General features: G+C 32.7%; 1 protein-coding gene across 2 annotated transcripts; it reads right to left on the bottom strand.

Moving 5' to 3' along the window:
* Positions 1–84,414: 84,414 nt before the first annotated feature.
* Positions 84,415–143,560, bottom strand: LOC129231885 (isopentenyl-diphosphate Delta-isomerase 1-like). Of its 2 annotated transcripts, none has more exons than XM_054866275.1 (7): positions 143,389–143,560; positions 133,127–133,344; positions 108,384–108,476; positions 104,813–104,943; positions 97,489–97,672; positions 95,288–95,429; positions 84,415–84,643 (listed from the first exon to the last, which is right to left on the bottom strand). In XM_054866275.1, the coding sequence occupies exons 1-6, from the start codon at positions 143,415–143,417 to the stop codon at positions 95,296–95,298; spliced, it is 789 nt and encodes a 262-aa protein (XP_054722250.1). In that variant the 5' UTR covers positions 143,418–143,560; the 3' UTR covers positions 84,415–84,643; positions 95,288–95,295. The 2 variants fall into 2 exon arrangements, with proteins under 2 accessions (XP_054722250.1, XP_054722251.1); XM_054866276.1 differs by having other exon boundaries at positions 84,415–84,627.
* Between the last annotated feature and the right edge of the window lie 619 nt (positions 143,561–144,179).

Below are 144,179 nucleotides of genomic sequence, written 5' to 3'. Positions count from 1 at the left end.
GCTCAAACAATATTAAAAAACATAAAACTCCACCCCAGGCCAATTGGAACAAAATGTCGGTAGCTGCAATACCTACAGAAATTGATGAGTTATCGGAAATTGTGAAACGTTTTATTTGCAGAGTAGTGCCATTTCTCTTAAAATAATAAAATTTCAAAATCGTTTGAGTCAAGACTGGTGCAAAGGGCAGGCAATCCTTTTTGCTCAGGATGTGGTCGAGCTGGCGGAACAACTTCCGCTTGAACCTAATCAAACTGGATTAGTGCTCGTAGTAGAAAGTCGTGAAAATTTAGAACATTCTAGGGAGTTTCAAATTAATATAGGTAAACTTCAAGTGGCATTGCAGTGGCTCCTAAAGAATAATGCACTGTATAAAGATGTTCGTGTGCATTTTCCTACTGTGATCGATATTTCTACGATAACACAAATTGCTGACGAACCCGTACATGTTCATGACAGTGAAGAACCAATTGTTGAACGGTCAACTATTAATAAAAATAACTATACTGTCTTGCAAAACAATGTATCTATACTACATGGGTCCTTTCATCAGGGCAATGAACGAGTTAGTCCACAGTCACGTGGTCGACAATGCACAGGGATTGCAACTGTTGCTATTGTGGCATTTTCTTTGATCAATCCTAATGATTGGTGCAAAAGTGACATAGATTATATGTTGCTAGTAGGAGATAAGTATTATAGAGACTGTATTGCGGCTCGGGTTAACCCCAATCCTGAAGAAGCACACATAGATTATTTGGCTGCAGCTGAGCTTTTACCAAGTATCATATACAATAATCGAAAAGTTCATATCAATATTCTTCATGAATCATCATTTAATGGTCACGCAGACAACGACAATAGTGGAGAAGGATTTCCGAATTTGTTAAACGCTCTAATAAATGTATTTAGGGATCATAGTTATGCCATACTTACTATGAATAATACAACTGTAGCCGTCCATTGCAGACCAGATCCTGGAGGTTTTTCTTACTGGTTGTTTGACTCCCACGCGCGAGGTCTAAAAGGTTTCAAAGCTCCAACGAGATGTACTTCATGTTGTATACGATTTACTAGTATCCATGAACTGCATAATATCGTGCGTAGAAATTTGATCATTAAAAACACATCTGTAAGTGTGTTAACTGGGAATGTTTTTTCACTGACACCAATTACGATAACACCCGAAAATACACAAGAACAGTTAAATCAAGGTAAAGAAACATCTTCAGTTCTTCAAAAACAACGCCAATCATTTAATTGTCATCAGCCGCAAATAATGCATACATCTAAAATCGTGCAACATAGTATGTCACCATCACTAAACTTCGCCCTATTTTTTCATACAAATCCTGAATATAAAAAATGTTAGACGACTGGCACTGAAAACTAACCCTAATCACAAGTACCAGAGATTGAGAGGTCTACACTGCCGTGTGCAGGTAAAGGGCTATAACTGCAATTTTATCTTTTTTTTTTTTTTTTTTGCATTTTGTCATCATTGTTTGTACGTTAGCTTTGTTGTACAAACTAACATATTTTTTTTTAGCGGAAACCAAATAAAATTCCAACATTTCCCAGTTGATAGTACTGAATCCAGCGCACAATTCTTCAAATATCTCGAAAACTCATTTCTGCAGATACTGTCGTTTACCTGCTCAAGACAGTACACACGAGAGACATACAAGTCTGCATCTCATTCATCGTGAGGTTTTTTTTTGTTATACCCAATTCAGCATCAAAAAATCTTAGAGTGAACTACTAATCGCTCCCCTTTCCCCACCCTTAGGGTAGGATTTTTTCCCTCAAATTTATATAGGAACAACTTCAGGCTATACCCTTTCCAATAAAAAAAAGAATATTCTAAATCGGACTATTCTGTAAAAAGTTATGTGTGGTCATATATAAAAAAATCAGTGAATGAACAACAAATCTCCCCCTTTTCCCACCCTTAGGGTAGGAATTTTTTCTCCAAATTTATATGAGACCAACTTCAGGGTATAACCTTTCCAATAAAAAAAGAATTATCAAAATCGGACTATTTTGTAAAAAGTTATGTGTGGTCATACATTAAAAATCTGTGAGTGAACAACAAATCAACCCCCTTTTCCCACCCTTAGGGTAGGAATTTTTTTTCAAAATTTTTATGGGACCACCTTCGGGGTATACGCTTTCCAATAAAAAAAGAATTATCAAAATCAGACTGTTCTGTAAAAAGTTATGCGTGGTCATACATTAAAAAAAAAATATATATACGTGTCGAATTGAGAACCTCCTCCGTTTTTTCGTCGGTTAAAAAATCAAAACCCGAAAAGTGCCGGAAATTTTATTTCACAAAAGTCTTCGTACACTTTATAAAATGTCTATATATTAATGAATAATCTAACTTTTGATTAAGTTATTAATAAGTAGAATATCATACAGCATTAATAACACCTTTTAAACGTCTGGGAATAGATTTCATTCCTTTTCTTTCTTTTTTTAGCGTAATTTCTGAGTAAGTGTTCTACCATACTTCGAGTATTACTATTTCTAGCCCTATTTTCGTTTTAAAGCCCTATTTTCGTAATCTGGCCTCCAGATATCTCTAAATACGTTACATTAAAATACAATCTGGAGATTGAGGGGGTATTTTCTAAACTTTAGGACAATTTTCGAATCACTAGACGCAAACGTTGAAAACCGTGTGCTTCTTATCGTTATCTTGATTAAAAAAAAAAAAAAAAAAAAGTTGTTTCCAATAACCAAATTTTTGGCTAAGAGTTCAAAATTGGTTTTTAAAATATTTAAAGGAACAGCATGATTCATTATTTCATCAAAAAAATACAAACTACCAAGTCCTGATGCTGATATGCACCCTCACACTAAAACACCTTCACCGACCTGATTAACTGATCCAACTAAGTTCTTAAGATTAAGTTCCTAATTTTTTCTTCTACTTACAGTTATACAACAATTTAACCAAAAATGTTGAATTAATTTTTTTCTGTAAGTAAGTCATGATTCTAAACTGTTTTTAGCTTATTTATTATTGATTTTGGGCCGAAAAGCGTAAGCTTACGGTTTTTCGCACGACCAAGAAAATTTCTGCAGGAAGAGGTCCCATTTAATCCAGCTAATCAAAGAACTTGGCGAACAATTTCAGGTGAAAATTAAATGTAAAATGTTTCATTTAACTCTGCAGAAACTTTTACAGTGCTCAAATGTGTATTTTTCATTAATTTTTTAACTTTAAATCTACGATCACATTTTGTCAACTTTGCCGGTTGACCTTTTCTTTTTTTGTTTTCGGTCCGATTTCTTTCTTTAAAGCATTTTATCAAGCAATTTACTATACAAACAAATAAATTAACTAATTTAGAGACATTTCAAACCAATTTACCACTACTATGGGAAAAAATTCAAATTTGGAATGGCGTTTGCGGTTTTTTACGAATACCAGCCATTTTACAGTAATAAGCAATATATTAAGGAATAAATAAACAAAAAATTAAAGCCAAATGACTTATAAGGGTCAACATAATGCAAAAATATTAATAAAACGGCATATGATAATTTTAATCATGAATTTATTCGAAAATATTTGAGTGTACGATGACTTTTGTGGCGTGTTATTTCTCTGTCTCTTCGTTTTCTGACCCATTTCAAAAAAAAGATCCGTCAATATTTTGAAAAAAACCAATGGGTTATATTTAGAATGACATAGGAGTGATGTGAAAAAATATTGGACTTCATATTCGAATTCAGTTTTGAGTTATTTTGGTTTTACTAAAAAATTTCAAAGTGTACGAACACTTTTGGGAGCCATTGTATGTGTTGCACATATATGCACAAAATATGCGAGTGATTTAGAAGCAGAAAATAATGACTTACTGCCCTAAATATTACGATTGATCTTTCTCCTTTCTATTGAAGCAAATTGGGAATTTTTAATACTGTTTTTGGGTTGATCAAACGTGGTTTAATACGTTTTTATGTTCACAATGAAAGAAGTTTTCAATATATTTTTATTATTATTAATATTATTTGATAGTACTTTTTGGCGTTTTTCCAGAGTGGGCCTTATTGGGGACCCACGTTTCTAATAAAGCCAAATCATCTTTCTTTGTTAAAACTTCCAAAAAGCGTAATTGAAACTTAAATTTTCATACGGAGTTATTCTTATCTTTTTAATGAGTGATGTGATGAAAAGGCAAATTTTGCAGTCAATTAAATCATAAATGAGCGAAATACTTGGCCATGAGCCTAAAGGGGGCCTCATTTGGCGCACTTTCCTTATTAGTAAAATTATCAGCGAAAAATAGAGCCAACATTTAACAAGATATGAAAAAGCTGAACATCGATGAAAGAAAAAAGATTTGAATATCATCAAAATCATCGCAACATGCAGCATAAGAGAAAAATGTAAATCGAAGCAGCGAAAGGAAAAAATGCTTTGAGCAGAAACTTTAATTTTACTTCATAATCTGAAGTATTTTTATTCTTATTCGAGAAAAAAATGGCGAAATAACTGGGCACGCAGAAATCTCATCTCAGTTGAACGCAAAACCTACAACTCCACTCTCACGAAATATAGTTATTACAGATGCTTCGATGAAGAAAAAGATCGATTGTGTTTTGATTCGATACCGTTAGCAGGCGATACTTTCTGAAAAATGAAAAGGAGCAATTTCACTCAGACAGTCCTCATTCTACTACAGGCGATATATTCGAATAGGAATTCGGCTTGAAACTCCGGAACCGAGAGATTTTGAGAGCCATTTTGAAGCTTTTTCAGTAAAGAAAAAGTGCATTATTCCGATATTAATGCTGCATAAATAATGAAAGTATTTTTAAATATGATTTAGTACATTGCTTTGGAATTATTATTTTAGAATTTTTATTTATGCTGATATGTCCTTTTTTTATGACTTTTTTTGAGAAAAACGTGAACAAGAAAATATTCATTGAATTCGAATAACATCATTAAGATGTATCATATATATATATATATATATATATATATATATATATATATATATATACTGTGATGCAACAGTCAGTAGACTTTTCAAAACCTCATAATTATTAAGCTTTTTACAATAAAAAGGTGTGTAGAAACACGAGGGATATTTGTTAATGATGAAAAAAAAGGTTTATACTAGTTCCAGTTTTGACTAAAAAGTAATGCTAGTGTTTTATACAGAATAGATTTATCATGCGTGAAGGACGCAATCGAGATAATTGTATATTATCTACTACTCCGGGGTTGTTTACTGCTACTTTAAGAAATGTTTTCGCACAACCGATTTTCAAAGACTCAGGAAATTCAATTTAAAACGAATTTCGATAAAACTTATCTTAAACTTCTGTACTTAAATCTGCATTTATTCTGTATTTTATTTTGCCTTTGAGCGATAAAGCTTTGCTCTTAAAACGTTTACAAAAATGAAGAATCTGCTAGAATGACTAGCAAGGTATCTAGATCTCACACCTTGTGACTTATGGTTGTAGGGCTATCACAAGTATATAGAGATCTTTTTATTTCTTTGACCCAGCTAAAAGAAGCCACCATGTGTCAGTTATACCCACTGAGATGCTTTTTAACTCTGTATCGTGTGTTTTCCATCCTCTGACGGCTTTAATTCTCAATGATGGAAAACACATTAAATAGCTACATTATTGAAACACTTATTCAATTGAACAAAATGAGCTGCATTATAATAATATTCTTTCAACTCCACTCCAGTGCAACCTTTTGACCAAAAATGTAACTGATATAGCATCTGTTTTTTGTTCGCATAAAAAAAAATCTCCGCAGTTTCTAAGCATTCCTGTGCAAACCTCATCACTTAATCGTTAATAGTTCAATAATTGCAGAAAATCGCCAGCGTTCATGTTGTATGATTATGGGGCATGTAAAAGATGCCTCGAGTACTCGTAAGGCTTGGAGCATCTGTTGGCAAAATTAAATTCCTAGTGCAGTTTCGCATCGAATAGAGCCCAGCTGCCTCCATCTAGTGGGAAAAACTCTCGTGGTAATGGCGTTCCACCGTCAGTGGTACGTGAAAGAGTGGATGCTTTGCCGGGGGATTGCACTAGGTCCTGCAAAAGTCAATGCCTCTACAGCAGCCCCATTAGCAATTATAGAGTTTAATAATTTCAAAGTTTTAAAAACTGTAATGACTTTTGGCACCTTATATGTACTATATATACATGAGACCATGTGTGTTTATGTATGTGCGAGTGCGTGTGTGCATACGTGCACGTGTGTTTGCTTACTATGATATCAGACTGTAGTTGGGAAATCCTAACCTGGCTGCATTATGAAGGTTCACCGAGATCTGATCACATTATTACAATGCCGTAAGGGCCGTTTCAGGTTAGGATGGATTCATTTACAATAGATTTTTATTTCCTTTTACAAAAAAGGAAGCATTGTATTCGCGGAAAAAAAAATAACTCAAAAGTCGACCTTAATTTCCATTTTGCTCACCCCCGAATGAATGTTGAGTTTTTTTTTTCTACTCTACCACACGTGGATAAGTGCCTATGAACGTATAGACACGCGAAATAACCATTTTGACGATTTCCGAAAAAAAAACGAGTTTTCTCGTGACGTCTGTATGTACGATGTATGTGCGTATGTGCGTACGTGCGTATGTATGTCGCATAACTCACGAACGGAATGTCCTAGAAAGTTGAAATTTGGTACGTAGACTCCTAGTGGGGTCTAGTTGTGCACCTCCGTTTTTGGTTGCATTCGGATGCTCCAAAGAGGGTATTTTGCCCCTTTTTGGGAGGAAGTCATTCTTAATTTGATGTAAACTCAAGTGGTGTTATAATTTGGCGGACACTTGGCGATATATCGCCAGTCTTTTGGTCGCAAAGTTTTGTCGGCAATTTTGTGACAAATTTGGCGATTCTTTTATTTACTTATTTATTTATTTTTTATTATTTCTTTATTTATTTTTTATTATTTTTTGATTTATTTTATTTACTTTTTTTTAAATTTGGTTTCAATTTGGCCACTGTTGGTGATATTTAGAGAGTAAACTATTGAATCACATTAAAACTGCCAATAATGAGAAAATGACATTAAATTGGAGGAAAGGGAAGTGATGTGATGCACACATCAGCTCGTTTACACTACAAATAAGCATGAATTGCAGAAAAGCTTGTTTTATTTGCAAGAGAAACTTTTTTTTCGGCGTTTTCTTTCGGTGTAATGTTTTCCTACGCTTCGTAAAAGAGATCACATGTTTATTTTTTACACTCATCAGTTTTATTTGTGTGATATTTCAAGAAAGAGTAAGTAATTTGAATAATTGTTAGCCTCTTATTATTTTAGGTTTATATTTAAGCATTCCATAATCAGCACAACTTGCACAGCTATAGGTGTTAAGGGGCTCCTGAGCATTGCATATAGAGTAAAGAAATATACATAGAGAGGCTCCGTCTATGGTAAAAAGGAGATGAAATTGAAGCCGGAATTATGGGATACAGCGGTGCAATGATGAGCGGGGTTATGATAACATGATCGCTTCACGAGAATAGTTTTTACCAATCTCGCAAAGGGATCGTATAAAGTAGCTGGCGGATTGGTTTGCATTTTAATTCATGTTTTAATGCAATTTCGAAAACGTGCTTCATAAACTTGCAAAGATATCCAAGATTAAATTAACAACAAAACGAGATTCAGTAATGGAGTGTTTTGAATCAAGATGTATCTCAAGAAGCTAAGGATCTTAGGATACAGCGGTGCAACCAAAACTTCCAGCTTCAATTTCTTAGCGTATCGGGGCCTCTCTATGTAATTTTTTTACTCTATTGGGGCCTCTCTATGTAATTTTTTTACTCTATTGGTGCCTCTCTATGTAATTTCTTTACTCTATGGCATTGCAAAACGGTTTTTAACGGTTGAAAAGTCGCTGGGAAATTCGTGGTTTCTAGTAATATATTTTGCTCTTTAGCTTCGAGCTTGAATCGAGTTTAGCCTAGGACTTTTCGCTAAAATAGAAACACTTATATCTGCTGCTCTAATTAATTAAGGAAAATGGAACAAGCTTCATCGAATGTTAAGAGGCTGAGAAATCATTCGTCCCTTTAATAGGCAGTTTATGGGAAATTTTAGCTAAAAGAATTAATTACAAAAAAAACTCATTCGAATTTAAAAAATAAAAAAAATAATAATAAATTTAAAAAAAACCAGGTGCAAACCTGCTGAAAGTAATTTTGTTTTCGAGTTTTGGTTTAAAGTGTATTTTGTCTTACGTACACAGCAAGGATTCTTTTCATTTGATTCGTATTCTGTTAAAATAGTAATGTATTAATAATATTCCTAGGTGGAGAAGAGAAGAAGAAAGTTACTTTCTTGGCACGTTTTCATTTTCTGATAAACAAGCGACACTTCAGTAAACTTTCAAAGAGATGAGACGATCTTGGAAATGTTAGCCGCTTTTGCTGAAAATATTGACTTTAAAACAAAAAAAAATCTCCGTCATGAAACTTTCTTCAAAGTACTTATTTGAAGATAAGTTTGTTTCGAACTTTAAAGATCTAGTGGAAAAGTACTTATAAATTTGTCGATTCTCAAGGAACTAGGGTAGCCACTTTTCAGGAAATTTTTGCTCATTGAATGCATTCAACTCCATTAAAATTGAGAAATATTTTAGCTAGATAACATGCTCAAAAATATCAACGATAACTTTAATTTGCAAGGAAAACCGATCGTTGGACAAATTTACAGCTCAAAAGTAACTTTACAAAAAGATTCAACAAATTTTACCAAACGCTTATGACATCTGTAACTGCTTCTGCAAGTTTCAAAATTAATAAAGAAAAAGTTTGGATTTTATACGGTATTAATGATGCGAATTAAGGAATATACAATGACAGTACAAAAACTATTCATGTCTTTGAAAAACTTTAAAAAACAAGTTTGCAAATATGACAGTACGTGGGGAATTGCACAAGGTTGTGGAGTCGGAGTCGAAGAGTCGGAGTTGTACTGACTTTCGAGTAAAGGATTTGGAGTCGTTAGAAAACATGCCGACACCGAATCCGGGCTTCTTTTTTTCTTTAATTTTCACTGGACTCTTCTTGCATTTTGTTTTAAACTGACTATCAATTGGTTCGATTACCTGTATAAAAACCTATAGCAAGAAAATAACAGTTATTGGCAAGCAGCTGGCTTGATTGTTTATCGCATTTTCTGTAATAGCTCCTAACGCGGTCCCCTAATTTGCTTTTTTTTTTTTTAACTTTCTTTAACTAATAGCAACTGTCAGCAAATGGTTTCGTTGCCTAACATTTTCTTTAGTAATTACTTTCAAATAAAAATACTAATGTATTTTTTACTTCAATATCAGTTACAAAATAGTAAAAGAGATGTATCCTTTGAGAAGTCGGGGCCGTTGCTCAGGAAGAAACTTCTGAGGGTGTTCGGTAAATTCAAATAAGCGAAGGCATGAAAGCTCGAATCCAAAAGATCCGTTAAAATATATGTTTTTTAAATCTAAAGACTATATCTTTAAGCTTAATTCGCACTAAAAAGTAGGAAATAAAGTAAGCTAATGATATCTTCGTTACAACACTCAATAATTTCAGTTAATCTCTAATCTTCCTATTAAGGCAAATCTAAGCAACCAATAAAATTAAAATAAAAAATTTAATGAAAAAGTAGGTAGAGTAAAAGCTATTCGTGAAAAGCAATATGCCACCACATTTTGTATAAAATTTACTGCAGAGTACATGTACTGTAGCATGTTTACTACATGTACCTGTACTCTCCCGTAATATAGGACCCTATTTTGGTTGAAATTTCATAGATGAAATATAATTTAAGATTTATTGGAGAAATTTTTCAGAAATGAAGTATTTATATTTTTCACAAACTCTGAAATTAACTTGGGGTGTCAGCCACCAGATTGGTGTCACCTGGGGCAATGCACCCGCTCTCAAGAAAGGTTTTTTTACCTAACAAAAAGTTTTTTTTCTCTTTTCTCCCCAATTTGATGAGCATATATTTGTTAAACATTGAAGGGAAACAAATTAATCCCTTTCAATTTTTTAAAAATGGAATGTTTTTAAGTAATCTCACTTCTAAAATCACACCGATTGAAAAATTTGATTTTAAAATTGAATTTCTCACGCTGAATGCATCTTAGGTTTTTTAATTAAATATAACACAAAAATTTCTTTAAAAGGAATAAATATTTCAATCTGTGTTTCGAGGTTTACCCCCTTTCCATGAGAATAGGGAAATTGAAAAAATAAAATAAAATAAAATACTTTAAAAAGCCGGAGTCGGATTTGGACGTTTCAAAATCCAGTAGTCGGAGTCGGGCCATTTTTCTTCTGACTCCGCAGCCTTGGAATTGCAAGGAGAAATGAACCTTTTTCTTTTTTCTTTACTTCCCACTTAAGTAGAGACTTTAGTATTTATAGTGTATGAATATAGTCCATGATTACGCAGTAAGTTACCGCCTAAAGTCAGGATATAGCAAAACTACATGCATGATACCAACAGTCCGGTTGTCCAATGTGACATGCTCCAGCTCGGTTATTCCCTATTCCAGACTGATGAGTCCATAACACAGACGATCCGCAGTTACTGGATGGGATTACCGGACTGCTCATACATTGCCTACCGTCTATAATATTTCATATCAATTTTAAATATGGAAGCTCATATCTTCAAAAGAATTTATTTTGTACTTTTTATTTTTACTATAAGATTCTTTGCAATTGTCAACTACTGGTTATATGGACATTAGGGTGTCCCAAAAAAACGGAAGTCAATGTTTCAAGTCGAGCACCCCCTAATATTTTTCCTTTTAGGTCAAAACAATGGTAAAAAAAGTTTCATATAATTCAAACAACGGCAACCTGTGTCGACTTGCGCCCGAAAGTGCAAACCAGCCCTGTGTACTAGGTGAATATTTTTATATTTTTTTTATTTTTTTTTTATTTTTTTTTATTTTTTTGAAGTTCGAAATTTTATTTTAATAAAACGTTGCCCCTATAGCCTCACAAGTACCACAAAAATTTTTATCAAAAAAAAATATATATAATTAGGTATCAATTAGTAGGCTTACAAATTATGATTTTCTTCGAAAAATAGATTTTTTCGATTGATCTTTGAAAAAATTACATATACATTTCAACAAAAAATCAAGTTCAAAAATCATTAGGGAACACATTTTCAAATCAACGTTTTCAAATTAATCACAAAAAAATAATCTATTCAAATTAAAAAAATTAAACCTAAACCTGAAAAAATTCACATTTTGAACTATGTGTGAGACATAAATATTGCAAGAGAGAAAAAAAAAATTCTATTTATCGCTAATCACTGAGTTTACTGCTTATACTTTTCTTCTCAAAATGTATCTCTCATTTTTAAATCAAAAACGTACAGAAGAAAATCAATTTCTTTTTTGAAGGAAATTAGAAATTTTAGGAGTCCTGCTGGACACCTAAATATTTTTCCATTTGGATAAATATTTTTGTGGTACACGTGGGGCTATAGGGACAACGTTTTATCAACATGAAATCTCGATCTTCCGGACAAAAAAATTTGGATTCGGCGTATTACACACACTTTCATGCGCAAGTCGGCACGGGTTGCAGTTGTTCAAATTATACGAAACTGTTTTTACAATTGTTCTGATCCAAAAGGAAAAGTATAAGAGGGTGTGCGACTTCAAGCATCGACTTTCATTTTTTGGGAGGGGGGACACCCTAATGGACATGGATCCCACATGTACTGCAAGTCTCCCTAGCCAGTGCATATCTTGAATTCCTTCCCTATTTATCCGAATAAAAAAAAAGTATCTTACTAATGTGTCCCAGCAAGTAATAGAATTCAGATACTTTATAATCGTCACAGGTCACGTGCATATGTTTACCGGAAGCAATGGCAAGTTCAGTGACTTTCAAAGTTTTTCTACTAAGCATTTCTCTATTTCTTCAAAATGTAATTTCAATAGGTAAAGTACATGTGTTATTCAAAAAGGTTGGAATGAAAACTTTGATATTTTTGACTCTAAATTAATTAAAAACACACTCTAGGTTATCAATAATACTCTAGATTATCAACAATAACTGAGATCCTATGTAATTTCCCATATTGTCTCCTAAATTTATCACGCCAAATATTAAAAGCTAATGTGTTTCGGAGAAGCCGATATTGACAAAGTAAAACGGTTAGTGTCCAAAATTATGCGATCTCGCGAAAATTGCAATTGTCGAAATATACTCCAACTGCTTCATTACCAACTAATATCCTTTGGATTATTTCATCGCAAGTTTTACTAGCATTTGGCTCTATCCTTGGAATAGTGGGGCAAACATTGTGGAATGGCTACGTCGCAATAAAATTAATCTGCAGATCTAAATAATAGCCTTACAGAAGTCAGCAGTCTGAGTTTGAAAGTTAACGTATCGTTTCTAGCCGATAAAAGAGAAAGTAACCTCTTCTTTTTTAAAAAATATTTTCATGCGAATTGATATGGCTTGCATCGATATTTAATTCATAATTCAGGGCTAACGCCTTAGACTTTTAAGCGATCTGATTAAAATTACGTAATCAGTTCAGGGGGTTGACAATAGCAGAGAGCAGAAGGCGGTAGCCCCTTAGTACATAGGTAAGTTTAGAATAAGTCTGAAGTCAAGCGCTTAAAATAGACGCCAAGATGGTCATTAATTGAATTTTTCAAGTCATTAAAAGGAACATCATCGACCAGGACACTTTAGCATCTGACTCAGCCGTCTCATTGTCTGCAATACGGATGTAGCTAAGGATTGAGCAAAAGAGAAACTTGGAAATTATCTTGCTTAAAACTATTTTATAATATGTTGGAATGTATTACTAAAGGATGGCTATTATTGCTGCAGTGAGTGATGACTGCAACTGAACTCTTTGAGTCGGTATAGATTACCCACTTCTTGCGATTTGATGAGGAAACCGTTTGTACAGCTTTGAAAATGGCTTTGACTTCAGAAATAAAAATTGTACAAGAGGTATTTAATTCATGGGATATTTTTTGGTCTATAATTGTTGTCATGCAACCGACGTGATTGCTTGACTTGTATCTGTCAGTAAGAATTTCTTTATATTGTTGACATTTGTTTTCAACTTCATAACAGATTTGTCATTAGTTGATAACAACTAGCATTATTTGATACTCATGCAACACCACTTTCTTAAACAGAAATTCTCTAGTACATTGAGACGAAGAACCTAATTTGAAATATAATACAGCATTTGGGGATGTACATGGTAAAATATATCTTACGCATGATCTTTATCAAACTTTAACACACGAAATTATTTCAGCACTATCTTTAGATTTTTCATTTCATTTTAACTGAATTTCCAACTGTAATCTTAGATTTATGAATTCCTGATACATTAGCTGTGGCTACATATGATAAGAGAATGCTTTCAGCTTATGCGTCATTAGAAATGGAAGGTAAATGTTGGAAAGCATCCTTTATGTGGCCCTGCGAAACAGCCATTACAGATGTTATCAGGCTGAAATATTGAAGAGTAACTTTGCTGCAAAATCGATTAAGTAGTTTAGGCTGTGCGCTTGATGGGGACTGCAGTATTTCGCATCTAATGAAAGTGTTGTAGCTGATGAGTTTAATAAACAACTTCAAATTCAAAATTCCAAAAACTGGTTACTGATAACTTTGTGTTGAACGTTGAAATCAATGTAAATTTGAAAGCATTTTTATTTTAAAGGAAGCTTGCAGTAGTGTATTTTTTTTTAAATAATATTCTGCTCTACTACTATTGTGAAGGATTCCGTAAAACGATTTCATTTGACACTGAGCTAAAAGAAGGGCAAAGCTGTATGGCAGCCTATTTGAGATATATGTGTGGTTTAATTTTTAACACCTCGCAAAAGTTAGATTAAATACCTTCACTTATTTTGTAATAACGAAAGCAACCATTTTTTAAAAAGAAATATTTATCGTTTTTCATATTGCGGGAGAGTTATTGTACCTCTTTTTTTTTTTTTATAAAACAACCGCCAGAAACATGCGCCAAAAGAATGTGTAATAACTGAAGCATTATTTTTACGCCAAACAAAAGCATCTACCTTTCTTAGAACGTTTAGATTTAAAATAATTGATCGCAATATCAGTGCAACAGATCCCCACAACAAATGCTTATCTATACTAATATTATAAAGAAAGAGAGCGGATTTTTGTATGTTTATATGCTCGAGGTAATCTCCGGAACCACTGCAACTATTTGAAAAATTCTTTCATTATATGAAAGGTGCATTTTTACTGAGTGACATAGGCTATAAATTATGCATATATGTATTCATACTATTTCTTAAACCAATAGTTTGTCTGAGCTACCAGTTTCTATTTCGTACTGTTGTGTTCTTATATACGTAAATACAAACTCTGATCCATATTGCTTTATGGCAAACATTTAAAAAAGATCTCTGTGACGACATATTGCAAGGAGAGCGTCGGCAAAACTACTATGATTATCGTTCAATGTCGAGCAATATAAGAATTAAAGGCAAAATTTGTGAATAAAGCGGACACTCAGTAGGGGACTGTTGTTTTCCACCGCCGCAGAGAATCAACGAAAAAAATTCTATTAAAACATAATTGGTACATGAAAATCAGGAACGTAAATCAATGTTGATTGGCATACCCGGCGGAACTGAAAAAATTAATAGATTCAACACTATCCAAAAATCAAACAGCAGGTTTTTGCAATGTTTTTTTACGGTAATGCCGGGACTTTATTTAGAGGTATAAAAACTGACCATTCCACATTCAAATCACTTTGAATATCTCACCCAGAAAGCCTCCGTATGTTTAACAAGAAAAAACCCGCAATTGGGAGAATTTCTTCAATAGGGTAGGCCTCGGGACTTCTCTTCTTGCTTTTAAAATTAAAGGCGATATCCCAATAATTTTATGGCGCAACTTTAATTTGTCTGATCTAATTAATCTTCATTGGAATTAAACCCCACATAAATTTACTACGTAATGATATGATTTCGAGTATGGTTCTTACAGCACCAGCAGCAGATCAGTTGGCTCAAAATCCTTGCATCCCAGTGTTGCCTTAAGTGATAACGATATCCCATGAAAATTTCTTATGCCATCGCCATCATCAAAAGTACAACTATACGATACGTTGTGCAACGTTACATAAGGGAGATTGTTTTGTTCAGTGGGAATAATATGTTGGTCTCTTGATATGGAAATGAGGTTAATCAATTTGTTTCAAATCTCATAAAAATTGAACAAAAAAAATGCTGCTTAATGTTAATTTTCAAATTGAAAAATACCTTCATATTATTTATTTAAGATACATAGGTTTTCAACCCGAACTAGGTCGGGACGGGCCTCTAGTGAAGGATATAGATGCAGTGACTTTTTGTCGAAGTAGCTTGCCTTAGTGTTCGGTCATCAGGCACTGAATATTTTTATAATACAACAGTGACAAAAATTCAATATCTTGTGTGTTGTTTGATCTTATGGATTTAACTTAAACCCGTGTCACCTATGTTTCCCTAAAATGTTACATCTTCGAAATTTGAGCTCCTACGCAAAAACTAATGTCATATTCAAATTCAGGGTGAGTTTCATGAGAAATCAGTTCCAAACACCCTGGAAACAAAATGAGTGTAAAATTTACCATTTTTTAGGCTTTAATTATAACTTTGTTCATTTTTTCAGTGTTTATTTCATTTCATTTAATTTTTTATTTTATTTTAGGATTTGGTACATAAGAGAGGTCATTACTTTTTGACACCATTGCACGAAAAAGTATTCCACAATAAAAAGAAAGCTTTTTTTTAATGTGGAATATTAAACTCACTAACAGCAAATGTTCGTTACTTTCACAAAATAATTCTAAAAACTGGTAAATTAGGTCTATTAAAGGTAAATTTCATAATGTACCACTACCGTGAAATTTGTTTGACATGTCATAAGCATAGAGCATTGTTAAATGTTGAAAAAATCATAGATATTACATTAAATGTGGTTTACGTTCCAATTTCTTTTTATCATACAATGATAAAATAATATGAAGGAAAACTAACCACGTTGGCGGCAAGCTGAAATACTTTCCGAGTGGCCTATGGAATAGAACACTGAACGCGCGGGGTCATGACGTCAAATGAGTTGAGCACATCAGATTTCGAAAAAGGAATAAAACGAATAATTATTTAAGCATGTTATTTTCATTTGCGTACATAGTAAATACATATGTCTCTACCACATGAAATTAAAATCAATAAATGTTGAAACAAAAACGACGAAACTGCTTGAGGCAAAGTATATTATCGGAGAAATGTTAAAAGAAAATAAACGAAGAAAATTTTCAATCTCAGCTAAAATCTAGGTCTCCCATGTAAAGATGGCTTCTGAACAGAGAAGACGCCGATGAATTTCATCGTCTTCTGCCCAGGACGCCGTAAATATGACTGTCTCTTAAAGAACGTGATTTAAAGTGGCCATGCATTCCAGACTATTTAACCATGGGGAAGCTCCCTATATTATTTTGTGCTTCCATTTTTGCAGATTTATTCGATATCTTGAGACAACTAGAGTTTTGAAGCAAATTTGATTTACTTACTGATATAGAAGATCGTGATGCAAATAAAATCACGACAAAACAATAACGTTTTTTATGCATCGTACTAAATTAAAATATTTAAAGAAAAAAAAACGTTCTAAGCAAAAGAAGAAAAGTAGAAAAATACAAGCAATTTTCGTAGAAACTAAGGAAGACTTGAATACCTACAGTCGCCTTTTTCCAATTCATAAAAATGGAGCCACTGACTTGCAAAAAAGTTAAAATTGTTTTGCCCACGCTGTTATATGTACTAAACATCATTCCATTGAGATTACTATTGTTGCAGGAAATAATAAATTCTGGCCAAGTTAGAAGATATAATCCAAAGTACAGTTTTTTTTTATTGACAAATGGTATAAGATATTACTGCACCTAAGTCCATTGCCTAAAAGTTAGGTTTCAAATTACAATGAACAATGAACAACTACACATGGGTTTAATAAAAGTAGAAACATTAGCTAATAGCATTGGTTAATCATATGAATTAACTATTAAAAATGAAATAAATTATAAGTATGTTTAAAATATTTTAACAAATTACGCATTGCTATCCTTTAAAAAACTGATTCTAAAATTCAGCTGTGAACATTGTCGTTCTGCTAACTTGACGAACACATTTTCATTAAAATAATATAAAGATAAGAACCTAGGTACAAGACAAGTATTTTTTACTAACTACAAAACTATATGATTTCATACAAAATGACTGCAAATGAATAAATAGCATGAATGGTGGACTTAATTAACACCTAACTTAGACCTAATATACTAAATAAAACTGTAAATTACTACAGAAAAGTTTGAATTATCTCTACACATAAATGAAATTAATCAGCCGCGTAAGTTTACTTCCGAGTACAAAATAACATTTCTCATTTACAACTTGCCACAATAATCTCCTCTAGGATTTAAAAAAAAAACGGGTGGTGTGTTAACTCACCCTGTGTTAACTTTGTTTAAAATGTACTAAGTTCTAAATATATAACAATATTTAGAACTTAGTACATTTCAAACAAAGGGAGATGACCATGGTTTGTACATGATGGCTCTAGGTTAACACCCCTCCTCTATATATTTATCGTATTTTGCCCTGAGCTTTTACTTTTAAAAAGCAAAATTTCATCCTTATACTATAAGTTACATACAAATAAAAAAACTGCTCACTGTACTTTTAATTATGCTTCAGAAAAAATAATAAGTGAGAATCAAAATCCTCTTTACTTATTAACTTTTTCCAATCATTTAATCTCGTTTCCGTTGATGGGGATTTTTATTTTATTTTATTTTATTTTATTTTATTTTATTTTATTTTTATTTTATTTTCTTTCTTTTTTTTATTTTTTTGACATTTGCATTTGCATATTTCGACTCAAATAGTGTTGGCGTTGATTTATTTTCAATTTTGTGATCATAAAGGCAAGACTACATAAATCAATTTAACGAGACGACAATCGCAATAACAGTTCATTGAAATAAGTTCTTTTTCCTCTCAGTTTCTATAACTGATGTGACAGCACAATAATTCGACTTCTAATTAATGAAATTTTTTGAAAAAATTTTAGCCTTTCTATAGCCTCTTTTTCAGAAAAATTCAACTAACTAATTATTTCATACTTGAAAAAATGATTTTTTTTTAAATGTAGTTGAAGCTTCTTGCACTAATTGAAATCACAAATGTAATTTCAAAAGAATTGCCCATTCGTAGCGATGAATTTAATTGCTTTTGCTACAGTCACAGGGACCGTTGTTAAAAAGATCTGTTTAAAAAAAGTTTTAAAGTTTTGTCAAATATTATTTTTAAATCATTTATAAGTCAGATAATTTATTTAAAAATACACATGATGTTATAAAAAGTAGTTTTTAAAACATTCAATACCAACTTAGTATAAATAACGATTATACTGTGTGCGGTTAAAAAAAAAAAAAAAACTCGGACAAAGTTTACATCATTGATTGGAAGTAAACTAATTTATTTTTAATCAGTGTCTTTATTTAATTTTGTCTCTCACTTTAATTAGAAAATAATTTATAATCTATCTCCTAGTTTATGCATTGTTTTTCGGTTTTCTGACAATTTCAAGCAAAAGACTTGCTATTTTAAAATTGTTTTACCAAGGAGAACAACAGTTCGCTTGCATGTTGAGCCTCGGCAAACAATATTTCATGCAATGTGCCATTTCAAGTTGCTTGAAAATGATAGTCGACGTCTAGGAAATGTACAAAAGCGAACAGTGAACATTTCGTTAATCGTCAGGCTATCCAAAAGTGAGTTCAGTGAAATCCTTGGGTTTCCATGGGAGAAGTAGTAAGTGAGACATGAATATGTGGCTGATCAGTGCGGCTAAGGACAAAAACAGAGTTCGGGCAGAAGCTTTACTAGTTTCAAAAAGTTCAGCCTATTGCTGTTAAGAGAATAAATTCGTATCACTCCAAAAATGCCAGAATCGTTTGAGACGGGTCGTAAGTTTGCACTGGAAGAGGTACCTTTCACTGATGAGCAGCTTTTTACCGTTCAACCAACTCATGGACGATAGAATTTGGTAGACATTTTGGTAGATAGAAGACACTCCAAGCACCTTAGCAAATGTTGAACATCGCCATAATCCGAAGTCATGCTTTATCTGTGGTGGAATTAGCACAAACGGCAGAAAAAAAATCTTGCTTTTGTGGATGAAGGGGGTAAAATAAATCAAAAAGCGCACCAGAATGACATTTTAGAAGCTGTTGTAATTCTGTGGGTCTAAGAGTACTTCGGCAATGTAGACAGGATCTTTCAATTAGACTCCGCACCAGTTCATAAGGCAAAGAAGACAAGGGAGATGCAATGCGCATTTTCCTGACATATTTTCTGTAAAGTGGACGCTCTACTCGCTAGGCCTGTCCTATGGATGGCCTATTTTGGAGGCAAAGGTTTAACTCTAACCTAAACTTCGCGAAAGCTTGGACCCTAGAATAGGATTGATTAAAGGTAAAAGACCTGCGGCCCTTGACTGAAAATTTTAATATGTAGTTGCACTATATCACTGCAAAGGGCGACCAATTTGAAACTAATAAAGTTTATTCATTGCTAATGGTCTACCATTATTATTATTATTTGTGCTTTGCTAATTTATTTATTTTTTAATAAAGTTACAGGGAGAATCGCTTGTCTGAGTTTTTTTTTTTTTTTTTTTTTGCCGCACTCTGTATCGCAAAACCTCCTTCGAACTTTCATTGGTTACTGTCCATACTGCCAATCTCTAATATAGCTGATGCAAACACCAGATACAAATCTACATTTCTATGTGAGTTCATGGAAACTCAACTCCAATATCACGGATTTTCTTTTTATTTAATTATTTTTTTAAGGGTCAGAAATCAAGACTGACAACTGACTACAATGAAATCAAGATTTTACGCCCCCGAATCTACGTTTTTCCCGCATCTCGCATTTTCTTTCATCAGATACTAATTTTTCAGTGTACTAATCATGTTATTTTTTCCCGGACTGTAAATTTGTTCTTTGTGAATTTCCTGTATTTTACGTTTTTGCTGGGAAGTAAAAAAAAAAAGTTCTAAAAGAAAGCAATATGTTTCCTTTTGTGTTTTTTTAAAGATAATCCACGCTGTTGAAAGTTAAATCTATGAAAACATAAACGTTACTGATACATCCGTAGCCGTATTTATGGACTTTGTCCACCAGTGTAGATGAACAAGAAGAAGCAGAAGCGCATCCCTCTTTCAATATTCGTTTGAAGAGCTTGCAAACAGTGAAAAAAATTTCGTTCTCAGAAATACCAGGACAAAAACTTGCAAAGTATTTCAATCCTAAAAGATGCAGCATTTACTTTGAACTCAATGACTAAAAAAACTATCCACTATTACGGACTATTTTCAACCAAAACGCTCGGATTCGCAAATAAATGTGCTACAATGATCTAAAATGGTATGTACATAATAATGTTCTTGTTATAAAATATAGATATACTTTTGAAAGAGTCATCTTTATTACTTTTAGTTTTTTCCTATTTGATTTTTGCTTTCCATTTATTTATTGTATTTTATGTTTTCCCGCATTTTACGTTTTTTCAACCCAGTCCCTTGAGAAACGTAAGATCGGGTTTTCACTATCTTTAAGTAAGAGTTATTTATCTGTTTGGAATATTATAGAGCCTTCTCAATTTTTCTGAGCGAAATAAAGCCTCGGCTTGCGGGCAAGTTAGTCAAAACTGCTATTTGAAAACATTGTGAAAACAAACAAATTGAAACAAAAATCGAAAACAAATTTGAACAAGAACATTTAAGTTATAAATTTAAACGAAAAGGTCTGATGAATAAATTTAATCGAAAACATGTTAAATAGAACTGCTACTTAATAGTCAACATTTGAATTTAAATCTAAAATCTTTTCCATTACTAAATATATGTACTGTTATGACAAATCTGAATACTTTTTTAACAATGATTTACTTTCATTACCAACCTAATACAAATAGTTTTAGATTAGTGAAAGTAAGGGTTCAGCTCAAGTATCATTAAATACGACGTATTCTGCAATGTATAACTCGATTTTCAGACACAAAAATAACTCTTTATAGCGCTATAAAGCAACTAATTTTAACATGCCTTGATGATGCTGGGTAGTTCTTAAAAAGAGCACTTCTAAACGAAATCAAAATTTAAACAACACGTAAACTTAATTAGCTCTACTTATGAATACTTGGCGGTAAAAGTGCTTATGAAATATGCACATAATGGGCTCTTAGAACGCTTGATTTTTAATTTAATTAAAAGCAATTCAGGCAAATAATGCTAGCTGTTTTCCTTTTACTGCACTAGTTTTCATTCTGAAGAACTATAAATCAAGACGTTTTGTCAAAAATGTTTATTTTTTAGCCTTCAACTAATGGAATTTAAATTAAATAGTGTTTCGTTATAAATTACTTGAGCATCATGTTAACAGAAAAAATCTGCAAGGCTGAAATATTTTGATTAAAGTAGCTCTCATTAACAAAACATGCAGCTGACATTTTAACTACCACAAATTACCATTAATATTTTATTCAAAATAAATGTCTGTAACTAAAAGAAACATGTTAAAATATCTTTCTAAGCTTGATGAAATTGAAAAATAAGAAGAAGTATATGGACAATCGTTGAGCTTCTAGTAGGTTGAGCTTTTTTAACATTTAGAACTACTCGTAGCTTGAGTTAAAGGAACCGTAAAAATTAAGCTAATTATCAAAAGAATTTTTTCATAAAAGATTTTTGACGTGTAATGAAATTCTACATCTTTGTAGTAAATAATATGTAGCATTTTATGTTAAATAAAAACATACACGGAGAGGCTTTGAAAAACGGACATTAAAGGGAAGTTAAATAAATAAATAAATAAATAAATAAATAAAAATAAAATAATATATATATATATATATATATATATATATATATATATATATATATATATATATATATATATATATATATATATATAAGGGTGGTCCTTATTTTTGAAGTTGTAGATATTTTACACGACGCCCCCTCAATTTGTTCCATTATACAAATAAATGATCCATGCAAAATTTTAAGTCAATCCATGAATATTAACATGTGCACCTAGGGCCCCCTTTTTTGAGTTTCGAAGAAAAAATTGCGGATTTTCTCATTTTTATGTAAAAATATTCCTAGGTTTCATACTTAAAGTAATTTTGAACCTCAATAGATGTTGCTACTTCCAGACCAACCATTCTCTCACTTTCATTCTGTAAAATTTAAAGTATTACATAGGGTACATGTACACCAATGGCCTTGGGACAGGCATACCGCAATTCGCGTTCGTTTCAAATCAAGCGGCAGGGGAACATTTCTTTCCACCAAGATGGACACAAGGGATTCTAAAGGCCATTAATGAATGGCATAGGCCATTAATGAATGATTTTTGACATAAATAAATTGCCTCCTCCTGGCTTTGGGGGTGTTGATTAAGAAAATTTTCTGTGTGTGTAATAGGTGTGGCAAATAGGGTCACTAGGTTTCCATGCTATAAATATAAGTAATGACAATTATATTTTAATTCGCTGTTCTTTAGTTATATACTTAAATGTTCATGCATTCTTATAATTTAAATTTTGAAAAATCCTGGATTACACTACCATAAAAATAAACTCTATTTTCCATAACTAAAATATAAATTTAAAAAAATTCCAGATCGGAATAATGTAAAAATCTATACTTTAAACTGTCTTCTATTTCAGTACATAGTCCTTTATTATCATCAAATTCCTCTTGCAATTCACAAGATTTAGAAACCGAAATGGATATCTATCATAACCTGTTGAACCTTTTTTCTATATCTGGTCTACCACAACGCCAAAAAGCTAGACAACTATTGAGATCTGCTCGTATTTCATCACTGTTAGACAAATACTATATTAGGGACAAAGATGCTGCTCATTTATTAACAGCCTATGTAGATGCAGTAAATTTAAATCCAAACAACCTTATGATCAATCGTATATCTCTTAAGAGAGCAAGAGAAAATCTTCGAGAGGTAAAATCAAATTTCATGAATTTAAATTTAGATTCTTTAGTTATTCCCTGTGATACAAAGCTACATCCAGATGTAACTGGTAAAAAACACCGATAGGCTTACCATGATAGCTTCAGGTTCCAATGTTGAACAGTTACTCAGAATTTCTGAGATATTTCTTCAGTTGTATATGATATCTTAGATGATTGGTCTTTATTGCTAACTGTTCAAGCTGTAGTGTTTTATACAGCGGCTTACAATACCGGCCGTATAAATTGTGCATGTAATTTTTTAGAGCAAAAGCTCAACGGTGATATATTGCATTTGTATTGCTATTATCATCATGTTACCATGGTCCATAAGAAATATATACGGAGTTTCAAACGACATACCTAATATATGAAGTGCCCTACCTAAACAAGGTAACGTAACTTATAACCCCCATGTGTTTTTAGTTTCACTTTTTGACGCATTTACTAAGTGTAAGTTAGAATAACATAGATTCTTCGCTGGTTGTCAAAACATCAAATGAGTATATTGGCCATATTGATTTTGAAAGTCATTTTACAAGGAAAATACAAGATGATCCTCAATAAAGAAATTGTAACGGTTTTACGAAAAAAATGACTAGAGTTCATTGACTTTTTCATAAAAAAATCCTGCCGCTACATAAATAACAATGTTGACAGGGACAGTTTATTTTTCATGTACATTTCTCAAATACATATCGCAAAAAAAAAAAAATATTAACAAAGAACTGAATCGGTATCGTTATAGCGTCATGCTTATGAAAGAGTCATTTGTCCGCAAGGAAAAAAAATCGGAACTATTCCTATATAACCTTTTCTTCCTGGAGTCATATTTCCGTTATGAAAGCTGCCTTCTATGGCAAGACCTCCCGCGGGATGCCCATGTTAGAGTGATCTTAAGTGGGTAGACGCTCCCTGTACGCCCCCTCCTTCAGTCTCTTTTGTGATGAAAGTCTCTGAAGGTTATCTTTGGGTAATATTTCTCTTCTCGATCATCTTTACTACGTAGAATCCTTCAAAAGTTCCCCTGAAAGCATTTAAAGATCGAAGTATTGAAAAAAGGATGAATTGTAATAAAATATTTCTCCAACTTAGTGCTGCAACTGGCATATTTTCAACAAACAGTACATTTGTTTTTAAAAGTAGCAACTTATGTTCTTCAGCGTTTCGGTTTTCTACTTATTCATTTATTTAAGCACTGAGCATTTTCAGTTCAATCGCTGTTCAGCACTATCAGCTATTTTTGATTTCCGATTTTGCAGCTGTGTTCCTTTACTTTTCCATTTGATTCGCTCCCCCTCCCCTCTTTTTTGCAGCGTTTTGATTTTAGCTCATTTGGAGAGGGTTTCTTTTTTCAAGCTTTATTAAACATCAAATAATTGTACATTGTAGTGTCAGGAATAAACAGCCTTAGCCTCAAACACGCTCGGTTAAACTGCATAGGCGGATGGTACGGGAGAGCAAGCGGGCAACCGCACTTTTCAGAGATCAAACTTAATGATCGATTGAAAAATAAATTTGACATGGTAGATGTATTTAGTTCATGAAAGTAAAAACTAAAAATTTCAAACAAATAGAATTTCCTCATCTTATTTCATAAGAATGGAACTTTACAATGGAAATGGAAAGTCTACGATGGCCATCCATCCTGATTTTTATGCCATATTTCACATTTTAAGAAGTTATTTTATCAATAATTTAAAAAACAACTAGAATAGCCTAATTTTGCACAACAAAAAAAATCAGCATCAAGAGCCACGCTCCCAACCCTTACACTTCTTTTGACTCCTCCTCCCCCCCCTCCCCAACTCCCCTCCCACCTTTTGTGCACCAGCTGCCTAAAATTAAGCTAAATTTAGAGAAACAGAATCTGTACGCAGTTGCATATTTTTCATGACCGAAATCTGACCGCAGTTTTCCGTCATAAGTACGCAATAAATACTCGAAATAGCTAAATCTTAACAGCAGTGTATGCTAAAATAATGTACATTTCTTCCGTAGCATTGGTTACTCAACGAGAAAAAGAAGCAAAGCAAACAGCATTGTCTTTAACAATATAGTTCAAACCGTGACAGAAAATTGCGGAACGTTGAGCAGTCATGATGCAATTTTTATTTTCTTCAGTCATCATATCGGACTGATGCAATGGTAGCACACGTACTGTCTTTCGCTTGGAGATACTTAGATTGCTTCTGCACAGAAAAAAGTAGCATTTATTTTTTATTACCCTGGTAACCGAATGAGGCATATACATCTCTATGTAGCTTAAAACAAGTAGCAATTAAACTATACATTCTTAATTGAGGCAGTGAGAAGCAAAGGGATGTAATTAGACATTTTCAAGTTTTGAGCAAAACGTGCTTAAAGATAGGATCCTCGGTAGGCTTTCATTAAAATGTTTTCTAAATCATGTCGTATATCAGCACCTACCAGAGCTACTATTACAATATCTTGCCCCAAGACAGAGGAGAAAATTACCTGCCATTTGTACTGGTTATCTACAAATTTTTATATTGCCACTTGCATCCCTTTGCTTCTCCACTGCATCAATCTCTCTCTCTCTCTCTCTCTTCCCCCTCCCCCCCCCCCAGCATTGCTGCATTACTTTTTCTTTGATTAAGGAGCACATGAACCCCCTCCACATAATTTTACTATAGTTTTTCAACAGTATTAGCATCATTAATCTAACTCTGAAAAAAATTAAAATCGGCATCAATACTTCACCAACCACTCAATTTATTAAAATTTAATATTGTTTTGGAAAAAGATTATCTTCATTGAGATAAATGAGGCCATCACTTTCATTTAAATTTAAGCAATCTTCACATATCTTGGAACTCTTTTACTATGGTCCCTCATCATGGCGTCCAATGCACAAGGACCCAGTCAAAGCACAGAGCTCAGAAGCGGGCGATAACTTCGAGTGTCTGTTTATCATTCCGAAGGAGACCCCGGAGAATGTTCGTCTTAAACTTAATTAGGCCCCGACATCGGGAGCTCGGGCAAAAAGGGCGGGGGAGAATATTAACTCTGCAATTACTCGACCTTTATTTGACAACCCTCGTGGAGTTATGAGTCGGGGAGTTCGAATTGCCTACACAAGAGATTGAGATTTAGAATGAAAATATGAACAGCAATTGTGATGGAGAGGATACGTGTTGGATTTTGAAGAAGAACGCAGTTTCTGAGTCTGTTTTGCATTTGTTTGTTAATGTAAGGTTGTTCGTGTTCAAGAAAATTAAAAGAAAAACTTTGTGTAAGAAATTGACAACAGACAAACACCAAGTAAGGTTTATGCCGGAAAACAAAGAACAGTGAGCTATAGTCAAGAATAAAATTAATACTTAATATGAAGTCTTCAGAAGAAGAAACATACTAGAAAATATTCAAAAATGAAAAAAATTATCAAAAATGTTAAGAATAATAAAATTATCTTTTAAAAACACTGTATTAAGAAATAAACTATTAACCTTTCAGAACTCGCGTCAAAATTTGGAATTACAGTAGTACCTCTATTATCCGAGCTTCGATTAACCGAGGTTTCTGTTAACCAAGCCAATAATGAAGGGTTTTTTTTTTTTGGTCTAAATACGTAAGCACTTAAAAGGACGAGGTGTTTTATTTCTCTGCCTAAGCTCCCTGCTCTTCTGGCTCGAAAATTAATTTCTAAGAAACATTAGAAAGACCCACAGAGCAGATGGCCGATACTAACTACACCTATAGAAATTTTGTTGCTTAAAAAATTGTGTGACCGGGGAACTTTCGCCAGAAATTCGGGACTTTTGCAAAGAATGGTAACACATTTAACAACAATAATGTAAATTTAATAAAATGATGAATTTTCAATTTAAAAATAAAATTATTTTCTGTATATTTTGTGTGTGTGTTTTTTTAGAGGCAATTGTTAATATCTAAATTCGCATTGTAAAAAAATCGATTGACGTTTTAAAACTTATTAGAAGTTATTTTCCTGTTTTAGTTTCTTAACTGTAAAACATTATTTTTCATGTTCATTTTTATCCTTTAAAAATATTCCATTGTATTTTAACTAACACAGTTTAAAAATTTGCGATCCAGATATGTTTTCAAACAAAATTTCTACTAACCGAGATTCCCGACATCCGAGACACCAGCGGTTCCAATTAGCTCGGATAATCAAGGTTCTACTACTGTAATTAACAAGGAACTATCTACTGTAATTGAATTTTAACGGCCGACCACCTTTTCTAGATGTCAGAGAAGTCTGACTGCGATGGGGACGTCAAAGGGTTCGGGACGTCCCCATCGCAGCTTTTAATTTTCATGAACACGAACAACCTTACATTAACAAACAAATGCAAAACAGACTCAGCAACTGCGTTCTTCTTCAAAATTCAACACTTATCCTCTCCATTACAATTGCTGTTCATATTTTCATTCTAAATCAAATCTCTTGTGTAGGCAATTCGAACTCCCCGACTCATAACTCCACGAAGGTTGTCAAATAAAGGTCGAATGTACTTTCTCTCTCCTGTCCTTCTCCTTTCTGTGTGTGAATGTGTTGTTATTCTGTGAATGGTTATCTACTCTATGAACGGGTTCTTTGACGCATCTGTGTACTGTGGAAGTCGGACTTCACACCAAATTATGGCAGAGTTGGAAAAGTGAAGCACCGCACCCCAAATTGCGGGCCTAGCTGGCACACAACAACAACAACAATTGAATTTTATGTAATATTCCCGAGAACCCGGGCGTTGTGCTCGGCCAAAATTTTCAAGTTGAAGTGAAAACAGTAGCAATTACAGCTACAAATAATTGTTCAGTACATCTTATATCTATCACGCAAAATTAACGTATCTCTGCATTTTTTAATTTAATTTATTTATTTTTATTTAATTTTTTTTAATTTGAATATTTTTCACTAATGATTTGAAAAATTACATTCAACTAATGTTATTTACAGCATTTTTTTTTCTAATTTAATCAGAAGTATAGTGTAAAAATATTTTTAAATAACGGTAAAATGCACAAATCTGTTCATTTTAATGCACATGGAAACATTTTAAACTTATTTATAAAAGGAGACAGGTCTCATTTAAATTTTCGAAAAAAAAATCAAAGAAGCAAATAAATTCCAGAACATTGAATGCTAGACCCAGTTTTATTTTTCAGTGTTGCAAGGACAAATTTCAGAGTGAAGTCAATTTCCTGAAATTGAAAACTAAACAAGTTTTCATTGGAAGACTAGAAATTGATCGAATTCCTCTAGTAAAAAAATTCAAAATGTTTTCAACAAATCATTCTGCAGAAAATTAAATTTCTCATAAAAACTCATAAGATTCAAATTACTTTCAGAGCCATGGATTCCAAACAGCTTAAAACCAAAATGTTGCAGCAAGTAATATGCAATGAAAAACGCTCATTTCCTTTTCTGTATAAAACATCTCGATTATTTTTTCAAAGCAGAAATGAAAAGTTGGTACACATTGGAAATAGTTAAAGTGTAAAGTTTTGAGAATGTACAAAGAAGAGTTTTAATATTAAACTACGGAAAATATATCAGTCACTTTTACTTAGTTGGAAATTTCATTTAATTTTGTAATAAGCTCAGATTTAACGATACTTATTAGCAAATACTTTTACTTTTATTCAAATTTATTTTAAAAAGATCGTTTCTTTTTTTTTCTTTTTGATAACAATTCCGTATAAATAACAAAGACTATAACTCACATTTATGGGAAAACTGGCTACACAAAAATGGAAATTCATAATTTTGCGCTTAATTGCATTATAAACTATTTTACTGATAGCTGTCAATATATTATTAGATATGAAAAAAGCAGAAGATAAACTTTGTACTTAGCAATGAGTAGAAAAAGACAACGTGTATAGCAGTACAAATAAAAGCATTAAGGATAGAGAAAATCTGAGCAAACAGCTGTTTCGAGGCGATCAAAAGCAAAAGCATCTTCATCAGTGCATGAAAAGAAAGAATGGCTCACGAAGTCCGAACTAACGTCAAGTGAATCACTTGATCGTTAGTGGCAGAATATTTGGATAAGAAACTGGTACATTTTAACTTTCAACTGACCAATACCACCGCAAGGAACTACCTGCTCTCTACCTGGTAAGGAATATGTAAAGATCCGCAATGGTCCTCTTTTTTTTTTTTTTAATTCTCTAACAGGAGAAACTGTCTGGTTGGGGCTTAAAAATATCTCCATGGAGCCGACTGTTAGTGTTAATTTCAGATGCTGCATTGTTGCTAGCAGTTTGTCACGTGATTCCAAGCTTTTCCGGTGAAGATCCCGCTCGAGGTCTATGGAACTTAAGTCCGAAGATCTTAAAAGGGGTCTACTACACGATAGTGTAATTATGAAAATGTTTTTAAAATGTAGCATTTGAAAGAGCATAAATCGAATTTTTTTTGGATCCAAAAGCTACTTGCCATCACGTCCCCGTTATCGAGATGCAAGGTCTTAAGAACGTCCAAAATGTTAAGAAAAGGGCCAAATGTAAGGACTTGGCGGGAAATGGAAGTTCCTTGCCACCTCACCGTTTACGTGTTGCTGGACTTCCACCTGCAAAGCGTGTGAAAGTTTTCTGCCTGAAACTCTCTAAATTTGGCAAATTTTCTCAATATTTTGAGACTTTAGGACCTTTTATTTTGGTAACGGGGGCACGAGGGCAAATAATTTATTCATCCAAAAACATGTTTCATTTATATTATTTCGATTGCTACGTATTTCGATTTTTTTCATTATTACACCATCGAATTGTTTTCTCTTTACAAGCAAATCGCTGCATTTAATACCTTAATCCAAAGAGGAACTCTGTGACAGCTACAGCACAATGACTGTCAAAGAGGTAGTCTAATAGGAGGAAGTCTGGGTCCATATCACTTCTCTAAATAGTCGCCTGTGAGGTAGAAGAGCATCTACACAACAGTGACTCCTTGGAAGATGTGAAAGTCAGTAAGGCTACCAAGCATTATAACTGCCCAAAACTAGACTTTCTGCACCTCTAAAACTTTCCCCCTTTGTGGTTAAAGGTTTGAAAAAGGAGAATAGTTCATAAAAGCATGACATAAGGTAAACGAACCGGTAGTGGCCAGTGCTTCACTAGTGGCCATCTTAAGGTTTCTATTTGAAAAAATAGGATTCTTGGTTTCCCAATGGATTCAAAAGTGCATCAAACATGCTGGAGATATTACGTTTGGATTCATTGGGAAACCTGGAATCCTATTTTTTCAAATATAAACCTTGAAGTGGCAACTACTGAAGCACTGGCCACTACCAGTGTGTCTACCTGATTTCATAAAAAATAATTTACTAATTTAAAAAAAATGCAGTAAAAAAAGGAATTCGGTTCTTATTTTTTCGAGTAATTTTTCATTAGATATATGGGCAGTTTTTTCCAATCAGTGAGATGCGTCTCCCTAAGGATCTAGGGAGACATACTGCTGTGGGCAGATAAAAGGCAATAACTGCATTTTTTTTAGCAATCACATTGCTTATTGTTCTCACTTGACTGTCCTTGGCGTTACGCTGATTTTATTTTTCTCCCGCCTCCCTCTGCAGCACCACCGTCGACCGGCCCCTCCCGATGCTGCTCCTCTAGCGAAAACCGTCTCCAGATTGAGTCCATATCCTACACACACATGCATGCAAACATACATTTACACACACACACACACAAATCTACACATACACACACCCACACTCATGCCTGTACACAGACACAAACGCCTACAAACACATACACACACACACATACCTACACAAACACACACGCCTACATACACACACTCGTGATTGCAAAAAACAGTTTGAATTCAAAATGTCAATTTTTTTTTTTTTTTTTTTTTTTTTTTTTTTTTTTTTTGGCGTTTTTGTCATTGATTGTGCCTAAGCTTTATTGCAACTTGCTTATTTGGTTTCCGCTGAAAAAAAAAAGCGCGAATATATTGTCTACTTTTAACAGTATTGAATCCAAAACGAGTTTCTTCAAATATCTCGAAAATATCTGTACCGTTGTTTACCTGCCCACGGATGTATATAATAACTGTAGGGGGGGGGCGAAGCTGTTGCCAACGTATCATTTTCAATGCACGAAAAAAAAAGAGAAGAAAAGAAAATCGGTATAAGAAATAAGAATTGGCAAAACGTTATCGCTACGGCATTCGTTTTGAGCACATACACTAACAATGATACATTTGCAATGGGAGTTTGGGAAAATTTTGCACACAAACCAAACTCACCTATTGTGTTAATATTTCAATAACTTAAACTACGTTCATTTCAACTTTATTATGTTTTCTTTTGTGTGCAAATTATTCATAAATTTAAATGGATAAACGCAGAAATCTTTTGAGGCGTCTTTCATTAGTAATTAACCTTAAAAAATACTTCTGCACTTGATGATACGTGACCATTGCTTATACAAGCATTATGTTTAAAACACCTACTATTCTATTTACTTCAAAAGTTATTAATTGTGGTAAAAGTATCAATGCTCATATGACAGTATAATAGGAAATAAATAGATATGCTTTGCTGAATAAAGCCCATTCTGCGTAAAATACGTTATTATTTTTAGAACCAATTAATAAATTATTACTTCGAGGTACTATTGATGTAGCTGACATATTATTATGAAAATTAAAGACGAGGCAGAACAATTTTTTTATGGAAAACGAGGGACCCTGGTATAAAAAGTCTGGAAACGAGTGTATTAAGGAAACAGTGGGCCCATCCTTTTTTTCAGGACCTTCTCACTTACTTAGATTAATTAATACATATAAGCCACAAAAAAATGAATAAAATTAAAGGAAAACATTTCAAATCAACTTTATATTTAGAATTTTTCGGGTGGGGATTTAAATTTTTAAGTTTGCATTTTGTGAAAAAATCTTCCGTAATGGTAAAAAATGAAGGCCGTTCTCGATTCAATGGCAAAAAAAAAAATTCATAAGAATCGTCTACCAAGTTAAAGAATAGGACACAATTCAAAATTTACAGGTTAGTGTACTTACTATAATATTTTTTTACGCGTCGAGTAAAGAATACTTCAGTACTAAATGTAAAGTAAATTCTTTAAAAGCAATAAAAAATTCAAAAACTCTCTCAAGAAATTGCTTTTAAGACAATTTAAATTCAAATCAATTACTTTAAACTTTCTAAAATAGATATAAAAGAGAAAAAAAATAGTCACTTGATTCCGTTTGAGCTTTATTGCAAACTTGTTTTCTTTGTTAACGAGATCTCATTGACGATCGCCATTTCAGCCAGGCGCACTTACTGTAAAATCGTGTTCACTATCGAAATACTAAGGCTGCGGTGAAACACGTCTTTACCTTGAAAGCCGTCCACCTTATCATTCGTGAAAACTAATAAGAATGTTTTTCTGAAAAATACTTACGGAGATAAGTATGCTGTAATATTTGACAGATTTATTTTAACAGAACTTGAGTCTCTTAACCACTTAAAAAGAGGAAAAGAAACGGAAGTGGCATTAGTTCTTAAAAGCTTAAACGATTATTATATTTACATAGCGTATTTTTGAAAAATGCATAGCTAACGTTATTCACTGTGATAGCTCTTAGCATCTGAATGCTCAAAACTTTTTCGCATTTGAAGAGGGGTCCTAGTAACCGTGAAACACATTTCCGCAATAATTTTTTGAATCATCTGTTGCAAAAAGTTATTTTTGCTCATTACCCTTTTAGTTCTAATTATTTTCGATAACCACCTTTCGTTTGAATACTTACATGAGATTTTTGAAATAACAATTTCCTTTTCTGATTCATAACACACGTAATTATTTTAAAGTTATTTTATCTTCAGACTAAGAAGTAGGTAAACAAAGATTTTTTATTTATTTTTTTGGTGGATGACGAAACTATAGATGTAAATAAACAAACATTTGCCCAGCAATATATGCCAAGTTTCGGTATAAGTTGACTGAGGAGACTGAGGAGAGAAGGTGGGTGGACTGAAACGGAAAAGGACCACTTCATTTTATAATGGGAAAAATCAGCGATATCCTGTTAGCAGTAAAATCTTTACTGCTTGCGTGTCTCGCTGATCCTACCCGATATAAAATCCGTATTTTCTCCGTGGTAATGAAAAACTTTTATTTTATGTCAAGCAATGTATGACAATTCTTGAAGAAAGTCAGATGAAATAAGCAGCTCCAGGGTGTGAACTTTTATTTCTAATTTAAAAGTCCTGCTCAACATGCTCAAAACACTATCTGTTCAAAGCAAGAAGTGTGTAAGCTTTTTTTATTACCTTTCATTTCGTTCTTTTCTTTCTTTTCTAACTCTGTAATATTCTAGTTAATTCTTCTTAACATATCCTCTAGGTGAAACTGTTTCCTTTTCCTACAGCGAACGCCAATCATGATTCGTATATAATCCAAAATTAATTCAGAAAGAAATTTTTCATCATGTTGGGTGCATTTTACTTTGAACAAACTTTTCTCAAGGTGCTTGGTCAATGGATGTCAGGAAGTGGATGGAGTAGTACAATTACTCTTGCTGATATTGCAACTTCCAACAGTTGCGGAAAGTTATTTGAAAGTTGAGCATGTTAATGGTGCCACTTCGTAGGAATGTTGTTTTTGACTATAAAATGAAATTAAACTCAGGGGCACTTTCAAAAACCGTTTAAATCCAAGACGGCAGCGTTTTTCAAAATGGCTACCCATATTAGCGTTTTTTAAATATATGTCATACAAAAGAGGTTTTCATATCGAATTATAGGTTTTTCAGGTCACAGACTTCGTTTTGCATGTTGAAAATAAGCTAAATGTTCTTTTTGGTGTGGTTTTTTTTTTAATATAATATTATTACTAACAAAAGAGATTACATGCTTTTCTAAGTATCAATACGTATAAAATAGAAAAATTATTCAATGCAAATATGTACAAAAATATTAGTAATATGTTGTTAGTCAAAGGCTTCTTCGCATTCATTTTTGCATTTGCATAATAGTGTGCAGGTGTTTTCTTCAAAAAAACCTGATATTGCAATTTGTTCCGATGCTACATCAAAACTTATGTTGTCGACCACTGCCATAGACAACAAGAAAGAAGAGATTACATGGCTGAAACACGTTGTCAGTATGATGCCAATATTGTACTCTAATTTTCATGGGCTGCCTACCATTCATTTAGTAAAACAAATCCAACTAATTTCATGCCTGGAATTTCCACACTTTTACCATTTTGTTTTACAAAGACTCATTATCAACAGCTATGATTCAGCATGCAATGAACATACTTAAACAAGTTACGCAATTTCTTAATGGAAATCAAATTCCTGTCATGGCATTAGATCAACCATTGTTTGCCTAAGCAAAATTAATTCAGTGGAATAGCCCAGATGTATGTGATGAACAGAAATTTTTCATAATGTTTGGTGTATTTCACATTGAACAAGCTTTTCTCTAGTTGCTGGGTCAATGGATGTCAGGAAGGGGGTGGAGTGGTGCAATTACTCTTGCTGATATTGCAACTTCAACAGCTGCGGAAAGTTATTTGAAAGTTAAGCACGTAAGAAAGCAAGAGAAATTCATCAAGTAACTGCTGCTGCCCTGTATCATTTGCTTTTAGATGCTTATGAAGAAGCAGATTCCAATTTTGAGTTTCAGCCATGATGTGAAGAACGAACTGAAGAGAGTGTAACGTTTAAATATTGGTTAACTTGTCTTAATATAAAAATCCTGCTGCTTCTGTTTGTTCGCTCAATCAGAGATGGAAACTACATTTTGTTCCGTCAGTCAGTGCTTAAAAGAAATGATTCCTTTTTTTTTTTTTTGATTGATCATCATTATTGCGCACGTTGGTTGTCAACCCGTCGAAAAGACCTTTATGATGCAGAGATTGAACCATTAGAGCTAAATTGATCATTTATTTTTGGACAGTTTGTGATAAGAAAATCTAATAGATTATTCTCAGCAACCAGTATAGACCAAGCCTATGAACAAAATAATGCAATAGTTAAAGGGGGTGGCGCTGCAATTTGATTGACACATGATTCATCGGCACTTAGGTGTTGGATGGCTTCTGTACCAGAAATGAGTCGATTAATAGAAGAGTTTGAGCGTGGTTTTTATCTAAAACATGAAGAAAATGGTAGGCTTCATTCTGAGCCGTACCACTCATTTCAAGTTAAATTTTCTACTAAGGTTCGAGCTCTTTTTAGCACTTTGAAAGAGCTTGGAAATCTGTTTTTGGAAAATGACCAGGACCTTTATTGTAATCGGTAACAGGGTTACTGCGCACAGTGACGTCAATGCCACAGTTTAGTCAGCCGAGTCCACTGGCATTCAACTATTCCATAATTTCATTGAAGAAAGACTTTTGCAGAAATCGGTTACAATGTTTCAACCTTTGAAAAAGAACAACATTCCTTTATTCGGTAGTCCTGAGAAGGAATTGAATAAGACAAATAATGAATAAAAATTTTAAAAAGCAGTGGTCCAATTGCTTTCCAGACTTTTTATTGTTTTACAACATCGTCAGTTGGATATGTCAAATTTTTCAAACATGAAAATCAACCATTTCCATATGCATTTTCCAGAAATGGTAAATTTGTATCTGTTAGAATTTTTTTAATTTGATTGTTTTTCGTACGTACATTTGAAAGCACATTTGCATATTTTATTATATATTTTTAAAGTGAAAAGTATCACTGCAAACCGTGAACTGAATTATGCAAATGTTCTGTCCTTATAAGTTAAGGAAACAAGATGTTTTTGCTTTTAGAACGTTATGCCGTTAAGTTGGTTAGCAACAAAGATCGTAGATATGAAATTCATGTATGTTATAATATCTTCAATAAAAGATTTGCTTTTAAATAAGTGTCTTCTGATCTCAACAGACGGAAATTGTTATTTTCATGGTGGATGTAAGTTATAAACGCTATTAGCGGTAATATATTCTACATTGGTTATGGGGCCTTAAAAACCCTGATAAATAACTATAGACTTTTCGTCATGTTGTTGGACTTGATATATCAGAAAAGAATGGAGAACAGCCTAGAAGAAAATTACAGTAGTATCAACTTTCCAAAGCTGAATGCGTTCAACTATAGTTCATGGAAGTGTGATGTAAAAGTTGTTCTAATTGACAGAGGATGTTGGGAATTCATCGTCGGGGAACCAAAACAACCAGCAGAAACATCCCCGGAAGCACTGATAAGAAATTTCGAGCAGAGGAAAGCCAGAGCTTACACAACAATTTACACAAGTGTTGAACGGCAATATTTAAAATTGATTCAGTGTACCGAAGATGGAAGAGAAGCTTGGACTATTTTAAAGGAAAACTTCGAACCTTGTTCCCGCGCTCGTATAGCAACTTTAATCGATGAATTTTATGAACTGAGATATTATCCAGATGAAGAAACAGTTGGAATCTTCTGCCAAAGAGTAAAGGAAAAGCAACTTCAAATCAAAGATGCTGGATTTGAAATACCTGAACTGTTAGTAACATTTCAGTTAATTAGAAGACTACCTAAAGAGTTTGAAAACCTTGTTCAAATATTATATCGCCTGGATGATAATGAATTCACTTACAACAATGTGGAAAAGCAGTTAATAAGCGAATCGGGGAGAATTCAGTTAAAGATGAAAGACGAGGGATATCTACCCGTAGATAACGCACACATTTCCAAATTGGAAGACTGTTCGAACTTGAATACAACCCCTAAATGGAAGAAAAGTCGGTTCTCAAGCGTTAACAGTGGAAGCAAGCTGAGGCAAACATCGCATGAAAGACGAAATCTTCTGGGGCCGTGCACATTTTGTGGAAAGAACAATCGTTTATCTAAAAACTGTTATTTCAAGAACAGAAGAAAACCGGATGTCAAAAGTAAATCGTCTCAACCAGACAGCCGCATTTTTTACACGGAACATATGGAAGTGCAGAATTCGTCAGTCTCAAGTAATGAAGATACGATAGAACTCGGGGAATTTTTGATAGACAGTGCAGCAACAGGAAATTTTTGCAACAACAAAGAATGGTTTGAATTCATTTATCCTGTATCTAAACGTGAAGTTTTAATTGGGGATAAAAATTGCACTAGTGAAATAAAGGGCATAGGTGATATAGTGTTTTATGTAAAAGATAATGGAAATTTTGTGAAATTAATTCTTAAAAATGTTTATTATACACCTAATATGCGTAGGAATTTAATTGGAGGTGCAAATATTGATTTAAGAGGGTACAAAATAATTTGGTGTAATAATAAAATGAGAATTTTTACTAAAGATGATGAATATTTTTTAACAGCTCATAGAGTAGGGAAATTGTATGTTATTTACGGTATACCTAACTATAGGAAATCTGAAATATTTAATGTGAATGCATATAATGTTTCCATTAACATAAATGATCTGCATAAAAGATTTGGTCATGTTAATGCTAATTTACTAAAAAATATGAGTGTTAACAATAGTGTCAAAGGTATTGAAAACGTAACGGGAAATTTCGATTCTTGTGTGACTTGTAAAATTGCTAAATCTACTAGAGTTTCTTTAAACAGAAATTATGGAACATTAACTAATAATTTGTTGGATAAATGTTATATGGATTTGTGGGGTCCCGCTCCAGTTCGTTCGCTGGGAGGTAGTTTGTATTTTTTATCGATAATAGACGACTATTCTAGAAAAGTAGATGTATTTACGATAAAAAACAAAAGTGAAGTATTTGATTGTTTTAAATCCTATCTAGCTAGATCTGAACGTACATTAAATTGTAAATTAAAATCAGTTAGAACTGATAATGGCTTAGAGTTTTGCCATAAGCAATTCGAAAAATTTCTAAATGAACGTGGGATAAAAATTGAACGATCTTCTGTTTATACACCTCAACAAGTAGGCGTAGCAGAAAGATTTAACCGTACAGCTTTAGATGGAGTTAGAGCATTATTGCATGAAAGTGGATTGCAAGAAAGGTTTTGGGCTGAAGCCCTGCATACTTTCGTTCACATTTACAATCGTTGTGAGCATAAACTTACAAAAGGTAAAACACCAATTGAAATTTGGAGTGGTCATAAACCTTCAGTACAACATTTCAGATTATTTGGATCGCTAGCATATGTACATATTCCTAAAGTTAAAAGGCATAAATTAAACGACAGAGCTAAAATTGGCATACTTGTCGGATATGCAACAAATAGAAAAGGGTATAGAATTTGGTTACCGAAAGAAAAAACTATAGAAGAAACTATTCATGTTAGTATAGACGAGCGTAAAAACGGAGTAGAAAGTCTTTTCGGTGAAAGTCGTAAAAATGAGTACGCAAACTTTAAAATTGGTACGCTAAATTGGCCGATTGAAGAGGAACATGAAATTATTGAGGAACAAAAATCTGACGCTGATAGAAAACTAAAACCTTTAAACATTTCTGAGTGGGAAAGAAAAGAACGACCGCGAAAAAAGAGCAATAGAGTTGACGTCTATTACTATCCATCTGAGGGAAAACCTAGGTTAAGATCTTTAAAAAAAGTAAAAGAATATTGTGAGGAGCAACAAATCGAATTTAAACCTGATGCATTTTTGTTTAAGCCGAAAAATGATAAAACACCGGAGTCAAAAAATGAAAATAGTGACGAGTCTAATTCGGAGAACGAAAATAATTTTACTTGTGACGAAATAGATTTCGCTTTATTTCAGGACGAAGTAAATAACGTAGAATTACCTAGAACCTTCCAGGAAAGTCAAAATGTTCCAGAAAAACTTGAATGGGATCGAGCGATGAATGAAGAATTAAAAATATTCAAAGAAAGAAAAGTATTTACTTTAGTTGAACCCCCCAAAAATTCTAGAATCATAGGAAACCGTTGGGTATATAGCATAAAAAGGGATGATAAGAATAAAATTAAAAAATTCCGTGCAAGATTAGTAGCTCTTGGTTGGAAACAGCGGGCAAACATTGATTACAATTTGGTGTTCTCGCCAGTCATTTGTTTTTCAATTGTTAGATTGTTTTTCATTTTATTTGTATCCGTGCTATGTTGGTCTCATGTACATTTAGACATAAAATCTGCCTATTTGTATGGAAGTCTAAATGAGAAGGTATACATGACCCAACCTGTTGGACATGAAGTTAAAGGTGAAGAACATAAGGTTTGGTTGCTTAATAAAGCACTGTATGGGCTTCATCAAAGCGGAAGACAATGGAATTTGGAGTTAGACTCTAATTTACTCAAACTTGGGTTTGAAAAAATGAAATGGTGTAATTGTACTTATAAACTTAAAGATGAAATAGTTTCGTTGGTTTACGTAGATGATTTAATATTATTTGGAAAAAGTAAAAGTAAAATTGATGAAATTATAGCATTACTAAAAAGTAAGTTTGACGTCGTAAATTTGGGGGAAATTAAATTTTTACTGGGTGTAAATTTTGAAAAGATTGGCAATAAAGTTTATTTGCATCAAGAAACTTATATAAATAAACTAATGGAAAAATTTAAAGATTTGCCAAGAAATCATGTTAATTTACCTTTCAAAAACAGTGTTGAATTACCTCAAAGAGTTAACGAGAAAGAAATTGTGGAAAATGATGTAATGAAAAAATACCCGTATAGAACTTTGATTGGGTGTTTATCATTTCTAGCTGCGAGAAGCAGACCAGATATTTCTTTTGCAGTAAATGTCATGTCTCAATTTTGCAATGGTTATTTGTTTAAACATTGGACTGTTACTGTAGATATCATGAATTATGTGTTTAATACTAAAAGTTTAAAAATTAATTTGTCGAATGTTAACAATTCTAGTTTAATTGCGTATTCTGATGCAAACTGGGGTTATAAGTTAACGAATAGGTATTCTAAAAGTGGGCATATTATTTATTTTGCCGGTATTCTATTTAACTGGAAATCGAATAAACAGAAATCAATCGCTCTTAGTTCAATGGAATCTGAATTTGTATCTCTAACAGAAAGTGTTAAAGAACTTGTATGGTTTTCGAGAGTATTAAAAGAAATTAATGTCGTTAAAAATTTAAATATTCCTATACAATTTTGTGATAATCAATCTGCTATATATTTTTCTAAAAATTCACCAGAAAATGTTAAAACTAAGCATATAGATATAAAATATCAATTCATACGAGATCTGATCAAAGAAAATTTATTTAGTTTAAGATATATCAGTAGTAAAAATAATTTAGCAGATTTCTTAACAAAACCTTTATCAAAGGAAAAACTTCAGTATATTGTAAATATTATTTTTGAACTAAGAAAGAATGAATGTACGCCCGATGGGGCCGATTGTTAGAATTTTTTTAATTTGATTGTTTTTCGTACGTACATTTGAAAGCACATTTGCATATTTTATTATATATTTTTAAAGTGAAAAGTATCACTGCAAACCGTGAACTGAATTATGCAAATGTTCTGTCCTTATAAGTTAAGGAAACAAGATGTTTTTGCTTTTAGAACGTTATGCCGTTAAGTTGGTTAGCAACAAAGATCGTAGATATGAAATTCATGTATGTTATAATATCTTCAATAAAAGATTTGCTTTTAAATAAGTGTCTTCTGATCTCAACAGACGGAAATTGTTATTTTCATGGTGGATGTAAGTTATAAACGCTATTAGCGGTAATATATTCTACAGTATCAAGTAACAAAGCTGGCCTGGCACACATTTCAGATGATATCATCAAGACAAATGACCCTGCCTTCGCAGGCACTTGTGACGATGTGAGTTACAATGGTGCAGTTTTCATATTTTAAAGCCACAAACCTCTCAAACATTTGTTGATTACTATGAAAATATATTTAAATCTTACATTCGTAAAGATATTAAAACTTTCCAATGCCAGAAAATTGATTTCATTTGCGACAGATATGCTACGCCTACCATTTAATGTGAAATTAGAGAGGAGAGGGGAACATGAATAAGAAGACAAGTGCTTTCACACAGTACTTTGATAAAAATTGGCAAGGTTTTTTGCGAAATTCCAATGATAAAGAAGAGCGCTTTGCTCTGTTAAGTACGTTAGCTGTAAGTATCATAACAAATGTGCAGGTTCTAACGACTTAAGGTAAAGACTAAGTAGTACAGAAATAGTACTGCAAAAACATCCCTCAATGATGTTACTAGTCCTGGCCAAGAGGAAGCACACTCAAGAATGAACTGCATCTTCAAGACATAGTAGAAAACGGGTTCAGGAAGAATGTCATTCGCACTGTTAAAACATATGTCTTAGTTTCAGCAATATCTTATTTCTTTTTCCTTGAAAATGTTAATTCTGGATTAACTTTGGATTGCTTTTGGAACAGGAAAGAGCTACAGATTTATTCCGGTTCATGCCATATATAAAGCTATTAGGAAAGAAAAGACTTTAACTTTACCAGGATTTCATGCCTTCACATGTTGTGACAGTATTCCTAGCTTCACTGGGAAGTCTAAAAAAATCAACTTTTAAGGCATGGATGATATTCAAAGAAGCAACTACAGCGTTTTTATTTATTACGCAACTTTAAATTCTATACCGAGCGAGATTTTCGACATTTTCGAAAGGTACGTAGTACTACTGTACTGTTCCAGCAGTAATAGCGTAACTATAAATGATGCAAGGAAAGAGTTGCTTATGAGAAAAAATCGGTCATTTGAAAGTTTGCCACCAACAAAGGATGCCCTTACAGCAACAAGTATTGCGTAATGCTTTCCAGGCTAGACATATTTGGGAACAAGCTCACAAACATATCATACGAGCACCATCTCCAAATGAATGAGGATCGCGGTTGGATGACAAATCTTTGGCAGCTGAAATTGTCGGAGGTTACCGGAAATTTCTGTTTCATGCACTGAGCTCATTCAGTGCACGTGCAAAATCTGCGAAAACAAGTGTAGCTGCAGAAGTGTTGCGCACACCATAATGGAAGTGCAAAAATGAATGCGAACAATGAAATATTAGTAATATGTGTTGGCTAACGACGTATTACTAATATTTTCTTACATATTTACACATAATATTTTTCCTATTTTTGTATTGGTACTTTGAAAAGCATGTAATCTCTTTTGTAAGTAATAAAATTATATTTAATGAAAAAAGCACCAAAATGATCATTTAGCTTATTTTCAACTCACAAAACGAAATCTGTGACCTGAAAAACCTATAATTCAATATAAAAATCTATTTTGTACGACATATATCAAATAATCTCTCATGTGGGTAGCCATTTTGAAAAACGCCGCCACCTTGGATTTAAACGGTTTTTGAAATGCTTCCGGGTCTGAATTTCATTTTATAGTCATAAACAACATTCCTACCAAGTGGCATCTTCTTATCATAATTTATAGTTTTCCATTGATTTTTGTCGTTTAGCTCCTCGGCTAAAGATAAAGATACAAGTCTAAAGTATTGCCACACAGTGTCATCAAAATTGTCTTAGAGGGAAAAATTTTATGAAGTACTGCAACTAACTTGTTGTTTATGACTATACAATGAAATTATCATTGTATAGTCATAAACAACATTCCTACCAAGTGGCATCTTCTTATCATAATTTGCAGTTTTTCATCGGTTAGCTCCCCAGTTATAAAGGGACTTCTTGTTAGTACATAGAACCTATAAGCAGATTTACACATTCACAAGTAAAAGTACATAAAATCATAGATTAAATATCTTGTTTAAAATCTACTCTATATTCTAACTTTAAAACAGTTTGTTATCCAGTTTGTTTGTTTTTCATGTTAGAGCGTTAAAATTTTAAGCTGTGAATGGAAATGCATATAAATCACAAAACAGATTCCTTAAGAATGCTGAAGTAATCTCTGCTATTCCCACGGTAGTCACGCTTAAGCCTACTTTACAAAAATTTCAGCAAAATCATGAAGTAAATCATTTGAAGAAAGGGTAAAGATTTAAAACTTAAAAAGAAGGTTAAGTCCTTTTTCCTGAAATCATGTTATTAAAGTCTAAGCACATGTCTCAAAGACTTTATAAGAATACTCTGTAGAAAGGATAAGAAATACATAATGTTTTATCTCTTTATCGTTAAATTAATGTCAAAAAATCAGAAAAAAATCTTTAAAACGTTTTCTATTTTGAATACAAAATACGGAACATCACTGTGTGACAATTCTACAATCCTATTTGAAAAAGTATCAGCTATATATTTATTGGGTTTACAGAAAAATAATCATTTTACACTTTACGATTTAGTGCTAACGTTTCGAAGAACTTCTCTTCGTAACAAACTTAAGAATCACCTTAAATGAATAGAAAATAGTCGAAAGTTTAATCGACATTTTAAAATAACAGGCAAGATTATTTTGAGTAATATTATTATAAACCTAAATTAAACTTTAATTCAGCTTAAAAAAATTGATTTAATGAGCGAGTTTTTTGATTGATGACATACATTTCTTTCAAAAATCATTAAAATTATTTTCCTAATGGAAAAAGTTAGTTACTTGTAACGGCACAAAGACTTGCTTTTTTTATCATTTGAAAAATCTTGCTTCTTTCAAAAAGTTAATTGTTACAAAGTGAAGAAAAAATATTTTTGGTAGAATTCATGTCAATTCAACAAGGGAAGCTCTCATCTCGAATCGGAAGCTCTCCTTTTCAGGAAACGTAGTGCTCAGTAGTACTAATAAACTGTAAAAAAATGAAAATTTTTGAAATTGACATATTTGAGAAAAATCAAAAACATTATTTTAAACTGTTTTTTTTTAAAAAGACTGTGGGAAAAAAACTAAAGCACACATTTCAAAATGTTGCATATGTTTTCAAACAATAAAAAATATCCTTTTAAATAAAACAAACCGCAACAAAATAGTTTGCTCTATCGTTCCTGAGGTAATGTACTTTAAAGATTTTAACGAAAATCGCAAGTGAGAAATCCTGACAGGACCGCTATTTTAATGGGCTGCTTCTCGGCCCAGGAATGTTTCAAGGAAAAACAAAAAACAAAGAAAAACGTATTTCTTATTTTTTTTATGAATTTTGACATATATTAAATTCAAAAAAAAATCCGAGACCATCATGTTACAGCCCTTGTTGAATTGACATTTATTCTACCTTTTACATTATTCAAAGTTTAGTGTCAAGGTGGAAATAATTGTCTGCGAAGCACTACTTCTTTTGAAAATTCATTTCCAAGCAAAATCCAGTAAAGAATTAAAACACCACGTAGTTTAAATGCAATGTGAAGCAAGAATTATGTGTTTAATTACACTAGGGAACCATTTCAAAATAGTTTCTGGTGACTTGGATTTTTGAGTTGTTTTAGAGAAAAATACGCAGGCTGATTCTGTAGTTGGTTTTCTTCTCCCACGTAAGGTTTTCTCTCCTGACTTTATGTGAATGCGAGAATATGACCACTTCCCGTGGGAGAGCGCGTATCAAAGAAAGCTCTACTCTGCCGTGGACAGGTAAAAGGCATTATTTACAGAAATGAATTTTCAAAATGTTTGCAGAAACGTGTTTTGAGTTCAACACAAGCAAAAGGGAAATGTTGGAATTAGACATTTATTTCGTGCTTTTGTTTCAGGGGAAACCAAATAAGCAAGCTTGTACAATGAAGCTAACGTATGATAGAAGACAAAAATGCAAAAAAAAAAAGACATTACTACGGCAGTACTGCTCTCCTATTGGCAGAAATAAACATTTTCAAACTTAAATAAATGTTTTTATTTTTCTCAAAATATTATTACTATTAATATTTGTAAAAAAATGATTTGCTGTATTGTCACGGAAAATTTAAAGGATCAAGAACGATTGTGTAATAATTCCATAGCGTTTCCATTTACTTGAAGTAGATCCATGACAAATGAGGTAATGCTAGACTATGAATAAATGCCATGTAACGAGCACTTACCTGAAAAATATCCTGGAGTACGGTAAAAACATTCTGAAACTTTCCATATCTTGTTGCTTTTCATTCTCTGAAATTTCCCACTAAACATTTTCAGACCAAATGTTCAGTAAAGGGCACCTTTTACTTCTTGTAATTTTCACCTGTTGAAGAAATCAGCGCCAATACATGAAATACAGCTCCAGCTCAGTCAATTCCAGCCGAGGACTGCAGTTTCGTGCTTATTAGCACTCATCAGCCTGGCCGAACAAACTGGTAGCTAATACAGAATTAGCACTGACCAGACGAGTGACCGAAGCAAAGGTTCGGTTCAACTCAAAGATTGAAGGCAAGGCAGGTATATTCAGTAAGTTACCGCCAGTTTCTTTGGCACTCTTGGCTTCCTTAAGAGGTTTTCCAGCTCCAGCTCAGTCACTTTCCTATGCCGGGCTGATGAGTGCTAATAAGCACGAAACTGCAGTCCTCGACTGGAATTGACTGAACTGGTGGTGTATTTCATGTATTTCTGCCTTAGCCCTGGCTAGGGGGCGGTAACTTACTGAATACAGCACTAATAATTGCGTTATTGCTAGTTTTTAAGAAGCATAGCTTTTGTTTTTCCTATTTTTAGTAATAACAATTTTGTTGCTTTTGGCAGTAAGCAACAATTTTACTGGACTGGTTTTTGCAGACAATTTTGTAAGTAGTTAGGCGTCACAGGTTGAATAGTTAAAATTTACATTTTCCAAAAAATAAATCAAAACTTGTTAACATGTAAACGAGCGTGTAGAAGTTTCAACGTCGTACCTTTCAATTTTACTGTATTTTCTTTTATATGTAAATTATTCGCTTTATTTTCAGGTAAACGTAGTAATCCTTTGAGACGTCTTTCTTTCCGAAATCTCTTTATTAATCCTAAAAGATGACCCTGCACTTAGTGATACTTACGCAGCTATTGCTTAGAGAAGGGCTTAGTACACGTGTCGTAGTTTTTAGGATGAACCAATATTAAATACAACCTTAGCAGCACCCATGTTAATCTAAAAGCACAAGTTAAATTTCCAATGATAACAAAACACACGATATGACACTGCGAAGAGGAACAAGTGCATAAGAACTACTTCGGGCACGTCCAATAAAAGATTAAATCTATTGCCCAAGTAAATATGAAAGTTTCGCCGCAAGCTACAATTCAATAAAACACCAGAACGATAGAAGTGGATGTTTCTTCGATCGGATGTTCATTGCTTTCTAAGGTAGCAGCTGCGATGAACTTTTTTCCTTTGTAAAATTCGATTTTACTTCATCAGTCTTATGATGAGTAGTTTCTTTATTTTAGGCAACTTCAAATAAAGTACACAAAAATAACCATGTCAGTAATTAGCATACATTAAAGATTAATAAACAAAAATTTTTGTAACATGTAACATATAGGGTTGATTTGATGACGTTAAAAATGTTTGTCAAATTATTCAAGTAAGATATATGCAGGATATGTTATGATTTCAGTTTCATCCGCTGTTAAGCACAAATCGAGCATCACATAACCCTATATCTACCTCATTTTGTTTTGAGCTAGAATTCACCTGGTCGTAAGTAACCCAAATATTACGAATTTGCTTCTGAAAGGATTTTGGAAAACGTGTGTTTATGTGCGAGTCCAAAAATGTTCTAAGGCGAAGCAAATGAGTTTTTTCCTACTTTATTAAAGTAAAAAGATAAAAAGCGTCTCCTTTTTATAAAAGCTGAAATCCGAAAATATGTATCTAAAATCAAGAATTACCCCCCCCCCCCCCCCCAGTCCAACATATTTGTTTCACGAAACAGGTGCAGGGTACAACAAAATTTAATACATTAATAATTTGTAAAAATTCATTGCTTGTTTTTTAACTACTTTTTTTACGAAATAAATCAATTTGTGAATATTTCATTTTTGTAGAGTGAAATTCGACTTCGTAGTTATTGTGTTCAAATATTGTTTAAATAAAACATTGATTCGAAAAAACTTGAAATAAAACAAAATTAATAGAATAGACTGTACGGCTCTCCGTAATTTTTTTTTTAAAAATGATAGGTTTTGCATGAGAAAAAGATTTTGAAAGCGTAGAAGTCGTAAATAGCGGCAAAATTAAAATGTATCCAAAGTTGAAGGGTAACGTTTATTACAATAAGTCAGTTGTTCACCACAAATACCATAAATTCTGATGCCGAAGTTCACTACATATTTCACATTCTTCATCGGTAAATTTTAAAACAAATGTATCGAATTTAATCTTCATCCGAAATAACTATAATAAATTTACAAATCATGAGATATCTCTGACAAAAGCTATCATAACTCAAGTCACATGCTTCAATCTTTGCCCGTAAATTCTATTTCCGCTTTCCCTTCTGCCACTTAATTCCTCATAAAAATGGCTCGATTCTATATCTCTCTTAAATTCCATAACGGAAACCATTAGATATTGCACTCCCTCTCATCGTAACAGGTTGCCAAGACGACTCGTTGCCAAGGCTATCGAAAAGTGCCGGGGTGGTCCTTGGCGTCATAGTTCATAATATCGCCTATGAAAAATGAGCTAATCAGCAAGGGCATTATGCTGGGAGGTGAAAATGAATAAATGCTTTATGTGCCTTGGTAATCAACCACAAATGGGATGTCGATGTAGCTAAAAAGCACAACAGCACCCTTAGAAAAACTCCCGCAACCTGCCACTTTGCTACGCAAAGAAGATAGCTTTCAGCAAAATTTTAGTATTGGCTGTTCCTTTGGCAGACACATTAGGGTGGAGAGAAAAAAATCAAAATTTGGTAAAAGCAAAGTAATATTGCGGGCAAGATTGCTTTTTGCACAAATATTTTGTCATGCAAAAGCATTTTTGCAGCAAACAATAGATTGAGGGTCCACTAAAACCTTGAAATTGACCGATATTGCATCAAAACTGAAAAAAGTTATAACGATTTCATCAAAATTCAAATTTTTATAAATTTGATGTAAAAGAGCTAAAACGTTGTCTTTTGTGTGGGTTATATGTTATAAACAAGCATTTTGAAAGTAAGTTAAATATTAATGTTACACTCTTGCCATAAATTTGCCATTATGATGTCATTCAATTTGTTACAATTGAATGACATCATAATGCTCCATAGCCTGAGAAAAAATATTAGATGTTATTACAGCAGAAATAATAATTTAGATATAAATTAAGTCTCTTACATAAAAATGAACGAAAATTTACTTGAAGAAGTGTTTCTTACAAAACAAAATATAGCTTATGAACTTTGCAGCAAAAGAAGAAATTTACCTATGATAAACAACAAAGGCAAAGTAAAAAAGTCTGAACTTATGAATCCAGCTTGCAACAGTCCACAGCAGTTGCACCTAGAAACTTAAAAATGTTGCTAGTAAATTCTAATGCTTTTTAGCATTCAAACTGTAAACATAGCAAACAACAAAACATACTTTAACGGGTGATTTGGTTTGACCCATTTGCTTGACTACTGTCTACGCATCACCCTTGTGGTTCTAAGTAGCTACCACTACGTTGGGTCTAGAAGGCAGTCCTGATTTTTGATCCAGACCATGAGCTGAGCAACATTTGATCAAACAGCCCGAGAGGTATTGCATTGGAATGAAAACTTAGATGACTTTGTGACTTCGAAATATTTGACGTGTCCCAGTCATTACCGAACACTTGGGATCTTCGATCGACTGGCATCAAACCCGGGACACTCAAACGCCTTATCGATCAGGCCTTAAATATTGACTATTTGTCCGAGATACTAAATTGTGGTATGATTTTTTCTGGATTCAAATTTGTCTCTATGGAATCATTGATCCTGTTTACATTGAAAACCATTAGCTGGTTGATTGTCTCAGTGTCCAATTTACCGCATCTACACATCGTTTCACTGTTTCAGAATGCCTTAAGCGAAGTAATGTTCCAGGTTGTCGTTCGAACTAATTTTTACACTACTGGACGCTAGACGGGGTTTTGTAAATAGCAAATAATTACTGTTGGTTAGTGTTTAAGTAACTTATATTTATTTTTGGGAGACTAACAACTTGAATTGGCTGAAATGGTGAAGTTCGGAACCGTTCACATTCAACTAATGTTCTTTTTTTACTCATAAAATAGAATTCACGTGATATTTCAGATTTGTCCTATATAGTCCAGTCAATAGGTAGAAAAAAACGGGCTTGCCTTACAAAAAATGGGGTCAAAGATTTTATTTTTTAAATTTGTGTATACTAGTGCCAATATGAAAAAACCAAGTTATCCAACACGAAAGACCTCGGGAGAAGTTTTGGGGGCCGAAAAACCCCAAAAATTTGTGACTTTTTGTAGTATTTTCAAAATATCTCAAAAATGGTTAAAATTACCAAAAAACTTCCAATGCAAATGTTAAAGAGGATTAAATTTCCTTCAACTTTTGTCATTACAACATTTTTGTAGCATGAAAAGCAAGCGAGTTACAGCTTCTTGAAAGTCACACTTTTTCTGAACCCCCTCAGCGAAGTGCGTGAAAGCGCATCGGATAACGGATGAAAAAAGGAGAAACGCCGGCAGTTTGACCTGGGAAATCATTTGTCTTTCACAGCAGAGGGTAAATGTCTCCTTTAACTTAAACAAAACACCCCCATTCCATCCCCCCTTTTTTTTCTCCAAATGAGATGAATCGACTCAATAGCTACTCATGTTGGTCATTTCAGGATTTGAGCTAGAGTATGTTTTATCAATTTGTGTGTTCTGTATTACAATTTTTTTCCCTAGAAATGATTACGCCTGACCAAGGTGTTTTTTTATTATTATTATTATTATTTGCGAAATCAGTTTGCATGAATGCGAAATACCGATTGTGAAGGAGAAGGGAATAGAAAATCTTCAAAGATGCAACGCAAAACGGCAAAATGAAGAACATCAGCATTTTTTGAAGTTCATAAAAGAAGTGACAATTCACACTGCCTGTCACAAATGCTATATCAATGAGCAATCAATCTCTTCCCTTGAAGTAATGGTTGAACCTAACATGTTAACTAAATTCCTCAAGAAAGATTTCTGGCAAATTATAACAACAAGAATTGTCTTATTCAACTTCTTGAGACATATTTCGAAGAGTGTGGCATTGAAGTCAGGCAGACTCAAGTAGATGCCGACTTACTTACTGCTCTTTCAAAGGCAAAAGAAATTGAAAAGGTTGTTATAGTGGGCGAGAGGACATAGATCTGTTGGTGCTGATGACAACTTTAGGACAGCCTTTCAGCAACTTGTTCTTTTTAAAACCTGAAAGAGAGAATGCTTGTGATTTGTTTTTTTCCTCACTAAATCTTTTAAGTTTGACCCCAGCAATATTCTTTTCATCCATGCGTTTAGTAGGTGTGATACGACTTCGACAATCTTTGGTCAAGGCAAAATTAAGTTCTACAAAATAGTCAAAAAAAAAAAAAAAAACTCCTGAAATTGAGGAAGCTATTGAAGTATTTATGGACCCAATCTGTCATCATGATGCCTTAGCTGCAGCTGGAGAAAACATTTTGAAAATATTATACACAGGTGACGTAAAGTATTTGAACCTATCTTTGGATACTTTGCAATTTAATCTTTTTATAAAACTAGTATACAGGGCTAAGATAAATCTTGCAGGGCTACCTCCAACGTGCGGGGAGGGGGGATGCTGGACGTTATCCCTCATATCGGTTCTACCACCAAATTCAAAGTTAGTTGGGCAACATAATTGATCCAGAGAAATGGGGTTGGGAACGCAGAACACAAGGTCTGATGCATGTTGACACGAAAAGAGATTTAGTCACTCAGAATCTTTTGAAGATTGTACCTTGTAACTGCAAGAAAAATTGTACTGGAGCCTGTTCTTGTCACAAGGCAGGTTTAAAATGCTCCAGCACGTGCAAACACTGCTGTGGCACAAATTGTGAAAATATTGCAGAAATTTCATCTTTGGAAGAGACTGCTGAAAAAGATGATTTGTTCCAGGAGCTTTTGGAATTACTGCAACAAGGAGATGAACAATTAAAGGACCAAAGCTTCTTTCTACCCCCTACAGATTCTGAACCGGCAGAACCTGGACCTTCAAAACTGCTTATAAACAACGTATTTTGTTGTCCTTTCTCTATTTGCTTTAAGGTTGAATGAATCTCTCTGTAATTTAAATGTATGTATTAAGCTTCTACAGTTGGATTTTCATTTTGAAAGGTAATTCTTTTGGGTTTTTCATGTCTCAGAAAGTCAGTTTCTGCAGAATTTTTTCAAAGTGTTCATTACGTATTACTATTGTACCTTTATTTATGCATTATTATGTCTATTGTTTGCTTATTATCACCCTAATGTTTATTCATTCACATTTATATTCGAATATTGCATTTTCGCTTGTAATAGAATTGATGGTACGAATTATGTGTTTTAAATGAATGAGAAGATTATGTAATTCAATTACAAACTGTAATATAAATCATATGTTATTGGAGACTGACTGAAGATTATCTCGGTCAGACTAGAAATATTAGTTCGTGAGCGGTGGGGGAGGGTTTATCATTATTATTGTATCAGAGCATAGGATGCAAGTTTGTGTTGATTGTTTGCTTATTAGCTGCCTAATATTCATTCCTTCACATTAATATTTAAAAATCGCATCTTTATTTGCAATAATTAGACTAGAATGTACGAATTATATCCCTCAAATGAATGTATATATTGCGTAATCCAGTTACAAATAGCAATATATCATCTATTATTGGAGTCTGATGAAGACTACCTCTGTCAGATCAGAAAAGTTAGTTCGTGAGCAGTGGGGAAGGTTTTTTTTTTATTATTGCATCGTCGTATGTGCTTTAAATGAATGTGTATATATGTATTTCAGTTTCATAATACATCGTTTGTTTTTGGAGTCTAGTGGGAACTAATCTGTCAGCCAGAATTGCTACTCTGTGTCCAGCGGGGGGGGGGGGGGGGAGGTGAGCAAGAAACTCAAACTACTCTAACTGTCGATAAACTCTCTGAAACTAAAGTTTCTATTCAAGTTCTAATAATTATGACGCCTTGCTTTCCGTGTGAAAGCTTTTTTTTTTTCGGAGTGGAGGAAAACTGCCTATTTTCAAAGAGCTGTAGCAAGCTTGTTATTTGTTCTACAAAAAAGTTGTAAATACAAAAGTTGTAGGAAATTTTATGTTCTTTAAACTTTATATTTAAAACTTTTTTCTAAGTTGAACCATTTCGGAGATATTTTGGAAAAAACAAAAAAAGTCATAAATTTTTGTGGTTTCCCTCAAAAGTTCTCCCGGGGTCTTTCGTGTTGGATAACTTGGTTTTTAAATGTCGGCACCAATGTGTACAAATTAAAAAAATAAAACCTTTGACCCCATTTTTTGCAAGGTAAAATGTATCTATTGACTGGACTATATAGGTGCTTCAGTAGATGCCTTGATGAAATTTCGTTAAAATGAAGTTGACGTTCTAACTGCAGCAACGACTTCTTAAACTGATCTTTGAGAGCTCATATAACATTTTCATTTCTTCCAACAATTATGCTTGCCCCTTGGCATCGTCGTAGTCATAAACATCGACGTAGTTGACATCAACTGAAATTTTCTGCTGCATTAAAAACTGAATATGCGGAAGAAATAAATTCAAAGTTAAAAATAAAATATCATAGAATAAAAGCAAGGTTTGAACAATTCAATTGTTAATCAAGATCAAACCAATCCACAAGATTAATATAATTTCAGTATACTTTTGCATGCATTTTAGCGGTTAATCGCGTAACCCTTACAGATTTTTGCGTACCCCGTAAGGGGTATGCAAATCATTAGTTAAAACTCTTTCTTTGGTTAGAAAAAAATGCGAATTCTGCGTTTACACTTTACTTCTTTTCTGTGCAATCCATTTACCCAAGAGATATTTTGTTCCTGAAGTAAGCAAACTTTTCATCAACTCAGAAGAAAATTAATGCTTATGTTGGAGCGAGCTCTTACTTATATTCAGGTTCCCGTTGCTTAAAAATTCCTTTGAAAACACTGTGTTTTTCTTTCTTTTAAGACATAATTATTGCACTCCACTTATTTACACAACTTTTTGTTCAAATGGTTAGACTTACTTTTTTTTCAGTTAGTTATATTTTTATTATTTTTATAAATGAGTGACTAAACAATATCGAAAATTTTACGGTAGGTTTTCCTATTTACAGTATTTTTAGAGTGCGTCTGACCAAATATAAAATTTATTTGACAAGTTCCATACTACTTAGAGCTTTTGTTTTTTAAATAGTGTGATTCAGAAAACGTAATAATAAGCAACATAAGAAACAAACACCTTTGTGCTGAAATTCAAGATGTAACTAAGCAACGCTAAAATGAGAAAAATGCTTTTTAAAAAACGCAGGCAGGTGTTTTGGGGTTACAAAGAACCCATTTTCCAATGCAAAAGATATACTCATGTCTTTTGTATTAAAAAAAGAGGTTCTTTTTACGTCCGAAACACGTGCCTGTGCAAAAGTATTTTTAAATTTGGACATTTTAACTTGTTTAATCATGATTTAAATTGCAAAACATGCATGCAATAATGAAACTACTTCATTTACAGATACCCTAACTTTCAAACATGTTCAATTTCCAATAAAATAACTTACAGTAAAATAACCGAATCCAACCAGTTGTGACGTCTGAATAAGATACATCTAAAAGAGCCTTTGCGTTAAGAAACGTTCAAAATCATTTGAATCTCAAACCATGGATATTCATAAAGTAAAATATCAAAATGTATCATAAATTATGCATAGTTAATCTAAAACCACAATCGAGCATTTTTAAAATGTTAAATTTCAAAATTTATTCAACCATCATTAGAATATAAACCTAGCGACCAAATATTACCAATAGCTAGAGCTGAGCTCGAAGCACAAAGCGCTTTCTCCATAAAGATTCTTCTCCGAACAATCACCACTGATCATTTTCTATTTCACACAGCCATCTGAATAGAACTTTTCAAAATTAGATCAAAAAAATCAAAAGCAAGAAATGCAACTTGAAAAAAAAAGGTGCCCGCTACTGGCTGTAGATATTTCTATCGTGGAGTCGAGTTGTTCGCAAAGAATCTAGAGATTTATTTTGTCGAGACGAAGAGAAATGCCGGCTGCAGCACCGACTGAAACTTGTGATTTCGCCATTTTTGTCTTTCATTTCAATTTGCATTTCATATTTAACTTAACTCTTTTTTTTTCCTTTGGAGGCTTGCAATTTCACGCTACGAGAAGAAGAGCAGGAATAGGAAAATAGAAAAGGAGTTGGAAAAGAGAACACTGCACATAAAAGAAGAGCCGATCACTTTGAAATATAAATAATCGTACGGATCTATGCTTGTGTATATGAATGTATTATGTATTCTGATCAGAGAATATATTCGAGAGTTTGATGATGAACAAATGTATTGCCGAACGCAGATGTACACTCAATGTCAAACTAAAAGTTTATTTCTTTTTAAGACGAAGGAAACAATATTGATGTAGTACAAATTTACAATCGCAATGAAAAATCTGTTTCAAGTTTTTAACCCCTTGGCGCAAAAAGGAAGGACTGTCTGTGTGTGTATTTGTGTTTGTCTGTGGTACCGTAGCTCTCAAACGGATGAACCGATTCAGATAAGTCTTTATTTGAGTAAAACGACGACAACGTGTATAAAGTTCAAAAAAAGTATTAAAATAGAGTTAAAAAACAGCTCAGCAAACAGCTGTTTCGGGGCTGTCAAATGCAAGCCCCTTCATCAGTGCATAAAAGAAGAACGAAAAGCCCACACAATCTAGACCGAACGACAAATGAACGAAAATTGGAAGGAAGCAAAGTAAATAGACATGGAAATCGGAAACACTGCGTCACAGAACAACAACGACACCTATAATGCAGAAAAACGTAACAAACACAAAAAAGTTTTTAAGCTAAGATTTCCAAACACCTTTGTCAAAACACTTTGTCACAGTTGTCTGAAAATGAAATTGGTTGAACATAATTTTTCTTGTTTTGAGATTGATGAATTGTATAAGCTAAAGGTCTTGCTTAAAACAAAATACTTTTATTTTCGACAACATTTTTTTCCGACAACAATGACCGAGTGTCTCGCGATGGGTAACCCGTTGAGTCCAATCTTAAGCGACTTTTATATGAACTAGTTTGAGCTTAAATTATATAAAATTTTGCTGTTTCAATTTTACGTCAGGTACGTTGATGATATTTTTGTTCTTTTCGACTCGTTTTTCCGTGACTATAATAGTCTTTTGTCTGTTTTAAACTGTATTGATTCGCATTGAAATGGAATCTAACAATCATCTCTCTTTCTTGGATGTTTCCATCACTCATTCAGACATTAATTTTGTCACTACTGTTTTAAGTAAACCCTTTGGAGTCATTCTTCTCCGCATAAATTATCTGTTCATCCCCCTCAACAAAAATTAGCGGAATTCAGAACTTTTGTTTTCCGGGCTTTAACGGTTTCTTCTAATTCCAATTTACCTGCTGCAGAATTGAATTATTTAAAAAGTGTTGCATTGGATCGGGGATTTACAATTGAAATCATTAACACCATACACAGGAAACTTATCAATTCAACTAATAAAAAATCAAGCACTGGCTAAGTTGAATTAACGAATTTGGTTGTCTTACCCTTTTTTCCAAGAATCAAACTTCAAATCGCAAGAATTTTTAAAAAGTTTAATTTTTCACTTACATTTTTCCCGATCAACAAACTTAAATTTTCGCAACTAAAACACCCCGTTCAGAAACTTGACAGATGGGGCATTTATAGTATTTCTTGTCAGTGTCAAATGACATACATAGGGTTCGAAAAAGTGCACTTAAAAAACGGACTCAGTTCAACTGGTTTTGGTTTTAAATTTTAAGTGTTCGATTAAAAGAAAAACATGTGCTGGCATTCAAGCTGTAACGTTTAAAGCAGCCTGCTATGGGAAGTTGTATCAATTTTCAAAAATAAAAACACTTATTTTCAGTCTAATTTATTATTTCTCTAGAATGTTTGTTTCAATCACTACGCGAGATCTTCCTCATTCCTTTATCAAATTCCATGTATTAGGAGTAATTTTAAAGCGTATCGTGCTGGTAAATGACAAAACATAGACGCATGATCTTTTTAGGGGGGGGGGGGCAAAAAGCTCTTTTGTTGTTTTTTATTACACATTGCTTCAATGAATAGCATTTGAAAGCGAATGTGCGATTGCTTGGTTCGTTGGAATGTCGAGCTGATAATCAGAACGATGCCAGTTTGAATCCGTACCAATAAATATATCATTAATGTTTTTTTTTTTCGTCAGAAGCTTACATAGGCGGGATTGAAGCGCCACAACCCGTTTTTTCACGTGCACAATTACTGCTTTTCCACGAACCACTCAGTCACTATTTTAATGATATTTATGTTTGCATTGAAAATAAGTACAACCAAAAAGTGAGAAATGGTCACATTATCACAACATTGTATGTTGCTGATGTCTTGGTTTTGATGTCATTGGTTTTTTTTGCTGATGTCTTCAAATTATATGCTTTTTTTTGTGTGTGTGTGGGTTTACCTTTTTCCGTTCACTTTAATCCGTTTACTTTTATCGATTCTTTTTCATAACGTTCTTTCTTTAAAATTTTTAAAGAGCGATTTGGCACATAAAACGATTTAAAGCACAGTGCGGAGTTCCGCTTGGGTCGATTAGTATTTTTAATTAGTAACAAAGAAGAGGGGAAAAAATATTTCCCCCTAACTTCAATAACTTTCGTTTTCTAAAGTTTTTTTTTTTTTTTTTTTTGGTGGAAAAATAATAAGTGGTTTAAGATTTGCCGTAATAAATAGTTGCTTTTATGTATTACAAAGAGAAGCTTTCTTTTTTGTAACTTAAGAAAAACTTTTTAAATTAAAATTAGCTTTCATCATCAAGAAAACCCCTTTTCACGCTTTTTATGTCAGCAACTTTAATGGAATTACATTCAGAAACAATAAATGCTCTGAAGCAAAAAACATTAGACAAACTTTACGAGCTTCTGGTTACTGCCAAGTGAGTTATTCCCATTCAAAAGATTCATTAAAGAATACACATGTCTTTTCCCTTTCGCATAATAAAACAATGTGTTGTCAAACATTTTAAACATAATCTGTAAGATATTATTTCCTTTCTGATTTTCATAAGGTTTAATGAAATAAATAACATTATATTTGGTTATTAAAGAGAGTAAGTATAAGAGAAAATTGCATAAACTAGCGGTATAAGAGGAAATTGCATAAAATAACCATTATGTACTTTTCTTAACAAATTAATGAATTTAAGATTTCAAAAGTTAATTCCTTAAAAACCATTATTTTTCAAATTTTTCTTCTGACAGCAGCTAATTTTAAAAGGGCGCAGGGGGTCCGAGCCCCTCCCAAAAGGATACATTAATTTAACCATTTCATTTATTAATTGTAGCTGGCTTCTCAAAAAGAAAAAGAATTGTTTTTAGTTATTTAAAAAGAACACAAAACACATAAAGCATATTTGAATAAAAGCACTTTTGGTTGCTGAAGAATTAATGCTGGAATCAAAGGCCAGAGCGGCAGGATACATTTAACTCGCTGGTTTCGAATTCAAGGGAATGTAATATCACGATTCGTCCATTAATTCTTTGCTGAAATCAATAATCAGATTTTTTTTAAATATATGTAGGCATACCCAGATGAGCCATTTTGAACCAGGAAGCTATATGAGAAATAATAGAGTTCTTTTTCAGCTTTTAAAAGATGACAAATGAAAGAAATCAGAAGGTAGTTTTTTCAAAACCATGATATTAATGGAAATGACATGTAGTATCAAAATGTTATCTCAACTGTATCATGGTTTTAAGAACGAATCAGCAATTGCTTTGAAATTCGCTTATAGAAATGGTTTTTGAACTCTTCAATAAAACTTATATGTTATGAAGCTATGATTTTCTTAATTATATAACATTTTGATGAATGAGTTGTTGTGAAATGAGGAATGAGTTTTTTAATAACCTTGCCCTAATGTTACAATCATTAAGACAATGCTCCAATTTAGAACCACTCATTTCATAGCATGTAGGTGAAATTATATAGGAATCAGTACTTAATTAGCTAGAAATATTAATGACAATTTCCGTACACAACCAAAAGCATATTAGTGCATAATATTTATGTTCTTTGAAAATAGATTGATTAACCAAAAGGGATCCTAAAAAATATTTTTAAATAAAATCACGCAAACTTTGCTATGAAGCATTGTATAAAGGAAAGGGGTGCGTTTTTAAATTTCTGGGCCCTGTCCAAATATTATTTCTGTATTCGCCCCTGGCTTCTGAGCAATTATTTTAGAGCTGGAAAAAGTTGCTAGACGACCCCGCATGCATATAGAACATTTGTAGAACATTAGATTTAAGTAACTACTTCACTATGGGTCGGGGACAATTACTAGTATACAAGCAAATACTAGACAACGGGCCTACGGCATCAAGATACTGCAGTTTCCGGCTTGTTAGCGATCGTCAGTCTGGGATAATCATAACTAGTGATCGCAATACCGGTATACCGTGTTAAGGCCTATAGTGTAATTTGAAGTCAAAAAGACTGTGTTGCGATCGCCACCAAATGCTAATCATAAAGCGAAGTGCTTATGCAACATTAATATATGTAGGAGTGTGCCTTGTGTATTGATTGAGTGTGAGAGTCGACAAGAGATGTCCGATCTCCAAGAGAATCAAGAGTTTTCCTCAAGTGTTACAGTTCACTTTGTGATCATTTGCGTTTTGTATGTTTAATGTGAAAATCGACGAAACATACCTTTCCTTTTCAATGCAACAAATGTCAACGGTATTGGAGAGCTATTCTCTCTCGTTATTTAGCTGAATACTTGGCAAAATAACACTTAGCAATTATATAGTACCTTAAAAATTTACATAAGAGGAAAGGCATAATCAACTGGAACTATTTGCATAATTGTAAAGAATTTTGCAAATTAAACGAAAACGATAGCGATAAAGAGAAACTAACAAAACAGATCAAGTTAAGTTTAGTTCATCAAAAATTCAAACTAAAGGGTTTATAAAACACAAGGCGTTCCTGATCAAGAGAAAATTGTTTAAGCTGATGTTAATCGTCGAAAATATAATTGTCTCTCGAAGAAAAATTACAACTGGGTGTATTAACCAAAAAAAAATGCTGCACACAATAGAAAATGAACAAGCGCATTATTAATAGTACCACCGACCAGTAGGAATTCAGAAAGAGTATTTTCAACTGCAGAAAATCGGTACCCTAAAACGAGTTCGAGGCTTGGTGACAGAATCTGCATTATGTTTCTTATTTTCATTGATTTCTCATTATAACATTTGTTCCTTCATTTTATATTTGTTCACAATAAATTTTCTTAAATAATGAACTTTTTGCCTAAAATTATGAAATATGGCAAGGAAACAATTTTTTTTTTTTTTTTTTTTTTTTGATCATTTATTGACAAATTCCAATACCGGTATCACGTTTTAAAAATACCGAATACCGGTATTACATATTTGGTCCGATATTGCAATCCCTAGTCATAACCAAACTGGAGGCAGGTGTCCTCTCAATAAAGCTAATGTTGCTTTCACACTGGTGGCTGAAGTGAATTTGCGATTGTTTGTACTATTTCCGAATTCAGTTTGAAAGTCATATTCTCTAAAAAAAAATCCACTTCTACATATTAGGCTTATGAAAGCTATTTCAGAAGTTTTATAACAACAATGAAATATTTTTAGTTAATATTAATTCAACAATTAACATTAGTAGGGTCATTCAATGGAAAGCTGCCAATTTGTTCCGCACGCGACGCCTCATATATTTCTTAAAAAGTAATACTTTTAAAATATTAATGAACAATTTTTTTCTGAATAACAAATTACAAACTTATGTGTGATTTCTTAAACAAAAAATTTCGTTTTACCCTTTAAAGTAATTACTTTTTAATGAAATGTCTGAACCATCACGTGCGGGACATAGGGTTGCCTTTTTCATGGATGACCGAGTAGGGAACTTTTACGACAACAGACCTATCGATTACATAGATCACCCTACAAAATATTCCAAATATATTAAATCCTTGTTTCGTTGCATGAATTTTATGAAGACCATGGCCTCCTCTATTTCGATTAATGCAATTTCATTCTGAAGATTTCTAGAAACAATCCTCATATATTCAGTAAATTACCGCCCATTAGCCAGGGCTAAAGCAAAAATACATGAAATACACCGCCAGCTTAGTCATTTCCAGCCGAGAATTGCAGTTTCGTGCTTATTAGCACTCATCAGCCCGGCATAGGAAAGTGACTGAGCTGGAGATGGAAAACCTCGTCTGGTCTGTGCTAAGTCTATCTTAGCTACCAGTTTGTTTGGCACTCTTGGCTTCCTTAAGAGGTTTTCCATCTCCAGCTCAGTCACTCTCCTATGCCGGGCTGATGAGTGCTAATAAGCACGAAACTGCAGTCCTCGGCTGGAAATGACTGAGCTGGCGGTGTATTTCATGGAATCCTCATATATATAATAGCGAATGATCGAGTAACGCCCCTGACGTCATCAACAGTAAAACGTGGTGAAATTCGCGCCACGGCATGATAATTTGATAATATTTTCTGGTAATCTTTGACATGCAGGGAAAAGCTTTATGTACACAAGCTTTATTTTGACAAGTTACCGGATCCAGTTCAGCCTTTAACTGCTTTACTGGTAAGGCTGTGTCATTTTAGGAGAGTTAAGAAAGAAAAAGTGGTCATCTATTAACGCTATCTGTTGGAGTTTAAGGTTAATCCACTGTAGTTAGAGTTCAAATTTCAACTATCAAAATATCACCAAACAGGCAATTGCTTCGCTGAAATGTAGAAGAGTAAAAGCAATTTTCACCCGTCATACCTTGACGGGCGACTTTCTTTTATTTAAATAATTATTTTTTCACAGTAACGGAAGTATCTCATGAGATATGTTCGTTCCTGAGCACATGGCGCTCTACATACGAGGCGATAAGTTGAATCAACTTTTAGAAAAAGTTGCCTGTCAATTAGTTGACTCATGTTTTTCATTGTGTTCACAGGAGGGAACTTTGTTGAATCAACTTTTCTACTAATAAGCCGAACTTATTCGAGCAACTGCTCCACAACGCTGCTAAAACTGAACCAAGATGACTGTAGCTTACTCGGGTGCAGCGCGAACGCTTGGCAATGTCCTGATGAATTAACTAAAAAGGTGGTTCAACTCTTCGGGATGAAATGGTAGTGCTACGTGTGACTCGTGTGCCTGGTGAGTTGACTGCAGTGGGAAAGATGCCGGGTGGATTCTTCACATTTCTACCTGGTTACACATCCTGAAAATCGCTCGTTCGAGAATTGATTCAACTAAGTTGCCTCGTGATTTTTTTTTTTTTTGAGCAATCACGATAGCTAATTGTTTGCATTTGACCGTCCTTGATGTCCGGTTCCTTTTTCAACCCCACCGTCCTCTGCAGGCGCGACTCTTCCCGATAGCCGCTGCTCCTGGTCGGTGGTGTCCATGTCCTACACACACGCGCCTTTACACACATAGACACACGCACCTTTACACACATAGACACACGCACCTTTACACACATAGACACACGCACCTTTACACACATACACACACGCCAGCGTGCATACACACAGGTCTACGCACACACACAAGCCTACACATACACAACTATACACACGTAACCGCCCAAGAGCAGGGGCAGGAACCGTTTCCAGAAACAAGCGAATGGGGTAGTAACCAATGAGTAGGGTCCTGTCGCAACTCGTGATTGCGAAAAACATAGTTTGAATCCAAAATTTCAGAATTCAAATTAATTTTGAAAATCCGAAAGTTTTTTTTTTTTCCGAGCAATTACGATTGTTTTAATTTGACCGTTCTTGATGTCCGGTTCCTTTTCCAGAATGGACCAGGGGCTTCTGCAGCACCGCCGTCCACCGGAGGACGGAGCTGCTCCCTCGGTCCTGAGCCTCCACCAGCAGAACTGTCCACCGCAATCCCTTTCTCCAGTGCGGTGGCATCCATGTCCTACATTCACACACATACTCCTTTACACACATACACGTCCTTACACACATACACACACGTAACCGCCGAGGAGGAGGGGCAGGCTTGGGAGGACAGGAGCCATTTCTAGAAACAATAGCCCTCAATGAGTTAAGTCCTGTCGCAACTCGTAATTACGAAAAACATGATTTGAATTCAAAATTTCAGAATTCAAATTATATAAATTTACCTTTTATTTCTTTCTTTTTATATTTTATTTCATTTATTTATTTATTTTTATTTATTTATTTATTTTTCTCAAAGTTTTCACAATAGCTTTTTTTTTTTTTTTTTTTCAAATTTTGGAAGAATAACATCTTTTTACCGGACTGCTAGTGCACGACGCAAAGGAGGGTAATGTGTTTATGAGTCTATGTATGCATGTATGTTTGTTCCTATGTAGCGTTGTAGAGGCTAAACGCCTTGGCCAATTTTGATGGTTCTTGCGTCAATCGATTGGTCTTAACCTTGAGTCACTAAACATATTTGAAATTTTACGGGGTTCCTTGATTAGTCAGATTTATGCACATATATACAGATAGACAGATAGGTAGATAGATGGATAGATAGATGATAATGTGCATAGCCAATAAGGAGCAGAAATATATGGAGAACTAACTTAATTTCATTTTTAATTTTCACAAAGGAGGCACGTTTACCAGTCATTCTCTAAGTTAACGAGAAAACAGAGAGTTACGTGTTCCTCATTTTGCTTTCACTTCTTTAATTTGGATTGGAGACAAAAGAAAAAAAATCAGATCTTCAAAAAACACATTACAATTTTTTTTTTTTTTCAATAAAAATAATGCACTTTTTGAATGTGTTTGCTTTGAAAAAATGTCAACGCAAGTCTTTTTTTTTACTTCTGTTGTTCTATTCAATTCCATTTGAAGAAAAGAACAACTTTTACTCAACTTGAGGATACAGATCTATCACAGCTGTCGAAGCACGTACCCGTTAAATTCTCGGAAAAAAATTTGAAAAACATGGCTGCTTCACTCTTTCAGGTGCATCCACGTCCAAACTGTTGTTGTCAAAATAGAAGAGGATTTTCCTACGTAGATGACTGAAACAATTTCCGTTTCTTAGAAAATAAAAATCTTTCGGAAAGCTTCTCTTTTTCTCATTAAATGTTCTCAAGCATACAGTGGCTCCCAAAAGTGTTCGTACACCTACGACTTTCAATGAAATTGACCATTATCCATTGGTTAGAATTAATATTTCGGAATAGGTATTTTATTATAAGATCTGTGATCTATTTTTCACAAAACTACATGAAAATTTTAAATAAAACATTAAAACATAATTTTTAAAAAAATCAAAAACCAAAAATTGCCGGAAATTTTATCTTACAAAAATCTTCGTACACTTTAAAAAAATGTCAAAAAATTGGGAAATAATCTAACTTTTTGCAAAGTTATTATTTAGTAGAATATCATGCAGTACCAACAACAGCTTTTAAACGTCTGGGAATAGATTTCATTGTTTTTTCTTTCTTTTTTGTGCAATTTCTGAGTAAGTGTTCAGCTGCACTTCGAGACTTACTGTTTCTAGTTCGCTTTTCGTTTCAATGGTGTATTTTCGTAATCTAACTAATAGATGTCTCCAAATATGTTCCATTAAGTTTAATTCTGGCAATTGAGGAGATATTTCTAAGCTTAAGGAAAATTTTTGAGGCGCCAAACGCAAACGTATGATTCTTATCGTTATCTTGATAAAAAATCAAAGTTGTTTCTTATTACCAAATTTTGGGCTAATAGTTAAAAATTATTTTTTAAAATATTTAAATGAACAGTATGATTTATTATTGCATGAAAAAATTACAAATTTCCAAGTCCTGATGCTGTTATGCACCTTCACACAAGAACACCTTCACCATCCTGATTAACTGATCCAACTAAGTTCTTAAGATTAAATTTCTCATTTTTTCTTCTCTTGACAATTATACAACAACTTCACCCAAAATATTAAATTAATTTTCATCTATAAGTAAGACGTTGTTTCAAAACGTTTTGAGCTTATTTATCACTGATTTTACGACGGAAAGCGTATGCTTACTGTTTTTCGCAGAAACAAGAAAATTTCTGCAGGAAGAGGTCCCCTTTAATCCAGCTAATCAGAGAACTTGGCGAACAATTTTACGTGAAAACTAAACGTAAAATGTTTCGTTCAATTCTGCAGAAACTTTTTCAGCACTCAAATGTGTATTTTTCATAATATTTTTTAAACTAAACCTCCGATCACGCTTTGTTAACTTTGCCAGTTGACCTTTTCTTACCTTGTTTTCGATCCGATTCTTGTCTTTAAAGTATTTTATCAAGCACTTCACTATGGAATGGTATAGACTAACTAATTTAGAGACATTTCAAACCAATTTATGCCTACTGTGAGGGGAAAAAATCAAATTTCGAATCATGTTTGTTGTTTTCTACGCGTACCTGCCATTTTAAAATAATAAGCAGAATATTAGGGTATAAATAAACAAAAAATTAAAGGCAAATGACTTTACAGTGTCATTATAATGCAAAAATAATAAAAAACCACATATGATAATTTTAATCATGAATTTATTCGAAAATATTTCAGTGTACTGTGACTTTTGTGGCGTATTTTTTCTTTGTCTCTTCGTTTTTTGACAAATTTCAAAAATAAAATCTGGCAATATTTTGAAAAAACTGCTGGGTTTTATTCAGAATGGCATAGGAATGATGTGAAAAAAAAAATTGGACTTCATATTCGAATTTAGTTTTGCGTTATTTTGGTTTTACTACAAAATTTCAAGGTGTACGAACACTTTTGGGAGCCACTGTATATAATGTTTTCAAAGGTTACGTATTTCCTTTTTTAGAAGTAAAAAATAGTCATTTAAAAAAATTAATCCTGATAAAAACTTTCATGAACAACTTTTTAAAAAATGTCATTTGGTCCCAATTTCAATTGTTTTTGAAAATTGTCTCGATTACGTTTTGAAAAGTTCCGAAAATGATCCACATACAGTAAAAATTCAAAACTTAGTAAAATAAACGTTTTTTAAGCAGCTCCCCCCCCCCCCCGAACTTAAATTTTTGGGAGGGCGGAAATTCTCAATTAGCGGAACGGAACTACATTCTGCCGAATTATGATAATTTTGCAGAATTGAACTCTAAATTTTGGGGAATGATGATAATTTTGCCGAATCGTCACACAAAATATGCCAAATCATAAAAAGAATTTCAGAAGGTCACATTGTTAAAAAGTTAAAAGGCCTCAATAAAATAAATAAACCTATAGCACTTACTACTGATCTTATGCAAGGACTTACAACATTTTATCAGGAGAAAGAGAACAAATGTTCACAAAGTAAAATCCGATAAAAATTTTTAAAAACGGCAATATCTGCAGAAATGAGTTTTCGAGATATTTAAAGAAATGTGTGATGGACTCAATACTAAAAATAGGAAAATGATGAAATTAGACGTTTTTTTTCGCTCTTATTTTTTCAGTGGAAACCAAATAAACGAGCTTGTACAATAAAGATAACGTACAATAAATGACAAAAATGAAAAAAAAAAAAATGAAAAATTTGCAGTTACTGCCCTTTACCTGCACACGGCAGCATACATCACTTGGAGTGCCAAATGTTTTCTGTTGCCATCTTCTGTTTGTGAAGAAATAAAATGTTTGAATTTAATATTAAGCAAGGCTTTTAAAATGATTTTCATTTTTCGCGCTTTGATCCTGTTGCTGCGAATTCGCAACTCCAATAAACTATAGGGGCCAATAAACTGCCGCCACTGTCTAATGGCGGATGAAAAAGGCAAAACAAACAAATGCCATAACTTATAACTTGCTTTGACGCTTAGTAAATTACAGTAATTTTTCATCGTGTTTGTGGGAAGCTTTCTTTTCTATTCTTCTGAAATTACATTACATAACAAACTGTCCGAAGCCTGAAATTTACCCCAAAGAAAACACATGGTATGGAATGTTTTACCTTTTCCTTTAGTACTGTTAATCACCACAAGGTAGCGTATTCGAGCTCTGGAGTTGCGAATAGCTAAATTTAGGAGAGATGATTACACGTAGGAAAGAAGAACTGGTAAGAAAAAAATAGATGAAAGTTTAATAATAGCAGCACGCTAGTTTTTTCTGGAGCAAATCAATCTCCATCGAGAAATCGGCAAAACATCAAATCCTATTCGCAACTCCAATAAACTATAGGGGGAGCAACAGCCACTGTCTAATGGTGGATGAAAAAGGTAAAACAAACAAATGCCGTCCGTAACTTATAACTTGCTTTGATGCTTAGTGAATAACAGTAATTTTTCATCGTGTTTGTGGGAAGCTTTCTTTTCGATTCTTCTGAAATTACATTACACCATAAACTGTCTGAAGCCTGTAATTTATCCCAAAGAAAATACGTGGAATTCATTGTTTTACCTATTTATTTAGTATTGATAATCACTGCAAGGCAGCGTATTCGAACTCTGGAGTTGCGAATTTAAAACAAGATCGTCGTTTATAGTGTTCATAAATGAAATTTTGAACATTTTAGGGCCTAGTCGTGGCTTTTAGTTCAGCTCGTAAACATTCAGGACCTTTTCCAACATTGGATTTGAGACGGATACTGACTGTCCTTCCCTCACTCCATTCATGCATTAAGATGTTTAAGATGAAACACTTTCGCAACAATTCACAGTAAATCGCTCTTTGAACATTATTTCCTGAATAAAAATAATTTAAAAGTGGAGGTTTATCTACATTTTTCTTTATCAACATACTTTTCAGAACAATCAGAACCGTTTTATACTCCGGGTATTCCTTTATTTTAAAAAATGTGCATTTCAACCTCGTGAAATAAACACAGAAAACTAAATATGAGAAAGAGAGGAAACGTATTTACAAATCAAAATGGGACTTGAAAAACATAATAACCTGGTTATTTTAAACAAAGAGTAGGAAACAAGGGCGCCCATATGCAAAATTGCAAGGGGGGGGGGCTCAGATATTTTCCTCATGGTTTAGCAGGATATTTTGCCCAAGGAAACTGATTTTAGTGCAAATTAGAGTTATTAAAATTTGACGTTTTTAACAACTTATTCATTAACAGCTGGAAAAGAAATATTTTAACATTTTCGCAAAGAAAAGAGTACTAAAAGCAAGAAAGTTCTATTTTCTAAGGGAGGGCTTGAGCCCCCCTTGCCCCCCTCCCTCCATATGGGCGCCCTTGGTAGGAAATGTGAAATCGCATTGAGACGGAAAAGAAAGTGCTGATTTTGCAAAAAATGAAGCAAGGTCAAAAATCCTATTTGTACTTTAGTAAAAATTATTTAAGGTATAACTTTTTATTTTGTGTTAACCCTTAGAGGCCAATCCTTTTATTTTTTCCCCCAGCCAATTGCAGAAGTCATTGTGTCAGTTGGCAGAAAAAAAGAAGCAAACAAGCAAAAGAAAAAAAAAAGATGGCTTTAAAGGTAGCCACCGTGCCCTCAAAGGGTTAATATAGTTTATTTTAATGCAACTTCTATTTCTACGTAGGTCAGTCAGAAAGTTAGTTGCAGTACTTCATAAAAATTTTCCGTCTAAGACAATTTTGATGACTCTGTTTGGCAATACTTTAGACTTGTATCTTTATCTTTAGCCGGGGAGCTAAACGACAAAAATCAATGGGAAACTGCAAATTATGATAAGAAGATGTCACTTGGTAGGAATGTTGTTTATGACAATAAAATGAAATTAAGACCCAGAGGTACTTTCAAAAACCATTTAAAACCAAGATGGCGGCGTTTTTCAAAATGGCTACCCATATTAGAGTTTTTTTAATATATGTCGAACAAAAGAGGTTTTTATATTGAATTACAGGTTTTTCAGGTCACAGATTTCATTTTGTATGTTGAAAATAAGCTAAATGTTCATTTTCGTGGTTTTTTTTTAATATAATTTTATTACTTACAAAAGAGATTACGTGCTTTTCAAAGTACCAATATAAAAATAGGAAAAATAGTAAATGCAAATATGTATAAAAGTATTAGTACTACATTGTTAGTCAAACAGTGCTTCATTCTTCGTCCTAATTTTTGCATAATGGTGTGCAGGACAGACCAACGTTTCTGCAGCTACACTTGTTCTTGCCGATTTTGCAGGTGCACTTTTTGAGCTCAGTGCATGAATCAGAAATTTCCGGTAACCCAGGCCATTTCAGCTGCCATCCAACCTTATTCACTTGGAGATGGTGCACATATGATATGTTTGTGAGCTTGTCCCCAAATCTGTCCAGCGTTGAAAGCGCTAGGTAATACTTGTTGCTGGTAAACTTTCAAGTGGCCTGTTTTTTTTTTTTTTTTGTCATAAACCATTTTTTTCTTGCATCATTTACAGTACTATTACTAGTGGAAAAGTACAGTAGTACTACACTTTACCTTTCAAAAATGTCAAAAATTTCGCTCTTTATAGAACTTTGAGGTTGTGAAATAAATAAAAAATGCCACAGTTTCTTCTTTAAATATCACCCTTGCCTCCCAAGTGGATTTTATGGACTTCCCAGTGAATCTAGGAATGCTGTCACAAAACCTATGAAGGCATGAAATCCTGGTAAAGCCTTTCTTTTCCAATAGCTTCATATATGGCAAGCACTGTAATGGATTTGCTGTTGATTCCTGTTCCAAAAGCAATCCAAAATTTATCTAGACTTAATGTTGACAAGGGGAAAAAGTAAGATACTGCTAAGACTAAGACATCTGTATCAACAATGCACATAACAATCTTCCTGTAACCGTTTTCTACCATGTTTTGAAGATGCAGTATCATTCTTGAGCCTGTTTTCTCTGGGCCAGGGCAAGTAACATCAATGAGGGAAGTTTTCGCAGTACTATTTTCTGTAATGTCGTCGCCTGTAGCCGTTAGAACCTGCACATTTTTTTATAGTACTTACAGCTAAACGTACCTAACAGAGCAAAGAACCTTTTTTTGTTATTTGAATTTCTTAAAAATCCTGGCCAATTTTTAGGTAAAGTACCGTGTGAAAGCACTTGTCTTCTTATTCCTGCTCCCCACTTCTCTCTAGTTTGACCTTTTCTCGTTGGTATAACATATATGCCCCAAATAAAATCAATTCTCTGGAATTGAAAAATCTCATTATCTTTACAAGCAAAAAGTTTAAATATTTTTTCATAGTAATCAACAAATGTTTTAGAGGTTTGTGACTTTAAATTACGCATGTCCGTTTTTAATCCATCTAAAAAGATCTTTATGATGCAGAGATTGAACTACCATCAGAGCTACATCGATCATTTATTTCGGGAGTTTAAGATAAGAAAATCTGATAGATTCTTCTCAGCAATCAGTATTGACCAAGCACAGCAACAAAATTATGCAATAGTAAAAGGAGAAGGCGTTGCAATAGGATTGACACAGCATTTAGGCGTTGGATGGCTCCTAGACCACAAATAAGCCGATTAATAATAGAAGAGTTTAAGTGTGATATTAAGCTAAAACATGAAGAAAATAGTCGACTCCATCTTGAGCAGTACCACCCATTTCAAATTAAATATTTTACTAAGGTTCGAGCTTTTTATAGCACTTTGAAAGAACTTGGAAATCCAATTTTGGAAAATGACCAGAACCTTATCGTAATCGATAGCAGGGTTATTGTGCACAGTGATGTCAATTCCTTTTTATGTACATTTTTTTTCATCTTTTGCTGCCGCTGAAAATCCCATGGCTTTCAGTGCTTTTTTTTTTTTTTTTGCCCTCCCCCCCCCCCCCTACTCCACTTACAAGCCTCAACCGTCACCACTGCTGTTAGGTACGTTAGCTGTAAGTACCATAACAAATGTACAGGTTCTAACGACTTTCGATGAAGACATAAAAGGAAATAGTACTGCAAAAACTTCCCCATTGATGTTACTTGCCCTGGCCCAGAAGAAACAAGCTCGAGAATGATAGTGCATCTTGAAAACATCGTAGAAAACCGTTTCAGGAATATTGTCGTGTGCATTGTTGATGCAGATGTGTTAGTTTTTGCAATATCTTACTTTTTTTCCTTGTCAACATTAAGTCTGGATAAACATTGGATTGCTTTTGTAACAGGAAACAACAGCAAATACATTACTGTTCATGCCATATATGAAGCTATTGGAAAAGAAAAGGAAAAGAAAAGCTTTACCCGGATTTCATGCCTTCATAGGTTTTGTGACAGCATTCCTAGCTTTACTGGGAAGTTCAAAAAATCAACTTGGAGGTCATGTATGATATTCAAAGAAGCAACTGTGGCGTTTATATTTATTTCGCAACCTGAAAGGTACGTAGTAGTACTACTGTATTGCTCCACTAGTAATAGCGTAGTTGTAAATGAAGCAAGGAAAGAGTTGAATATGACAAAAAATCGGCCACTTGAAAGTTTGCCACCAACAAAGTATTGTGTAGTGCTTTCCAGGCTGAACACATTTTGCGACACGCTCGCAAACATATTATACGTGCACCATCTCCAAGTGAATAGGGTTGGATGGCAGCTGAAATGGTCAGAGTTACTGGAAATTTCTGATTCGTGCACTGAGTTCATTAAGTGCACCTGCGAAATCTGCAAAAACAAGTGTAGCTGCAGAAGTGCTGGTCTGTCCTGCACACTACTATGCAAAAATTAATGCAAAGAATGAAGCAGTGTTTGACTAACGACATAGTAGTAATATTTTGGTACATATTTGCATTTAATATTTTTCCTATTTTTATATTGGTACTTTGAAAAGCACGTAATCTCTTTTGTAAGTAATAAAATTATACTTAAAAAAAGAACCAAAATGAAGATTTAGCTTATTTTCAACATAAAAAATGAAATCTGTGACCTGAAAAACCTATAATTTGATACAAAAACCTCTTTTATACGACATATATTTAAAAAACTCTAATATGGGTAGCCATTTTGAAAAACGCCGCCATCTTGGATTTAAACGGTTTTTGAAAATGCCTGTGGGTCTTAATTTCATTTTATAGTCATAAACAACATTCCTACCAAGTGGTATCTTCTTATCATAATTTGCAGTTTTCCATCGGTTAGCTCCCCAGCTACTTGTGACGCAGCGGCATCGCCGAGGCAAGTTTAGTTTTTCTGGTAATCAGTCGGAAACATGTCTCAACAGCTGTAAGTAGCGTCCAAATTGGAGTTGCGTGCAGTAATTCGTTTTTTGTGTGCAAAAGGTTCAACTGTACTGAAGTTTATGGGCAGTAGCATGAAGTGTCGTATGGTGAAAACGCAATATCACGTTAAGCTATCGCGAAATGGTGCAACATGTATGAGAATGGACGTATAGATATTGACGCTGCTGAGCGCGAGGGAAGACCAAATTTAGGTGAGAAGTGTAGGATCTCCCTCCTTAAAAGCCGCCTAGACGTTTCACGTCCGGACTTTCATGTTTTGGTCCCATCCCATGAAACAAGAATTTTCAAAGCGACGATACCATTCGGAAGTCAAAGTGAAAGCTGCAACCCAACAATTGGTTATCGGACATTGGACGGGATTTCTTTGCAGAAGGCATCGAAAAACTTGTACCACGCCTCGACAAATGCTTAAATAACGGAAGTGGATACATTGAAAAGTAGATTTTGAATGAAACTTTAAGATACCAATAAAGTTATTGCGAAATTTCCATTCTTTTCCTGTTTTGTTGAGCAGTGCAACTAACTTTTTGACTGAGCCTCGTAGCTTAATTGTAAAAATATTTACCGTTTAGGGCCTCTATTTGACTTGAATAGCCACTGGCCCTGGCCGAGATTCGAACTTTACTAGTGCAAGAGCCTTGGGATTTTCTAACTAAGTGCGATTCAATGGAGCCAAGAACCTCAGTTTTAGGGAGGGTTCTATTCTCAATTAACCGAATAAAACTCTAAATTTTATCGGGTAATTAGAAAAAAAAATCAAATAAGTTCATGCATATATACCTACATCTGATGGAAAAGGACATTAGACATCATTTTAAAAATATTAAAAAATAATTGCAATACTATTTCGTTTCTAAATTTTTTGAATGTCAGTGGAAATTTCTTAAGAAGTCACAGTGATCTCTCGTGACCCCCTCCGCTTCAATCGGGGTGCCCTTGGATAGATTGTATAAAATGGGTTGTAAAAACTATTTTCCTTGCATTTAACATACATTACTTTCAAGTCAGCATCACACAGGGTTCATACTCAATTTGGATTAAAAAAATTTCATGACTTTTTCCTGACTTTATAAAAATTTTCATGACCTTATTATACGAAGATAATAGTACCATTTAATGTCAAACTTGCCAATTTTCGGAAATAGGCTTTAGAAAAACTTTTGCGTGATTGCCACTACCTCATTGGAGCACTTAATTGTGAATTAAAAAATATCATTGCACATTGCAGAAACTAATAAAATATTCTTGTTTGCATTTAGCATGTAAATCCAAGTAAAGTAAAAATATAGTGAAATGTAATACACTTGATGTTTAAATGTCTAATAAATATTTAATAAATAAGGCAGAATAGTAATAATGGGACAAACATTGAATGAGTCATTATTACTAAGTTTCCAGTAATAAATTCACTTCATAAAAACATTGCCCTTTGGTGTCAATAGTGCACAAATCACCCATGTAACTTGGCCGTATATTTGTCATTAAAGTAAGGCTATGCTTTTCAGTAAATTCATTTTTCTAAACCAGATATTTCAGATGGCCACAATAATCAGTTTTGCGAGCTGTATATTGAGCATCACTGTTTTAGAATATTATAATTCCCCTATTTTCATGTTCTATTGCCTGACTAAAGTCAATTTCTAAAGTCTTCAACATGTTGAGATAAACTCTAATGAAATGATTAATGAATTTTTACAAGTAGTTCAAAGAAACGAACTCGGATGCAATTTAATTGCACTTTTTGAGGGGGCGTGGAAAAATCAAGAACGTGCATGTCTACTACTACAGAAGATAAAATGTAAGAAATGCTGAAAATGATGGTGAATTCAAAATTAGTGATGCCTTAGTAGGAAAATCCCATTTTGAAAATGGGCGAGCGGCTGTTACAGAAGCGGATGAAATCGGATTCCAAAACTCAGATTTGTTTTTGAGATCATTCAATTTACATACAATATTACTAAATCATTCAATATTTCTAGCTCTCTTTTAGCTATTTTCATTTTCTTACTACCCAAGACATTTTTCCATGACTTAAAATAAATTTCCATGACTTTTAATGAAAATATTAATTTCCCATGACTTTTCCAGGTCTGAAATTTGTTTATTTATTTTTTTTTTAATGACTTACCAGGATTTCCATGACTCGTACGAACCCTGTTCACATTTTAATCACTATTTGTCCCATAAAATTAACCTGACGTTTCTTGTATTGAATAAATTTTCTGGGTGCTGTTTGTTGGATTTTTTCTTACAAATAGTGAAAAATTAATTGCTTTAAATGTTTATATTTTATCAAATTTCCAATATTTTTATTTAAAATTTCAAAATAATATTTCTCTTTTGTCTCACAGGTTTTCTGAAAGCTTGATGTAAAATTTGACGGAAAACTGGATGTTAGAGCCAAAAATTTGCATTTTTTCAGTAAATGCTTATTTCTTTTTGACTTTATTAGTGATACTCTTCCAAAAATAATAATTGTACATAGTAAGTAAACGGAATGTAAAATTTTGAGCTTATTCCCAGATTTTATCAATGCAGGACGATAAAAAAATCTACATTGTTTATCTTTGATTTGTAATTGCTCCCCTAAATTCATGCGTAATAGTTTTTGTCGGAAAGTCTGACCTAAATCATACTCTTTATATGACAAAAGGTACAGAACAACTAATTCCGTATTTCTCGAGAAATTCAAAAAATGTCAGCTTTTGAAAGTGAATATTTTTCGCTATTTAGTGTATCAAGGCATGTATCTGGCCTCTTGAAAACCTAACTAACAAAAAAAATCGATATCTATAACGTTAAAAAGGATGTCATATTTATAAAGAGTCCACAGAAAATTGTGCACTGCACTGCTCAATTTATGTATCGGCAGATTAACCTGCTCTCGTAGACTGAATGAATTTTTGATGAGCAAACTGGGCCGCTAAGAGGTTTTTTTTTCTGTTTTCAGCATTGTATGAGCTTCCCCCCCCCCCTAAATAAAGCAGAAAATTCATGAAATACTGATTTTTTTAATAAATTTGTAATGAAAGAAACTAACAATCCAAATGAATGCAAATCCCATACTAAGTTCCGACACAATTGGTTTATTAATAATTAATATTTTGTACATTTTAATTGTTCATTAAAATAGGAACATGGTAGACATTTTCAAATATATTTTCATGAAATCACTACAAAATATTTGTAATATTGTTCCTATTCATCAGAAACACATGTTTTTGTCTTATAGCGTATGGATGCGATTTGTAACATGACTGCTATCTGATTATCTGCTTCCGTTTTCAAGTGCTAACCAAACTGAAGAAAGCAACTAATTCATACAGTATTGCCCCGCATTATCCGGCATGCCCCAAAATTCGGGGATCACCAGATTTTCAATCACAGCTGCCTGGTCCTTTCCAACATGCCGGAAAAAACCGAGGTTAGGAAAAAAAATTTATATTATAAAAATATATGTTCAGTTTAAAAATGAATACAAGTTCAATACATATTGTTACAAATTCTGTAAATAGTAGTTATTTTGTGATTAATTTGTCGTAATCTAGCTAAATTAGGCGTTTACTAAATTATATTTCATCTAAAATTATTGTAGCAACGTAACCTGTAAATAGTTTCTTGTAATGAATATACGGCCCCCGTACATTCGGCTGAAGTATACGTCCCCTCATTTCTGAATGATAAAATATGTGAATGGAAAAGAAATAAAATAACGGTCTACGATTTTCGAGAAGCATTTGGAATATTGTGGAAACTTTTCGATGTTTATAAAAAGCGTCCCGCATGATAAAAAGTCAGTTTCGATTGATAATTTGTACTGAGAGTGTATTAGTTCTGTTTATTGCGAGGCATTTTGCTGCGTTGTTTTACGTATTTCGATGTAAATACGCGTGTAACCGTTGAGTTTACGGTGTTGATTGATATTTGCTTAATTGCTGATGATTAATTTAGCAGTTGTTGACGATCTTTCCTGTACATAGTCTAAATAAATTTCCTGTCTTTTTCTCAAGAACTGTGTCGTCCTTTCAAGAAAGTTGGAAGTCGCACCGGATCCGTTACAATATCTTATTAGCATTAATAAACACTTTAATTTAGTAAAAATATTTAGTAACAATGTCATTTGTTATTTTAACAAGAATAATATTGTATGATAAAGAATAATTTTATAAAAATTAACTTAAAACTAAGTAAGCAAACAATTTAGCAGTAAGTTACCACCCCTAAACCAGTGCTAAAGAATTTACCATAGCTATTCAACAAATAAAAATTAAACTTACCTCTCTAAAAGGAACCTAAAATAACTTATTTAAAAAAGTTATGAACCAATCCCACTAACGATGATTGCTTCTGAATTGATTACTTTTTTGGCATTTAAAACCGTTTAACCGCCGAACTATTCGGAACTCCAGCGCTCGAATACGCTACCTTGCGGTGATTTACAAAACTGCAAATGAAGCGTTCCACGTGTGTCTGTTGACGTAAACACAGGCAGTTTGTTCTGAGTATTTATTAACGCAATCGATGTGTCTTAGTTTGCTTTCAGCTACAGAAATTAATTCGTCCCCTAAGAGTATTCTCGAGCTTCTCAAAATAATGTTAGTTTTCCTTATTTCTTTCAAAAAAGTATTAAATGGTGGACGCGTAAACAAGAAAACTCTGGATTAACAAAATTGGATAACGTTATACCAGGTAAAATTTTTTATTGTTTTGTATGAATTTGTAAGAATATGAGTTTTTTTTAATCTTAAATTAATTTAACTAATCATATTTTACAGCAGCATTTAGTTGGAATGGACAGTATGCAAAATATTTTCTTGGATTTATTATCGTAGAACAAAATGAAAAATGTTTAACCTAGAAAGAATTTACTTTATTCCTTTTATTCTCAGCTGAAAGGTTTCGCCAAATTTGTTTAGGGTTATCATTTTGGTATTGTGCGAGCAAAGTAGCCTTGGCGAGATTTCGCGTTTTTAGTTAAACCATTTTCAATTTTTATCATGAGTGGAATAAAATGGTAGTAAGATTACAGAATTCGATAAGCAAAAAGAAATAATTGTCAATCAACTGAAAAGAAAACTACCACCATATATCCGTGAGAATTTTGTTGATGATTTGCATAACATGACACAATTAAATCGTAACTCAGAAATTAGAAAAATCGAAACAGAAATTTTTTAAATTAACCGATTCGTTCAAGAGAAATAACTCAGCTACAAATGGAAAACAAGTGCTAGCCAAAGCAAAGCAAAGAAGTATCATCTTCTTTTAGTAATAATTTGTAATGTCATATTAAATTTCCTAGCATTAATTGTTATTCTTGTCAGGCCACAATTATTATTTAGTTTTATCAAGAATTGATAAATATCGAATTCAACATCGTGAAAATGGCTGCTTAGAACTATGAACTACGTACTTTGCATTAATGTTTGACGTTTAGTAATGCTTCTTGAATTCTCATTTCTTTCTACGTGGGTCAGAATATCAACAAGACTTTGAAAATTAATTTAAAAAGAATAAAGCGAAAAAATCATACGTACGAACAAAAATCACAACACTTTTAGCATTTTCTTCGTTACCATGTGCGTTTGTTTTAGTTTTCAATTCCGCCATTAGACAGTGACTTCAGTGCCCCCTATAGTTCGTTGGAGTTGCGAATTGACGGAAGATCAAATGTGAGTAATTTTTTGAAATTATGTCTATTTATGTCTAGTAAATACAGAAATAAAATAAAATTACCAGAAAAAATTTTTTTACTATGTTTTTCATTGTGTTCCATTTTTGGAACATTAGCGCTTTGAATGAAGTTTTTTTTTTCCAGAGAATTTTTTTGAACTAAGAGGTTCTGAATGCGGTTTTATCTTAGCATACTTTATTACGGAAAAAATAATATTTTAAATTGCATTTATGTACATACCAGAATTCAGAAAATCCAATACAGAAATATCTAATGCCTATGATATGATAGGAAGCATTGCTGGTGAAGTCGTTTGTCGCAATGGTAACATTTCGTAGTCGTTTTTTTTTTTTTTTTTTTTTGCACACCGCACAACGTCCTTGGGATGCAGATACAATATAATGTCTGTCAAGCATTCTTGATTGTTTATGTAAATGACAACGAGGCCTTGGATGACTTTCCACTCGTACTTTTCTTCTTAGGAGGTGAGTTGTTATTTCTCTTCGGAACTCTAAATGCTTCATCTTGACTTCGTGTAACTCACAATGAAGTAACCAACTAGCTACAACTGAAATATTCAGAGCATTACTAAAAAGATTCCACCACCATTTTTTACTCCTCAAATGAGGTCTGTAGCTCCCTAAAAGTTTATCCAAGACGTCCACACCCCCCATTCCTTCATTGTATCTCTTGATAAGATGAGGTTTTGGCACGTCTATCTTGCATTTCTGCGCATTTGAGTAACGTTTTACAGATGCAAGTGGCTCATGTGTATAACAATTAGATGCAACTGTAACCACTGCATTATCGTTCCAGCTGCACATGTACACTGATAAATCAGATCGATAGTCAAAATTTCCTCGATCTTCTTTAGAAAGGGCTTTTTTGGATTTCAGTGGACAGTGGCCAGTTCGGTTTTCACGAATTGTTCCTGTTGCTCGTACACCTTTTTTTTTTTTTTTTTTTTTTTTTTGATAGCTGAGAAATTAAGTCATATGATGTAAAAAAGTTATCAAAGTATACTTCATGCTTAGACGTGTCAGTCAAAACTGATAATAGATCATTTACAACTCTGGATCCTAATTGCACATCAGGGGATCCTTCTTTTTTGCCTGAATAAATCTCTATGGAATATGGGTATCCACTTGAAGAGCACAGCATCCAAATTTTGAAGCCGAATCTTATTGGTTTTCCTCTAATAAACATTTTACATGAATGCCGACCGTAGTAGGGAACCATAGATTCATCTATGCTCAATTTTTCATGAAATACACCAAATTGTTGAAGGTTTTTACACAATTCTTCGTAAATAGGGTATACTTTTCCAAGTTTGTCATTTTGTTTTAATTCATGGTTGTCCATCAAATGAAAGTTGTTTTTTATTTTTCGAAAACGATTTCGAGGCATAACTGTTGGTACAATTGGCACAGATGTATCTTCTGCACTGCTCCAATACATATCTTCAGAAGGAACGGAAATGATACCCACTCAATAGCAGCAAAACAAAAAATTGTAGGATTTCATCTGTGTCGAAGTCTATTGACTGACCTTTTTGCAATGAATACAGGTTTGTCACATTTGCTAAGTGTTCAACATACAGCAAAGGTAAAATTTTAAAAAATAAATCAATTGGAGATAAATCCACTATATTCGGAAATGCGTGTCGAAGCGGTTCAATACTTTCTGAAGAAATCAGTTTCTGAAAATTAGCTTTCTTCTCACAAGTTAAATCCATTTTCATTCATTTTCTACTTTTATTTCCTGATAATTCCAACTTTTTCTTTTTTTTCCGTTTTCATTCGCTTTTTACTTTTATTATCTAATGATTTCAGACTTTGTTCTTCCTCCGATTTTTTTTGTTAAATTTTCACGAGAGTTGGCGGAAAAAATGTCCACCTGTCCACATACATCAATTGGTGTAATATGTTGTAGCTCGTCTTCTAGAATGTCTTCTTCCTCAGTGATATTGCCTGGTTCATCAGGGGGTAATTGGCATACATCTACATCTGACAAATCCGAATCTGACAATATCTCTAAATAAGCCACAGTTTGATCTACAGTAAGAATTCTTGTAGACATTTTTTAACATTTATGAACAGTTGGTATACTAATTATTGAACTGCATTTAAAATACGAAGAATAAAACGCTCACTAATATTATTTTTTATTATCACGTGACAATGCAGCTGTCTGAGCAGGTGTGGATTCGGAGCCATTCAAACAGTAGACTTATTCTTTTCTTTGCTAACAAAGCGTCATATCCTTTCAAAATATAAACTTACTTGGTTTTGCCAACATCTACATCAGAGTACATTCAAAATGAGAAGAAAAAAGAAATATATTACGAAAAATAAAATTTCCCCTTTGAAGTCGAACGATTTACTTCTTGGAAATTTGACTAACTAAAAGTGCCAATGTTCCAAATTTGGAACATGCTATTTTGAAGGGGTACACCTTTTGGAAATATCATTGTACATTTCTACAAGCATTTTAAAATCATACATTGAAGTATTTTTCACAACTATAATAAATATCATCACATTTTCTGAAAAAGACAATTTTTGGTAAATTTTATAAGAAAAAGTTGCAAAAAGCTAAAAAAAACACTCATCTTTGAAAAATCGCAATAAATAATTGAAAATATATAAACAATCAAGCAGGATATCAAAAAATACTTTGAAATAAGACTAAACTGTGTTAAAAAAAAACTTGTTTATTTTAACGTTATTTCATGGGAAAATTTTCAGTTAAATATGATGTTCCATTTTTGGAACATTGGCGGGGTAAACGGTTTTAATTAAATCCATTAATAATGACCTACCATAAATAACAAGCACATATTATATGCAATATACTTTTTTTTTTTTTTTTTTGAAAGAAGGTTACTTTTGGGGGTTTTTTCCTTGCAGTGGTTTGCTTTCTGATTGGAACTGAATGGTGAAATTCACTTTTGTTTTTTGCATAATAAACCTCAAATTATCCGGCATGCCGGAAAATTCAAATTTCCCGGCATGCTGGTCAACCTCGCTTTTTTCCAGCATGCCGGATAATGCGGGGGTAATATGGTAAATAGATTTTTAACACAATTTTCTTGAATAGATAAAAAGGCTATTTATTAAATGGCCTTATTATCTATTCAATAGAAAGATGAACTAGAGAACTTTCGAAAAGAACTATAGAAGATGAACTATAGAAAGATGAACAAGTTTTTGTCACCGTTACAGGTCAAAACAGAAATAAGTGCTTCAAACACTAGGCTAATTAGTTCATCATTTTTGAGTGTAAAATTTAGACACTCAAACTGTTTGGACTTGAAATAGTTCAAAAGTTTCGTTTATATTCCTTTTAATGGGCATCATAGAGTCATAAACAACTAAAAACAATTTAAATCATAACCATCCGCATTGTGATTTTTAGATCACTTTGAAATTAAATTGGGACCCGATTGTTTATGAACTTTCTTTGTAGACGCCTGCATTTAAACCTTGTGGTTTGACATTTCACATTGCTTGGTACATTGGTACTCATGAAGTTTCACCCCAACAATATGAAACAAAGAAATAATGAAAAGATGGCTTGGAACATGAAAGTAGAATGTTCTGCTAGTAACTAGCGAACCAAAATGGTATTTCAAATCTTTAATTCAAGAATTAAAATTTTGCATTTTATTTTATTTTAAAATCAATCTTTTTTTTTCTTTTCTTTTTTTTGAGAAGAAAATATCAAGTTCTTGCAAAGTTTGCTCACACTAGTAAACATTGTGTTCTCTTCTGATAAAAGAATCCTGCTCAAGCCTACTTAAAATGTTTAATAACATATATAATAGTGTATAATAGAGAGGAGTGTAAAAACCTTTTTTCCCGGTTTTGGTTTTGCACTAGTGCAGAAAAGTTGAGTGATGGTGAATGAGTTGAGTTAGCAATGTTTCGGGGGAAAATAGAGAATATCTTCCGCATCCATAACGCAAGTTAATTTTAGGTTAAAATTTGCCTGTTGGAGTTAAACTTTAATATTTTTGAAATTGTTCATTTTGAACATTTGTATTTTAACATTTCCTTCATTAAAAACTTTTTTTTTCAACGAAGATTGTTTCAAAACTTTAAGTTTGGGATTTATACATATAGGTCTTAACTTTCCTTGTAGGCATTAATGTTAAATTTGAATTGTTCATTTTTGAACATTTTCTACGTCAAGATTTTTACACTTTGTTTCGCCTAAATCCACTAATAACTCCAGGATTTATATTTTCCTTCAAATTCTCCGTAGGGGCTAATGTATACCATTTTTTGAATGGTTTAAAATTGAATGAAAAATTGCTCAAATCAAAAAATAAAATTTGGGAATGAGGTGCCCATGCCAGAATCTTTCGAACATAATTAATACAACATTTGTTCGAATTGTGTGATTCCAAATTCTATATCCTATCAATTTGAATATTCCTCCTCTCGATTCCAATTATATTCCTTCAAAAGTTTTTGTAGAGAGGACACAGACAGACACATTTTTTCCCCACCTCAAAACTCACTTTCTAATTTTTCGTTTTTTAGTAATATTTATTTTGTTATTTTGCTAAATTTTGACCTTTTATTTATTTATTTCAGCGATATTTTAAATATGTATTAAGTATTAATTTCTTTATGTTTTTTTTTTCTTTCTTTTATGGGTAAGTAGGCTAAAATGAAAGTAAAATAACACAGTGTAAAACCCTTCAAAAGGCTTCTTATAAATTCGTATGTAAAATTATCCCCACAGAATTTCGAGTTCCTCTTTGACATTTAAATTAGGAAAACTCTTTGTTAAAACTAATTTTCTGCAGAATAAAAAAAGCAAAAAAAAAAAACTGATGCCTATTTAGATTGCATTTTCATAGCAGGAATTTTTGTATTTTTCAACAAAATTCAAATTAATTCCAAAACTTCAAAATTGAAACTCTAGATTTCAAAAACTAGTTATTTCACAAATATGAAGTGCATTTTTTTTAAACCACAAAGCAGATATTTTCCCCTACATTTTTTTTTTTAATTGCTCAATTGAAGCAAGACTAAAAAATTAACGATTTTAATGAAAAAAATTAAATATATTTTGCAAGACATACCTTTCTGAAATTATTTTGTACCAAGAAAATGACCAATCTATGCCTTCTTTATGTACACAGGTGTGTGTACATAATTATGTATACTATTAAAGTCATGAAGAAGAATGCTGTGAGTTAATATTGTCATTTTTAACATGTGCATTTGTTACGTTCCGTTTTTTTTTTACAATCTTATTTTTCCAACACAAAGGAGATATTGGAGAGTTTTTCGTTGGTTTTTTTTCCCAAAGACAAACAAAAAAAATATAGTGTTTCTTGTTTTCAAACTGTTTGTTAAAATATATATATATATATATATATATATATATATATATAATATATATATATATATATATATATATATATATATATATATATATATATATATATATATATATATATATATATATATATATATAAAAGCATTTGAGGTAAAATAAAAACAATTATTTTATCATCTTTTTGGTGTAATTACAAGAGCATTCACTGCCTCTTGCAAAAAAAATTGAAAACTTAGTAATGAAATATAAACAGCAAATTGCGTGAATGGATATAAAAGTACGAATAAAAGTAGTTACAACTAGCAAACACTTATTTCGAGGCAACTGAGATTATCCTCTTTGTCACTAAAATAAAGGAGCGATCCAACAAACCAGAGTTCATTTGGAGAATCAAATTCAGGATGTCCCACTGGAAAAGTTATAGTCAGACCTTGATATAAGGTCACTTTTCAAAATTTCTGGCTTATTGAATAGGAATTTTATGTTATGGATAATTGAATATGTGGTCAAGTTTTAAATACTGCAATCGCTCATGGAGCCACTTTTTTTATGCTGAGTGGGTGATTTCAGTGCTACACAGAATCATTTCCAAGAATCTCCTGTGGTAAACAATCTTTTATCAACCAAAAGTATTTTCTCCTATTAACATAAGTAGTATAAAGTGCTTAAAAGACAGTAGTAAGTGAGTGCAACCATCAAACAAAGTTGTGACACAAGCAGAAGCATTTACAGTTCAAGTGTCATAAGACAGTTATTTTGAACTTTGAAAAAGCATTTTTTTTTTTTTTTTTTTTTTTTTTTTTTTTTTTTTTGAATTACAGAAACTTGGAAATAATTATGCAAAATGTCTTTGAAAATTTGTGAAAACTTCGTATTATGGATTATTTTAAGCAAGGTGCATTGTACATCAGTTCTTTGGTTCAAGCATACTTGTATGCAAAATTATTCAAAAATCAAAGTTATAATTTTTTAATGCAATTTATTTATTCCATTAGATTTAAGTGGTTCAACTAGATCAAAAAACTATAACCTAATAAACTGATATTTGTGAAAGCATTGAATTTTACAAAGAACTATACTGTTTATATAGATGTTACTACACTGTCATAAGATCACCCTGCTTATAAGATCCGTTTCGTGAATGTCCGAGGAGTGACCTAATACAGAGGTCTGGCTGTAACTCTATGGTGTAAAATAAGGATATTCAAACTTTTACCACCGAGGGTCACATCAAAAAATTCATGGAGATCGCGGGCCCACAAAACCGTCAAATTAATAACATGGGCAGAAATTTGAAAATGCAAAGATGTTACAGCACTTTAAGTAATTTCAAAGTGGAATTTGTAGGGTTAACAGTTTTTAAACTGTCCATTGTTTTGTGCTCAAAAAAAGTTCATTAGAATAAGGATTAATATATTTTGTACATTTTTTTTCAATGTTGAAACAGAATAATGATGATACATATAACGATGCATCAAAACTCATCAACAATAAAAAAAATCTCTTAAAAAAGAAAAACACATTACTGGAGGGACATAAACTTCATTTATTTCTTTCTTCCTTTTTTTTTCTTTTTGAAGTTTTGTTTGTATTTTGTCAAAAAAGCTTTCTGGGCCATTAGAATACCTTCAGCGGGTCATTGATTGAAGACCCCTATTGTAATCTTTTTTTTTTTTTTTTTTTAACGAAAGCTGTGAGTTGCTTTTGTGATTTTTAACATATGTATTCATTACATTCAGTTTTTTTTTTTTTTTTTTAACAATTTAATTTTTCTTTTATGAAAGGCAATTCTGGCGTGCTTTTCATTGGTAAGCGACAAAAAATCTTATTAGTTTCAACACATAAAATGAACTTCACAAAATTATTTTTCAGTTTTTCGTCTCAGAATATTTGTAAGTTTTACACCACTGCAATTTAATGCAATAGCATAAAAGACTGAGTTCAGCTCACTGTTATTTTCAGTGAGCACAAGCTTTTTTTTTCAGGCTATATAACTATAATGAAAAATGAACAAGATTAAAAAATGATATAATGAAAAAAATATCAAAGTTTTTGGGAAATGATACATGTTTTCAAAACATTTCAGACTTGGGGGGAGGGGGGAATGTGCTTCAAATTAGTTATTCAGCAGTTGATCAAGCCAAGAAATGGATACCTCGAAGAATACTAATAAAACTTTTGGCAGCAAAAGAAAACACTCCAATACTAAAAACCAAACTGTACATTTAATACCAGTATATCTACAATAAAAGGTTTCAAAAATATACAACACACACCATAACTAAGTTAAAAGCACCCAATACACGCAAAGTATTTATACATATAAAACTTCATACTGAAGAACTTGAGCAACAAAGGCACTTTTCCACAAACATGAACAGTTAAGTAAGTACTGGGGTATCTGCTGCTTAGGACCAATCTGTAGGATGAAAAAGCTATAATATGTAAAAAACAATCATTAATAAGTGGAAAGAAATTGATAAAAATCTCAGTAAAATGTCAGCACTATTATTGTGCTCAAGAACTTTCAAATTTCGATCTTCATTTTGAGCTTTATCAATGATGTTCAACAATAAATACAGTAAGGCATCGTTCTCACACACATAAAATAGAAAAGAGTTGGCAGAAACCGGTAATTTTAAAAAGCATTTTTAGCATGCAACATTCTGCATGTGTGTAAACATTTGTAAGAAGTTATGTATTTATTTCACAGAGAGATTTAAGCAATTGTTTCAATACTGCTTCTGGGTATTAAAGTACAAAGTAAAAATAAAAAAAAAAGGAATTTTTGCTTGCTTATCACAATACTTTCTAACAAGTGCAACAATACTAAACCAGTGAAAAATCAATAACCTAAATAAAAATAAAATGAAATGTTTACTAAAAATTAATTCTTGATTAAAATTTATATTTTTGAACTTATTTTACATGAAAAATTAACCTAAAGCAATAACATTCATTGAAACTAGAATACATCTAATTTTCCAATAATATAATTAAAATTATTACAAAGACATTTATAAAAGTTTTAAACACAAAACATACATAGGATCTTTATAGGTTCCTTTTACCCCAACTGACCCTACTTTGTAGTTAACAGTTTTTAAATGTAATTATATTTCTAACAAAGGGAAAAAAAAGAAATATTGTTCTACACATTTTGTTTATTTCAGTGAATTCCCGAAAATGCCTGCCTTAGAAAGAAATGTGTAGCTCAAAATTTTTTAACTCTTTGTCCTCTTTTTCTGTTTTCTTCATTTATTCTTTATAGAAGTGTGTAGTAGCAAAAATAATTTCTAAGTGGTTTATCAGCTAGTGTGGCTTGGGAGGGGGGAGGCTTTAAAACCGTTCTTTCATAACATTTAACAAAGAAAAAAAATCAATTTATCAAAATCTAGAAAATGCAAGTGAAAGAAATGAGGAATTAATTTGGAAAGAAACATTAAGACGAAATGCTTAAAACAAGTAACAAGTTGATTATGAAGTCAAAATAATGAAAACAATATTAATTAAGGATAAAATTTACAAATAGGTGCGTGTACCTGTTGTGGGGTTACAAGGAACCCCTTTTCAAAGCAGAAGATAGGAATTTATGGATGAAAGAACATACTTTCTTAACCTCTTTTCTTTTCTTTTTTCTTCAGTTTTACTTTTCGCACGAAGTTATAGTTTTATTTCTTAACCCTAGCGTCAATGACCGGGTACCTGGGTACCTTTTTTGCGACTTTTATCATAATTTTTACCCTTTCTAACTAGGTCTTGGTAAAATTGCTTTTAATCCTTGTTGTTTACAAGAATGTGAACTAAAGAAAGTTGTAACCGTGTTTTCAGAAAAGTTTTTTTTTTTGGGGGGGGGGGAGTTTTTTTAGCGTTTAATATTTTTATACCTATATTCAATAACCGGGTACCCGGGTACCCATCACCCTGCACATCAAAAAATGCCCCTTCAAAATGCTTCTGACACCATTTTTGATGATTCACATGTAAAATGAACATTTGAATCAAAATATGACCACTGTTTTCCCCCATCCCCCCTCCCTTTGATATCGCGCCCCTTAATTGTAATCTGTTTTCAGCAGTTACATAGCAATTATTTATATTTGATAGGAAAAACAGCATTGTATTCAGCATTATTGTTCTTCTGAAGGATTAGAGAAGTGTATAGTTCAAACGCATGAACATTTGTTTGAATGTAAAAATTGTGTATGAATTGAAAAGTGAAACAAAATTTATCTAGAGGCGAAGAAGGAATGATATTTAAAATAAAATAGAGTGAAAAAAAAGACCAAAGATCAATAAAGTTATTTAAGGTTACCAAAGCACCAGATTAGTTCAAGAAAAGTTTTTTTTTTTTTTTTACCGTGGCCTTGCATTTCAAGCAAATAAAAATACTAGACTGGAAATTGAAAACTTTACTATGGAAAATCTAAATGTAAATGGTTTTAAAAGAGAACACTGTTGGAGGGCATTTCATATTTTTTATCAATAAAATAAATAAAAGAAGATTGGGACATAGCCAAAAGGGGGGGGGGGGGAGAGGGATCTAAAAGTCTTATAACTTTCATTTTAGTCACCAAAACTAGCATAAAGTGCGTTTTTGAAACCTTAGCTTTTTAAGGAATTCCTTGGAAAACTCCCGACCCCCATTCCTCAGTTTAACGTTATTAAAGATGGCCTACTACAGCGTATTTGGGATTTCAACTTTGAAAAACTTCGAGGAGAGTTTCTGCCACAATTGACCAAGAAACGTCCCCACCCCATCATTAAAGAGGGTCAGAAATCAGTGTCAAAAAAATTTTACAGGCCCTTTAAGCATCTCCTTCCCATAATATCATCGAAGATTGTCTAAAATTACCTTTTTTGGGCTTCAATCTCAAAAAAAAAAGGAGGAAAACCCCAAAATCCCCACTTTCCCATAACAACATCATGACAGATTTTTTGACCTATTCCCAGAAATTAAATTTAAACCTCAAATTTAAATCTAGACACCACACACCAAACAATTTTGGCAACTTTCCATGGTCCTTTCCCTATTGATCTACTTGGTTTCTCACTTTCAGATTCTGTATCATGTAAAAGTTCATGTCATGGTGTCATGGACTCACAGGTACACCTGACCTTTATATCTTTCATTGTCCACTAACCTCATCTTTCCGCATTAGGTATCAAGGGCGCCCGTATGCAAAATTTTAAGAGGGGGCTCAGATATTTTTCCCGTGGTGTTTAACAGGATATTTTTTCCATAGAAACCAATTTCAGTACAGATTAGAGTTATTAAAATTAAAATTTGACATTTTTAATAACTTATGGATTAATTGCTGGAGGAGAATTGTTTTTACATTTTTGCAAAGAAAAAAGTACTAAAAGCAAGGAAGTTCTAATTTCAAAGGGAGGGCTGGAGCCAACCCTTGCCCCTCCCTCCGCCCCCCATATGGGCTCCCTTGTTAGGTATTACCCCTCTCTTTCTCTTTCCGAAGTTTCGATTGTTTACTGGATGAAAGTCCTCGATCCTCTCTTCTTAGTAACATTATGAAAGATTGTTTATAGCTCCATTTTCGAATCTACAGCATCGAAAAATTTCAAGGAAAGTCCCCTCCCCTCCCTCCTTCTTTCTCATCATCAGTAAAGCACGTCAGAAATCTCGTTTTTAATGCTTCAATTTCGAAAAAATTCCAAAGAGAGCCCTGCCATAACTCCTCTTCCCAAAATGATCAAAGATCGGAAAAAGTTTCGTTTTTGGAACTTAACTTTTGAATTCCTGTAGATGTCCTAGTTTTTATCAAAAAAGAAAAAAAAAAGCTTACACAATCACCTTTTTCAGATTTCAATTTTAAAAAATTTCTTGGTTGATGCTGTTAGAATCTCTCCTTTCCCTAGCATCAACCAAAATCTTTTAAAACTGCGTCTTCAGCACTAATATTTTGAAAATGTGCCTGCATTCAGACATAACTCGTAATAGAAATAAGTTAGTTAGAAATTAGTTTCACCTCTTTCAGCTGTGACATTGACAACCTTTGAACAGCTTACTATCTTTTTAGCTTTAATATAATATTGGTTTCTACACTATTCATCAAGATCAGTATTTAAAAACTTTATATCAATTTCGAATCTCTGTAAAAAAAAAAAAAATGAATCTCTAAATAGTTGGAGGAGAAATCAGGGGCGTAGCTAAGGGGGGGGTTTTGGGGACAAAACCCCCCCCGAAACGTTAGTCTCAAAAAAAAAAGAGAAAAAGAAGAGAGAAGAGAAAGAAAAAAAAAAGAAGAAAAGGAAAAAATTCCAAGCGATTATATATATATATATACATATTATATATTATATATATATATATATATATATATATATATATATATATATATATATATATATATATATATATATATATATGTAAAAAGAAGTAACCCCCCCCGAAAGTCGGGTCTAGCTACGCCACTGGGAGAAATGAAAAAATCTACTTCTTTGTCCAATAAACTAAGTTTTTTTCAGATTGAGCTGTGCTTTTGTATCCCTATCATGACAATCATCTTCATTATCTCCTACTAATTTTGCAGCCTCCCTTGTTTTGATCTTTCTTTTTTTTTTTTTTTTAAGTATCATCAAAAAAGGGAAATGCAACCTTCTCTGAGTTCAGGACCACAGATGGCTAATAATTTTTATGTAGTTCTGTGCCTACATCATCTTCATAAATATTCTAGTATTCAACCAAGGATTTTACTAAGATCTTGGTTAGGGGCCAAAGTTGGATTGCAGACATAAACAATACTTTTCCGTAAATATCGATGATAAACAACCAAATATCTTCAATACCTTTTATCTCTAAATCGATTAAGGAAAGCTGACCCATGAAAAGATATATTTTTAAAGAGTATATGAGGCAGTGAGAAGCAAAGGGATGTAATTGACAGAATTAAAATTTTGGAGATAATCAGAACAAATAATAGGGGAACCTCTACACTGCTTAGGGGCAAGAGATGGTGCTAGTACCTCTGGTAGGGGCTGTTATATAGCATGATTTAGAAAAAAAGTTCAATGAAAGCCTAGGATCTGAACTCTAAACGTGTTTTATAGAGAACTTTATACAGTCCACTTACATCCCTTTGCTTCTCACTACCTCATACGGCCTTTGTCATCCATCTGGTGCAATGAATAGCGCCAGGTACTCGAAAAGTAATGTTGTTTAGAAAAAGACTCCCTAAACAAGTTAGGCAAAGATGAATGAATTGCTTGCAGTCATCCCTAGGCTGCTGCTGATTTTATTTCTCAAAAAGAATGATTGAAATTTCACCAGGATTGCTTATTTTGTTTTTAATCTTCTATACTTGCTTTGGGATAGCTTCTTATCTATACCGTTCATCCTGAAATTCTTGAAAAATATCTGGTTGAGGATTAGTGGACGTACCTATTTTGCAAATCAAATCTTCTTTTAATCCAACTTCTAAAATGTTGTAGTAATTTGCTAAATACAAAAACTTTTTCTGTAACAACTGTATTCACAAAACACAGTTTTGCACTGCAGAAGCCCTAACAAGTCCCCGTCTAAGAACACAGACCACTTTCCCGGGAATCGTAAATTTTCCTTTCTCTAGGGGGTCGAAAGCCCTTACAAGACTGGGATTTTAAAGCTATTGTTTAGCTCTGACCACCTAGGAATAAAGCAACATTCCATATTTATGGCCTCTACAGCTAATTTCAAAAGTTTTACACGCAGTTGTTTGTTTTAGCTTTGAGTTTTAGAGACATTACTATTGTACAGTGAAATCCTGTTACTACGAACTTCAAATTATCAGAACTTTTAGTTGTAATGAGGTTTTAGTGGTAATGAAATTCAAGCAAGGTAATGGAAATTAAATCAGGGCTGAAAATTTCTTTCGTTAAATCGGATATTTCGTTGCATCGGTATTCGTTGTAACGGGGTTTCACTGTATACATTTCTGCTATATTGCTGTTTTTGCTCTGATTACTTAGCATTGTAAGGGGGTTACAACCATCAACTGAAAGAACTAATATAATTTATTTTTTAATGATTAATTCTTTTTACGCGATTTTGAGGATATTAGCTACGATCTGACTTCGAAAATCCTGAATAATGTTCAATCAATTTTTACAAGGATTTAAATAAGATTAGACTTAAAGAGAATAAAATTCCCTATAAAATGAAACCAGAACGAAGTTTCTAGAATGAAAAGTTTTGTTTTTACAGATTTAAAAACTACGATTTTTTGCTAAAAATTGCTATTTTTTGTAACTTTAGCCTCTTTGCGGCACGTGTTAATATCATCGAAATGACTTGAAACTTTGCAAATCACATTTTCCAGTCTATTGGCACATTTTAGGGGGGGTGCCGCAAAAGATTAGTTGAAAAAAGTTTTCCCCATGTTCCTTGTGACCACCCTAGGGTCGCACACATCCCTCACCTCTCTAATAACCTCCCTATTCTAACTGAAGCAATGTTAGAAGATATCATTACAGAAATAAACAATAGAGCGCCTGGCACTTAAAAATACTTAAATAAATTATTACAATCACCTTTTTTTTAATTAACAAAGGTTTAGCTTATCTTGTATCAATTGTTCAGCATTAAAACATAGAAAAGAATCCTATCTGTTTAATTTTGTTTGAAGAAAGTACTTAAAATTTTTTGAATAATTTCCTCATACTTAAGTGACATTGTTTCCCAATCATTTTTGTAAAAAATACTATCTTTCAAAGTTATGGGCAGCGACATCCCTTTATGCCAGGGCTGATTTCTTTACCCAATCCACCACTGAACAAACGCCTTTGCGCTTGAAAAGTAAAATAAGAAAAACCAAAGTTTAATTACACAAAATGATTACTGCATACACGTGTTTCAGGGTCACAAGGAACCAATTTTTCAATGCAAAATAAGTGAGTTCGTGGATGAAAAGACATCCGTAAGCTCACTTATCTTGCATTGAAAAAGGGGTTCCTTGTTGCCCCCAAATACTTGTATGCAGTAATCTGCAATTTTATGCGATTAAACGTTGTTTTTTCTTTTTTTAACAAAGCAAAGTCTTTGACCTCCAAAAAAATAAATAAATAAATAACATAGCATTGTAACATTAAAATGATTAAATTACAAAACTACTAAAATACTGACAGTAAAAATATAGAACAAACTAAATAAGATAATAAATAGTAAAAGAACATCTTTCTTATACCTAAAGTTTTCATATAATGTAACACTGAAAGCATCTCTTTACTGCATAGAAAAATATTTTTAGAATGCCTGTTTTTCTTTAAAAATGTATGAACTTTTATATTTTATACCTTTTCCATTATTAAAACTTTAAAGAAAAGCTGCTTTGTCATACCAACAAGAAAAATTCACCAAAAAAAAAGAGCCATTTCAATCATTTTAAAGTACAAATAACTGAATGAAAGGATAAGTATAAATTTCGATTTGATAAATGACAGCTAATATAGTCAAGATAAGTTATTTTTAGAACACAAATTAGAACTTTCACTTGGTGATGTTTTACTAAAAAGCATAAAAAAATTCACTGATAATTTTCTGAAATAAATACTTTCATATTTCTAAAAATTAGTTAGGGAAATTGCTTTCATTTAGATTACCAAAGCATTTATGAATATACAGAACACATTTCAGGAGAAATTTGGAACCAGGAAACTTTTCCCCAAAGATATGTTTCATTTTTTCCCCCTTTCATCTTTTAATTTAATAAAATTATTAATACAGTTGACTCTCTGTTTAACAATGCTCTATTTAACGACTTTCTCTATTTAAAGACGGCTTTTCACGGTCCCAGATGGTCCACTGTAGCATTAAAAGCATTTTATTTAAGGACATTTTCTACTTAAGGACGATTTTTTGTGGTCCCTTGAAAGTCGTTAAACAGAGTAGTGATGTGCCGGATCGTTAAAAAAGTAGATCCGCGGATACAGATACGGATCCGGATCATTAGTGTCAAGATCCGCTGATACGGATCTCAATTTCTTTTTTTTCCCAATTCAACTATCCAAGTGTAAAATTTGTTACGGAAGATATTTCCATCAGAATAATGGCAGTTTCTTGAAAAAATGTCAACTGAGGCAAAAATATAATCAAGACTATGATTTACTCTTTAAGGAAATCTCTGTTAAAATTGAGGGAGAGTTGGAAGGAATAGGCCAACGCTGCATTAATGCTTAGATGGAATGTGAAAAATTATTTCTAGCTTACTCGGTAGATGTAGGATACAGGAGCAAGAGTGTAAAGCTGCTACTGGACAGGCTAGAAATAATTTTTCGCATTTTATTTTTGCTCAATTGCAGCGTTGACCTATTCCACCGAACTTACTCCGACCGACGAAATACAGAGCTGGGAACACCTTTACAAACAGTAAATAGAGAATTTACACTCACTTTTTTTTTTTTTTTTTTTTTTGAAGGATGCCGAGAAAAACAAAAATGAGGAATAACAAAAACCCCAAATCAATAACAAAAACCAATATTAAATTAAAAATTAAAAAAACAAAACATGTCCCAGAGAGTCGACCTCATTATTAAGATGAATTTCGGCGGAATACATTTGTTAACAAATATGAAATGATAGCAGGTAAAAGTTTTAAATCATTGAGCTTTTTCTCCTTATCTTCCGACAGTGAAATCGCTACTAATCACGCGTATCAAGGCTTAGAATTGCAATTAAAATTTACTTAACAAGATTATAGCTCCTACACTGTCAAAACTATGCGTGCCTTTGACAAGCTATTTGGCTCCCTGGGGTGTAAACACGCAACCTCAGGGTGCAATGGAGTCTAGGAAATGTGATCAAGGTGAAATACGCTAATAAATGTGAAGACAGACCTCCTAAATGCATGGGTGAAACGTTTACGAATGCGCTCTCCACTCTGACATCATTCAACCACAATCAATGGCGGACGAAAGAATAACTACGCACATGCACTTTCCCATTGAATGAAGTACAAAATTGGATTAAAACTCATAAGTTTCTGCAATTTAATCTTCAAAATTTCGCGTAAGTACAGGCATTTGATCATAGTGTAGCTTTTAAGGCTTTTGAACATATTTAAAAGTGTTTCAAAGGTATGTTGATTCTTCAGTTAGCCATTATGTACATTTGCTATTTCTATCATGCATAAATTTTAATTAAAAGTAGCTATCAGCACCAGAGAAGTAACATTTAATAATCAAAATGTACGCTTAAATTAGATGATATTTGAAAAGTTATTTCAACTATTAATTTTGAATATGTGGTTTTACTTGCTTGTATTGTCAGTGATCTTGTGGATTTTTAACTAAGAGATTTATTGTTAGCAATGTGATGCACTCAGCAAGTGAATGGAAACTCTAATTACGATGATGCGAATATCAAAAACATAAAAGCACAAAAAAAATTCCTTCTTCGTCTCGATTTTTTTTTATTTATTATCTCGTGTCTTAGTTAACTAGCTTTCCTCTGCGTTATTGCTTGAAGCGAATGACTGAGTTTTCTTCGTCACTCTAGTAAGTAGCTCTCATAGTAAAAATGAATAACTCGTTAGAATTTATTTTGGCTTTTAATTTATCGAAAGACTTGTGCTCTTTTATATTCTATACGGATATTCAAATGTTGAATCATATGTACGTACATATTAATACGTTGCTCTTGATTAAAATTTTGAACGTTTATGAAACGATTTTATTTTTCCATGATTGCAATATAATTGAATATTTATTGTTCGTGTAAATGATTTACAAATAGTACCTACACTCTTCACTTTCGGTACAGTCGTGCTGCAGTTAATGTCAATAACATATTAAAATTACTGAGCAATCCAAGTGGATGAACCAAAATTAGTGCACGGCAGACAAATTTAAATCATGAACACTTTTAAACTGTGTTCAAAAGTTGAAATGTGATCAAATGCCTTAAAGTGCAAGTTTTAATCATTTTCAGAACTATTCAGTGTGGAAAATGTACCAAGACTTAGTTTTTTATAACTCAAAATAATAAATAAGAATGTTCACAATTGTTTACGGAAATGCACACAAAACCGAGGGGGGGGGCTCAGCAACAGGAAACAGAGGGTGCCAATGTTCTGCCATAGGGTTCCATTTTTCACCGCGGTGCACGCTGGATGAAGGGTGCCAGTTTTTTGCCCATGTTAAGGGAGCAATTTCGGCACCGTATAGAGTGCCGCTGGTGAACAAGCTTTTCACCCTTGAAAAGTGCCAAATACAACCTGTAGTTTTAATAGTGTACTGTATATAAGTTGGAAGTTTCAAATAAATATTGAACGCAGAAAACTTCGTTCTTTCAATTAGGGCCAACATTTTTAACGTATAGATAAATTTTTAGCATCATAATTGTGAAAAACGTTAAGTCAATTTTTAATTAATATCTCCGGTAATTAAAGTTCTACAAAAATGAGGCCAAGCTAAGAACACTTTCGATCAAGTCAACTTTTGAACGAAAAATGAACTATCAAAATCGGTTCATCCGTTTAGGAACTACGATGTCACAAAAAGACACACTGATACACACTTTTAAAACTTATTTCTCCTTCCTTTTTGCAACGGGTGGGGTGGGGGATACAAATTGGCTTCTGAAATGATGCCTTATAAATTAAATAGGGAATAAAACCTAATTTAAATGGAATTTAAGAGTCTTTTATTCAAATATTTAAAAATTTTTTGAATAGAAATGATTCATTTAAGATTCGTCAAAAAAGTAACGGATACGGATATGGATACAAATCTTTATTTTCCCTCAGATATCCGCGGATACAGATACGGATATCTGGAACATCACCAAAACAAAGAGCCAACTGTATTTGCATTTATATGCAGTTACATAATTTCAAAACACCCAAATACTTATTTAAGAAAAAAAAAGTTTTCCTGAGATGAAAGTTTATTTCAATGTTTTAGAGATTTTCGAAAGAACGCACAAATGCTCTTTGAAAGTGAATCAGTATAATTTATTTAGTAACTTTCACTAACCAAAAACTGATTATGAATTCTTTATTGCAGTGATGAACACAAACTATGAAAGTAGTTCAAAATTACGATGTGTTTTAAATATTTTATGATATGAAGAAAAAAGTTGAAGTTACCTTTGATATTATAATGCATGAATTGTTTTATGGTCACGATGTGGCTTTAATTTGTCCAAGTTATCCCAATATTTGGGCAGAAAGGTTTCTGCAATTAATTTGAACCATGGGGTAATTTTATATCCTTTGTTCTTAACTCCATCTGGAAAAGAAACAAACAAATTAAAATGTAATGAATTTGATTTAAAAAAAAACAAACAAACAATGACAAACACTGGAATAAAGAATTTCTAAAAATATATAAAGAATTTGTTTTGCATTGTTTACTATTATTGTTATTACATAAACTGGTGATACACAAATTCCTTGTTCAAATTGAGGTAAAAAAAGATTACTCAAAGCCACTATTTGAATTGGTGAGCATAAATTCAAGTAAGACCCGTAATTTGAAGAATCAAAAGTGGGTCAATTGCCTCCTACCTGGATTCAGAACCATAATGTAATTCTGCATACATGTAAGCATTTTGTTGTTTTTTACTATAAGAGACGTTAAATATATCCCCTCCCCCTCGCAAAAAAAAAAAAAAACTCATAGAAAACTTTGAAATGATGAGCCTGGAGGAAATCTGCTTAGATTATAATAGGGTAATCTGCAGTCACCTTTTGAAAACTGGTGAACAAAAATAGCATAGAAATATGAATAAATGAAAATTGAAATAAAGACAAATATGCATAAAATGAAATTAAATATAGTTTTCTTTGCAATAAGAAGTAAATTTTAAAAAATGGAAAAGAAGTAACAATATTTTTGCACAAAATATTCTACAATTTAAGTTATGCATTTATCAAACATAAAACAATTTAAAACTATTTAAAAAAAAAACAGACAATATTCGAACAAAACAAGCTCTAAAAATTGTTATTTTGTTTTTAATGAAGCATATAAAGAATGTTTTTCTTCAAATATTAAACTCATCCTTTTTCTTTCTTTCTTTTTTTTTTTTTTTTACGCACTACTTTCAGGTTTTGTAAGGTAGCTGGCCATACAATATGACAATAAATATCAGAATTAATAATTTTGAAAAGATTAATATTAAGCTACCAAATAACTGGTCAAAACTAAAAACAACTGCTCTGTTTTCCAGCCTCCTACCTGGATAAATAAGGTACACTGTAATTTACCAGATTAGAACTTATGAGAAATAGATTAATTGATATATTTCTCATTCACTTTAAATATAACACATAATACAACAAATATGAAATTATAGGAATAATAAAATATAAAAAAGATGTTTTTTAATTCTAAGAATATTTGTACAAGCTTGATTTGCTCAAAAAAGTATGAAATAAAACAAAAGTATAATTTCTTGATTAAAACACTTGCAATTAATCATAATATTATTATATTAAGGTAAATTCTGGAGCAGCCAATAAAATTTTAATTAAAGTTTGAGAGAAGAAACAGGCCTTATAGAATAACTTATATTTACCATTCTTTTTTTTTTTTCAATACTGATACCTTGTAAGTCTGAAATTAAAAACAATTATGAACAAGTATAGTGAAAAGGAAAAAGTTTTTTAAAACGCCTGCAAGTATATGCTTGCTTAAGTTCTGCCTTGAAATTACTTTGTTAAATTTCTTAACAATTTAATTATTCTTTTTTTCATTGTTTTTGGCAACAATTAAATGCTGAAAGCGAAATGCAGGGATTATGACAGATAATGTAAGCTAAGAAATAGTCTTTAAGGGTGGAAACCAGTTTAGGCCGGTCAAAAAATCCACTTTCTTTCTATGTCATAAAACATTAGTAAAACTATTCAAGAACATCTTGCCAAAATTTCAGTCAAAAATTCTGATTAGTTCTGATGCTATGAGCACTTAAAGTGACTGTGAAGATTCGAAAACGTGTACAGCATTTTTTTTTCTGACATGTTTTTCTCGAAACAACATGTTTTCGACTGGTGGGAATTCTAGCTCAAAGAGTTTTTGACCATTCGTTCTGAAAATTTGTGTGAATATTCTTTATTCAATTATACTCTATATGAACCTAACTCTTTGATAATATTACTTATAAAAATACTATTTTTAATGCAAGAAATGTGAAAAAAAAAATGGTAGAAAAATATAAAAATGTAATCAAACGCCTCAAAAACTTGCAATTTTCAACTTTTTTGATCGCAATTAGGTTTATATTTTAGGGAAATATGTTGTTCACCAGAAAGAAAAAATTATAGACAAAAATGGTCTTGTCACATACCTAGAAATCCTTTGAGATCATCTCTAGCAACATAAACACACTCCTTCACTTCATTGGGATTGGGGTTGAGATCCACATCTTTCTGAACCACCAAGACATAATCAATCTCTCTTTCTCCCCACTTTTGATCTGATGGAGCTGAGTATAAAATGCGAGTCATGTACAGAAAATCTTCAGCAGCAATCTGAAATTTGATAAACAGTTGTATTTACAAACTTCCTCAATGTAAGAAATTCTATTTTAATTATATTGTTTAGTTACCATTAGCTTGTTCTTTAAGATTTTGAGGGAAAAATGTTTTCAGTTAATAGGTTTGAACTCCCAATTCACAAAAAGTTATCCTTTATAAAAACACTTTACTTAAAAAGTTTCTTCATTTCTTTTCAACACTAAAAGTCATTTTAAAAGTAGTTGTTGTCTATTTTTGACCACAATAAACAAAGCGAAGCCAAAATAAAGGCCAAGAAATAAATAAATAAATAAACACTATCCTTAAAGCATATGAACAAACAGCATATAACATACAAATGTATGTTTTTAGAGTTGCAAAAAGCATTGAACTTTAAACTTCAGAATGGTCTCAGGTAATGATTTCATCATGAACAATCACTTTTAAAGAATTCAGACTCTAGTAAATTATGAGTTTCATAAAATTTTACTTCTAAGAAACTTCTAAAATTTCTAACAAATAACAAATTTAAATGTGCTTTTGACATATTTTTCATTACATTTTGCATTTGGCACAGATATATGGAAATATAACCAACTGGGAGTGCAAGTCGCTTCAGATTCGAGTTGAGTAACCCTCTGACCTAATAACAGCACAAGAAACTTGAATGAATGCACAAGAATGAAAATTTTGTGCACAAATTTATTACCAAATTCAAGTGCAAGCCGTTTTTCTAAAAATAGAAAGCTCCTATCAAAACAATTCTTCAGTTGCTTAATTTGAGTTTGAGCCGTTTTGGAAAATGTAAATCACCTTCAAAAAAAAAAAAGTTAAGTTTGTCTTGCATCAGATTCATAGTTACTGATGGAAATTTCTTCAAAAGACAAGAACAGGCCTATTGTTTAAGCGCTTTAAAGAAGTTTTTTAAGCGCTTTATATTACACTTAAAATATATATATATATATATATATATATATATATATATATATATATATATATATATATATATATATATATATATATATATACAGTAGAGCGCCGATTATCCGAACACGTCGGGACCGACCCTAGTTCGGATAAGCAAAAGTTCGGATAATTGGACAGACAATTTAAAGGATATCCCTATCTATACAAAAACCTTCACACTTTATCCAGGCTTAGGACTGGCAACAATGTTAGTGCTGGCGTGTTTAAAAATGTTTTTTTTTTTTTTGTCTTTTTTTCATTTTTTAAACTTTTTTTTTGTCTTTTTTTTAAAAAGATTATAATTTAAGTAAAAAAGCTTTTGATTTTTTCTTGCTTCAAAGAAGACATTCTTTTCAATGCTGCCATTTCTCTAATGCTTCTTAAATGCATTGCTTGAATAGGATCAGCGTCTTTCTGCCTTTCGAGCCATTTCATAGCTTTTTCGAAGCATTTAAAGGCTTCGCTATGTGATGGACCTGGGTCATTTTCAGAGCATTCATTTTCAATTTCATTTTTATTTTCTTCATTTTCGCCTTCAATCTCAGCCACAATCTCATTGTCATTTAAAATCTGATATCCAGGGTCTTGCATGTCACAATTTAGCCACTCATTAATTTCTTTTTCCTCATAATTTAGGATTCTTCCCATCTCTTTTATAGTTTTACACTCCTCATTTTCCTTATCAGATGCTTCTGCTCCAGTATCAATTTTTTTTCCTGTTTAAAATTTTATTCCAGGCATTTTTTAACGTTGATGATTTTACAAGCTTCCAGGAATCGGCAGCCATAATGCAACAATCTTTTAAATTAATGTTTTTGGCATTCTGGGAATCAGGCTCTTCAGTGTCTTCTGATAGAAGCATCTTTCTCAACATTTGCTTTCTATAAAAGCGCTTAAATGTCTCTATTACACTCTGATCCATGGGTTGTATCAGTGATGTAACATTAGGTGGCAAAAACTTTACTCGGAACTTCCCATTTTCCCGTTCAAGGGTATCTGCACACGGATGTGAAGGTGCATTATCAAGAAGTAGGAGTACTCTGCCCTCTTTCTTCATATCTTCTTGATGTGTCTTAACTTTAGGAATGAATGTGTGATCATACCAATCAATGAAACCTTCTGATGTCATCCAAGCCTTCCTTTGAGAAGTGTAAATTACTGGCAGATTTTTCCAATTATTAAAACATCGAGGCTTCTTTGAATGTCCTATCACGAACAATGGTATTCGATGGTTACCGGTTGCATTTGCGCAATTAAGAACTGTGATTCTTTCTTTGTTTAATTCAGTTCCAGAAGCACTTTTTTCGAACCCAGACGCTAATGTTTTTCGGGGTAAAGATCTCCAAAACAGGCCGGTCTCATCTGCATTGTAAATAAATTCTTCTTCGTATTTTTCTGATTTTACAAATTCAATAAATTCTTTTACGAATTTCGTAGCAGACTCTGTAGATGCAGATAATTTTTCACCATGCAATCCGATTTCGCGTATACCATGCCGTAGCTTAAAATTTCTAAGCCACCCAGAGCTTGCTTGAAATGTATTAGTATTTTCTCCATTCAACTTTTCGTTGAAAAATAGTGCCTTCTCACATAATAAGGGTCCAGAAATGGGATGACCAGATGAGCGTTTCTGCAAAAACCACATGTGCAAAGCTTTATCTACTTTATCATCAAAGGAATTTTTCATCAATTTTCTATCTAAGCTTCCTTGCTCACTTTCAAGTCCCGTTAAATACTTCATAATTGATTCTTCATTCTTTTTTATATCTGATATTGTAGACTTTCCTACACCAAACTCCGCTGCTAATTTTGAAGCGGCTTCATTATTTTTAAGCCTCTTCAATATCTTTCCTTTGTCTCCTAGCGAAAGAACAACTCTTTTTCGCTTTCCAGACATCTTTTCACCTTCGTTGCAGAAAAAGAAATGAGCTAGATCGCTGGTGCAATCAACAACCGCTATCAAGAAACCTTTAGTAACAACCACTAACAACTCTATTAACAACAAGAATTAACAGCGGCTAGCAACCGATATCGACGATAACAAACTCTAAAAAAAGCAGAGCACATGATTCTGAGCAACTCACTTTGTCAACGTAGATACGTCACACAAACCAGTTTTTCCCCACGTGTCCACAGCGAGGGTGGGGGGGGAGAAGAATGCAAACAGGAATTTTGTGCTTTGACCTTGGTTTCTCAACCCCTTTCTTCAAACCTTTTGTGTTCTCTCTTCCCACTAACAAAACTCCCCAAAAATACCTTGCAGTTTCCGGATTAAAATTTGTATGCCAAGAAAGAAAAGAAAAAAGATAGATAACAGGGTGAAAAAAAGAGTACGTACGTAATTGAAAGCTTGGTTGGAAGGGACAGAAAAAAAAAATTAGGTTTTGGATGAAAAATATGCCGTTCGCATAAAGTTCGGAAAAAAATTTTAAAAGGCGAAAAACACGGTTCGGATAATTGGAAGTTCGGTTAAAAAATTTTAAAAGGCGAAAAACACCGTTCGGATAATTGGAAGTTCGGTTAATTGGAGTTCGGATAATCGGCGCTCTACTGTATATATATATATATATATACAGGTACATATATCAACACCTTTTACTTCTAGGCCCTTATGTATTACTCAGCCAACCCTGAACTTCGGCAGGAAGATTTCAAATAATCTTAGAAATGTTCCAATTTTCGCCAAGGGTTTTAACACTAATCATCAATGCATCAAAAAATAATCATTATGCTTAATTCGCGAAGTCTCAAATATCAAAATACATTCCCAAACTTTGAAAAAAAAAAATGTTTGGTAAAGATTTTTTTAAATTTTCGATGGATTTCAAAAGTAGCAAGAAGACTAGCTTAAAACTTCCGATAAAATGTACAATAATCTGGTAACAAAATAAAACCCATTAAATGGAGCCTGCCCCCCTCCCCCCGATTACCGTCTGAGAAAGATTTATTTCTCGCCAAGAACGGCCAAATACGCGCAGAACATTTTTTTAAAATCTTCTGCTCGGAATTAAAAATCATATCTTATGAATTGAATTAAGCAAACATTTTACATAGTTTCATTAACTTGGCCATTCTCTGGCGAATGTATGGTAATGTGGTCCTTTTGCAATAAATAATGGATTTTGATTTATTACTTTACATTTTAACACTGCTTTCAATTGCAAAAATAAAAGCAGAAATTTAATAAAATAATTTTTAGAACTTATTTAATGGGCAGTGTTAAGATAATGTGGTCGCGACGAGAGTTCAAAAATCTTGGCGCTACCGTCATTACAAAAATTGTACGAAAATGTAAATATTTGGCCAAATTAATTTCAGTAAAAAAATCATTAAATACCATAAGGTATTGAAGTTAAAATTAATCCTCCAAATTAGTAACACAACACGCTCAAATAACATTATAGGTACTATTAATATGTAAATTAATCCGCCAAATCCATTTTTTTATCTCTAGTCTCGCCAGGCGACTACGTTAGCGCATTGCCGAATTATTTGTTATGAAACTTTTAATTTTAATTTTTCTTTTTGTGTGTGTGTGTTTTTAAGGATTAATGATGTTAATTAGGATTTTGTGGAATTAATGTCCATACTTTAATGGCAACAATAGAGAACATTGTTCTTTTTTTCAATTTGTTTTTTACGCTATCTGACCTTTTACTCATGAAGATGTTTTGAGTTTATCATGATGGAGATTTTTAGAGGGAGGTCAATGTTATTTGAAAACGCTGATATCACCATTCTTATAGAAACTTTAGGGAATGTTTCTCTTTCTGAAATGTGAAGTTTTTTGTACTATTGTCCTCACTGAAGTAGGAACTTTAAAAAAAAAAAATTGTTGTGCTTACTCTGATTTTTATGGTATATTTTTACTCTGAACTTTTTAATATTTCAAACAAGATCGTTGACGTTATTTAGAAACAGTTGATTTCTAGGATTTTTAAGATTTAATATTCTCACTCTAAAGGTACATTATTAGAAAATCAGTATTAGTAGTGACTGTTGAACCTATTTTGGGACAATTGCCATTTTATGCATATTTCTCCTTATTTATTCAGGAGGGACATGCATCATCTGAGCTCCGTTCCTTTCTCCAGAGAGAAGCATATGCAATAATTTAGATAGAAGGCATAGTGCTGGACAGCATTCGATGGGATCGGGATTATAAGGGAAATGTTTGACTTTATTTAAGAATAGTTGACCTCACTCGAATTGGAATTTTTAAGAATTACCCTTACTAACTTCTTTACTACTCCTATACCTTTTCCTGACTTGTATTGCGTAATTTTTTGGGTGCCCCCCAGTTTTGCCGACATTTCATTTACCCCTCCCAAGTTTTCAGTTGATATACCTTTTGATATTAAGGGGGGGAGTTTGAAATGTCGGTGAAACTGGGGACAAACCAATTTTTAGTAATTATTTGACCCCTGCCTGTGTTGACCATTAACCTGAATCGATTGAAAGAATGTGAGTGAAACCGCGGGTAAAAGCTAATATAATAATATAATGTATTTCCTTCTGGTGCTAAAATATGTTAATTCGTATATAACATGATATATAATTTTCATACCTTGTATATATTTTGTAAAACTGTTATACAAGCAAGTTTAGTTAAAAAAATTTAAAAAAACTTACATCGTGATGCATCCCTACATCACGATGTAAGGTTGGCAATGCATCACGATGTAGAAATTCCTACATCGCTCAGCCCTATGGTGTGGGAAAGGATTTTTGTACATAAAATAATGTGCCTGATGAAAACACATGATGGGGCTCCAATGCAGTTGGTTTGACTATTAAATAATCGTGAACATTTTGCAAAACATCCCCATGAACTTTATCACCTTTTAAAATAGATTTTTTTCTTATGGAGGTCGTATTTGGTTTCTGCTCAATAAATGCAAATTTCGGACAAATACAATGTCTATGTGATTTGTGTTTGCTGTATCCAATTTAACTTGCATTAAGAATACCCTTGTTGCTTCATAAATGTTGGTAAATGTTTCAGTGCATTTGCTTCATTACAGCAGAGGGTCAATGCTGATTGTTTTCACCAAGTCGCAGTCTCAGTAAAAGTTTCTGGCTAACTTTGCTAATTTTACCTCTCACTTTAAAGAGACATTCGAAAACTTGAGCAGCTTAATGTACTTCACAGCCATGTGAGTCGTCTGGTGTTTAATCCAAGTTTCTATCCCCTCTTTTAGAATTGTGCTGAACATTGCAGATTGTTCACCTCATCCAAAATAATTTTCAAGGCATCACTCACATTTACAATATTAGCACCATGGTGACACTGATCAGTAGATACTTTCTACCGGTGAGAGACTATAAATAATGTCCGGTTTTTCATAGTTTTTTTTTACTCAGAGAAAAATTTTGTGCACTTTTTGTAAACTAAAAGTTTTGCGTGCATTCCTTAAACTTTCAGAAGCTTTAAACACTACATTCAGACTAATTCAACGGATTTTACAATCTGTAATATACTTTTTCATTTTTTTTCTAAACAAAATTTTCTGGGTTTCAAATTTTAATTACGGTTTTAGAAAACATTGTAATTTTTATGCATTTTTTCAACTGCTGAACGTATGAAAACTGAAACCTCAAATAAAAATAGCACTTCATTATCAGAAAAATATACTCTACTTTTTGTTGTGCTCTTAAATGGTAAATCCACCATTCATCACATGAGACACAAAGTTTTTCTTGCTCTTCTTGGAGACGTACGAGGAAGGTGATTCAAACTTCAGATAATGCATGTGAAATATTCAGTTTATGAGAGGCAAAAGTAAAAAATGTTTCCATGGAAAATTTTTACAAGATTAGGAATCTTGTGGTATTTTGTTCTCAATACTGCTAAATATCATGTGGTATACCACAGAATTCAGCATTGGAAACATGGCCGCCCATATGCAAAATTTTAAGGGGGGGGCTCAGATATTTTCCTCATGGTTTAGCAGAATATTTTGCCCATGGAAACCGATTTCTGTACGGATTAAAGTTTGACATTTTTTATAACTTATTCATTAAAGGCTGGAAAAGATTATTTTTTTTACATTTTTGCGAAGAGAAAAGCACTAAAAACAAGGAAGTTCTCATTTCTAGGGGGGCTTGAGCCCCTACTTGCCCCCTATATGGGCGCCCTTGACTGAAAACCCTATTAACAGTTTGAAATATCAATAAACAGTATCTTACACTGGCAGGATCAATTCCCAATTCAATTCCCAATCTTCTTTGAGCTGCTCTTTTCACACCAAGAGCTTTGATTTCTTCTAGTTCAGAGGCAATGAACAGAGGATGACTGCAACATGTATTTGTGTAGTAACCTAATATAAAAGGAAACCAATTAACAGCATAAATGAGAGTCAAAATATCATTTATTTACAAAGCTACTTAAGCAGTAACTCAACAAAAATAAAGGACATTAAAAAATATATATAACACATTGTTCTTTTAAAGGCCCAAGAATGAATGAGAAAAATAGCACAACTATGTGAAGAATATTTCAGAAAATCCGATATAACATTAGGATTATGACTCATTCACAGCAAAAATAGATCTCTTAGAATGAGATAAAGTCTGAAAGCGAAGAGTTGACCCTTGGCTTGGTCTTGTTTCAGAAGTGTCTATTTTCGTGAAGGGGCAATATGAAGAGGAAAGTTGAAGAATGGAATTAGCAAGTGCATCATTGGTTCTAGAGCTTCAATATGTCACCTTGGAATTTAAGAAATTCCAAAGAGGTAAAACATTTCAATTTTGTGCTGTCAAGATAGATGTCTCATTGGACAGATCACATCTTAAATAAGTGGGTAGGTCATGGTTTTACTTTATTCAGCAGCCATTGATCAGAGAAAACAACACCAGCTATAATTAATTTCAATTGAAAATTGGCAAGAGTAGGGTTGCAATAAAGAATGCAAAGCTTGTCATTTTTACTTTTTTGCCGACTCAATGTAGTTTTCGCTGAAACTTAACCTTTCAAGTCTAAATAATCATGTGACAAAATATTTTTAAAAAACCACCTCTCGCAATTTTAGTATAATGTAATCATTGCACATTTATCTGAAATTGCAAAGATTTTTGCTGTAGTTAAAATATAGGAACAAGCTTTTGCTCATGGATTGTTGATGCAATTTGCATGTTATTTTCTTTTTTAATTTCAGTATTTTTTGAAATTGTTTTCTCTAAACAAATTTAAGCTGAAAGGGCTTGTGGAGGATTAATAAACACATCAATTTTCTTTTTTAACACAAAGTAAATATACCAAAAAAAAATTAAAACACCTTAACTATGTAACTGTTTAGTATTCTTCCTAAAATATGTAACTATATTTATTTAATAACCAAAATGGTAAAAAAATAAAATAGTTATTAAAATTTTAAAAAGGAAGCCAGTTGAAAATAGCATAAGCAAAATCAAAGTTTCTTAAAGTGTGGTCTACGGACCCCTGTGGGTCCGCAAGCAAATCTGCAATGCTACCCTGTTAATAAGAGTAAAATAAGTAAAAATCATTTCAAGTGCACAGTAATTAGCCATATTTTAGTTCATAAAGAAAACACTTTATAAGCACATTTTGAGAAAACATAAGTCTCTTGTTTACCTACACACAGGAGAGCAAAATACCATAAGAACCCTTGGTTTAAACCCATATTGTCAATCCTAACTTGGTATTTTATACACATATAAAGCCTGATATCACATTTTTAACACATAATTTTGCACAATTGTACATTTTCTTTTGTAATTTCAAATCCTAACTATACAACTTATATGAAGAATGATCTCATTCAAACAAAGCTAACATTAGATGCAATATACCAACAGCCTGGTTATGCCATCCAGAAACTGCAGTTTGTCTTTAATATGGACATATCAGTCAGGAACATACAATAACTGAATTGGAGGCGGTGTCATCTTATTGAAGCTAAGAGTGCCAGTAAACTAACTGCGAACAGCTTGGTTATCTATTGTCTATTCCAGACTGATGATGAGCATAACTGGGCAGTTGGTATATTGCTAGTTCAGCCTTAGCCTTACCTTATTAGTAATAATTTCCTGCTTAAAGCTCACATTATTTTTTGCACAAACTCCAATAAGTTTGTTATTATTAATAAACTTGTAATAGAAGCAATATGATAACGTTTAATCCTAGATATTGAATTTTTGAATTAATTCTTATGCTCACAACCCAAAATAATAATGTTAACTAATAAAAACTACACAAAAGTACTAAAAAATGTATAGAAAACTAGATAAATATATAGAACAAATGTAAATAGACATTAGAAAATAGGATTTAGATGTATTATTTAAGTTTTTTCTGAGGCGGGGGGGGGGGGGGTCTGCAAAGTTGGCACGTTTTCAGGTAGAGATTCATGGTGGTCTAAATTCTGAGAACCTCTGGGTTAAATGACTTTTTCTTAAAGTTTTAAAAGAATTACAGAATGCAAAACAATTGAAACTTCAGGCATGGCCTACAGTTTTCAGTGAAGTATGTATGAACTGTTGGTATGTTTCCAAAACATAGGTTTAATTTTTACAGGGAAGGCATTAAGAAAATAGTAGTATAGAGAACTTCTTTGAGAATTCATGAGAATTGCTTTCAACTACAACATAGATCAAAATTTAACACACCGAGAAATGTCTTCTTTTTTTTGCCAAATGTCAAGTAACTTCTCATTAAACATGTGTAAAATTCAAGAAAAATTGCTTTCCTGTGTATTAGTACTTCATTTCTGCATTTATTCTAGAGCTAGAAGACCTAAAAAGCTATGGGGAATAAAATTAAGAAGTTTTTAAAAAGACTTGCAGTTCCTGCAATCTACTGAATTCATCGCTGAGTTTAAAGTAAAAATTGAAGACAAAATCTCATGAGATACAAATTTTGATTAATGCAAAGATCTGTAAGGGACAAGGTTCACACAGCTCAGGAATTCTCACAGTAAAATACCGTAAGCATAAAAAAGAAGATTCCGCTGAAAATTTCGAGAGTTGGCACCTCAGAGTTTCATTTTTGATTCTAAAAATTTTGCTCATTCTTTCTACTTTCTAATCACTAAAATCCTAGATTTTTTTTTATTACACATTGTGTTTTTAGCTCTGTCCTTATGCTCTGAAAAACTAATATTTTGTGTTTTTGTACCTATAAAACAAAAATAAAACACTTTTAAATAAAATTAAGCACCTTTAAGGGTCCTTAAAAAATAAAAACAAGAATTAAGTATTTTTTAAGGTCTGTACGAACCCTGTTCAATTGTATCTTATCTATCACAGCATTTTTGTTTTTGTTTTTTTAAGAAAAAAGATTTGATATCATGATTTTATCACAGCACACCTAGACACTTCAGGTTGCTGCACCATCCAGTTTGTGATCTTCTGCATTGTAGGAGATCAATATGGTGTGTAATTTAGGCTAATTTCATGTAAAATATCCATCAAACATGACAAGTATAAATTTAAAAATATAAACTTTTACGGTGTAAGGACAAGCTCCCCCCCCCCCTCCTCAAAAATTTGGAAGATGCAAAATGTTTGTTGCATGAATAATAAAAAATAACAAAATATTGGGCATTGTTTCTGAAAATAATTTCGATAAAATTTCACTATTTTAACTGTTCTACTTTTCCACAAAAAAAAGGAAACATTAATGATTTTTTCGGATCATAAATCGAAAGACTGACTTAGTTGGATGGCATAACTGATCATGAGTGTGTAACAATGAACATTGGAAAAAGTATTAATGCTGTAAAAGTGGATAGAGACAAACCTGGGAAAGTAATTTTGGCATCAGATCGCTGCTGCAACAAGAGTTCTCCCTTTGAATTAAAAAGAAACACACTAAAGGCTCTGTGCAGTAAACCTGAAAAAGAAAACAGTTTGTCAGGAAAACATTTATATAAATACCTTGCATACTCTATGACACACAATAAACCATGTACAAGAGTCAATACTTAAATCGAATGACAGTGAAAGAAAAATAAATTTTATGAAAAAACAAATGGAATCACAAAAATGAATTACCACCATAAGAAATAAGAGAAAATTTTGTCACATTAGTAGATGAAAATAAAAATGGAAACTAACACATAAACAAGCATACTTTTAACCGTACAAAAATTACTGCAGACGTTCAAAAATTCGGAATTGCATAAATCACTAAAATCAAATGTGCATAGTTAAAAAATCATCACTACTAGATGAGGATTCGAGTGAGCGGTAGTAAGGTATTCTAGAAGGGAAAGAAGGTGTCCACCAGCCAAAGTTGACAATTCAACTTCCATCAAGAAAATAAGTAGCTATGCATCCAGGCGTATTGTCACTACAGCTATTTGCTAAATTTGAAGACCAAGTTCACATCCACACAGTGAGTATTGTTCACAGATGCGCAATCGCTAACAGGGGCGGCGATTCAGGAAGGGGGGCAAGAGGGGACCCCCCTTTTTAATAGTTAATTTATGGTTATTTTCTAATTTAGGAACCAAAACGAGAAATTATTTTTAAAAAAAGCAGAAATGTCAACATTTTCAGGACATAGTTTTATTTGTTTTATTTTCTATATCTGTGTTTATGAAACATTATTTAGCATGAGCAATAACTTTTAGTTTATGTATTCATTGTTTAGATATTCGTACATCAATTTACTTCAACAACCCATACTCGTTTAATGAAATAGCCTGGCCAAGTGTTTGTGACATCTCAAAATACTTCGTGTTAGATAATGTCTAATTCATGTCTAAGAGTTTCTTCGTGGAAAGTTATTGTGTACAAAATTCATCAAAATCTTAGTAAAAATGTGAGTTAAGTTGTTAGACTTACATAAATTTCCACTTTTCTGCTTCAATGCTCTCAAAACCAGCCTTAATAAAATTTTATGCATTTTCTCTTTCTTTTTTCTCCCATTTTTTGCAGCCGATAAATGTCCCATGGCTTTTTTTTTTCTTTTGCCCCCCCCCCTAAAAGCCCCAATCGCTGCCACTGATTGCCAAGTTGAATGGCAAGAGAAAGTCAAAGTTCAATAAATTGGAAAAAATCAGTCTAAATAGAACACTCACTGTTGTATGATCTGTCTTTCAGACAATTATAAAAATACATTCTTAATAATAAGCATCTAAAACCTTAAGTGTAAAAATATTTAATTAAAACTTGAAAACACCAGTCATTAAATAATTTTCAAGACAATGAATAATAAAATGACAATCCTCCCTCTCAAAAAAGTATTACTAGATTGAATGAAATTTTGTTCTAATATTGTGAACACAGTGTGAACAATAACACTATGTGAAAAGGTGCATGCGACTATATCTAGTGACGGGAAAAATGCAAAATTCGGGAGAGACTGCTTCAGAGACCCAACAAGTATCGCTCTTTATAGATCAAACTAGCAAAAATACCCGGCGTTGCCTGGGTCAGAAATAAATGTAAGAAACAATCGCTACTTCCTTTCGTTTTCTGTTTTAACTGAAAGAACTCAAAACATATCAATTTGACGTGATTAAAAATCGAGCTTCTTCCTTACCCATTAAAGTAAAATAGCAATAAGTATAAAGAACGAACGAATATTCATTTAGAAACGAAAGCACAAATTTAAGCCTAGAAAAATTTGAAGAATTTCCAAAATATGAAATAACAAAAACAAAGATCACTGAAAAAACCGTGCGCTTTATTTAATTAAATAGTACACACTCAAAAGAAAAAAAAGCTCTCTACTATGTTTTTTTAAGGATGCAAAAAGTAAAGTTTCCAAATGTTTAAATGACTTTAAACTCATGTCTGCTCCGGAGAAGCATTGATTCAAAAATTTCATTATGATTACTTTTATTATTGCTGTTGTTAGGCAGCGAATTTTTTGTAACAATGGGTTTTATATTCGCAACTTCAAAGCTCGAATAAGCTACCTTGCGGCGATTACCAATACTAAAGAAAAAGGAAAAACATTCCATTCCACGAGTTTTCTTTAGGGTAAATTTCCGGCTTCAAGCAGTTTGTGGTGTAATGTAATTTCAGAAGAATAAAAAAGAAAGCTTCGCACAAATATAATGAAAAAGTACTGTCATTCACAAAACGTCAAAGCAAGTTATAAGTTATTGCATTTGTTTGTTTCACCTTTTCTCATCCGCCATTAGACAGTGGCTGCTGCGCCCCGTATAATTTATTGGAGTTGCGAATTTAATTATTTAATGGGGAACTGATATGAAATTCACTGTTTTCCACCATAACTTTTTACAACTAAGTTTTTAAGGAAAAAATTACAGCCTAAGTTGCTCCCTCATAATGTATCTATCTATGGTGAAAAAATGGTTAAAATCCATTCAGTAGTTTTGAAGTTTACTCAGGACATCCGGACAAAGATTAGCCCTTTATGTATAAAGATGAGGATGCAATTCCCAAGAAAGCAATGTCATGCTTGCTCCAGAGAGGCCTTGTTTCAAAATTTACATTATGATTACTTTTAATATTGCTGTTGTTAGGCAACGAGTTTTCAAAACAATGTGTTTAATCTTTAATCATTTGATGTGGAAATTACATGACATTTATTGTTTTCGATCACGACATTCTTAAACTAAGTTTTTTAGCGATAAATTATAGCCTAAGTTGTTCCCCGATTATGTAGCTATCTATGGTGAAGACATGGTTAAAATCCCTCCAGTAATTTTGCCGTTTACCCCGGACATCCGGACAGAGATTAGCCCTTTATATATAAAGATAAAAGATTTTATCGGGTCACGAGGGTGCAAAAAATTTAGAAGTGCATTATTCTTTAACAGCTATGTCATAGATACCACCAGTCCCCAATCCATCATTGACTATCATAAACACAGTCGGATTGCAGTGACAAAAAAAATTACCTCTTAAAACACAGCAGTTTACCAGTAGAGATAGTTATAATTTTTCTATATAAAAGTTGCAAGCATTGAAGTATTTTTGTAAGACTTTTTTCAATGCATTGTATTCCTGATCAAACAAAAATGATTATCTCAATAAAGAAAGGTATGCACCGATTAATAGGCCACAATAGGCTACAAACGATCATACAGCAAAATAATAATAAAAAAAAAGGCATTGAAACAGTTGGTTGAAAATGTAAAATAATTCACCAACTGATTTAATCGCCTAACTCGCCAAGCGATCACGCTACCGTAACCCAGCTGATTAGCGTGCGACGCGAACTCTGATCGATTAGCGACCCGATTTCAAAAAAGACGTATGAACGATAATCCCGCCTTCCCCCGCAGAATAAGAACATATTTTTTGGAGAAAAAAAACATATCTAGAACAAAGGGAAAATCCCACACCTCCGTAGAAGAAAAAAACTTTTAAATAAATATCTGCATTGCAAATACAGCAAAACGAAAAGGAAAATCAATTAAACCTCTGCATTTATCTTAAAATCTCAAACAATGGCGTTTCGTGTATTTTTTTTTTTTGCTTTTTTTCTCTTTTTTCCTCTGCATTTATCTTAAAATAAATGCAGAGGAAAAAAGAGAAAAAAAGCAAAAAAAAATACACGAAACGCCATTGTTTGAGAAAAGGAAAAATATTTGAGTTTGCTAGTTCAACAGAATATAACTTTACTTAAAATAACAAGAAAACTGGTTTACAAAATTGTCTAATCGGCATCGGCCAACTATCTTTCGACGATTAATTGGTAATCGGTAATAGGTCAATTGACGCATTTATTGTTTTTACATAATTAAATTTAATGCAAAATTTTGTTTGGCTAAAGTTATGTTTTGTGCCTTTCTACAAAGCCAAAGCGATCAAACAGTGAAACTTTTCTCCTTCGAAATCAACACAAAAAAACTGCAAGGAAAACAAATTTCAGACTTCCAACCATCTATTTTTAAAATGGCATAATACCAAAATCGGGGCTTTGTTTTGTGGAGTATGGCCATCGATTTTACAATCCACCATCCCATCGCTGCCAATTAATTCTAAACATTTAAGATTAAAAGTATACAGCTTCTCTCTCTCTCTCTCTCGATCCAAATGTACTTAAAACTTTCTAACAAATTTTAGAGAATTTTGAGATGATAGAATGAAGAACATCTTTAAAAGCTGAACACTAATACAGAATTATATTTCACCAACATAAGTTTAACGGATATAAAACGATAATTTTGATTCATTTTAGAACTATAACCTCATAAATGTAACGTCATTTTTACAATTTGCTTCTAAACAGCATTCTAACGGTATCAAACGACTTTCTGAGTTTTGAAAAGAAAAACAACAAAGATAATTACTTTAAAAAAAAAAAGCACCGTATCGTCATTGCCTTGAAGTATCCAAACCAAATGATGAAAGTAATGTCAATTATTGCTGGAATTTGTTTTAATAAAAGAAAAAAAAAATCCTGTTGAATATCAAATAAAACAAATCAGCAGCACTGCACATTAGACACGATAAAGAGTTCTCATGCCTTTGGGTGGCCTTCCTCAAACAGTCGCTAACAGTTGGAAAACGTGAAGAGCATTAAAATTTGCTCTTCTCTAAAATCATCAAATAGGAAAGAAAATGTCGCTCCCTTAGGCTGATTGCGAATTCGAGAACTAGAGAAGGTCAGTAGTCAAGGTCAGAGCGACCTTGCTAAAAACTTTTGACCTTGTACAAAACAAAGTCAAAAAATTATGAATTAAGAGTTTGAACGAAATGAAGAAAAAGTACAATATCAATGTCGACGCGAACAAAAATGTCAAATAATTATATATTTGTCAAATAATAGAAAATTTGAGGATTAACCTTCAGTTTATTCTCTACTTGTGATCATATTTAACGTGGGAAAATAATTTCAACACATTTCGTTACATATTTCTAATGTATTTTTTGACTAAACATTATCGCATTATGCGGATTGAATTATCTAATTAAGAACACTAAAAAGAATTTAAAAAACGAAATACTTCTCTGGACCCGAAAACATCATTTTAAGAAACAAAACCTTATAGCACGGATATTAACTGAAAAATGAGGCTTTGGGATATGCGCCGAGAGGCGGGCAGCTCATGTTATTTGAGAGCAAGGAAGAGCGCAGATTACTTATATAAAAAATTTTGAATTAAAGTCCTAAACATAAAATTTTAGACAACTTTAAACAATGTCAAAAAAAGGGGATTCGCGGTCACTCTCTCGGAAATTTTTTTCAATTGAAGTCATAAAGTTCAATAGTTGGCCATCTTTGACATTGTTGGCAAAAAGAAGAGGATCGTGATCTTTGTGACCTCAGACAAAATTGTACAGCCATACATATATTTAGAAGTCTTAATCATAAAGTGGCATCATGAAAAAATTCTTCACAGAAAAGTAAAAAGTTGTAGAAAGGGCTTATCACCTGCGTTTCTGAAATCTAGAGGGGCTGAGTTGGCTTTGCCCCCCCCCCTTCCCCAACTAGTTCGGCGGTCCGTAAGTAGGGGTAAATAAATGCTTTTAAAAATGTATAGCTGCAAGTACAAGGGTTCGTGAACCTTGAATCAGATTATTGGTCAGCAAATAAGGTAGTTGTAATTAATTTTATTACATAAGCAAGACTTTTAAAAAGATTCTTAATTTTTCCATTTGGTTCTACTTCCGTGTCTAAGTACTTATTTTCTGCAGGAATAATTGGTTAAGGCAGTTTTCTAGTGAGAAACTAAATGTGTAGAATTTTTACGTTATCTAAATAAGGATTTATGCTCAATGAACTTTCGCTCAGATTATATCATACCTATTTAGCGGATACAATACTCAAATTTAAGAAACCGAGGAGGTGACAAAATTTAGTAGTTGCGGTTTTTAGTAAGACACGAAAATTCATAGAAAATATATAGAAGAAAGTAATATAATAACCACAAAATACTAGTTATTGCATTAAAAATTAAAATAAACTCGTGTGAGTGTGCGTTTAGAAATAATTAGAAATAATTTCAAGTCTTTCCAGCTTTCTCTCAACTCTAGTCTGAAAACTTTTCCATAAGGAATCGCTGATCCTGATACAGTAAAACCTGTAAAGTTGACCACCCTTGTAAGTTGACCACCTGTCTATATTGACCGCTTTTGTCAGGAACGGAATCAGCCCTATCTCATATAATGAAGGAAAACCTCTGTAACTTGACCACCTCTCTATCTTGACCACCTGTCTATCTTGACCACTAATGTACGCCAAATTTGGTCTGGAGTATTGTAAAAAACCCTTTGTAAGTTGACCACTTGCTTTATTTTTTAAAACTTTCTTCAGCATATTATTTTATTTTAGTATCTATTTAATTATAATAATAATAATTTTTTTTTTTTTTTTTTTTTTGATAGCTTTCAAAGAATGTTTTTAATGCTTTGATGACATACTAGCATTTTACTAACTAAACAGCAGCATAAAGCATATGCTGCTCTTTATTCTCCAAACTTGTTTTTCATTTGTTATTTTATTTGAGATAGCTGTTTGTACTCTGTCCAATGAAAATAGGTGTCAGTAGAAAAGTTCAAAGTCTTTTCTTTCGGTTGCAATATGTTGTGACAACACAGGAATTCTGCTAAAAAGAGCAGGCCCGGATCTATACATTTTGGGGCCCCCTGCAACAAAATGTGTAGAGCCCCTCCCTAGTGGCCAGCAGCATCTATTTGTAAAGTGAATAAGCATTAGTGTTAGTTTTTTTTTTTTTTTCAATTTCTAGAGCCGTTAGCCCCTTTAAGGACGCGGGCTCCTCTCACTGCGGGTACGCAGATCTGGGCCTGGTAATGAGTAATGAGTAAAGTTACATGTTTCTGGCGCAAGGAATTAAGAGATACGCCATTTTAATTTTGCCTTTGCCTTTATGAACTGGGAGAGTCGAGCTTGTTACTCTTTGAGCCATAAGTTTTACATAAAAAGGCTTCAAAAAGAAAGTTAGTGGAACTTGAGATTAATAAAAAGTATGAAATATTAAATGTAATTGAAAATGGAGAAAGCCAGAGAAAATTAGCTGGCATATATGGAATTTCTAAAACTACAGTGTCTAATATAGTTAAAAACAAGGGAAAAATAACAAAAGTATTTAAATAGTATTTTTAATTATTGTTTCACTTTCAATAATGTTAAACAATGAAAGTGGAGTTGAACAGGAAGAGTAAGGGTGAATTCCTCAAAAAAAAAAAAAAATAATAATAATAATAATAAATAAATAAATAAAAATACATGGTGCAAGAAATGACAAAAAAAAAAAAAAACATTACCGCCCTTTATAAGTTGACCACCTGTCTAAGTTGACCGCCAAAGTACTGCACCACGAGTGGTCAACTTACACAGGTTTCACTGTAATGAATATTAGTAATCGATGCTTGATTTACCATTAGGTCCATGGGACCGAGTATAGGAGGCTTCTCCCCCCCCCTCCCCCCCCGCATCATCACCAAAAAAAAATTACAAACTCTATTGAAAAATATGGCTTAATTTGCGAATTATGTCAAGAGCCATACATAAAGTGCAAAGCATCTGGCTTTTAGCATCAAAACAGACTATTTTTTGCCGTCTAAATTTTGCTTAGGTATTGTGCATTCATGGCCTTAGTGTTCTTCCTTTTCGTTTCCCGCTTCGCTTAATTGTCCGTGGAATCTTTATTTTTTAAACTAAAAATTTCAGAACTATAAGATAAAACACTAGTAGTGGCCACTTCAAGTTTACTTATATACTTTGAACAAAGATATAAACAATAATAATGTGATTTTTCTTTTTTTTTTATACCTAATGTAACTATCATATTGTACCAATTTTATTCATCAATTATTTAAATTTATAGTAATTAATGTTTTCTCCTCGGATGGAAGAATGGCAGATGGCCACTACTGAAATTTTCAGATTTTGGAATGGCCGCTAATGGATCAAATTTGAAGTTTTTATAAAAATGAATTAAAAAATTGAACAAATTGAAATTCTGGCATTTTTAGATCATGGAACGATTGAGGAAAATTCATCTATAATACGCTCGTTGAGTTTCAAGAGAGGTAATTAATATTGTAGACACATAATTTAAAAATATCTTCACTTCTTCACTGTGGCCACTACTAGTGTGTTTTAAACACTGAAATAGCCACTACTGGAGCACTGGCCACTACAGGTGTTTTAATTTAAATATTGTACATACGAAAAAAAAAGAGCCGTAAGGTATTTTATAATACTATTGAAACATTTCTGTTAAGGATATGCATTCTGAATTTTGTACGACATCCTTTCAAACACTAACGCCATAAATTCTAAATTGCAAGTGCGCTCATGAAAAAAAGTGAGGGGGGGGGGGTCATGAACTTTTGCGGAAAATTTCATTGGCACACAGATTGTGGCATTGAAAAACTTAAGGGTTGCATCCTTTTTGAAGGCTTACTATCTCTCTCTTTCTTTCTCTCCTTTCTCCATCTCTCTTTTCTTTATCGGGGGGGGGGGGAGACTCCACAGCTCTTAGGGAATGGGTATTTGGAACATCTGTACGGATTATGTACAAAATTTCAGATCATATAGACTGGATATGGGCAGTTCTCAAAAGGTGGGAACAAAAAAGTTAACTTTGAGCAATTTCAAAAATTTTCGAATTTGATATCAATTTTGCTTTTTTTCTATAGTATGCATACCTAGAACACAATATATGAACATGAAAAGACAGCAGGTATTTGTAAAAACTGTTAATTAGCAAATTAAATTAGCAGTCTGTAGGTAACAGATTTTGGACATTGTTGTCCTGTAGGTAACGGATTTTGGACATCATCATAATGTAAGTTTCACCATTTTTGACAACTGTTAATCTGATTTTTAACTTTTCCTATGAAAATTTTATTTACTACTTTTTGAATTTTGCAATTTAATGATAAAGAGGATATTAATGAAGTATTTGAATGGCTATACATACTGCTCTTTACATATAATAAAGTTTTGGAATGATTTTGAAGAAGTTGATGAAAGGTAGAAAAAAGTTTCATGGAAATAATTATACAAACTTGTAGTTTGATTTATTGGGACAAATAAGGAATAAAAACAGAGACAAATAAATACGACATATATATTTTTAAAGGAAAAATAAACAAAATATGCTTTAAAAAAGAATGTAAAAAGTGACATCAGTTTTAATAATGAATATTTTTTCTAATGTCATAAGAATTAAAACGATGTCTAAAAAAAATTATTGAAAAAAGAAATTCGTATTTCTATTTGGAGATTGTTAAATTATGTTTTTCCAAAAGAAAGAAGAGAAAAAAAAAATTCTAAAATAATAAAAGCGGCGGGAAAAAAAATTGCTAGCGCAGGTGATCAAGTCGCCAAAACTGGTGCAGCTGAAGATTAACTACATTTGTCAAACTGGAATCCCCCTCTGGTAACCTTTAGCTTATCATATACTGTGTTGTCGCCAACGGAGGTTTGCTTGGCGATTTTCGCGCAAAATGGCTTTCGTTCGATCATAACCAGCCATGTTTCTACTGTAATTTATGTATTGTTCAATGCGTAACGTATTAATTATGCAAAATACCAATGGATTAAAGAAGATAACATCATAATAATCTTTTTTATTGATGTTAGAAGACAGTGGATTATAAAAAAATTATAAATAAACGGACAGAATTATCGGCGTCGAGATCGTAACGCCATTAGGACATCTCACATGTATGTTTAAGAAAAATTATTTTTCTTCTAAGATACTGCATGAAATCTTATGAAAACACTTTTAAACAATTAAAACTGATTCTGAGGATCGATAAATACCTTTAAAACGAAAACATCATATACTTAAATCTCAAATAATAGCATTCGCAACTCCAACGAACTATAGGGGGCACTGCAGTCACTGTCTAATGGCCGACTTAAAAACTAAAACAAACGCATGTGGTAACGAAGAAAATGCTAAAAGTGTTGTGATTTTTGTTCGTATATATGATATTTTTCGCTTTATTCTTTTGAAATTAATTTTCAAAGTCTTGTGGATATTCTGGCCCACGTAGAAAGAAATGAGAATTCAAGAAGCATTACTAAACGTCAAAGATTAATGCAAACTACGTAGTTCGTAGTTCTAAGCAGCTATTTCCACGATGTTGAATTCGATATTTATCAATTCTTGATAAAACTAAATAATAATTGTGGCCTGACAAGAACAACAATTAATGCTAGAAAATTCAATATGACATTACAAATTATTATCGAAAGAAGATGATACTTCTTTGCCTTGCTTGGCTAGCGCTTATTGCTTTGCATTTGTTGCTGAGTTATTTCTCTCGAATTCCCGAATCGGTTAATTTAAAAATTTTCTGTTTCGATTTTTCCAATTTCTGAGTTACGATTTAATTATATATTTATTCTTACGGATATATGGTGGTAGTTTTCTTTTCAGTTGATTGACCATTATTTCTTTTTACTTATCGAATTATGTAATCTTACTACCATTTTATTCCACTCATGATAAAAATTAAAAATGGTTTAACTAAAAACGCGAAATCTCGCCAAGACTACTTTGCTCGCACAATACTAAAACTATAACCTTAAACAAATTTGGCGAAACCTTTCAGCTGAGAATAAAAGGAATAAAGTAAATTCTTTCTCGGTGAAACATTTTTCATTTTGTTCTACGATAATATATTCAAGAAAATATTTTGCATACCGTCCATTCCAACTAAATGCTGCTGTAAAAGATGGTTAGTTAAATTAATTTAAGATTAAAAAAAACTCATATTCTTACAAATTCATACAAAACAATAAAATTTTTTACCTTGTGTAACGTTATCCAAGTTTGTTAATCCAGTTTTCGCTTTCACCATTTTCAATCAACTCATATTTTAGCAGGAAATAAGGAAAACTAACATTATTTTGAGAAGCTCGAGAATACTACTAAGGGACGAATTAATTTCTGTAGCTGAAAGCAAACTAAGACTCATCGATTGCGTTAATAAATACTCAGAACAAACTGCCTGTGTTTACGTCAACAGACACACGTGGAACGCAACGTGGCAATGTTTTAGTTTCATCGGCAGTTTTGTAAATCGGCAGTTTTGCAAGGTAGCGTATTCGAGCGCTGGAGTTCCGAATTGTAAAGATCGTAACTTTTGGACATGCATCAAATTTCAAACTTACTTTTTTCTAAAATCGTTTACAAAGTAAATAATCTGTCTTTACTTTTGTTATTTGTGTAAAATATTAACAAAAAATTATTCACTGTAAGATTTATGCCTTTAATTTTTTTTTTTTTTTTTTTTTTTTTTTTGAAACGTATGGAAATAATGTAAAAAAAAATTTTTTTTTAATGGTACATTTGCTCAGTTAACGTTTTGGTATGTCCAAAATTGTGCCATTTAGCAAAGAAAATATTTTTTAAGGGCGTTTGAAGAGCTTTTTTTCCATAATTTATGTCAATTTTTGTCTCTATACAGCATTATAATTTACCTCAAAAATTTTAGAGTTAATTAAAATGAAAGTTATTTGGTGTTGAAGCTTCAAAGTTGAAGTCTGTGTTTGCTCCCACCTTTTGAGAACTACCCATATACATTCAATCAATCCAAAGTAGCTGCTATAATTTTTGAAAAATGCTGAAAACATTATTCGAACAAATGCTGCCCCCCCCCCTCGCCCGCTTGGTAGTCGTAACCGCCCAAGAGCAGGGACAGGAACCGTTTCTAGAAACAAGCGAATGGGGTAGTAACCAATGAGTAAGGTCCTGCCGCAACTCGTGATTGCGGAAAACATATTTTGAACTCAAAATTTCAAAATTCAAATTAATTTTGAAAATTCGAAAGTTTTTTTTTTTTAATTGTGTCACTTTTCTTGCCAATGTACGATATGTTGAACAACTGAATAGGTTGACTGGAGCAACGTTTCTTGCTACAAATTACGCATTTTAGAGAGCTGTATTAGAATGCGGGAAAAACTTTTGCCTATTTGATGATCTTCACATGTAACGTTTTCGTCGAATGTACTAGACGAATGAATTAGATTTGGAGTAATAGAAAAAACTTCATTAAAAAAAAGTACATGTATTTTTTCGTATTTACAAAAATAAATAGGTCAAAATAGTAACACGTTGTTTGAGTCACGTATTCAATTATTCTGTTGATAGTCATATTGGCGTGTAAAAAGCTTCAATTTTTGTTTTGTTCCGAATTTTATTTCTGAGGAATAAAAGCCATATTGAACTATTATGTTGTGGTCATCACGAAACTTTCTTCTATATCTTTCTTATAATTCTGATCCCTCCCCATGTTTAACGAGGAAGCAATATTCCCAACAAAAGCAAAATTACACATCCCAAACTTGACGACCATTCCAACTACTGATTTATCTCCAACTAGCTGATTTGCCCGGCTTTGCCCGGTCTACCTTGAAAATAATAATTGTGTCAAGTGACGGATATTCAACGATCAGGCGTAAAAAATAACTAAAAAAAACATCATGATTTCCCTTCCAAACAATGACGACAGATATTAAAATACTTTTAAGAAATTAAATCCAGAAAGATGATCTAAAATGCGTAACCATGGAAACACAAAATAAAATAAGATTAAGGAATTAAAATGCGAAAGAAAAGGGTTCACAATTTGAATGGAATCGCGATTTCTTAAACTTGATTTAAAAAGGCTTGTAACTTTTTTTCCTTTTGAGATAAAAGCTTATTTTTTCGACCATAGGTCGAGTTAGATCTGGAGTAGAAAAGGTCGATTTGAACAATGGCGTCAAAAAGAAAGCTGTGGGACAATTCCTTCACTTTTTATGGATTTATTTAATAAAGAAAGTATTGCCTAAATTTCAGCTAAGCCTAAAAACATTCGAGCTAAAAACGCTAATAACTCCCGTCGTAATAAAGTTAGAGCATTGAAACAAACTGCATAGAACGCGGAAAATTCTACCCTTTCTAACGATATGTAATACTAATATGTTCAAGTAATTTTTCACCCCCATATTTGACAATTTATGTAAAAATTAGAAGTAAATTGAAATAAAAAAAGAACTATTCATCGAATTTTATTCGAACTCTTCTGCAAACCTTTTCAGGACTTAAAGGAACAAACTGAAAATTTCAGCAAAATCTGCCGGGTAGTTCTCGAGTTTTGCGAGTTCAAACACACAGACGCTTTTTGGGGACTTCATTTTATACTATGTAGAGAAGCAAAGAATGAAAATTGAAAATTATTTTAAAAGCCTTGCTTGAAATAATTAAACATTTATTTGTTAATAAACACCAGATGGCAATAGTTAAAATTTTTAAATCATTAAGATAATATTTCCGATCATTTCCATGCAATTAAAATCACGAGATATACGCAGACCACAGTCTATTACGATTTATCTTTCTTATTGTTGCAGTTATAAAGCTATTTTTTAACCGACGAAAAAACGGAGGAGGTTCTCAATTCGACACGTATATTTTTTTTTAAATGTATGACCACGCATAACTTTTTACAGAACAGTCTGATTTTGATAATTCTTTTTTTATTGGAAAGGGTTTACCCCGAAGGTGGTCCCATAAAAATTTTGAAAAAAAAATCCTACCCTAAGGGTGGGAAAAGGGGGTTGATTTGTTGTTCACTCACAGATTTTTAATGTATGACCACACATAACTTTTTACAAAATAGTCCGATTTTGATAATTCTTTTTTTATTGGAAAGGTTATACCCTGAAGTTGGTCTCATATAAATTTGAAGAAAAAATTCCTACCCTAAGGGTGGGAAAAGGGGGAGATTTGTTGTTCACCTCACAAATTTTTTTATATATGACCACACATAACTTTTTACAGAATAGTCCGATTTAGAATATTCTTTTTTTTATTGGAAAGGGTATAGCCTGAAGTTGTTCCAATATAAATTTGAGGGAAAAAATCCTACCCTAAGGGTGGGGAAAGGGGGGCGATTAGTAGTTCACTCTAAGATTTTTTGATGCTGAATTGGGTATAACAAAAAAAAAAAAAAAACCTCACGATGAATGAGATGCAGACTTGTATGTCTCTCGTGTGTACTGTCTTGAGCAGGTAAACGACAGTATCTGCAGAAATGAGTTTTCGAGATATTTGAAGAATTGTGCGCTGGATTCAGTACTATCAACTGGGAAATGTTGGAATTATATTTCTTTTAGCGGAAACCAAATAAGTTAGTTTGTACAACAAAGCTAACGTACAAACAATGATGACAAAATGCAAAAAAAAAAAAAGATAAAATTGCAGTTATAGCCCTTTACCTGCACACGGCAGTGTAGACCTCTCAATCTCTGGTACTTGTGATTAGGGTTAGTTTTCAGTGCCAGTCGTCAAACATTTTTTATATTCAGGATTTGTATGAAAAAATAGGGCGAAGTTTAGTGATGGTGACATACTATTTTTAACCGACGAAAAAACGGAGGAGGTTCTCAAGTCGACACGTATATATATATTTTTTTTTTAAATGTATGACCACACATAACTTTTTACAGAATAGTCCGATTTTGGATATTCTTTTTTTATTAGAAAGGGTATAGCCTGAAGTTATTCCCCTATAAGTTTCAGGGAAAAATTCCTACCCTAAGGGGGGGGGAGGGGGTGATTAGTTGTTCACTCCAAGATTTTTTGATTCTGAGATGGGTATTACAAAAAAAAAAAAAAAGCTCACAATGAATGAGCTTCAGACCTGTATGTCTCTCGTGTGTACTGCCGTGGGCAGGTAAGCGGCAGTATCTGCAGAAATGAGTTTTCGAGATATTTGAAGAAATGTGTGTTGGATTCAGTAGTATTAACAATAAGAAAATGTTGGAGCTATATCTTTTTTTCAGCGGAAACCAAATAAGTTAGTTTGTACAACAAAGCTAACGTACAATAGATGACAAAATGCAAAAAAAAAAAAAAGAAAAGAACAAAAAAATGCAGTTACTGCCTTTGACCTGCCCACGGCAGTGTAGACCTCTCAATCTCTGGTATTTGTAATTAGGATTAGTTTTTTAACCGACGAAAAAACGGAGGAGGTTCTCAAGTCGACCCGTATATATAAGTTCTTTTTTTTTTCATGTATGACCAGGCATTACTTTTCACAGGTTCGTCCGATTTTGATAGTTCTTTTTTCATTGGAAAGAATTTTCCCAGAAGTTGTTCCCATATAAATTTGGAAAAAAATTTCCTATCCTAAAGGATGGAAAACAGGGGGTGAGTTATTGTTCACTCAAAGGTTTTTTACTTTTTTTCGTGTAAGACGACGCATAACTTTTACAGAATAGTCTGATTTCGATAGTTGTTTTTTTTTATTGGAAAGAGTATACCTAGAATTTGGTCCCATGTAATTTGGAAAAATTCCTTATCTAAAGGTGAGATATTAGGAGTGATTTATTGTTCGCTCACAGATTTTTTATTACTGAGTTGTGTATTACAAAAAAAAAAAAAAAACTCACGATGAATGAGCTTTAGATTTGTCAGTCTCTTGATTTAGAGCTCTCAGTCTCTGCATTTCTGCTAAAGCTCGTTCATCGTGAGGTTTGTGTAGTAACTTATTTGGCTCTAGATCAGATAAAGCAATACCCACAAGTGTTTTTACTCTATTCAGTGCCACATATGCCTGTCCTTTAGCAAACACTTTCTTTCCGAGGTATATTACAGCTTTATCAAGGGTCGTACCTCTTGCAATTTGTGTACCGTGACGGCCTAGCATAGAATTATGGCAACATCCTGTGCTCAATGTCACCATAACCTTTCGTTCCTTGAAAAGTTGCAACCACTGGAGGTATGGCGACACAACCATCGCTATCTTTTAGTCTGCTTCCTATGCTTTCATCGTCAAACTTAACTAATATGCAGTCCGGTAATTCTCCTGCCTCTAGTTGATCCCTACGTATTGATGGCCATTTTATTTTTTTTTAAATACCCATTGCACCATTGACGAGGCCGTCAGATACTGATATGTTACGTCTCAACATCACACGAGATTCGGCAGCAAGTTTTACCTCTGATAAAAGTCCACCACAATTGTTCACATCTTTCGGGACAACATTATCTGGATGTTTCTTTCCATAGGTAGCAATTTCATGAGACTCATCTATGGAACGGATTGTATAGACACGACGTCCTCAATTTCATTTGAAACTCGCTCTCTTATCAGATCTAAACGATGAGCGCGTTGCTCTTCACTCTCATTTGAAAGTCGCTCTCTTATCAGATCTAAACGATGAGCGTGTTGCTCTTCACTCTCATTTGAAAGTCGCTCTCTTATATCTAAACGACGAGCGCGCTGCTTATCACCTTCTTGCAATAAACTATCGTTATTGTAGCTTCTCATTCTCGACAGTCTTTCCTCGCGCTGACCTAAACTCTCCTGTGAACGTGTTAATGTAATTCTCTTTCTGTTTGCTTCCAACCTTTTTTCTTTCTCATTAATAGATTTTTCTAAACATCTTTTCCTCATCCGAGCAGCATTTTTTGTAGGTCTACCCATGTTAGTATATAAAGCCTGCTTTTTTAAAATTATTTATGTAACACAACAGATAATTGTTAAAATACGATTATATATATATATATATATATATATATATATATATATATATATATATATATATATATATATATATATATATATATATATATGTTAATAGCTAAAGTAAGGTAGGTAGCTATTTTAAAAGTAATCAAAAATATAAGCATAGAGATTATAGCCACATTAGTAGCTTATAGCCACAAAAAATTATAAAATAAAAACTTTTTAACAAAAAAATTAAACCGCCGAAAAAACTGAAAAGCAAAAAATAATAAACCATTTTAATTAAACCTTAATAACTAAGTTCTTAAACTGATGTAAGTATACCTAAGTATATATTTTTGTAATAATTTAGAGTTTTTAATTAACCTTAATAACTCAGTTCTTAAATTAATGTAAGTATACCTAAGTAGTTTTGAGTCGGTGCCAAACAATAAATAAACAAAGATCCCTAAATTACCTAAATTTAAAGAAATAACCAAATAAAATTAGCAATGTAATGTGAAATGTCCGACGATAAACATAAATGTTTCAAAAAATGCTCCCTCCACACGCCATCATTAAATCATGAATACTAGTAGATCGTATACAACGAAAAGTACCTCTCGTTGGAGCTTTGAAATCTTTGGGACCTCGCACGAGAGGGGCAAACAACCAGTGAGAAAAATCTTCAGGATCATGTATGCAATTAACGGCTACAGTTGTTATGCCATACTTACGCTGAATAATACTATGACCCACAAAACCATTTATTTGAGCTTTTAACAAGATGAGAAATCCTTCTTCAGTATGATGAACAATGATATAAACATTTTGACTGTTGTATATGAGGCAAAAGCTCAGTAGCAGCCAAATACTCGACACGTGCTTCTTCGAGACCACTCGACGACGTTCGGGTTTAACTTCGTGAACTCTCGGCATTTTCCGGCGAAGGGGCGTGTCGCCATACGCCACCGCTGCGCCTCACGCTTTACAAAAATAATTAATTTGCTTGTTTGGCGCCGACTCAAAACTACTGAGGTATACTTACATTAATTTAAGAACTGAGTTATTAAGGTTAATTAAAAACTCTAAATTATTACAAAAATATATACTTAGGTATACTTACATCAGTTTAAGAACTTAGTTATTAAGGTTTAATTAAAATGGTTTATTATTTTTTGCTTTTCAGTTTTTTTGGCGGTTCAATTTTTTTGTTAAAAAGTTTTTATTTTATAATATTTTTTATTCACACAAATAAAAAAAAATCAGCCCCCCATGGAGCGATTGGTGAAAAATTCAACCAACGCCTGTTTACATATGGATTCATATTTATTCCAAATTTCATCCAGAACGTAGCATTACTTCTTGAAATATGGCACTCACAATGAAAAAAAAAAAGAACGTTTGATTGCGCCATCCCCTTTTCAGCTGCTGACACCGAAATGCAATCATTTCTTATACCCTCTAACGGATACTTGTCCATAATTTATTTGTTTGATTACGTTCATTATTTCTTGAGATACAGCAGTCACAATTGACGACAAAAAACGTTCTATAGCTCAACCCCCGTTTGAGCTATTGACACCAAAATTGAATCAGGACTTGTACCTATTAGGAGCAACATATGGACCAAATTTTGTTTGATTCCGCCAGTTACTTCTTGAGGAATAACAGTCACGCAAAACTCAAAAAACGTCCCATTGCTCCACCCCCTTGGAGGAATTCGCGTCAAAAATTAATGGGCACAAGGTCACATAGGGGTACATACGTGTACCAAATTTCGTTCGATTTCATACGGTAGTTTTTGCTGTAGAGCGGCCACAAAAAACTGGTCACACACATACGTGACACACACGGACACACAGTCATACACACAGACAGACAGACATTTTCCAAAAATGGTCGAAATAGACTCAGCACACCTCAAAACGTTCAAATCCGTCAAAATTCGAAAATTTGCACGAATCCAACACTTTCTTCTATATATTAGATATAGAAGAAAGTAGTATTAAATGCGTTCGTTACACAGAGAGTAACTTACTTATTGTGGCTTCCAAAATTGTTCGTACGCTTTAGAAGTGTGTAGTACAAAAAAGTACCCTGGAATTGAAGTACTCCAATACTTTTTCGTACCTCCCATCTCTACATGATTCTAAATACATCAACCCAGCATTTTTTATAAAATATTGACTGTTTGAAATAGGTCAAAAATGAGGAGAGGGAATGAGCACGCCATGAAAGTTGTGCACTGAAAATTATTCGGAAAATTTCGAAATTAAAGCTGTCTGTCTTCTTTTTTTTAATTATTATTTTTATATTGCTGTGATAATTAAAAAATCGTTTGGCATTAATTTTTGCTTGTTTACTTCACAAATTCTACGTATTATTTTAAAAATGGCTCGAATTCGCAAAGTAACAAAAAACGCAATTCGAAAATGTATTAATTCTTCATTATATTCGAAGTAAAAGATTTCGAAGTGCTAATAAGCACGAAACTGCAGTCCTCGGCTGGAAATGACTGAGCTGGCGGTGTATTTCACTACAAAAGTAGTTCATTTATCCAATACTACTGTGTAATACTCAAAAAAAACGCTTTAAAGAGGAAAATTAGATCGAAATAACGTGAGAAGCATACGCAATAACAGAAACGGTGTGTGTTGCAACTCACAGTACTTTCGTCGAGCCGTTCAAGAGGGACCTTACAGGATGTGTCTAGCCTGTTGTCGTAAATTTTTTAATTGAGCCCTGTTAATAACCTTCAATGGTATCCAGGAATTTAAAATTATTTATTTGCTTTCATTTACACTTTACAAAACAGACAAGTTTAACTGTTTTTTCACCGCTGTTATTAAAGGTGAAGACTAGATGTGGATATAATTGTTGTTGTCGCAGTTCTTAGAAAAGAAGAAACTGAAACAAAACAAGAAAGGAAACGTACGCAGACGATTTCACGGGAATCAACTAATCAAGTTACCAAACCAGCCGACCTACGTAATCACCTTTCAAATCAAAGCCAGAGCAGCAGATGGAGGAAGTTCCTGGGGATGACCTTGTAGAATACATTACGGAAAAACTGTTATTACCCGCCAGGTATATGATGCGTGCCAACTCAAACATAACAGGATAGAAAAAAAAAGAACAAAGCTTGAAATTTTGGTAGTATATGCATTTATCCGCTGACTTAAAAGTTTATTCTTAAAAACATTGTTAGAATACACGAATGTTGGTGAGGACGAAGGATTGAAAAAAGCATATGAAACTACAAAAACAGCAGTTGATTTATTTCAAAACGTGTTTGGCATACATTTTTTGGCATTTTTTCAACAAGAATTTTTATCCTCTTACTAACAATGCAATGAACATTTTCAACAAAAAATGTATGATTATAAAAAATCAAACCAAAGAGTACAAACGTAATGAAAAAATAATACCCGTAACAAACTAATTGTTTCTTAAAAACAATACTCATTTCGAATCCCAACACTTAAATAAAAATTTCAATAAAAGCTGATTTCATCAAAAAAAAAGAAAAAAAGATTTTAGAATTGAAAAATAAAAGAAAATTTGTGATAAACCTAATTGTATTTATTTAAATTCAAACCTTTTAAGCAACGATGGAACTGTAAAAGTCTTATTTTCGAAAACTAACATCGTCTTCCAAAAAAGAATCATTCTTGCACGTTTTTATTTTTCAGAAGTATAAAAGCAATAAACTAGAAAAACTGATGAAATAGTCAGCGAAACAATAAAACGAAACTGCCGTAACACTCCACAAAAGTTAAATGGATCTAATGCTAAAAAAAGAATTATGGCCAACTGTTTCGCCGATGTACTTTTCAGTTTTAATCATGTCAAATTAATAATTCGAATAAAACAACTAATAACACTAGTCAACACCAACAATGCATTCGGCTCAAATATATATCAATTTCCGAAGTATTTTGTCCCGCTAAACACGAAAATCGCCATAAAAAGTTGAGTCAGCTCTAGTTTTCAAGACACAGAGCCAATCAGGATAGTGAATTCTCACTCAGTGGCGGATACGAGGGGAGGGTCATGCGTGTCATGAGCCCCCCTAAACCGTCGACACAGTATTCGTCCCCATTGTGTTCCAACTCTGTATGCATAAAATGTAAACTACAGTATTTCTTCAATTTATTAAAAGTAAATATTTAAACTACAACTTCGTTTAATTGCTTAAGAAATTAATTTGAAACGTTTATCCCCAATTCCGTGTCTTATTTCTGGCCGATTTGGTGCTTTTTATTGAACCCCAAGTCGTTTCAGAAATTTTTCGTACCAAAAACCGTACGTTCGTTTATGGGGAGGGGCATTCTTCAGCAAGACCTTCTCTAAAATGGTTTTCTGTATCCGCCCTTGTTCTCACTGATGCTCTTTTTTCCTAATAAATAGAAACAGCCGCCTCCCCCCCCCCCCCCATGGGACTGACTGTCTTCTAAACTTCGACCCTAAGTTGGAATAGAAAATCTCACTACATTAAAACTAGTGATGTAAAATACCCGGGTGTTTATTTTAAAGGGTAAAGCGTCCTGGAAAAAATCATTACATTACTTGTGGAATACACATTGTATAACCGACAATATACAAAGCAATAAATTTTTGCCCAAAAATTGTATTTTGATCACATAATTAAAGAATTATTGTGTGAAACAACTTGGCAATCTAATATGACATTCACATTAAATGTGTTGATATGCCTAATCAATGTTGATAGCCAAATTTCAGATATAAAGAGCCATTCTACAAAAAGTAAAAAGCTAAACTGGTTACAAAAAAAAGCAAACATCTTCTCCAATTATGACATTGAAAAGGAAGATTCTTTGGTTCACGATATGTTTCTTTCATAATTTCACCAAGTCTTTCAATAAAAAATATTATTAACTGTGTAATACATATGTATGTATCAGTTTTACCAATTTTTTCATATTTAGATTTTTTTTTTAAATTCCCATTCATTTTTTGCATTTTTTGTAAAATACCCAGTTTTTGGGTAATTAGTGAAGGGGATCGGGTAAATACCCATCGGGTAAATACCCCCCCCCCCCCAGGGTAAATAAATATTTTTTAGGTATTTACCAGAGGCCTGGGTAAATACCTAAAAAATATTTACCTACCCTGGGGAGGGGTATTTACCCGATGGTTATTTACCCGATTCCCTTCACTAATTAAAACCGAAATGGACTTCAAAAATTTAAATTCTGGAAAAAGTAATACCCAAAATCTAGTAGAAACACCCATGTCTGCTTTCACCCAAGCTCATTCTGCTGGGCATAATGAAGAACTTCGTGAAAGCTGCGAACAAAGACAATTTTCCAATACCCTAGACGGAAATTTCCAAGATATACTGAAACGAAACTAAGGTTAAGGAGAGATTTTTTAATGGTCCTTTAAATACGTGCAATTAAGAAAACTACTGTTTTTGAAAGGAAAAAAAAAATGAGGGGAGAAAAAAAACGCGTAGGAAGCCTTCAAGGGTTATATTACAAGTATATTTCTAAGCAGCAGAGAAAATGAGAACTAAAAATAGTTGATCAAACAATCCCTACAGAAGTTCTGTGAGAATTGATGAATGATGTGTCTCTGAAACTCTATTTTATTCACTTTTTCCACGATATTTTGCTGAAAAGCTAAAGCTATGAGCAATGAGCATGAGAAAAGATTTCACTAAGATATCTTTACAATGGAACGCAAATATCATGGTCACTGGGCTGAGTTAATGCTCACCAAATGCTGCTGAAAAATTACAAGAGATGGTCCTTCTTTGACGTACAAAAAGCAATCGAAAATGAAGTGTTATCAGCAATAAGCCAAAAACAACCACTGCTTTCCGAAAAATAAGCATTGTTTAATAAAACAGGACCCATTTAATAACATTTATGGCACAGGATTTTTTTTTTTTTAACAGTACCTTTGAATCAATGTGTGGTTGCTCTGCATCTTTCCCCAGTCGGCTTTTATGTATCTTGAAAACAAGAGCTAAATAAAAAAAATCCACTACCATATTCGTTTTTTTCGACCCAAAAGTAGTAGAAATGGACTATTTAAAACCAGGATGCAGAAAAAAGTTACTTTTTGTTGATTAGTGTCATGTGTGAATATATTCTTTGTCAAATAAGTTCTTCTCGAGTTCTTCCATACCTGCACCTTTATTTTAGAGTGAGTGTTAATATGAGTGGCAATCTGTAAACTAAGACAAAATAATCAGTCTTTGACTTTTTGTTATACTCATTTTTTCTCTTTTCTCAAAATTTGTTTCATTTTTATATGTGCTCATTATTCAAATTTTTGCAAATTTGCACACAAAAAAGCATTTTAGTAAACAAATTTCATGTTCAAAAGCGCTGAATTAAAATGATAAATAACACTACCTCGTTACATCGCGCATGCGGATACATCGCGCTTTTCCATTGTTTCATGAAAAATATCTTTCCAAAAAGAAAAAAAAAGTTTTATTCCTCAGAAAAAGCATTTTCTCCTTTTTTTATGAGTGAACAAAACTGGCATGTTTTTCATACAATTAAATCGTTGCAGCTTAAGATGAAACGTCCGATGGGTACTCCATAAAACAATATAAATACAACGAATTATTTTATATTTTATTTTCAAAGAACAATTGGGAGTCTAATTTTCTTTTGTTTTTTTAAAAAGTCGTCCTAATATGGTAAAAAAATTAATCGTGTTGTAGATGCACAATGTCATTGATTTGTACGTTAATTGAATCATTATTTTTTCACTTCGGTTATATCGCGTTTTCATATACATAGAGCTTTTTTGTTGTCTCCCGAAAAGCGCGATATAACGAGTAGTTACGAAAAGATGCCTGAACTGTTCAATTATATTTCTAAGCAAAGTTTTTAATCAGAAGTAGCATCACCATTTCATTGAACACAATTTTACTTTCACTAACGTAGAAGCGGGTGACTATGGTACAGTTTTAGTACATTTCTGACTAATTACTCAACATTCATTCGATTAAAAAAAATAAGTAACGTTATTATTATAGTTTTAGACCTTGACTTTCGATTCCCATCCAGAAATAATTTTGAACTTTACCCGCACAACCTCCAGAGCAGTTTTTCTTTGTACTATTCTCACCCTCTCATTGCGGGTGAAAACGGTACAGCATATATTTGAACGTTTTCATACAGGTTTTGGTGGTTTGTACCATACTCTACCTCTCTTATATTTTAGAGTTGTAGATGTAAGTTATGCTGAAAATTGAACTTTGGAGAATCAAGTACATCATAAAATCGAGATAAAACAAAGGCTTTATTTTCTTTATAATTTTTGAAGATGGATACCAAATCTCATCATCTTTTTCAGGCCACTGCCAAAACTTACCTCGCTTCAACAATATAGAAACTTCTAACTCACTTGCATCTACACCCGTGGTTTTTCCTGGGTACTTTTTCCCCTGATAACCCAACTTACCCTCCAACATTTCAACTAATTGCTGTACCACACTCACCCTCCAAATTGTAAACTTGACACATTTAACTATAGCACATCAAAATATTTTATTTTGAAATGAAAATTGGAGGTACCTCTCTTTATGTGATATAAAAACGAAAGGTACATACGAAATTGTGATTCTCTTTGCACTTAAGTCCAACATAAAATTCCGAGCTACCAACAAACACGTAGCACCAGTTGTTCAGCACAAATAAATTCACAATCACCGGGTTATTCGTCTGGCGGGTCGTTTTGACAGTGATAACAACCTCTCACTACCAGAAAAGGTTGCACAATAGTTCCTATTCAAACTGGGCTAGCCCAGAGTGCACTACGAACACTTATTACGTCAAAACTGGGGTTTGTATCATTCTCACCCTCCAAACCATTCTCACCCGCTTTTACGGTACTTTACTAAAAAAAAAAAAAACTCAAATTTTAGGGCACTTACCTTTTTTTTTTTTTTTTTTGAGTATTTTTAAAATTTCTAGTATTGTTAAAGAATCCATAAACTGTCTTTTAAAACGAATTTGACTTTTCTAAAATACTACTTTCAATAAAAACTCCACTGTAAATATTTCAAACTACATAAAAAATGCAGTCAATCCATAAAACGTAAAAGAGGGCAGCAATAAAATTAAACGAAGTTGAAATACTAACCTTTATTAATGTTTTCCAACAAATGACAGTCTTTCTTCGTGCGGGGTCCAATCACGTTGTCGTTCTCATCTACGGCGATGCACATCTCATCCAGCAATTTAACTTGTACTGGATCAAAGTTGGACAAGTCCTCTTTGAAGCCAACTGAACTCTGCACTGATCTTTCGAATACTCTCTGATTACAAGCATGGGCATTTTTCAAGCTCCCTTTTACAAAACTATACACAAGAAAAATAAACGAGAAACTTACTCAAAAGCGATAGTACTTGATTAGATTTCGAACACTGAGTCTTCAGAAAAGCAAATTTAAATTCTTAACTTTTAGTTAACCTCCTGCAACATGAAAGAGATTCCTAAAATGGCTTCATGTTGGTAAGTCATCAAAGATGCCTCTCCACCTTTATTATAAGCATAAAATTAGTTTTCATACAGGGCCATCCAAAGAGGGGCAATGCGGGGCTACCGTTCTGGGGGCCATGACAGCTAAGGAAAAGCAGGAAGCTCTTATATTAGTTAATCCTACACAATATAGTATGTCTTAGGTCAAATTCTGTCAATTTGTAAGTCACTGGCGCAGCTTTATAAAATTTAACTTAATTTAAAGCTTTAAATGGCTAGAGCATCGTTACTGTACTTGCTCAAAATCATATATCTTATTTATGTTTTGTCCTTACAAAATGTTAGTTTAGGTTTTCTGCTTGAAATATTATTATGACATAAATTTTCATCAAGGTATTTAAGAATATATTTCTTGTGGGAGAAGAACTAAAATAATTTAAATTACTTTTGCCTTAGGCAACGTCAGTTTTCAGGACTGTACTTTTTGACAATCCTAACTCTTTAAGCGCTTGTTTTTATAGAAAAGACAACGAAAAGAGGCATTTCTTCTTCTTCTTTCAGCTGTAAAAAAATCCTTACAGAAACCTCTGTTTACCCATACTTTTGACTGTTATCATTGAAGTGTGCATGTAATGAAGAAAAGGTGATTCTTGTCTGTTAATGAGTTCCTTGCTGAAGCATAATACTGTACTATTGCAGACAAGAGTGGATCCAGCTTATGGTTTTGGAGGGGAACTCATTTTTCCCCCACACCTACTTACTGAACAAAAGCTGAACATTTGAAAAATATGAGTATTCCAGATTCACAAGTAAAGTTTTAATCATGCTACATCCAGCATCAATTAAGGAAAAGCTCTTTTTCTCCCAGCATTATTACTTTCTGAATACTTAGATCGCTAGAATTCATCATGACTTCGTGCAATTCCATGATAAGGTCAACCAGATGATCAAATTTTCAAAATTGAAATTTCCAAACAAATGAGGTGTCATTTTAAAGGTAAAGAGTTGTATATTTTGAAATGCCTGTCTAAAATTTGATCACTTCAGTTATAAATAAGGTACAGGAGGTTAAACTAAGGTTAACATCTTGAGTTTTTCAAACCATATTTGGTGACTCTCGAAGAAATTCTGTTTTTTTTCAAAAAATACATATTAATATTATGAATTAAGATGAATAATTATTTAAAGATACAATGTGTTGCTGGTGATGTTGCAAAAATGTGTCAAAATATAGTTTATTTTGATTTGTAAAAGAATGCCTCTGGGGTACATTAAATGTTTTACTTCCGACACCAAAATGTGCAGTTAATTATGCTGAGCCAACAACTTTAAAGCTACATACATGCATTTTTGGGTACAAAGTAAGAATTTCAATCTCTTTGATGTAACCTATTTTCATTTTGTAACAAGTGAATATTTTTTACTACAATCTAGTTGTCGGACGTAAAAATTTTTTACGTCCGACACCGTTTGCGTCCAACACTGTTACATTCCTTTAAACAACATATATTTTCAACTGTTTCTCCTTTTTATGCCTTCCATTTCAAAGTTAAAGTGAACATGCATAAAAAACAACTTAGTGAATTTATTGTATATACATTTAGGGTTGATAGGGGTAAGTAGGATCCCTTTCGAGAAAAGGTATGTTGAATGAACGTAATACAGTTGATTAAGATCAATTTTGGCAAATTTGCCAAAACTATAAGGGGAAAAAGAAATTGGAAACACTATATGACTGCGTCTATGTAAAGTTGGCTAAGGAAGAACCATTATAAACATTCAAGCCATATAAATCTTGATGGTTTTCTTTCAGGTAAGTTTCACAAATAACTAATCACCAGCTTTTGTAGCTGAACTATCAATTCCTACTAAGTCATCACAGTTGTTGTGTATTTAACTAATACAAATATTTCATCAGAGTTGCTTTTGATTTTCAAATCCTCACTGTTATGGGGGGAACCACTTACCTAATAGTGTGGGGACCTCTTATAGCCAAATTTTGCAGGGTAAGTGGGGTCCCTCCTCTAAAACAGTTTTTAATAATATTTTATTTTACTCAAAAACTCTGATTGCAGTATGCCCTTTAAGTTAAATTGTACTTGAATGTTTAATGATCATAAAAAAATAAATGCTAACCGGGAAACACAACTTTGAAAAATGCTGCTTAAACTCGCCAAAAAATATTTTTCAGATTTTTTTTTTGACTAATTTCTCTGACCTGGGAAAAAATTCCAGGTAACCCAAATATATGCAAAACTAATCATTGTGATGAACCATGACATGATCAATGTAAAAAAGTATAAAAACCATATGGATATTTAAGTTTTTGGGGGTGACCCACTTACCCCAGTGTCCCACTTCCCCCAATCAACCCTACTTTTGAATTTGCTTCGTAAATTTTGTTTCAGTATATGTAACAACATATAATTTACATATTTATAACTGTAATCATTGCTATGTATTTACATTTAAGAGCAATAGTTTACGTCCAAAATGAACAATTTACGTCCGACACCAAGCGAAAAAAAAATTTTTTAATAGTTTTATTTTTTATAATATAATTTGAGAACTGAGAAATATGCTTCAGTCATAACTATACTTTAGAATTATGCTGTTTTTAAAGTTAAAATGTAAGCCAATTCACAGACTTTTAATAATTTTTAAGTGAACCATCAATTCTACTATTTGTGTGTTTACGTCCGACACCAATTCTTTAAATTTTTTTAATTTATACTTTAGGGATCTATTTTGAAAAACTAACATAATTTTTTATTCAGTGGGATGTAGTAAGTATCTTACAAATAAATTTGATCATTTTGGAACAGTTCATGTCAGGTAAATGGAATTAAAACTGAGAAATTTTTCTTCTTTTTTTTATGTCCGACACCATGGAATTGCCCTGTCGTTAAATGGAGGGGAAAAAATGCATTTTAAAACAAGTGGGTAAAAATCAACAGTTTCAAAAAGGTGGATCTTAGCAAAGAATTAGATTTTTAATTTCAACTATTAATACGTAAATTTATAAGCAAAAGGTTAAAATCTTCGGAGAAGATCATTACCAAGTTGGTACTAGTGCTTCAAAAACAAAAAGCTCTTGAGTTCGAAGCAGAAAATTTATCGATGTAGAGAAAGCGCTATATTAGTGGTTCCATCAGTTTCATAGACCAATAATTCCCATCAGTAGTCATCTGCTTATTGAAAAAGCAAAAGAAATTTAGATGAAGCTAAATGGAATGCAATATACAGTTTTCCTCAGGGTGGCTTCACAAAAATTAAACTGTAACAAGGCAAAACAAGAAAAATTATAACTGAAGAGTCTGAAACATTTTTTGCGAAACGGTGGATGAGTAGATTCAAAATCAACTGACAACTAATAAAAAGAGATGAACCAAAGGACATTTTCAATGCAAATAAAACATCTTTTCATTATAATCTTCATTCATCTAAAGTTTTAGATGTGTCGTGGTGGAAAAAAAAGAGCAAAGTGCAATTAAATGTGTTATTGAGTGTGCCAATGCAGATGAATCTAGAAAATTATTTCCTTTGATTACTGGCAGAACAAAAATGCCCCAGCAGCTGTTTCAAATGATTAAATATCCTTCGTACATAAATACCGTTGAAAACATATAATTTAAAAGGAAAATATGAAAAATAAATGAAAGTAACATTAATTCCTTTGTAACAATAATTAGGGATGTACCAAATACTGTATTTTTCCAAATAACCGAATATTTATTCGGTTAGAATTTGAAACAAATATTCCATGAAATACCAGACACTTGGTTTTAAAAAAAATTAACTGCAATATTTGAATTCTATGCCAATTTAAAATGAAAATGTTGTCTATTTTATATATCTTTGTGAAATGTAAATGTACTTCCATTTCGGTATACCATCATAAATTTATCTACAATAAAAGCATAATTATTAATTTAAAATAAATAACAAATAAACAAAAACAATAAATCATTCAAAAGTAAAAACAAATTAACTAATTTTGTTTGTTTGTTTACAGTTCTGTACAAATGGATATTTCATTTTTTACTGGTATTATAATTTGATTATTGATAATCAACATAATGTTATGTTCTAAATAAAGAAACTTGCATTTACTTTACATACAAATACAAACCCAAGTTGTTAAAATATCATTGCATATTACAATTTGTTCAAATGATTTTCTGCTATCTAAAGTCACTTCAGGAACTGATAAAAAATTTTAACAATTTGAAGAGTAAAATTCAAGCATTGCTAGTTTTTTTTTTTTTTTTTCCCTTCGCCTTTAAGTGCAAACTAACTTTGATTAAAGCAATTAACTTTAATTTAGTTGTTTTTAAACAATATGGTGTAAAAGTTTAGGGGAAAAAAAGTGTTTTCATTATTTTTTATCAATCACATTTTTAAATATTTGGCAAATAGTAGAGGTTTTTTTTCTTTTAGCTACATATTTTATTTTAAAAAAATTAGCAGCTAATGTGAAGTAGTAATAAATTGACCACACATACATTTATTACTATTTAATATCATGAGCTCCTTTCAGGTTACTGTGTCATATTTAACTGAATGTAAGAATAATATGGTTAATGTAATTTGTGGTGTCATAGGATTAAGGAAAAATTGAAGAACAGCAAAATTAAAGTTTAACATCTGAGAGTTTTATCTTACAATAAAATTACTTTGAATGTGATAATATTGATAAGAACAAATTGTATTAATTTTGTTCTGTGTTACTATACTATCACTTCCACTCACTGAAAAAAAAATTGTTTACCAATCATCGAACATTAAAATGTTTACTATTCAGTTGCCGAATATATTAAAATTTTCAGCGGAACCAAATATTTGGATTGTCTGCCGAATGTGCATACACCAAATGCTAACAGAACATTCAGTGCATCTGTAATTATAACAATATAGGAAAATGCACAACAATGTGATACAAGCATGCAGTTACTATTTACAAAATTTAGTTTGTCGTAATTGAAAATAAGATAGATATTATTGCATGTTAACCAGATTTCATTTTATCCGATAAATTATTGACTGATAGTTTACTACAGGACCAACTGAGTATTTTATGCAAAGCGATATTTCATGTCAAGCGGTTTCAGGTTATCAGGTTTGGCTTCATTGGATACTTTTAATCTTTTGGAAAATATCAAAATATCTTTAAACATTGTGGAAATATCTGATCATCTTTCAGTTTCTCTTGTATGGAACATATTGAAAGAAATATTTTTAAATATTTATATAAGTCTTTTGTATATGATTTGGTAATTTACCATCATTAATGTAGGGGCAGGCCCATAATTTTGCCCCCCCCCCCCCCCCCTCTCTTTGGAAAAGTTCCAAATGACAGCCTGCATTCATAAACAATATCAAATCTCAAACCTAGCTGAGTTTTAGAAAAGGATTTTTTGAACATTCTACTATTTTGAAGAAGGAGCACTATTCTAATCATGAAACTATCTTTTACTCAAATATATTTGGCTAGTTCATATGTTTGATTGAACCTGACAAAAATTGCAACATCCATAACCACTCATTTTCTTGTAACTCAGTCAGGGCACATTTTTTTCCAATCAAAAACATTTCAGTTAAAAAAATATGGTGGAACCAGTGGCCGATTTCCCATATCACGAATGCAAGGGGCTCTCAAGACCATTGAGGCCCCGAAAAGTATCCAAAAATTCACATGATAAATATTTTACATTGTTCTGTGGAAACAGATGGGTCCCCTAAACCTCTAAATCCATCGCTGGATAAAACTTTTCCACAACTTAATCAGCGTACAGCAGTATAATACCGAAGATCATTTTTCTCTGACGCTTCAAAACATTCATGGAACTGGGGATAATTGAACAAAATGATCTCTGATATAATGGATGGTCAAAAACTTCAACAGCAGTTAAAAATTCTGATAACTGTAAACATTTTACACAACAACTAAGTGTTGATGATTGTTTCAATATATAATCAGTTGTTTTTGAACCAATGTCTTTTTCTAATACATTTATAACAAGAGCAACGACATCTTTACATTTTGTATGTGTATTACAGCTGCCATAAATAGTTATGCTCTTAAAGTTATTCTATTGCAGAATGCTTGAATGACATTTTCAGCACCCTTTTAGGCATGAGTACACCTAGCCATTTTTTTCCCCCTCCAGCCAATTGAGAAAGCAGCCTCAATTGAACCCACTTGCTCTCAATTGAAAAAAAAAAAGAAAAAAAACACCATCTTATGTATTGTGCTTCAAAGAGTTAAAATGGTCATCTTGACTGGTCATGCTGTGGGTGTTGTGAGGGGTAGAAATTCTTAATTCATTCATTTTACAATTTTTATCACCTAGATTGGCAACATTATATTATACTCTTCTAGCTATTTTTCGCAAACGAACAAATATTCTTTAATAAATTTGCACTTTCTGGGCGCATCACTTCTGGTGTTCCAATGATGTACTTCTGGAAAAAATTTTAAATCAATGCACAGCTAGCTGTTCATGCTTTATCCAAAGAGCCAACACAATAACTTGCACTAGCTGCTTCCCCTAGTTCATTATTTATTTTTACAAACAACACCTGCTGAGAATTTTGGATGCTCTTTAGTTTGAATTTCTCTAAATTTCAAATAATTTTAAATTTGTTTAGCGTTAACTTCACCCTAATGTTCAATGCTGTATTCCTTTAGGATTGCCATGGTCTCTTTGCATATAATACGGATAACTTCACTGTGTTTTCAATGACAAGGTACGGATGTAACTATTTACCCCTTATGATTTGCTAATTTCTTCTTCTTTATAACGAGACTACATTTGCAGGAGCTCCCAGCTAGGAAAACATGGTCTTTGTCTTCAAAGAAGGGCCCTTTCTTACTACTGAAACATTAGGAAACTAAGAACTTTTGAGCTTTTGCAAAATAAAAATAAGGATAAATCTGGTCCACTCCTTATCACTACCTTTGTTTTCTCTAAAAATAACCGGCTAATTTATTTTAGTTATATGAAAAAAAGTTCACCAGATGGTTGCAACTGTTATACTTTTACAAATTTGCTTTAGCACAGTTAAACTTGCAAAAATCAAAGTGATTTCTTGATACATAAAATACACCGCCAGCTCATACTGAGCTAGCAGTGTATTTTATCTATTTCTGCCATAGCCCTAGTTTAGGGCGGTAATTTATTGCAAAATGATTTCTTGATGTTTTGATTATCATTTTTATTTATATACAGCGAAATCTCCTTACAACAAATACCAGTATAATGAAATATCCATTTCAACGAAATGAATACAGTAGACCCTCGTTTTACGCAGGTTTATTTTACGCGGTACAAGACTTAACATCTTTATTTCATTTTACGTGGATGAGTTTTGGTTTTATGTGGATGCGGCAAAGCAAACAGATAACCTTTCCCTCTCTTTCAAAATCCAAACTCCTAAAGATTGCATATTACACAAAATTGCATTTTGGGGCGCTAATAACTGAACTTGGGCCCCTGGAAACATTTTATGCGATTGGTTCCAGAGCTCTTTCCAGAAGTAAAGTTATTAAACTTACACAGATCAGACCTCACTAGAAGAAGAGTTTTTAAGAGTGACAAAGGAGGCCAAAACCAACGAGGATACCTACCAAAACCCAAAAGGTTCTTATTGAAAATTTTGAGCCATTCCTAGACAATAGAAATGGTCTTTCTGATTTGTGAGTGAAGGAAGATTCTATCATGGAAATGATGCAAGTGATCGTGGATGCGTTAATGCTCTGCAAAGAATTACAGAGGAAAATTCTTAATGACTGCCAAAAAATTATCATAGCCAGCTCTTCCTTATGAAAAGAACACGAAATTAGTTAATGTATGTCTTGCATAAAAATTGATGTAAGTACACATTAAACTTATTATACAACTAGCCATCACTAGAGTGAAGTTTATCTACAGAACCTAATCCCTGTTTTAACATTAGTACTATTAGGTCTCAATTTATGCGGTTTTGATTTACACGGCATTTCCGTGGAACGTAACTCCCATGTAAAACGAGGGTCTACTGTATTCAGTCCCAATTCCATTGCCACTACATTGTTTGAATTCTGTTTCAACGAAGTTTCGGTTACAACGAATAAAACATGTGGTCCCTTGAGGTTCGTTGTAATGGGATTTTATTGTACTTCGTTCTATGTCAGCTGAAAGATGAAAACATTGCTTTACTTTGACGATTTTCACATTTTAAATCAATATGGCTATTGGGAAATTAAAAAACTTATATGGATGAATTTGTACTCCTGCTGAATCTTATTACTACTGCATACGCAAAACTTTTATCAGACATCGGACAGTGGACTTGTGACCAGGGTTCGAAAATATCATAATATTTTCGAAAATATCCGATATTTTTATATATATTGGATATTTTGTTATATATCTGATATTTTTAAGTACCTCAAACTAAAGTCTTCACTCTTTAAAATAGTAAATGCACACATCCACAAATCACTTTATTTTCTTATATTATAATTACAATATGTAGACTTAAAATTACGGTTTCTTTCATTATTAATATCCAAAATTTTGTTTTACATTTCTACCAATTTTAATAGTTAGTTTAGCCCTCTAGCTGTTTTATTCATTTTTCCCCTGTCAGCTACTTTTACAGTTATATGATTCATCAGAAATGAATAATATGTATTAGTCGGTGCAGTCATAAGACATTTTCTTCTTTTCTGAACAATGTTTAATAATTAATTTAGGCACTTTTAATATGAATTAAAATTGCTGTTAATTTTATGAATATAAAACACGAGTAAAAAGGAATATTGTATTACTTTGTTATATTATTGATGTATTAATACATCATAATAATATAGTACATACTTTTTTAACTATTTTTAATAATAAATAAACAATATTACTATGATTAACATACTTTTTATATTGATAATACCATAGTTGAAAAAATTAATATTAAAAACATCAAAATATCATGATATTTTCAAAATAAATATTGGCTATTGTGATAAAAAACATGATATATATTGCCAAACTCTGCTTGTGACCCATATTCTAACTTGGTTGTGTTAATAAGTTTTCATGAATCAGTCATGAGACCAACTTTTGAAATCTTGAGCAAACTAGCATTCTACAAGAATAAAAACTAAAATTAGAAGATCAGATGAGAAGTGGAAAGCTTCAAGGAGGAAAAAGTGATGTTATTTTTAAATAGGCATAGTAATGAATTTTTCTGACACTGGTTTATTTCAAATATTAAACTATTTTATCACTCATTCACATATATATTCTTAAAAGAATATAAAATGAATTCTAGTTCATTGGCCTGAAAAAAGGTTAAGTTGATAATCACTCACAATATGATTCAATAATTCATTCAGGAAAGAACAGAATAATTTCAGTCTTAGTAACAAATGTGATAGAAGAAGTTTATCATATATATGATTACGAAAAATGAAATTCAGTTAAACCAGCTCAAGTAAAGAATTATGAACCATTTCATTCAAAAACAGAGCTGTGATGAAAATTCAACTTATGCCGATTTTTAATTGTGTTAACTTTAGAAATTCCGACGATACAAAATACTTGGAATTTTTGTGAAATATTTCAGATCTTTTTTTTAACATACAGATCTATTATAAACATAAAAGAACAAAGTAGTACATAATAAGTCACCAACACAAATAGTACTACACACAAAATACACATAGGTATGTAACTTACTACAAATAGTATTGTTTACTTTTCGAATTTTTGTGGTTAAAGAACAATCAAAAAAAGCACACAGAAAATCTTCATAATGTAGGTTTCAAAGTACATATTTCATCCATCAAAAAGTTGCTTTGATGCTTTAAATTATTTAAATTCTGAAATAAGCACATTATTGTAATTTTTAACATTATTTTCGTCGGCAAATGAACTTACTTGAAAATTTTCGTTAGAGACAACGCCATTTTGACAGCGCTTCAATACAAAAACAAATCTATCATTCGGATAACAAGCTTATAAGTAAATAATTAAGAAGAATAAATTCACTGATTTATTACAGTACCGTTGTAGCTATCCCAATAAACTCTTGTCTGCTTATCAAGGTCGGCGTGGATATGTTTATAAACTTCACGAACAGTTGTACACCCTGGTGGCGAAATTTGTAGTTAGTGATGAGTTTTTGTCGTTTTCCTCCATGAGTTTCTTTCAGCTGGAGTCCCTACAAGAAAACGAACGTTTTCATATAGGGATTCTATTTAGTAGTCGAAGGAAGAGTCACTGCTTAAATAATTTAAATCAAGAGCGCGTACGTTGAGTGGTCATGTAAATTAATTTTATGATGCTAGTACCATAAAATATATTTAAGGGGAAAGCCCACACCGCATATGGCGTTCCAGTCCCTTGATAGTCTCTTGAGTAAATAAAGATCTCTTTTCTAAGTTGAAAAATCCTTTTGTTTGATTAATATGCTTACAGCTTTTAACCCAAAATCCAAGCGTGTTCCGTCCTTATCCCTTACCCCCAAGAAATGGAGATTTAATAAAATGATACATTCCAGTTAGAACAAAACAAATATTTGTCTTCCGTTGGAAACAATTAACTGAATTCTTCCATAACAAAAGTTCCAATTCAGAGACGAAAACTGCCCCCAACTTACAAAGCAGTCGTGTACATAGCACCCCCGCAACCCCCGTAGCGCGGGAGGAGCGCAAGAGGGGAGCACGCTC

This window comes from Uloborus diversus, chromosome 1 (genome assembly GCF_026930045.1).
Source record: "Uloborus diversus isolate 005 chromosome 1, Udiv.v.3.1, whole genome shotgun sequence".
NCBI classification, from domain to species: Eukaryota; Metazoa; Arthropoda; class Arachnida; order Araneae; family Uloboridae; genus Uloborus; species Uloborus diversus.
This window is presented reverse-complemented; position numbering and strand designations above follow the sequence as displayed.

Coding starts and splice junctions, on each gene's coding strand:
- LOC129231885 (XM_054866275.1), bottom strand. CDS start 143,417: ATGGCGTTGTCTCTAACGAAAATTTTCAA. Junction 108,477..133,126: donor GTTGGAAAACATTAATAAAG/GTTAGTATTTCA, acceptor TTTCTTTTTCAG/GTTTACTGCACAGAGCCTTT. Junction 97,673..104,812: donor TGGGAATTGATCCTGCCAGT/GTAAGATACTGT, acceptor ATCAAATTTCAG/ATTGCTGCTGAAGATTTTCT.